The sequence below is a fragment of the Argentina silus genome, assembly GCF_951799395.1.
Source record: "Argentina silus genome assembly, chromosome: 18".
Classification (NCBI taxonomy): domain Eukaryota; kingdom Metazoa; phylum Chordata; class Actinopteri; order Argentiniformes; family Argentinidae; genus Argentina; species Argentina silus.
Window position 1 is genome coordinate 13590932 of NC_139672.1, and position 121295 is coordinate 13712226.

At 41.6% G+C, this 121295-nt stretch overlaps 8 protein-coding genes across 14 annotated transcripts; 5 read left to right on the top strand and 3 right to left on the bottom strand.

Annotated features, from left to right (window-relative positions):
* The first annotated feature begins 755 nt into the window (after positions 1-755).
* Positions 756-13581, top strand: plpp3 (phospholipid phosphatase 3). Of its 2 annotated transcripts, none has more exons than XM_083690068.1 (6): positions 756-1141; positions 7395-7549; positions 10639-10919; positions 11164-11221; positions 11335-11511; positions 11965-13581. In XM_083690068.1, exons 1-6 carry the CDS (start codon positions 1000-1002, stop codon positions 12091-12093), a joined length of 942 nt encoding a protein of 313 aa, XP_083546194.1. In that variant the 5' UTR covers positions 756-999; the 3' UTR covers positions 12094-13581. The 2 variants fall into 2 exon arrangements, with proteins under 2 accessions (XP_083546194.1, XP_083546193.1); XM_083690067.1 differs by lacking the exon at positions 7395-7549 and adding an exon at positions 7972-8129.
* Positions 13582-21749: 8168 nt separating this feature from the next.
* Positions 21750-28028, bottom strand: LOC310819301 (ciliary microtubule-associated protein 2-like; the record flags this gene model as incomplete). The annotated part of the gene is made up of 10 exons (XM_083690544.1): positions 21750-21822; positions 22111-22250; positions 22548-22676; positions 23117-23284; positions 25749-25892; positions 26055-26195; positions 26937-27059; positions 27406-27576; positions 27756-27843; positions 27979-28028. 10 exons carry the CDS (start codon positions 28026-28028, stop codon positions 21750-21752), a joined length of 1227 nt encoding a protein of 408 aa, XP_083546670.1.
* Positions 28029-29432: 1404 nt separating this feature from the next.
* Positions 29433-32422, top strand: LOC310818949 (leucine rich adaptor protein 1-like). The gene is made up of 2 exons (XM_083690069.1): positions 29433-29847; positions 30825-32422. Exons 1-2 carry the CDS (start codon positions 29632-29634, stop codon positions 31482-31484), a joined length of 876 nt encoding a protein of 291 aa, XP_083546195.1. The 5' UTR covers positions 29433-29631; the 3' UTR covers positions 31485-32422.
* Positions 32423-33345: 923 nt separating this feature from the next.
* On the top strand, positions 33346-44797 carry LOC310818938 (outer dense fiber protein 2-like). Of its 4 annotated transcripts, none has more exons than XM_083690052.1 (17): positions 33346-33397; positions 35171-35348; positions 35468-35594; positions 36004-36135; positions 36891-36965; positions 37309-37380; positions 37543-37659; positions 37758-37943; positions 38335-38444; positions 39032-39167; positions 39549-39659; positions 39962-40066; positions 41168-41326; positions 42316-42404; positions 42615-42777; positions 43247-43372; positions 44556-44797. In XM_083690052.1, the coding sequence occupies exons 2-17, from the start codon at positions 35182-35184 to the stop codon at positions 44721-44723; spliced, it is 2043 nt and encodes a 680-aa protein (XP_083546178.1). In that variant the 5' UTR covers positions 33346-33397; positions 35171-35181; the 3' UTR covers positions 44724-44797. The 4 variants fall into 4 exon arrangements, with proteins under 4 accessions (XP_083546178.1, XP_083546177.1, XP_083546176.1 ...); XM_083690051.1 differs by lacking the exon at positions 33346-33397 and adding an exon at positions 33999-34076; XM_083690050.1 differs by lacking the exon at positions 33346-33397 and adding an exon at positions 34374-34527.
* A 2821-nt stretch (positions 44798-47618) lies between these two features.
* Positions 47619-54852, top strand: LOC310818943 (uncharacterized protein). Of its 2 annotated transcripts, XM_083690060.1 has the most exons (4): positions 47619-47895; positions 48769-48880; positions 49974-50199; positions 51369-54852. In XM_083690060.1, exons 3-4 carry the CDS (start codon positions 49990-49992, stop codon positions 52482-52484), a joined length of 1326 nt encoding a protein of 441 aa, XP_083546186.1. In that variant the 5' UTR covers positions 47619-47895; positions 48769-48880; positions 49974-49989; the 3' UTR covers positions 52485-54852. The 2 variants fall into 2 exon arrangements, with proteins under 2 accessions (XP_083546186.1, XP_083546187.1); XM_083690061.1 differs by lacking the exon at positions 47619-47895 and having other exon boundaries at positions 48848-48883.
* A 1892-nt stretch (positions 54853-56744) lies between these two features.
* aco1 (aconitase 1, soluble) lies at positions 56745-76331 on the top strand. 2 transcript variants are annotated; one of them, XR_014554767.1, is made up of 22 exons: positions 56745-56862; positions 64140-64272; positions 64605-64773; positions 65812-65949; positions 66050-66119; positions 66446-66629; positions 67233-67372; positions 67628-67799; positions 68105-68205; positions 68570-68686; positions 68812-68971; positions 69657-69792; positions 70010-70094; positions 70183-70339; positions 70530-70654; positions 70747-70851; positions 70943-71085; positions 71349-71496; positions 72082-72204; positions 73012-73197; positions 74112-74278; positions 75928-76331. XR_014554767.1 is itself a non-coding variant. In XM_083690647.1 (21 exons), the coding sequence occupies exons 2-21, from the start codon at positions 64176-64178 to the stop codon at positions 74226-74228; spliced, it is 2673 nt and encodes an 890-aa protein (XP_083546773.1). In that variant the 5' UTR covers positions 56745-56862; positions 64140-64175; the 3' UTR covers positions 74229-76331. The 2 variants fall into 2 exon arrangements, 1 of the variants encoding a protein (XP_083546773.1); XM_083690647.1 differs by having other exon boundaries at positions 74112-76331.
* A 978-nt stretch (positions 76332-77309) lies between these two features.
* Positions 77310-104062, bottom strand: frem1a (Fras1 related extracellular matrix 1a; the record flags this gene model as incomplete). Its single annotated transcript, XM_083689930.1, has 36 exons — positions 77310-80114; positions 80712-80797; positions 80896-81011; positions 81192-81323; positions 81549-81746; positions 82450-82497; positions 82801-83012; positions 83528-83677; positions 83805-83877; positions 84833-84962; positions 85255-85399; positions 85655-85856; positions 86633-87050; positions 87559-87823; positions 88695-88886; positions 89810-89955; positions 91241-91385; positions 91864-92083; positions 92804-93000; positions 93469-93654; positions 94644-94844; positions 95044-95296; positions 95779-95872; positions 96004-96212; positions 97538-97705; positions 97834-97924; positions 98009-98205; positions 98392-98534; positions 98736-99080; positions 99818-99949; positions 100518-100626; positions 101025-101348; positions 101445-101641; positions 101806-102116; positions 102673-102767; positions 103820-104062. 36 exons carry the CDS (start codon positions 104060-104062, stop codon positions 79912-79914), a joined length of 6576 nt encoding a protein of 2191 aa, XP_083546056.1. The 3' UTR covers positions 77310-79911.
* A 9705-nt stretch (positions 104063-113767) lies between these two features.
* On the bottom strand, positions 113768-117964 carry LOC310819302 (leucine-rich melanocyte differentiation-associated protein; the record flags this gene model as incomplete). The annotated part of the gene is made up of 4 exons (XM_083690545.1): positions 113768-113912; positions 115306-115383; positions 115975-116154; positions 117747-117964. The coding sequence occupies 4 exons, from the start codon at positions 117962-117964 to the stop codon at positions 113768-113770; spliced, it is 621 nt and encodes a 206-aa protein (XP_083546671.1).
* Between the last annotated feature and the right edge of the window lie 3331 nt (positions 117965-121295).

The window sequence follows — 121295 nt, forward strand, 5'->3', positions numbered from 1 at the left end:
TTATTTTTTGTTATGGGATAAGTACAGCAGAATGTGTGGATTTCCGTTGGGTTAGTTATGGTGCAATAGCATGCTGTATCCAGCAGAGGGCAGAGTTGTTTAAATGAAACATTAAATGAAGACATCTTAACGTATTCTGGCATACAAGACTATTTCTTTCATTTGTGGTCAACTCATTGAGCGAATAGGCGTTATTCTTTATGAAGAACTGTGTAGTAATTGCAAAAGCATAGAATTTTTTTTCTGAGGGAAGGGGCTGGATACATGTACCACTGTTAAATTCACAGACTGATCTCCCATGAGATATACAGTGTTTGTTTACAATGACATTGTTTACAAACTAATTTATATTTTTGGGTACTTATGGGGTAAACCAGTTGAATTAGGCTCATAAGACTTTTTTAAGTTGTAATCTTCAAGAATTTATGGCATGTGTCATTAAATAAAAAGGCTAAATGGATTAGCCAATCCCAGCCTAATGGGCTTAGTAGAATTGTCTTACCTCTATCACAGGCCAAAACATAGTTGTTTTACTTAAACAATGTATTTGTAAACTTACAATGTAAAGCGTTGAAATATGCTCGATACCATGGACTGTTAGTCCTTGCATCCAGAGTCGTGTGTATGAATGTCAGAGCCACACGGAGAGGGGGAGGGGTACTGGGGGGAGGGCGGTCACGGAAGGTGGGAACGCAACAAGACCTTCGGAGCTCGTAAAGAACGATCAGAAGTAGGACCAACATCTACAGTCACAGGGTGCGCTGAGTAAGCGGGTACGGAGTGAACGAATACAATTGATTTGGCGACATTTCAAAACGAGAAACAAGTACAACCCGTTTAAAGTAACTTACAAATTAGGAATTATAATGAGTCATCCCTCAGCTAATCGAAACTCCGAATATAACTTTGCTTTTTAGTTAACGTTAGAAGTTAACGGATCCCAGTTGCAACTGCTCAATTTACTTTTTAATTAGGAATATCATACAGAGGGGCATTTAAATGCAACGCTGTTTAATATATGAGAAAACAATGGCACCAGAGACAAGGAACGGTGGAAGTTCTTCATTGAATAATAACAACTGCAAAGACAACAGCCGGAGAAAGTTGCTGGTCGGTGTGGATCTTTTCTGCTTGTTTTTAGGTGAGTGTTCATCCTGCTAGGACAGTATGTTGAGATACAAATGGCATGTAAAGTGACATGATATGCAGCCCTGAATCAGGACATTCAAGGCTACATGATATGGCATTGCCACGAAATAATGTTACAAGAAATTACAATATGATGTTATAAAAGTAAATTTAATTCTGTAAAGATGTTTAGTAATGTTTTAATACAAATTGTTTACACTGTTTAAGTCATATTTATGTATATACCACAATAAGATCAGATTGTGAAAACTGGTCTGTAGGCTATGCTCCGTTGCTTTGCCCGTGGTTCTCTAAAGTCTAGTAATTATCCCACATCATATTAAAGGAAACTGGAAACTGCTCAGCCAATACGTAAAGGGCATTGATACTGTACATACATAGATAAAAGTTCAATAGATAAAAGTTATGCAGAAAATCTTTCTTTACCGTCCCATTTTGTCACAAGATTTAGAGTTTCCACTTAACCTCCGATAATACATTTGATGGCAAAGGGGAAAAGGTAGTTGATATGATACATTTCTCCAAGACAGATATATTTCTTTGGTCTCCACCCATACCTGCAATTCTCGTTTGGCTCGTTTTGATATTTTCCAGAATGTCTCACATTCCACACTGTCCATCAAGCCAAGAATCTCTTGAAGTGACATCTGGCATGGTGTGTGTGTGTGTGTGTGTGTGTGTGTGTGTGTGTGTGTGTGTGTGTGTGTGTGTGTGTGTGTGTGTGTGTGTGTGTGTGTGGGGGGGGGGGGGTTAATTAAAGGAAAGTGGTGAAAAGGTCAGCCATATGTTCAGCTAATGTTTGTGTGTGTGTGTGTGTGTGTGTGTGTGTGTGTGTGTGTGTGTGTGTGTGTGTGTGTGTGTGTGTGTGTGTCCTATAGAGTGCCCTGTGTAAGTAATGGGACAGTGAAGCATTTTTTCTTCCTTTGGCTCTACACTCCAAAAGTTTGGATTTGAAATCAAACAATTACTCGGTTAAAGTAGAGATTATCAGCTTTTATTTGATGGTATTTGTGTACATATTGGTTTCACCATTCAGAAATTCCAATACTTTTTATATATAGTCCCCCTATTTCAGGGTACCTAAAAGTGATGGGACAGATGTCCAAATGTCTAAATTAAGCACTCATGTTAAGTATTTGGTCGGCAATACTTTGCATGCAATAACTGCCTGAAGTCTGCAACCCATTGACCCCACCAGACACTGGGTGTCTTCTCTGGTGATGCTCTGCCAGGCCTGTACTGCAGCCATCTTCAGATGTTGTTTGTTTGGAGGTATTTTTGCCTAAAGTCTTATCATCAGGAAATGAAATGCATGTTAAATGGGATTTAAATCTCAAGATTGACTTGGTAGTCAAGAACTTTCTGTTTTTTAGTGGCCTGGGGTGGTCCAGTGGTCTAGCACCATGGCCTACAGTGCACACATATGCCCATGTTGGCATGGGTTTGAATCCGGCCCATGCCCTGCTGACATACCCTCTCCTTCCTACTTCCTGTCTTTCTCTACTGTCTCTGTCCAATAAAAACTTAAAAATACGAGAGTGGGACTGTCCCACTCAAAAAAAGAAAATAAATTTCTTTAACAACTTTGAAAAAAAACCTAGTTGCTATGGCAGTATGTTTTTTGTCATTTGGGTCACTATGTTTCACAGATGAGGTGGTATTGTTGTAAATCTTGGGCAGACCCTTTTTTTCCAAACCTTCCACTTGCAATCATATTCATATTATCTGTCCACAAGACATTTTTTCCAGAACTCTGCAGGCTTTTAGGTAGTTTTTAGCAAACTGTAAGTGACTTTTTTGAGGATAACTAGTGGTTTGCACCTTGCAGTGAAGCCTCTGTATTTCGGCTGGTGAAGTATTCTGCGGATGGTAGTCTCTGACACATTCACACCTACCTCCTGGAGAGTGTTCCGGATCTGTAGGACAGTTGTTTGGTTTTTTTCCTAATTATGGTGAGCATTCTTTGGTCATCCTGTCGAAGTCTGCTTTGGTCTACCAGCCGGTTTGTGATTGCTGAGGTCACACTTTTAATGATGTTCCAAACTGTTGATTTTCAGCCTAATAATGGCTTCCTTGGCTTTCATTGACACGACTTCCTCCTGGTCGTCATGTTGACAGACACCAATAGCCGACTCCCAAGGCAAACACACAGCCTAGAATCAATACTAGACATTGACAGCTCTCTTATGCCTGCACAAATGATGTGATGGAACACACTTGACTTACCAGAAACAACTGCCAAGCCAATTGTCCCAATACTTTGGGGACTATGCATACAATTTTTTGTAATTTCTGAATGGTGCAACCAATATGTACTCAAATACCATAAAATAAATGCTGAGAATAAGTTCACAGTAATTGTTTGATTTCAAATCCAAACTTTGGAATTAAGACAAAATGCTTCACTGTCCCATTAGTTACACAGGGCAATGTATTTCCTTAGGCACCAGTGATTAGGCAATTAGGCACCAGTGATTAGTAATTCCAGGACTCAAACCCAAATACCCTAATAAGTCTTCTTCAACTGATTGAACTTGTACTGTAGTATCATCATATGTTTCAAATGAATATGTTTTAGAGAGCAGCCATTCTTACCCTTTGAAAGATTGTAATGTGCACAAGAATTTAGCCTTAGGAGTTTTTTTTAGTTGGTCCCATGGGGCAGATGAGAAGGTCTTCCCTCATATGTGTTTTGTTTAGTAGAAATAGTCCCTGGTAAGATAATCACAGATCAGTAGAGGTGCTGTCAACAAACACATGGAGGTCCCTCCACGCTCTGCCTTTGTAAAAATATTTATTTTTTCTACCAAGAGGGTTAGTTTTGCCCTCTGTGTATAAAGCTGGCCACAGAAAACGCCTGTCAACAAACCAGCAGTGCTGGCTAAAGATGTGGTTTGAGAGGAGTGACCGCAGGGAGGAAATGGTGGGAGCGTACTGGTAATTACTACCCTCCATTCTCACAGCCACGCAGGGCCAAGAGGCTTCCCTCTCACAATCAACTCCAAGTACTTTGATACTAAAAGTGACCATCACTCATGACCAAAAGTCCATTAATCAACACAAGTCGAACTTTCAATTCCACTGTAAAATGAATGAATAGCTCCATAGGAGACTAGTAAATAAAGGTATTTTAGCTATTTTTGGAGCTTGATCAAATATTTGCATTTGATATTCAAGACATGTGTACTGGTACAGGTAACGTGGCTAAGTGACCAGTCTGAGCAGTTTGTCGTACTGTCTCAGTTTCTGGGATGATGGGGAAAGCGAAATAATGAACACAACGTCAATTTTATGACGGTGGGATCAAGTTTGACAGCCAAATATCAGCATTATCATGTCAGTGTTATAGCTCTGCCTGCTTGTTTTGGGTGTCTCCAGTGACACTCCCCTTCACCAGTGGCCTCGGCCCTTGGCAGCACTGGCAGGCATGGTGTAAGCCATTGTTGTTCTGGCCTTCTCTGGGCTAATTCAAGTCTAGTATAGCTGAAACTTGGTTAAGGGGTTTAGTTTAACAGTAAGTCGTTGTAGGTGGGTTTTACGTTCTCTAATCGCCTTGTGATATCCCCGTTTGCTGTTGCCAGGCTCACCAGAGAACTCAGTGGAGCGTCGTCAACTACGCCGGTGTGACTGTTCAACGTCCATGCTATGCTAAACATGACACGCAGGAAAACAAGTTCACAGAGCTATTTTTGCTTTTTAACTTTTTATCTAGATATTTGACAGACGAGTCCAATTAAATAAGAAATAAAGAAGACATTTCATTAATATATTTTTGGAGTACCATGATTCAGTGCTTTTTCTTCTTATTCCTCTTAGCGGTGGAACTATGAGGGCATAGGAACAGAGTTTGCAGGAGACCAGACAGACAGGGAGCAGTTTGTACCCATGCACACAAGGGTACAAGTCAAAACAACTGCATCTGTGTATACAGCACAACTCCTACCCTCATACATGGATACACTTCTCCACCAGAGGCAGAGAAACGGCAGCAAGTGGAACATGTGTGTCTGTTTATTTAAGTAGCAACTAGTGTTATGACAAATGCCCCAAAACACGGGTGAATTTAATTCAATGTAAGGCCATCCCGACATTGATTGTAGTTTCCATGGTGGAATGAAGCCCCAAACCCAAACCCAAAATATTCAAACAGACATTTTAAGAACTCAGACTCAGTGCCTAGAATAATGTATCTGCTGCCGTTTTCGATGAGAGACAGCACTCTGGTGACTGTTTATGCCTTAGGTAGGGCTCTGAGAGAGAGATCTGCAATACTAAAAACAGTCGACAAACCAAAACCAGATGAAAAAGCCGCCAACCAATTCTACATGTTCACTCAAGCCATGTTGAACTAGAGAGTGTTTACTATTTCTGTTTTCTTTGGGCCTGTGTTCGCTAATACATTAGACACATGCCTCCTGCCTGCTGTTGTTGTTGGCAGGAGGGGACAGTTTCCCTCTTGGTTGTGCCGAGTGGGAAGGGAGGAAGTATAGGGAAGAAGGGAAATCCCAAGACGCCATGCTAAATGCTGATGGGATGGGAGAGTGTGGCTTGGGTATGGGTAAAACCCAGCAGCTGAATTATGGGGAGAAATAGGTAATGTCTGAGTTACCCAGTGTTTGTTCCTGTCATCAGTTAGGTCCCAAACTTTTTACTTTCCTGGCTATGTATTTCGGTCCTCTCCTTTTGTACTTCTGGATCCTCTGTGAGTCTTTGTTAAGGTTTAAAGGCGGTCAGCGAGGTCTGTACTCCAGGATTAACGCTTTTCACATTCAGCGTTGAGCCAAGCACTGTCTTTTTCCACTGCTCTGCATCAGCAAGCAGTATAAGCTGCCAAGCCAAGTGCTGTGCGAGTGACGCCTGATTCTCCCCCATCAAGGGCCATGGTAGGCCTGAACGGATCAGACAATCAGGACTGGGTGCACTTAAAGTGTGTTTTTACTGCACTAGAATTTCTAATACAGCTGAAGCCTGCTTCAAATGGCCCCTGAGCTTATTGTCGCTCCGTCTCAATATTTGTTTGACTAGTAAGAGTCAAAACAGTAACAGTAATAATGTGAATCCTGTTGAATGTGGATGTGAGGCCAGCAGTGGTCTGGGTTTCCCATCAGGCTGCATTTCTCAGCATGTAACCTGAGCCCCTCCCAGCTGGGCCTTCAAAGCAGAGTCAGCTTTGAGCTGGGGAGCCAGGGGTAGTGGTGGGGGGGAGCCAAGCAACTGAGGCGCGTGTTGACATTTGGGTTTGAAGACATCAAGAGCCCCATCTAAAGCACCCAGCTAGCAGGTTGACCTCAACCCCCACCCCCACTGTACCAGAGAGAGAGAGAGAGAGAGAGAGAGAGAGAGAGAGAGACCAAACACAGAGAGGGACAGAGAGTTGTTGTTCTTCAAAAGCCCAACATCAGTTAAAATGTTGCTTTGATGTGATCGAAAGTGTGTTTTCAGAGGTTAGACACCTCTCCTGGGAAATTATTTTTCCACTCTGCTTTGGTGTTTCTGGTTTGTAGGGAAATGGCTGGTCCTTTTGGCCTGGATTTTATTTACCCCAACAATATGTTTGTTGTTATATTGAGCAGATAAGCACTGAGCTCTACTAGTGGCGAAAGACACTAATTTCATTGGACAAAAACAGCCTTCAGGCATCTTGAAGTCTTCCTCCTAAGTGCAGTTGAAAGGCTCTCTCTGGTCAATTAAGGAAGTGGCAGAGGACCAATGTTTTATCCCCACATTAGTTATCTGCTTTGGATGCCATCCAGCCCTGTTTGCGGTAACTCTCCCTGTTTGATGTCCGTAACTATGCTATTATCAGCATGATGGCTTCACTACAGTTCTGAACAATAACAGGTCTTTAATTTTCTGGGCTGCCCATGTCGGTAAATTTCATTCTGTTTATTTGACTTTTCAGGAGTTGCTGTCATTAAGTTCTCAGTGGTTTGGCTCATTTTCTGGACACCAAGATATGCATAATAACAGGAGTATGTGTGAATGCTGATGATCTGAAGGGAGGCTCAGTCAGTGCAATAGATACTTGGGGGCAGATTATACAGTATGTTGTAAATGAAATTACTTACATATGGTTCATTTTGATCACATGTTGGTGCTTGCTAGAGCTAGGTGTGGGTTTTGTGGGTAAACGGCAGAAATACAGGTTTGTGTGTGTGTGTGTGTGTGTGTGTGTGTGTGTGTGTGTGTGTGTGTGTGTGACATTCGACACCAGGGCTGATCTCAGCTCTTGTGTGTCTGTGCAGTGATGCTCCTTGCCACATTTCTGCACAAGTCGCCCATGGCGCCCAACCGAAGAGGGTTCTTCTGCAACGATGGCGGCATCAGCCTCTCCTATGAGAGCAGCACGGTGTCCACCGCGGTTCTGATAGTCGTGGGCGTCTCTGTGCCGGTCACCTCCGTAAGTCTTAGCGTGGGACAGCATGAGGGGCAGGGAACACACGGGGCTGACTCCCTCCATCCAGGGACTGACTGTATGTGGTCATCAATCCTCTTGACCATTTTAGCAGTGTGCACCAACCTCGATTTTACATATATGAACATGAAAGTAGTATCGGAGCCAATTGGTCAAGATGAAGTCCTTATCAATACTAAATTGAGACCCAAACCACTAATTGGTAGTTATTGGGGACTTGTTTCCTGTGGATAACTGTCAGTCTGTTTGGAGTGGTGTGAGGAGTCAGACCCCATGTTTCCCGGTCCATCCTTCGCTGTGCCATATTACCTGTGCACTCCCGTTGGAGTCCTAATATTGATCTCTCTCTCTCTCTCTCTCTCTCTCTCTCTCTCTCTGCCTCACTGCCTCACTGCTTCCCCATGTAGCCGGCCTGCCTTTCCTCGTTATAGAGACTAGTGCTGTGCAGCCTTACCGCCGGGGTTTTTACTGCAACGATGAGTCCATCAAGTACCCAGCCAAACACGGAGACACCATTAGCGACGCTGTGCTTTCTGCTGCTGGCATTCTTATCACCATCCTTTCTGTAAGTCACCTCACCAAATGTCTAACCTCACTTTTTCATGTTTTTCAGCAGTGTGGAAGGTTATTAAGTGATTCAAACATCAACAAGGTGTTCACCCCCCCGCCACTTTTTTGGTAAACAACTTAAGGGATGGGGCCGATAAATGTAACCACTCTCAAATTCATAAACAGAGCTATGGATGCACGGACTGACTGAGATCAAAATGATAGTTTTTACCATGTGTTGAAGCTATATACAGTGTTTGTTTACAATTACATGTAAACAAAGGGAGTTAAAAAAGCTTATATTTTGGTTTCTGATAGGTTAAGACAGTTGAACTAAGCTCATGAGGCTCATTGTATGGCTATATCATTAATTTAAAAGTAAAACAATTTACAGTGTCTTTTGCCTCTATACTACAAAAGTTTGGATTTGAAATCAAACAATTCACTGCCGTATTTTTCCTAGAATGACATGATCACTTTCTCTGACTGTTCAAGCTGCGAGCATAGACTGATTTTACCCTGCATAATCAGTAGGCTATTGACACTATGTCTCTCCAAACTTGTGATATCAGGCCTTTGAAAGGTCTTGGTCTATCTAGACAATAGGCAATCAATAACACTCGCCAGGTTACATTTGGAAAAGTATCTTGATTGGGGGGCTTAAGATGGTTCAAGTGATTGAGGTGCTAAGGAAGTTTAAGTATCAAGTGGATCTACGCATTTTTTTTGCTGTGGGATCTGTTACTGGTAGTGTACCGTCTTATTGAAGAGCAGGGTAACATCAGGGGTTGAGGGGACGTGGGTTTTCATGGTGAGAAGGAGCACCATATCCCTGTGTAATTATGGTTGACGCAATGGTTGTTTGGTCAAACACTGTAATTGATGGGGTAGAAATGTGGTGGATGTGCCCAGAAGAAGAGTTAGACTATTTTTTTCCTGAACGTGACTTTGAATTCCATGTTCCCCCAGAGCCTTTTGGCTGGCTTTTTGTCTTTCTTGAACTAGCATTAGATCACTTAGCGCTTCGTTGCCACTAGGATAAAGCTGAGAAGCAGGCATATGGATGGTGGAGAATTCCTAAGAGTAGAATCACCCCCCCCCCCCCCCTCCCTCAGAGTGTTTAGGTCCACATACTATCATTTGCGATAGAGACTTTTATGAGACAAGCCACGAGACAGCCTTCTCCCCCCTTAAATATCTCTCAAGGTTACGCTGTAACAGTTACGCTTACTACAAAGCCATTTCGTTCATTCACATAGTTTGTCTCCTCTCACAATGGGAACCAGATGTGTTCTCTCTCTCCCATGAACCAGCTGGGCAGGATCAGTCAGGCTCTAAAGGCTTCAATGGTGGAATAAACACACGTTATCAGCTTGTAAAATCTCCTTTATAGGGCTTTCCCCACCGATGTGTTTCTCAGAATAAGATTGGATTTTTTTTGTCGCCCTATGACGAGAATTTCTGATGAACCCGAGATACAAAAACACCCAGAAATCTCTTGTGAAATCAGAGCCTGTTGAACGAGAGGGGAGCTGAGTGGAAAACAAACGTGCCCCCGATGTGAGTCTGGCCACAGAAGTCAGACATGTCGCCTAGCTCAGCAGTTCTCCTGATTACAACCAGAAGTGCTACCCCCGCCCACCCTGCCTCCCTCCTCTCTCTCTGTCCTTCCCTCTCTCCCCACCCTGCCTCCCTCCTCTCTCTCCCCTTCCCTCTCTCCCCACCCTGCCTCCCTCCTCTCTCTCTGTCCTTCCCTCTCTCCCCACCCTGCCTCCCCCCTCTCTCTGTCCTTCCCTCTCTCCCCACCCTGCCTCCCTCCTCTCTCTCCCCTTCCCTCTCTCCCCACCCTGCCTCCTTCCTCTCTCTCTCCTTCCCTCTCTCCCCACTCGCTCCCTCAGTGGCACAGAGACTGGAGGAGGTGAGGCGGGTGAGGGGGGGGGGGAGGTATTTGAACTAGAACAGCTGTAGTGAGTTATTGGTGTCCACGTCCCCTCCCCAAGTATGCCCGCCATCATGTCAATCATCGCGTTCCAGACATTTGTTTATTAACCCACTCACTTAAAATATAGTTTGCATGTGTCTTCCACAACTTACATACTCACTCACCCCCACACCCGCTATCCTACTGTATTATTACTGCATTACTGTTTGATGAATTAAAATTCATTCAAAATTAATTTGATGAAGTTAAATGGTAGCTACAGACCAATAGCTAGAATGACATCATGGAGGGTTTTATCAGTTTGAAGCTAGTGTTGTCAATAAGATCCATGTGTTTGACTGACTTTCTAGTGTGTAACAGGTGATTGATACAGTCTGTCAAGAAAATGAAAAGCAGTTCAGTTTGTTGACAAAAGAACGGTGTGTAGACATGCTTTATAGTACAGAGAGGGAATAGCTACAACAATAAAAAAAATGATTAATGTTACAGTGTTTAGTAGGTGGTATACCAACACCAATTGGCTGCCCTCAGTGTCCATAGAGCTGATCATATTCATTGATGACATCACCCTCCTTCCCGTCAGATTGTCATTGGGGAGAGCTACAGGATCTACTACCTGAACGAGGGCTCCAAGTCGTTCGTGGGGAACCCCTACATCTCGGCCCTCTACAAACAAGTGGGCGTGTTCGTCTTCGGCTGTGCTGTCAGCCAATCCTTCACGGACATCGCCAAGGTGTCGGTGGGGCGCATGCGACCTCACTTCCTGGACGTATGCAAGCCAGACTTCTCCACCATCAACTGCTCCCTGGGCTACATCACTGACTACCATTGCCAGGGGCCCGAGAGCAGAGTTCAGGAGGCCAGGTATGGCACGTTTTGGCTGAGACAAGAGCAGGGTTCAGTAAGGCACAATGTTGCAGAACATTGAGAAAGAAATAGATTGTATACAGCCTCTGACGTGTAAGGAATCATGTCAGCTCTATTCATGGTGTTTCTATCTGCAGTCCAAAGTTCCTGAACGCACCCTGGTTGTTGTGGGGTGATTGGCTGTCTGAGTTGATGTGGTGTGATATTTATTTGCGTTTTCCCTGTTTTCTGTCCTCTTCAGGAAGTCCTTCTTCTCTGGGCATGCGTCGTTTTCCATGTACACCATGTTGTACCTAGTGGTGAGTTACCGCTATGTGTCTTGATCACACACACACACACATATACACACACACACACACACACACACACACATCCTCCTGTCTTAATTGGACATCTCTCCCGTTCTGCCCAGTTCTACCTGCAGTCGCGTTTCTCCTGGCGCGGGGCCCGTCTCCTCCGCCCACTGACCCAGTTCACCCTCATTATGATGTCCTTCTACACGGGCTTGTCCCGCGTGTCAGACCACAAGCACCACCCCACTGACGTCCTGGCAGGCTTCATACAGGGTGCTCTGGTGGCCTACTGCATAGTAAGTACTGTAGTAACAGACCTGGATCAAATTCATAGGTCAAGTACTTGAGGTGCGCTTGATTTAGTTTAGCTGGTATAATGGAATCAATGGAATAGTCCCAAAAGTGGTAATGGCAAGATAAATCAAGCACATCTCTAATACTTTCAACTATTTGATATCTTTTTTGGTCCCAGGTCTGCCTAGTACTACAACCATAATCTGAACATCCACCCCTACACTATCAATCATGATGCACATTTCTACTTTTTTATGTTTGATTGTATATGGTAATATAGTATATCTGAATTGTCTATATAGTGTATATCAAAATGTTTTTAATTGTGATTATTAGAGTTTCAATCATAACCTTTAGTTTTGATCAGCTAGAGAGTGACCCACTGAAATAACATTGCATGAATAACCATTATTGTGGTGTTTTGCGATTATTGATCAGTCTTTACCATCCTACAGGTATTTTTCGTATCAGACCTCTTCAAGCCGAAAGGCAGGGGTTCCATTCTACCACCAACCCCTGTCAAAAAGGACCTCCCACCCACTGCAGATATTAGAGAACGGAGCAACCATCTCACCATGGCATAAAGATCATTATTACATCTGTTCGTCTGGATGCTGGATAAATGTAACTATCTATATCGGGAGGGCTGACTTTAAAGTGTCAGTATAACACAGAGCAATATTGAACATGAATAATGAAGAGCTCACTTCGGAAAGAGGAGGCACATACAAAGACACACACAGACACAGACACAGACACAGACACACACACACACACACACACACACACACACACACACACACCGCTAGACACAGGTTGTGTCTCTGGAACTGCATCACCATCTAATGTGACACCAGAATGTGGAGGAGCTTGGAGAACTATCCATCCAGAGAGCTTTCTGCTCCTCTTATTTGTTTACTTAAATCACTGCAAATCACCTGCAGATTCACTTGGCTGCTTACACAATCTTCCGCAGACAAGGTCAGTCGACGGACAACACCATGAAGGAAAGAGCGATGAGGAAAGTTGAGTGTTAACGTCTTACCGGCTGCAGGCAACATAAAGACTGTGCTAACAATATCATCACTGACTCACTGTATGCCTACGACAGAAATTCATGAATGGAAAAAAACAAATTCCTTGATTTCGGGAAGGATGTATATATACCCTTTGTATGTTTGAGCTATAGCACTCTCATATCCAAACTCAGAACTGATTGTCACCACTTGAATGAAGCGAAGTGAAGCTGTTGGTCAGCTTTGTAAGAACGTATTTTATTTAGTATTGTAATGTAGTACTGTATGTATAGAAATGGATAAAGGAGTTACACTAAATACAGTAGTAGGTAGAGTACAGAGAGAGGGTGCATATTTTGCATGTGGGCCTCTTTCTGCTGGTAAGGACGAGCCCCCACTGAGCCTGTTAATGAAATGACTGTCTGTTTTGTGTGCCAGACGGGTGCTCACAAGTGTTAGGTCAGAGCGTGTGTGTGCCCCCATGAGCCTGCCCATGTCTGTCAGTGTGCCAGTGTCTGTGAATGTCATGTCTATATTTGAGTGTGTGTGTGTGTGTGTGTGTGTGTGTGTGTGTGTGTGTGTGTGTGTGTGTGTGTGAGTGAATGCTTCAGGTTGAAGACAGGGAACATGAGGCTGCTTCAACAGACACATGCAGTATTATGGACAGGAAAACTGTGGAATTATAATGTCAAATAACTTCTTGTGATTACTTTTATAATGACTCATACAGTATTACTGTGCTAAATGCAAAATATGAAAACACCCCTGTGACAATACAGTGTATCCTGCCATGTCATTTCTACACAGCAACTTGTTTTATTTTTATATCTATATGTATAGATAATTTATGTATCAGAGAATTATGAACAATATCATTTATCTACCTTTTCCAGAAATATCCACTATGATTTTGTCGAGACCTGTGTAATTGTGTAAGTGCTGCTTAAAGAAGCAATGGTTGACAGTTGTCATGTGGTGAATTGACAACTTGTGAGTAATAAAGTTTTGTTAAACAGCTTCAGTACATTCATATTAAAGTACCTTTTAATATTTTTATATTGACTACTTTGTATTTTGTACTATGAAATGTTTTTATTAAAAAAAACTCATTATATTGTGAATTAGCATTTTTGCAGCTAAAATAGTGGTAAATGTAAAAAAAAGAAAAATAGAATTTCAGAAGGCTTCATACTGACATTCCCCAGCTTTCCTTTTCCCTCTCTCCAACTCTGCGTGCAATGGTGAAATCTGGGCGTAGGGGTATGGTTCCGTGCTGCACTTCCTGTGGGGAAATAGTGTGCATTCCAGGTTTTAACCTGTGTCCCTAATGGCATACTGGAATAATATAGAGTTTGCCGGTTGAGTATGCCAGAGTGGCAAATAAGCCACATACATTCTCATCTTCGTACTGTATGAGAATATGGGGAGCAGCATAGTATGCTCCCAGGTGCAAATACAGTATATTACAATGTAGTGTACAATTTTCACAATATATTGAAATGTGCATCACCTCCAGATTGATCCATACTATTCAATTTCAGAACAAATGGACAGTAAACATGCTGAATCCCCCACGAATCATGTTGCACCCCTCCATAAAAGGACGGAGTGATGGAGAAGCCTGTGAATGAAGCAAGGCGTTAAGCCTATTCATAAACTTTTTACGATGACACTGATCACCTTCTGTGACCAAAGAGAAAAATGATTTGGGCGCCATTGGGAATGGTTCATAAATGTTTGGACTTTTAAATGAATGACACAGTACTGTACCTAGCCATTGATTCATAGACAGTTGCCAACAGCCTAGTCTCAAGTTGCCAGGCTTCCAAGTCTCATTAGTATTCGTTTTTGGAAGGTCTGGAGAATTCACGATTGGAAAGTGAATTTGAATGGAGCGGGGGCTGCGAGTGGTCACATTTTGATTGGCTCTGAGAAGAAGAGATGTTTTGAGAACAATAACTCCAGTTAGATAAAACCAGTTAGAATGGTTGTTCCATTTTGAGCTGCCTTTGACTGGTTGGGAGTGTGATGTTATAGGTTTCCACCCCTCTTTAACACACTTTTGCCTCAAACTTACTTAGGCTTTCCCAACAATGTGATAAGAATGACTGGGAACCAAGGTTACCAACAGCCTGATATCTACTCAGCATTGTGTTCCACTACAGAACTTATTTGTCTGATAAACGTTTACATTTTGCAGTGATTGCTAGAGAGGCCGTAGGTTGTAGACAACATTTCAGCAGTCTTCAAACCTACACAGCCAAGACCTATACCACTTCCAGATAATTTCATTTGAAGCCCTTTTCTTTGAGAGGAAGAAAGCTAATTTCATCACCACTCCTAAGCATACTAATAACTGAATCCCTTCCATGTGGTTTAAGAAAAAAGAAAGAAGTAATTCAACATCTGTTGTTGTGTTTTCCCACAGTAATTGAACCCTTATTATGAGTTGCATTTCTGTGTTTTGTGTTTCATGCATTCTTCACATGCATTTAGCTTTGCGGCACTGTTGTGGTCGTTCTGAAGTGACATTTCACAAGATTTCTTGTTCTTGCTGGATTGTGTTTAACACCCACTCTGAAATGCTAAGATCGAAGTAACACACCAGATGTTATCAATTAGATGACTGAGCTCATTTTGATCACACAAACAAATTAGCCCCCATGCTGAGAGGTTAGGAAACCTTCTCTGAGCTGCTTTTTTGTGTGAGCTGTTATTTTGGCAGTTTGATGTGAGGTCTTATACATGTGGAATGTGGCACATACTGCAACCATTAGGAAAAACATGAAACACTAAACCTCAGATGATTGTGTGTGGAATTAACTGGACCGAAGGACAGGGAGGGGTAGCTAGAGACAGTTGACAGCAGTACATACTGTATTGTTCTCAGATGATTTTCTTGCCAATTCCATTTTTTCTACTTTGAGATCTCTCATAAGGTCTGACATTATTAGTTGTTGTTGCTGAGGTCATTCCTCCTCTCACTGGCAGACCAGAGGGATTCTGGGAGGAAATGAGGCACACCCACACTGGCTGATAGCTGACCTCATTATAACTTTGCTGGACGTGGTTCTTTATTCAACGTCAAGTCATTTGCTTGGAGTGAGTTTTTCACTCATGGTTTCAACCACACACACACACACACACACACACACACACACACACACACACACACACACACACACACACACACACACACACACACACACACACACACACACACACACACACACACACACACACACACACACACACACACACACACACCTCTCCCTATATGACCCTCTTGTTTAACAAGAGTATTTGTTCCCCATGTATGTTTTATTAGAAAGGTCTTGAACAAAACCAGGGTGAGAAAATGAGCCAACGTTTTTTCCTTACAAGTCTGTACTCACACACAAATACCCCCCAGACTTCATTAACTCACACATGTACGGCTATATTTCAACAGCACAACCGTGAGCGCTGCTGGGGGGGCGCTGGCGGGGGTGCTTAGGGGATGTCTCTGAAATATTAGTGCTATTTTCAAGATCTGATTTTTCAGTGCACATGATGGCACTTGATCAGCTTATTGTCATAAACACACCTCTGTCTACCACTATTCCACCTATGGGAGCGCAGGCGAGACAGCCCTACAGCGCAGTGGTATTTTCACATGTTGCCACTGACACAAATTGTCAATATGCCTCGCATCCATTTTGCACCATCTGAAAATAGAGCCTCTAATAGAGCTTCTTATCCATCTGAGTTGTCCAAAACCTCTAAATCAAGGAGGATTTGGGGGTTTGGACTGCAGCTGGAAGTCATTATCAGTTTCTCTCCTTGTAAGTCACCGGAGAATGTAAACATCTGAGAGTGTAGTTCCCTCCCATCCCAACTTTTCCTCCAGTTTGAGACAGCCTGATACTCCCCTGAACATGAGTTGAATGCAAAACTGCTAGATGTTGACTAATACGAGAGAAAAGCATGACTTAATTGTAAACTTTGTTTATCACGCTGTGTGCCCTTTCTTGGAGGTCTTTTGGGGAGCTGTCAAAGTGAATATAAACAACTGTCCGATACGGTTAGTGACTCGCACCACTGTGACTAAAACCAAGTGGTCCACATGTTGCTACTTGGTTACAGATGCATGACGGTTGGTAGTCACCGTTCTAACACAATGTGTAAAGGATATACAGTGCCCTCCGTAAGTAATGGGACAGTGAATCAAACAATTACCATCAGGTTAAAGTAGAGATTCTCAGCTTTTTTAATGTTGTTGGTGTACATATTGGTTTCACCATTCAGAAATCTTATGCATAGTCCCCCTGTTTCAGGTTACCCAAAAGTGATGGGACAGATTTATCCAAATGTCCAAATCAAGCACTCATGTTTAGTATTTGGTCGACAATCTTTTGCATGCAATAACTTCCTGAAGTCTGCGACCCACTGACCCCACCAGACATTTGGTGTCTTCTCTGCTCTGCCAGGCCTGTACTGCAGCCATCTTTGCAACTTTGGAATGTTCCTTTCCTGATCTGTGGGACAGTTGTTTTGGGGTTTTTCTTAATTATGGTGAGCATTCTTCAGTCATCCAATGAAGAAGTCTGCCTTGGCCTACTAGCCCGTTTGTGATTGCTGAGATCATCACTGCTTTTTTTTCTTGTTAATGATGTTCCAAGCTGTTGATTTTGGCAAGCCTAAGGTTTTGACTATGTTTCTGATGCACAAATGATGTGACAGTACACACCTGACTTAGACTCTGACTCAGAAACACCTATCAAGCTAGTTGTCCCATTACTTTTTGGTACCCTGAAATAGGGGAACTATGCATACAAAGTGTTGTAATTTCTGAATGGTGAAACCAATATGTCCACAAATACCATTAAAAAAAAAAGCGGATAATCTCTACTTTAACCTCACAGTAATATTTTATTTCAAATCCATTCCTACACTCCCTCCAATTGGAGTGTAGTGCCAAAAGAAGAAAAAAAAATGCTTGACTGTCCCATTACTTATGCAGGGCACTATAATTGGTCTCCAACAATCTTTATGACCAAGTGTAAATAGATAGTATATGTCTAATCTGTTGGGGTTGAACAGCGACTATAGAAAGGCAGTAAATGTAACATTCCCCCTCAGCCCTTCGAGTCGACTTCCAATTCCTAAAATCCCAAGGCCTTTTTTTTCCTTTTTTCTTTTTCTGCTTGAAGAATTTAAACAAATTGCCTCCATATGTGTCTGAAGGAACCCCATGGGTAACAGCCAAGAAGAATATATTGCTGACTGAACACAAACATTGACTTCATCAAACAGTGCGCTCTGATGTTCTCCATATGGTCAGCTGGCACTAGCAGTCATTTGCTGACAGTATGGCTACAGTACTGTACGCCGCTTCAGTGAGGTTTTATCTAACCGTCCCACATGCAATACAGCATCTGAGATGGGGGGGCGCTGGTGTGTGTTTTCTGTGAGATGAGCGTGAGATGGAATTGATGGACTCCTATACACTAGTGAAGTGGAATGTCACTGGAGACACCCAAACAAGCATGCCATGCTGTAACACTGGCATGATAATGCAGATATTTGGCTGTCAAACTCAATACAATTTTAATACAGTTTTAATAAAATGGACTAGTGTTCATTATTTCACTTCCCCCATCATCCCAGAAATGGAGAGTGTGGAAAAACTGCGCAGGTTAGAAGATTTATTTTCTAAAAATCGGTTTTCAGCTATATTTGCGACTGGTCACGTTAGCCAAGTTACTTGTACCAGTACACATGTCTCAAATATCAAATAAAGTATTTTATCACTCAAAAAAAAAAAAGCTAAAATCGCTAGATTTCCAAGTCTCCTATGGAGCTTCTAATTAAAAACTCGGTGTGTTTGTCCTCAGACAGCTTTGTTGTCATGGTATTCTTTGACTTTGATGCAGTCACTTTATTAGCGTTTTGTAGTCAACGTTACCTGCTACACGTGCAGGAGGTGCAGGAATTACACGTTGAAAACCGCCTGAAAACCGCCCCAAAGGAGCATTTGTACAAAAGGTTTGATGAATGTTACAAAAGATTGCAGGTTGAGAATCAACATCATCTCCTCCATTATAATGTGTGGGTGATCCTAAACATTTTAACATCGAGAGACTACCTCCCTTCAAGCATTTTTTCAACAAGTAACCAAAGAAGGAACGAAGAAAGAAGAGAAGTTTCCTTCGATTTACCTTTTGTCACATGTACCGTGCTCACTCATACAACACACTTTAGTTTGTCTTGACAAAAGGCCAGAGGTATTTGACCTCATGCACCGTTCCCTGATCCATATGCCCCTGAAGTGTTATTAATTATTGAACATGTCATAAGGCCAAAAGAGAAAAAAACAATAATCTAAGGTAACCTATTTCATAATCAAGGTCTTTGTAACGCAAGTCTTCCCATTGGAGCTGAGCTTCACCATCAGGAATGTGGGATTCACCAAGGAATGGGTGGACTTGGCTCCTATCTAGACAGGACCAGGCTGCACCAGTAGAACCCCTCTGACTATCTGATTTAGCGGAATTCCGGCAATGATTTCTCTTTCCCTCCCCGGCATTGCAAACAGGGAAGCCTGAGAAGACATTTTGGCAATAACAACTTTTTTTTAGAAAACTTGTCGGTATCGAATGATGTTGTTGAACATTCCATTTGGGTTGACTAATCTACCGTGTCATGCTATTTCATGGCGTTGAGTTAGCGTGTTTTTCGGACGATCCTCTGAGGGTGCATCTCAGTGATCTATATGAGCATCCTTTCCTCCGGTCTTCTCTCCTTCATTTAAACCCATCCGAGGTCATAGGATAGGTTAAAGTGATGTGGTGCATGATGAGCATGCAGTGTATCACTTTCACCTATCATGCTGCTGCCTACCTGTAATTAGCGTTCTCCTGTTTAGTTCTTTAACATCAGTACCGATGAAGGAGAGGAGATGAGGAGAGGAGAGGGGGCCACTCAAGACTGTTGGGACACACCCAGAGGGAGCTCTGGATTGTCCTCTGACAAGACATGCAGTTAGACCTGGTCCTAGCTCCTAACTAACCTGGGGCTATGGAGTAGGAGCTAACCCGCTCAGCACTCTCCTGGGCACTGGGAGGAAAATCCTGTTTAATGTCTCCACAATAACATTCCCCTGGGTTATTTATTCAGGAATGTTAATGTGCTTAGAATCTGTCCCCTGTGGCCTCTAACATGGGGTCCTTAAGAGCTTTACTATCAGGCAGTTGATCAGACGTACCGTCTCTTTGGTTCGGTCACTCTATTTAGGCAACAACATTGATGCAGTAGGAATGTATTGATGCTCCATTGATATCTGAGAGATCTGTCTCATAACAGATCCATGCATTAATCATATCATCACATCAATTCAAAACCTAATTATACCAGCAGCCCCTCAACATTGGTATGGTTGCAAACTGATTGATTGCCTGTTGATGCCTATATGATCATTTTCTTGTTTTCCCTGCCCTAAGGTCTTGCTGGGTATTCAGGACTTAGTTCTTGGTACGCTTCACTGCCAATATGTATGCGTCTTTTTCAGTCTCCCTCAATCTCCTCTCAGTTATCTTGTTTAGGGAGTGTCTATTGGCAGGCTTCACTCTTGTTTATGGTCCGATATGAATAAACAGAGAAAGTGTGACACAATTATAAATCTAAAAGGGGCCCCTTTACACATCGATCCATTACGTTTACTTGAAACCAGCTGCAAGGTCCAGGCGGATCCATCCAAGTAAATATTCAAGAGATAGCTGTCTACAAACAATGCTTTTCTCTTCCTCTATTTCTTTTCATCTTTAGCACTTTTTTGTGATTTTCCCTTTTTAGTGCTTTTCCCTCTGTACCAAGCTTCCCCTGAGTAAAATTTGGTCTACATTCTCAGATTCCCTGTATATATATTGTACTTCTGACATGGATATGTGGAGACCACCTCAACACGCGAGTGTTTATTTTGCTTAGGAAACTTAAACTGCCCGTTGAGTGTTTTCTGGCCTAATTGTGCTATAAAAGTCCACATAGCCCCCACCCTCCCCCTCCTGGCTTTTGTTTGCTGGTGAGGGCCTTCCAACAAATCATGTGACTCTAGAGGATTTCCTGGCCCAGTGGTCTCATTTGTAATGCACTGTTTTTTTGACCCCTCGACTCACTGCACGCAAACACCATGCCACGCTTTTGCATCATTGGGGAATCTGTAGTTTACATCATTTTCTCTTCATTCAAAAAATATTTTTTAAATGTGCGAGTCAAGGAAACATTGAGCTTCTTTCGATGGTATCCATCCAACTGTGGTTCTCAGGAACTTTCACAACTTCGTGCTTCAGCTGGCTTGGTAAACATCCAGGGTAACTCCCCAAATATCCCACACACCCACTTCATGATTCATAAATAATAAATCAAACTTAATTGCACTGACTGAAGTAGTAAAACCTTATCTACTTAGAATGGTGGCCCTTCAATGACATCAACATTTAGACCTTTTTTTTGTGTGTTTGTTTAACTTTACGATTTCCTAAAACTGGAAGTCAGAAACCCCCAACTTGTAAAAAAAAACATAACGCTTTTCTGTGTGCAATATTTTTATGGATACCCTCTACCTCATCTAATGCTGACCTCGAGGTCGTCTTGAACCGCTCTGAAAACATTTTGCCAGGAGAGGTTAATATTTTATAGCCCCCTGTAGTACTATAACCTCGCTGTCTATCCACTCACTAACCTCCCTTATTTTCCTTCAGAGGAAACATTGTGACTTTGTTTTTGAAAGTATGCTTTCCGTTGATCAAAGCAGCAAGACTGCTCTCTTTTTGATTGCTCTAGCCAGGTTTGACAAACTATATACATGTGCAAAAAAGTACGATTGGAAAAGGTCCTAACATACAGTATGTGATTTTCCTCATAGGAGGAGATAATAAACGTACAGTATACTGCCATTTACAGGCTTTTAACTCATCACAATAAACGTTGTATTTAGACTTTGAGTGGAGGAGGGGAAATGATTTCATTTATTTTCACAAAAGCATAAGAGGTCTAACTGAACATATTGGGGAAGAAAGGCACAAGGCCGCATACACATATGAGTGTGTGTGTGTGTGTGTGTGTGTGTGTGTGTGTGTGTGTGTGTGTGTGTGTGTGTGTGTGTGTGTGTGTGTGTATGTGTGTGTGTATGTGCGTGAGAGAGAGAGTGTGTATGTCAGAGATTGCATTGGTACTAAGGCCTCTTTTTACTCTGAGGGGAGTACTGGTGGCCGGGGGTAAATCAGATGAGGGGGGATAGCCATGGGTCTCAGCCTCTCCCTGAAAGCGGAGAGGGGTTAGCAGGTGGTCACACATGAAAACTGAAGTATCCATTAAGAGCTGATGTTATATAACATACAGTACATAAAATAGAAATTACAGGTCACAAGTTTAGAGGTATTACTTCCCAGTTCCAACCAAAGTCCTTCATACTTCTTTGGTACCTCCTTAACACCTGACTACTAAGATGATATCCACTATAGCTATACAGTATTATTTATCTTGTGACAATCACAACTCTTTGGCCAACCCCAGTGTAAACGCACAGAGAGGAAAGGTTAATCTTACTGGTTGTACTTGTCCAGGTCCAGGTCATGCAGGTATCTAGGGATGCATGACTTGAAGACGTAGCGGTGGCCAGCGTTAGCCGTCCTCTCACTCCTCGTTAGCCTCTTGGCTAGGTTGTAACGTCCGACTCCCACCGTGGTCTGGTCGGCGTGAGAAGTTAGGTGTCAAGATCATGAATCGAATGGTTACAGATAACAACAAGGTTTAGAATCTTTCTTCGGCTTACACGTAGGCCTACTTAGTCCATCTTCATGTCTTGGAGGGGATGATACAAGTATGATTATAATGGTACCCAATCATTTTCATACTGTACCCTCCCCTCTTATACCGCAGAAACACCTCTTAATTCTGAATTCGTTTTTTTTTTCATACAGTTGCATTTCTATTTCCTTGAGTAAGAGAAACACATGAAGGTTGACAGGAGAAATGTCACTCACATAATTGCCTTGCATCAGCCTCTCAGTCTTTGTGCTGATACGAGGGGAGGAAGAGAGGAAGGGTGGCGGGTGGCGGTTCTCCACCTTCTGCAATCGAAGGGGTTCATAGAACCCTGGACCAGGGTGGCTCTGCCGGCAGAACGTGTGTTTGAGGTGTAAGAAAGGGATGATAACTGATGTGTGTTTGAGGTGTAAGAAAGGGCGCGTGATAGCTGATGCAAAATTAAGAGAATGGCAATGTTATACTGATAACATGGATCAAATAATTAAGCAGTTACTTGGTATTTGAACTAGGGTTAGATACATCAACAGTATATCAATAACAATCGATACCAATACAGTACAATAACAATCTATCAACTTGTGGTTTGGGTTAACCATGAGGAAGAGTTGGCGTCAATCAGAATTTGTATTCACTCACTCAATGCATGAACTGAATTGAAATTTGATTCCTGAATTGTAAAATTCCCATAGAAATTCAATTCATGCATTGAATTTCAATTCCGTGCTCTCATTGAGTAAATCAAAATTCAAATTGACCCCAATCTACTATGCAGCAGTGTACTGACCGCTGGACGAGGGTACTGGGACAGGGAGCCCAGGTAGATCCGTTCGGTGGGTAGGGGAGGGTCCAGAGTGGCAAACTTCCCATGGTGTCTTTTCTCTGGCCGCAAAAGGTCCTCACACAAGACCTTTGCCGGCTTGACGAATATACTGGGATTCAGATTGGTTCTTTTCTAGGGTCGGCAAAAAAACCCAGTTATTCAAAAATACCATCCAAAGAGATGTCCTTAGGGCTCCGATGCAGGGTGTAAGGTCTGACTACACACCAAACAACCCTTGAAGTACATCCTTAATTGCTTATCTTCCATTTTAAACTACAGTGCCCTCCGTAAGTAATGGGACAGTGAAGCATTTTTTCTTCTTTTGGCTTTCTTCTCCAAAAGTTTAGATTTGAAGTCAGACAATTACCATGAGGTTAAAGTAGAGATTCTCAGCTTTTATTTGATGGTATTTGTGTACATATTGGTTTCACCATTTAGAAATGACAACACGTTCCATACATAATCCACCCAGGGCAAACAATTGACATCAGCCACTAGCCAAAAGCTGGTACGTTTTGGCTTTGGCTGGTAAATCTATACATTTTACCAGCCACTTTGGCAGGTAGCCAACAATGGTTAACAAATACCATGATTCAATTATAATCAGTCACATTTTCTATTCAACAAAAGTAAGGCTCATGTGATTTAAAAATGTTAAATGTTTAAATATGTATTTTGGCTGTTAAATAATCAGAGTGGCTGGTGAATTTTCTCATCCACCAGACACCTTGGCCGGTAGACCAAAAAGTTAATTCCATGCCCTGCGTCCACCTATTTTAGGGCACCAAAAGTAATAGGACAGGTATTTCTGGTTTGTCAGGTGTGTTCCATCACATAATCTGTGCAGGCATAAGGGAAGTGTCAATATCTAGTATTGATTGTAGACTTTGCGTTTGCCTTTGGAGTCTGCTTTTGGTGTCCGTCAACATGAGGACCAAAGAGGTGTCAATGAAAGTCAAGGAAACCATTATTAGGCTGAACTATCAGAAACATAGCCAAAATCAACAGTTTGGAACATCATTAAAAAGATTAAAAACAACAACACTGGTGAACTCAGCAATCACAAGAGGACTAGTAGGCCAAAGAAGACTTCTACAGTGGATGACCAAAGAATGCTCACCATAATGAAGAAAACAAAAAAAACAACTGTCCCACAGATCAGGAACACTCTCCAGGAGGTAGGCGTGAATGTGTCAGAGACTACAGTACCATCCGCACAATACATCACCAGACGAACTACAGAGGCTTCACTGCAAGGTGCAAGCTACTAGTTATCCTCAAAAAGGATGGTCAGGTAACAGTTTTCTAAAAAGTACCTAAAAAGCCTGCAGAAGTCTGGAAAAAGGTATTGTGGACAGATAAGACAAAGTGTTATTGTTTGGGCATGTACTGAATAGCTGCCACTAGAACTGGCCAACTTGATGTCTGAATTGTCTGAATTTATGATGTAGTTGCTGACGGCAACTGCAGAATGTATTCTGAAGTGTACAGAAACATCTTGTCTGCTCGAGTACAAGCAAATATCTGCAAAGTCATTGGATGGCACTTCATCATACAGTAAGACAATGACCCAAAACATACTACCATAGCAACTAAGGAGTTTTTCAGGGCCAAACCGTGGAAGTTCTTGACTGGCCAAGTCAATCTACAGATTTAAATCCAATTGAACATGCATTTAATTTCCTGATGATAAGATAAGGCAAAAAGACCTCAAAACAAACAACAACTGATGGTTGCAGTACAGGCCTGGCAGAGCATCACCATAGAAGATACTCAACATCTGGTGGGGTCAATGGGTTGCAAACTACAGGCAGTTATTGCATGCAAATACTAAACATGACTGCTTAATTTCGACATATGAATCTGTCTCATTTACATTTACTGAAATGTCACGCCCTCCACTTCCTCCTAGTCTGTGCCAGTGCCTCCCTCTCTCCTGTCTGTCTTTGTCTGTCTGTGTGTGTTGTATGTGGGCGTGGTTCTTGTTTCCCTTCATCTTCTCCACCTGCCTGATCTACACACCTGCTGGCCATCTACTCATCTCCGTGCTGTGCTTAAACCCCGGCTTCCCATCCACTCATCGCCAGATCGATATTCAGTGTTTCTATATGTTAGTCTCGCTTCTCGGCCTATTTAGTATTCTAGATACTAGTCGTTGTGTTTGTTCTCTGTTTTTGATTGTCTTTCCTTTATTCCCCAGAAATCCTACCCAGCTATTCACCTGTCTACCTGTCCGCCTGTCAACCTGCCTGCCCGCACTACCCGCCTGACCTGCCTGCGTAGCCTACCTGCCCTGCCTACCATACCTGCCCTACGTGGCCGCCTGCCCTGTCTGTCTACCTGCCCAATTTCTGAATGGTGAAATCAACATGTACAAAAATAAATTGTTATAAATTATAATAAAATAAGTAAAAACTGAAACTCTATACCTCATAGTAATTGTAGCGTGTGCCACATAGCACGCAAAGGGGTCATTATATTCATGATGGAATGGATTTCAATCTTCAAAGGTCATGTAATGTTGACACTATTTCTATGCACTTCCATGATCCACTTCCTTGACCCTTTTGATTATCATACAGTATACTGTAGTTACCGGGGCAGCAAAGTATCCACATGTGATTGGCTTATCACGTTGTCCAGTGAAGAGGTCATAAGGTCCTCGTTTACTGACATGGCGATTGAGGATCAGCTCAGTGAAAGTCTTGAGGTCATAGGTTCCGGGGCACAAACCAGAGTCCTGAAGACAGAGGGACACATCATCAGACAACAGTTTGGGACATTTATCACAGAACATCTAAACCATAATAGATAGATCCCCTTGATCTATACTTGCCTCGATCTTACTCTGCTATAATGGAGGGGGTTATTATATTGGGATATCAAATGCAGGGGTACTCACCACTTGGCGTTCTGGGAAGCGTTCCACCCCAGCGCTGAAGTCCATTGGAGGACAGGTGCCTATTGGCCTTCTCCTCTTCTCATCCAACAGACCAGACGGAACGCCACCTTTCCCATAAGCCCCGGGGCACGGAGCGTGTTTCTATCATGTGACAAGCAGGAATGATAATGGGGGTTTTACCCAGGTAAATCTTTCTATCATGTGACAGCAGGAATGATAATGGGGGTTTTACCCAGGTACATGTTAACTGGGGTCCTTGGGATGGCCTGACTCCTACACATTCAAGGGGAGATTTACAACAGTTAAGGCAGGGATGGGCAACTGGCACCCGTGAACAAATATTGTAATATTATTCATATTAATAATCCAATACTTTTTGGGGGTTATGCAGTTTAAAAAACTAATTTCTTCATAACTGATTTTGATTTCACTGTGATGAATTGTTGAGAATTTAAAATAGTCAGGGTTGCACTGCTCTGTTAAAAACATTTTTTACAATAAACATTGTATTGTGAGATTATTTGAAGTTGTTGAAGTATGTTGATTGTTACTGGCATATTACAATTGGTTATAAGAGATAATTAGTATAAATGCATACATCGGTAAACTGTATGTGTCATACTGAGTACATACTCTACTCCAGCATCAAAGTTGCCTATCCCTGGGTTAAGGGTTAGGGTTAGGTCAGGGTTATGGTTATGGTTATGGTTATGGTTATGGTTATGGTTTGGGTAAGGGTAGGGGTTAAGGTTAGGGTAACGGTAGGGTCCTCCAAAGGATTCCATTTTGCATCTACCGTACGGCCGTCTGCCTTCTTCTCCACAGATAAAGAGTGGAGAAATGTGTCAGTATGTGTCTCCCTCTAGTGGTGGCTGGAGGTACCTTCGTGTCGTCTTTGAACCTCTCCTGCCTGCTGTCACACACTCCTCTCACGCTGCGTGGCTTCCTCTGCTGGATCTCAGTGAAGTCCTGAAGGTCATACGTCCCGGGCCCCACCGTCTGTTTCTGTTGTGGAACAGCTTATCAATGGTTGCAATAGGACTTCCTGTTGACAGCTGTATACCTACTTGTATAACACACACATTCAAATAACATATAGCACCCATTACATACTGCTTTGACCATTTGCAAAAATAAAAAAGAGCCTCAATAATACAATCAAAATACCATATAATAGGCCCAATTATATTAAACTCAACACAGAATGTTGAAAAGCCCCAAAACTGTTGCCCTAATTTTTAAGGCATCATCGCATCCGCTGTATATAGGACATGCCAGATAAACCAAAATAGACAGAGCTATTTCAGCATCTATCATGTGGCTGCAGTGCTGATGGATGCTGGTCCCTCACCAATAAGCGTTTGGCCAGCCAGATGTCCCTGTACAGCATGTGGGGCATCTGGGCCTGTTGGGCCGTCTCCTGCGCCCTCCTCCACCCAGGCCCCTTGGCCTGGTTCTGTACTGCCTTGGTACTGAAATCCCCTGTGTCCACCTCATACCTACCTGGGCCCCGCTTACGCTCCTGTCAAACAGACAGAGTTATACCTCTGTGTTCACTTTATGGAGTCAAATCATCGGGTGTAGAACATGTAACATCAGTGGTAGGGAAACACTCATACAGTAGATATCGTCTGAGGGTGTTTCTTTGAAAATCTAATGAAGCCAAATGAGAAATTGAGTCTGAATTGAGATTCATTTTACCAAATCATTTGTAAGTCTCTTGCAGTGGTTGATTTCTGTGAAAGTGCCAATCTTCTTTTTGGATGGATAGACTCCTGACACATCAAACCTTTCAAAGAAAAATTATCAGAACTGAGTTATATAACAAGTTATATTATCGTTTTCTCCACTGCTTGAGCTATATAAAAAAGGTTGCATGTCTCATGTCTCAGAATCACTGAGATTAACCTAAATAACAAACAACCTTTCAGACTGTGTTCCAAACGGAGCCCCTGGGAAGGTTTTATCACCCATGTCTGATCTTCACACTTCTCCACCAATAATATCCACTCTCTGATGTCAGATGTCAGAAGACAATAATGTCCGCGTCACCACAGACACGTCAGTCACTTCTCTGACGTCATGTGACATACAATGAACTTTTTCAGTCATCGCTCATTAACAGGCCTCATCATTTATCGCATGGATTTCGTGGCTTCCTGATATTTGGGAATATACTTGGTGATTTGTTTTCTGACATTAACCCTGGCCGCAATGTGGTCGCTTGCCTATTATTGCTCAATTAAAACAAGTATACAGTAAACATTGTTCGTCTCCCACGAATGATGTGGCGAATTGGTCACAAAGGTTCAAACGTATGACTGAAAAGTTACCAGAGCGTGTAGTGCTTAGTTGATTAATTATCAATCTTGCTTCTAACAGCTTTGCGTTTATTTAAAGGCAGTCCCCGCATATGAGGTGGGCTGAAAAGTTACCGTAGTGCTTATTTTTAAGGATAATAACCTATAACTTTAGCTGCAGCATCACGAGATGAATCGGTGTCACCTCGAAACTCCTAAACAATGTCTATGGTAAGATGCACCATTCATCCAATCTTCGCCAAAATTGGGCCAGTGGTGTCGGAGATAAAGCGTGTGACCGAATTTTGAGGCATACGAACGAACAGAGACCGATCCATAGTGACCTCTCATATGATTATGATTCATATATATATATGTGTGTGTGTGTGTGTGTGTGTGTATATATTATGTATATATATGATATATGATGTGTGTGTGTATATATGATGAAATATGATCATATCATGATGAAATCGTTGTTATATAACAACGATTTCATCATGATATGATCATATTTCATCATATATATAACAGCCTATAACTTTAGACGTATTTCACTTCAGATGTGGAACTTGGATGGGATGAAAAGGATCTCCTTTCAGTCCATATGATTTCAATGTCTTTCTTTCTTTGCGCGAGCATTCCTCTTCATTGCGCACAAGTAGGCTAAAACGTTTACTCAAGTAGGCTATCTGGAGTAACACCCTCATCAAAGCTCAGCTGTGATGGGTGAGTTGAGAAGGCTCTCCTCCGACTCCGTGGCGAGTCCGTGTTGTGCCATAGAGTCGGACAGTAGTGTGACATGTTATGATACTTTGAGGTGGTTGATGAGCGCAGGCGTTTAGCTTCCTCAACACTGGTAGGCTGGGCTGTTCGTTTGACAGCGATGGCACAACAATATGGAATGTGAGGAAATACCATCATGCACTGAGCCATCCATTTATCTCCTCCGCTTCTGCCATGGCTCACAGCTTTTGAAACGCTGTGGAAAAAGTTCGCTCGCATCTGTCAATGGAGCCCTGGCTCGTCGTGGAGCGTTCAGGAACGCACACGAGGTCTCTTTTGCAGGTTGACTGAAATGGTGTCTGCGGCCAAACCAGCAACATGTGTTGTTACACATCATTTGTCAGAGTAACGACCAGTAGGCACATGACTCTACTTCTTTCCATAGACCCCAGGACCCCAGGAGCGTAGGAGAAGCTGAACGATTGCGCGTAGCTCTGCACTGGTCTAAACTTTTTTTTTTATTCAAGGCTGTTTTGTCATATTTTTGTATAATGGAAGAAGAGGGTGTTAACAAGACATTTCCAGATTTGAAAGAGCTGGAAAATAAAATTGGGAGGAAAACGCCGGAGAGCCTGTTGAGATGGATGAGGGGGGATGCTGCACTTGGCGGAGAATGGTGTTCAGAGTCAGCCCACCTCGAGAGAACAGAGGACGGGTCCACCAGCGATAGTTTGACGTACAAGATCAGAAACCTGAAACTGGAGATGGTAAGGATTATTGCATTCCCATTTTGACAGCTTTTGTCGAAATGGAATTGGTAAAAATGTGTATGTGTTGACTCAAAGTATGTTGGATGAGCCCCCACTGAGCCTGTTAATGAAATGACTGTCTGTTTTGTGTGCCAGACGGGTGCTCACAAGTGTTAGGTCAGAGCGTTCTGTGTGCCCTCATGAGCCTGCCCATGTCTGTCAGTGTGCCAGTGTCTGTGAATGTCATGTCTATATTTGTGTGTGTGTGTGTGTGTGTGTGTGTGTGTGTGTGTGTGTCTGTGTCTGTGTCTGTGTGTGTGTGTGTGTGTGTGTGTGTGTGTGTGTGTGTGCGTGTGTGCTTGCGTGCTTGCGTGTGCTTGCGTGTGCTTGCGTGTCTGTGCGCGTCCGTGTGTGCATGCGCCCGTGTGTTTTCATTCACAACAATGAAACGGCATTTCTGCTTTGCAGTAAAACCTGTTATAACAACCTCCTGTTCTGTTTTTACATATAGCAGGTTTCTCTCACACAGCTATAGAAACACCCCTCAGTGACAGCCACTCCACCTGTGAGTCTTCATTAATGGCAGTAATGACAGCCAGGTGTTCTTCCAACAACACACCCAGCTGCTGCTCTTTCTGCTCTCTCCCTCACACACATGCATTCCTGTTATACATCCCAACTCTTCCTCAGCTCTCACTTCCGTTCTGTCCCCAACACCACCTCTCCTTCCTCACTCTCTCCTTCCTCACTCTCTTCCTCACTCTCTCCTTCCTCACTCTCTCTCCCTCCCCCCTCCTTCTCCTCTAACACATTACTGTGGTTACTCTCCACCCTGTCTTTGCCACACACACACCCCTCCATTCACAAACTTGTCCTCACTTTAATAACGTTCCACTCTTCCTCCCTCACCCTCCCCTTTCTGTTCCCTCTGTCCTTTTCATTGCCTGTGTACCCCCCCCCCACCACCCCCTTCCCCCCCCCCCCCCCCCCCACAGGGCTGCCTGCGCACTGCTGACGTGAGGATCCTGCGTCAGCTGGTGTCTGTGCATGAGGGCATTGAGGCTGTGCGCTGGCTGCTAGAGGAGAGGTGTGCCACTCCCCTGGCTAGCCGGAGCAGCAGCCTGACAGGCAGCCAGAGCAGCCTGGCAGAGAGCCCTGGGACTGGGGAGAGCCCCGGCCCAACTGGCCTGGAGGACCCAGAACGGGAGCTGGCATCGGATCTCATCTCCGGCTGCAACAGCTACTTTGACATGCTCACTAACAACTCTACAGATGAGCGGCCTTCCTGTAGCGCAGAGTCGTCTGCACTTTGCTTTTCCCAAGGGGCATCTGGTCAGATATGGTCAAGCAAAGGACATGCCAATTCCAAACTTTCCCAACTTTCAGAAGCAGCTCCGCCACTGGACTCCAAGTCAAGTGCTGAGCCGACAGGGACAACCGTTGCCACCTCCTCTAAGGACATAGGAAGAGGACGGACACTAGGGGGCGCTGATCAGGCTGAGACACCTCAACACGGTCTCCCTGAGGACAGACTCAGGGCCACTGAGAGTGACGCTGTGGAGGATAAACAGAGCCCACCCAGTAGTGAGGGTCTGCTGGGGTATGACGCTCAGTGGCGCTGGGTGGAGTCACAGGATGACGTGACGTTTCTCTGATGTTGTAAAGCACAGTGTGAATCTATGCTCCTTTTACAGAAAGCGTCCCTCTCCTATTGACCTACCAGTGATACTGCAGTTGAACATTTAGCATTAAGAGTTAAAGTTGAAATTATCTTTTGTCAACATTAGATTTGAAAAAAAATTTCTCTTGTGAGGATCAATATTAAGGTGGAGTGGACACATGTTTTGTTTACTTTGGTTAGTCTTTTGTTTGGCCTTTTGTTGTCCCCCACAATGAAACCAGGGAGGGGACTGTGGATCAGTCTCTGTCCGTCCGTCACAAGTTTTATCTCTGACACCACTGGGACAATTTTGACACAACTTGGATGAATGATGAGTTTTGCCATACAGATGCAGCATTTACAAAATTACTGATTGACCCAATTGTTACTAAACTGATGAACTGGTGATGGATGCGTCTTGCCATAGAGATTGTTTAAGAGTAATGAGGTGACACCAATTCATCTTGTGATGGTGTGGCTAAGGTGGTAGGTTGTTATCATTAAAAAGTCATAATAGGATGCAAAGAGGAGAGGGCTCCTCAGACCGCGCCTTTTGGACCACAATGTTTTCAAATATGAATCAAATAAGCACTATAAGCTCAGGTAACTTTTCAGCCAACCTCAAATCAGTTGACTGCCTTCAAATATACGCAAAGCTGTTTGTTGTCACCAATTCACACAGTGAGGGGCGCTACATCATTCGTGGGGGACAACATTTTTACTGTACACTTGTGTTTATATGTGCCGGTGTAAAGCACTTTCCATTGGGAAATGTCACAATGAACTGCTATTGTGTTCTACTGTATGAGGCATGAAAGGTATTCATAATGATGTCATTCACAATCATAAACATGCTTTCATTCTAGGCCAGAAAGGGCGTTGCAGAGAACACATTGATGTAATGAGATTCCAGAAAATATTTTAAAAATAAATTTAAAAAATAGACATTTTAGCCTTTTGACTTTTTTATTTATTTAAGTAATGTGATAAACTTGAGTAGTGCATTCGAATTTGACTCAAAATGTCATGATTTGACTCTGGTACATGGTAGTATTTGTTGCATCTGTCCACAAGACCCTTTATTTCATTTTTTTTACCATTCTTTTTAAAAGGAAGCCACTGAAGCCACTGTAGGCCGGCTGGTGACGTATTTTGCAGATGGTAGTCTCTGACATCAGTGCTCTCTTAACAACAATAACCAGCAGATTCTGGCAATAAGACTTAATATACACTCGCCAAACACTTTATTAGGAACACCTGTACACCTTCTCATGGCACACTTTGGGTCCGTTAATACCAATCAATCATCGCTTGAATGCCACAGCCTATTTGAGTATTGTTGCTGACCATGAGCATCCCTTCATGGCCACAATTTACCCATCTTCTAATGGCTACTTCCAGCATGATAATGCACCATGTCACAAAGCAGAAGTCATCTCAAACTGGTTTCATGAACATGACAGTGAGTTCAGTGTTCTTCAGTGGCCTTCCCAGTCACCGGATCTGAATCCAATAGAACACCTTTGGGACGCGGTAGAACGGGAGATTCACAGCTTGAAAGTGCACCTGAAAAGTCTGCAATCTCAAAGGAATGTTTCCAACATCTTGTGGAATCAATGCCACGAAGAATTGAGGCTGTTTTGAGAGCAAAGGGAGGCCCTACCCAGTATTAGTATAGTGTTCCTAATAAAGTGTTCTGTGAGTGTATATTCTAAATGCTTCAACGAGTTTAACGTGGGCGCTTTTATTTTGAAGAAATCCTCATTTCCATACAGGTGGGCGGAGTTCCACTTTTATCGTTCACAGAACACAGGTCTTAGGTCTCATCTTCTCTAGTGAGGAGACAGATCCAGCACTCTGCTCTCAAGCTCCGTGATCTTTTGCTCCGTCTTGTTCACTCTGGTGATGGTATGCTCTACCTTGCCTTTCATGTCCGTAAATTCCGGACATAAAGTTGATTGACTCCTTAAGGTTGCCGATTCCTTTCTCAAGACTGTCTTGCCCTTTCGGGAATTGCTCCAGTTCGTTTAGCAATAATGTTCTGAGCGAAGTCCTCTGGGAGAGTCCACTGTTCTATTCTTACCACTTGGGCTTTTAGATGTCGTGCTGGGAGGTGAAGAGATCGAAGTAGTGTTAAGTTTCTTGACGTTGCTCTGTGCACGCTTTGCTTATGAGTGAGTAGCCAAGGTAACAGACTCGGCTAGCTAGCATCGATTGCCTCTTCTTTAAAATATAAAGTTACTTGATGGAGATGTTGATAGATGGCTTATCTTTTTTATGAGTGATGATATTACATGGAGTGAGGTAATGAAAACAAGTATTGTCAACTATTCTATCGCTGATTATCTATCGCTGTACGTGTCGTCGGCTACGTCGCTATCTTTCTTGGACTAACAACAACGTTCCAACAACCACGTTTGTTTACGTGCAGGATTTTGCGTAGCCAATGATGCACTAGAGAGTAAATGGGAGGCACTCGTTTTAACGAATGGATGCAATGTTTCACGTCATTTTAACCTCGCAGAGGCGAGCTGTTGAATCATACGTATTTATCAATAGTTGAATCGCACTGTGTGAACGTAAGACGGTAGGTGAAACTAAACTTTTACATGACAATTTGGTCCAAAGTGTACATCTCGTTCATATTTGCAATGACCGCACAACAGCGACTTCGTCTTGCGCTGGAGGCTGTAGGTTGAACTGGTCAAGCTGCTTTGACATTTGACAACCGTTTAGTCAGTGGAAGAAGGATTTTAATACAAACTGTCTTGGCAGGGTCATTTTAATTTCGATACTCGACGAAGTCTCCGAATCTCTCTGTCTTTGAACTTCCATAGAAGAGGATGCTATTCGCCTACAGCGCTACTAGTTACTTTTTATTATTGTCTTGAACTAGCTAAATGGGCTTTGACTGGGATCTCTGATTTGTGTTCCGTGAACGACAACAGTGGAACTCCGCCCACCTACCTCCGGTGTATGGAAATAATGTCTTCAAAATAAAAGCGCCCACGTTAAACTTGTTTAAGCATTTAGAAATGGTAAATATGGATATAAAAAAACCCCATTAAGATTATACTTATCTCTGGAAGCATTTAATCCTCTCAATGTATTATATGTGTTTTTAAGGGTTTGCAATTCTTCTAACATCCTAATTACCCTGATGAAAGACTGCTGGACTGCATAGAGCACATATAGTGGACTGTCACAACACATCAACACTTCACAGAATACAGATCTTGTCATTGTTCACAGATCACAGATATCAGACTCTGAAGGTCAGGGTGGATCAGCTCACTGCAGCTGAAGAGGAAAAAGTGCCTATTGTGCACTATTATAGATTTAATGGACTGGCGTTTAGACAGCAAAGAACTGGTAGATGTTATATGTTGCATGAGACCTGCAAACCTCCACTGACTTGCATGGTATAGTTATCATGAAGATACTATCAGTGATCCCAATCATCCCATATTTTCTTTGACAGCACTCATCTCTGTTGATTGGCCACACCTGTATGTCCTACAATCTTTCATGTTCTTCTCAGTCGTACACATATGGCCACTCTGTTGATAAATCCAGACATGAACAGTCATGGTCTGAATTAGAAAATGGAAAGCTGATATGCAGTCTAATCATAAGCAACATGTAGTTACAAACAGTTGCCCCTGTTCTCTCCTACCGTAGGGAAGACAGCCATGTCGCCTGAGGATCACCTATTTCAGGACTCCCCATTGGGGCCCAGCTCGACCAGGGAAGATCTCACCCAGGGCTATGGAGAGATGCTCTGCCTCCCAGAGCCTGGGAGAGGAAGCAGGCTGCACAGCAGTCTCTACTCCAGGACCCCCGAGGTCAACACCAAGAGGTGAGGGACGTAGGTTTTTGACAGGGATAACAAACATTGTGGTCACGCTCGGCGGCAAGTCCAACACAAGTGATGTGCTTTGATTTCTCTCTCTCTTTTTCTCTCGTCTTCATTGGTAGTTATGGAGACTTTGTGACCATGGGCAAGAGCCTGCTGCAGAAAACCTTGACTGACGCCGATGCAGCTGCCAGCTCTGCAATCATACAGCTCATCTCCTTTAAGGAGACACTGGAGGAGGATTCTGCAGTATGTCAAGTCCTTTGAGGGTCTAATGTGGGCATGTCTTTCAGGGTTCTCCCCAGGATGTTTGAACAGCGTGGCAGTATCAAAACCCGACTTGCGTTTATTCATGTCAAAATGCGCAAAAATACTGCTGAAACGCTGAATTCACTTTTAACAATGATGTCGTTGGCGATCAAAGATAGTTACTCTATCATTACTAAATATATAGTTCAGTTTGCCTTGAAATGTTTACATAGTGGTGCTGGCAAGTTTACAGCGTGGTGCAGCACCACTCTTACATTCTTTGGGGGAACCCTGTCTTTATTGTGGGTGGCACACTATGATATCAGAATTATCAATCGATTGAAACTCCTCAATGTTTCGAAAGGTGTTTTTGTTTTTTTAATTATTATTTTTTTTATACCAAATAAAGGGGTTGAGACAAACTGCCTCAGACAGACAGCGGAGGTCAAGGCAGAGAGGCCTTTTGCTGGAGAAATTGGAGGATTTTAAACGGATAAACAAGTTGCTTCGACAGCAACTCATGGAGCTTCAGGAAGCAGAGGTTTGTCTTACAACAGTTATATGCAGCGTCCCGTTTGGCCAGCCTTTTCCTGAAGTATGCACCTGTTCCACATGCTTCTAAATGGGAATAGATCGGTGTAAGAGCCCATGCTTAAAGGACCCCTCCAGTCAAAATCGCATAGACATTTTAAGTATATGAATATACAACTATGGTCCGAAACAAGCAACAAAAAAAAAGAAGCTATTTAGACACAAAGTCAAAGTCATTATAATCTGAGATTATAATCTGTCCTTTTGATGACAGGCAATCGATCTGATGTCATTGAGGTGAGTTCTATGCCTGCCCCATCTAACCTTTTTTGGAAACAGGTGACACCCCCCCCTCAAATAGAAGTTTGTAGTGTGTTTCTAGCCTGTAAGGGCACAAGGCTTTGTTAAATTATAGCCTACTCCATTTGTTCCATATTTTAACAATCAGCTAGGTGTTTTTGTGACAGCACAGTCATTTCCGATGAAGACAGCCAAACGATTTTGCGAAAGGCATTGATCAAAGGAACTACACACCACGATCTGACACACAACCATTTTTACCCCTCTGGAGGGGGTCTTTAAACCAATCCTATCCTTTTAAAATTTGGAAGTGCACAAGTGCAAACTTCAGGAGTAGGGGGAAAAATCATGACTCAGTATCAGCTATGACATCATGCAGAAGTACTTTGAGGTAATTAACAACTTTTTCTTTTCAATAGCTTGAAAGGACATGATTTTATTAAATGTTTGTCTCTTCTGTTTTAGACAGGGCGATTTGAGACCGACAAACACAATGATGTTTTATTAAAGAAGCTTTTACAGGCTGAAAGTGAAACACAGGTAAATATCACTATTGATTTTGAAAATGAGAATCAATACCGTTATTGAACACTTTGAAAGGGAACATTTATAACTTGTACCAGGACTGCCACCGAAGATTTATTATGCCAAGGAGGTTTAAGATGCACATGCCAGATTATAGGATCATTCATTGGTTTAGATTGCTGAATTAGTTGGAGCATGATGCAGATTAGTGGCAACCCAGGGGTTGAGGGTTTGTTTCTGGCATGAGTTACATGTACTTATGTGATAACATTTAGACACTATACACTGTACATATAACTACAGTGTTATTAAATGTTAGAAGAAAAAAAAGTTGATTTCCCCCTTTTTTTTCCACCAGCATTTAAAAAGACATTTGACTGACAAAGAAAAAAGGGTTGAGGAACTGATTGATTTGCGCAGGAAAGAAATGGTAAGCAACATATGTTGTTTTTGTAGTATTGTGTAAACAACATTGTAGTTATTCAAATGCACTTATTAGAAATTAGAAATTACGTGGCGTTTCATTGAGGAGTGACGCGTAAATAACTTTTCTAACTCACTACCTCAACTGTATGTGTCCTGATCCCCACAGGAGAACACAGACAGTTTGGTCCAGCTGACCAAGTCTGTTGAGGCCACGCGCGCTCACCTGCAGAGGCAGCTCCGCAGCAAGGAGTCGGACAACAACCGCCTGACCGTGCAGCTCCGGGTAACCTTGGAGACCAGGCTTTCCTTGTTCAGAATGTTGATGTTGTTGACGAAATGACCAATGTATCGTCCAGGACAACTAACCCTTCTCTTCTACAGGGCCTGGAGAGAACACTCACTGAGCAGAAGCTGGAGATCGACGGTCTGAAAGGGGAGTTCTCTGCTCTATTGGAGAAGGCGCTGCAGGAGAAAGATGGCCTCAAGAAGGCCACACGTGTTCAGAAACATAGGGCGGAGAAATTTGAAGCCGCCATCGATAAGTGCTACAGTCAGCTGAGAGAAAAGGTACGGGGAAGTAATGTTTTGAATGACTTTTGGCTCGTTGTTATTCTTGATATTCCATTGGTGACACTGATTTGTTCATAGTACTTTATTTGCCCATTTGTTACAAAGGATATTTTGTCTTCTGCTCTGCTCTCAAACACCCCCCACCTGCCCCCCCTCCACTTTATTTACACATGCACACACACACATGCATTTACACATACACACACACACATTTACACATACACACACACACATTTACACATGCACACATGCACACTTTGATTTGCCCATTTGGTACACAGGAAATTCTTCTTCTGCTCTGCTCTCAAACCCCAACAACAAACACACACACCATGTCACTTGTTGAGTTAAAGATCTCTGCCATTATGTTGTGTTTTATGACATATAGGATGTGCAGCTGGCTGAGGCTCGCTCTGAGATGGACTCCTGGAGGAGACAACAGGAGCAGAAGGCCATAGAGGGAGTACAGCTTGATGCACTGATAGGGCTGCTTAAAAGGTCATTTCATAAGGTCACTTCAATATGTGTATATATATATATATATATATATATATATATATATATATAAGTAAATAAATAAAAAAGACATGATATACAAATAATCTAGCTTACATTGATAGCAACGTTGTTATGATATGCTGAATATGATTGATAGAATTGTTCACAAATATGGAAACTTCAGACATGTTGGATTAATGGCCTACATAACATGTCTGCTGTCTTCCTTTTTAAGGGATAGTTCACCCATATTACAAAATCACATATTTAGTTCCGTACCCTGAAATGAATATGGACAAAGACAGACTTCAATCCACACTTTGATTCTGTTTATCTGGGCACTGATACTGGGCAACTACCAGCTAATTGTTAGCACTTTAAAAAAAAAAAGAAAAAAAGAAACAATGCTCCAATCAAGTAATTGAGTATTTTCAGAGAATTAGATTTGGGCATTAAATTACAAACATGCTAAATGGTGTCCATAGACTAATTTCAGGGTAAGTAAGCAAATATGTGATTTTGGAATTTGGTTGAACTATCCCTTGTAGAATATATAAATCATTATATGTGACATTTTCTCATTGCAGCCAAATAGCAGACATGACTGCAAAGCTGGAGAGAGAAAGAGATGAATTCTCTACGGCTAATGAGGTCTTGCTGCAGAACGTTCAGACGCTCAACACCAAAAACGGAGGCCTTGACCTTGACAACGCAACTCTTAAAGTATGGAAGGGAAACAGGAATAGAGAAGTTTAACCTGTCTATGCACCAACCAGAAACTACATACACTCACACCCAATTACCTAATAACTTTAGTCAGTTTTTAACTTATACACGTTTACACCCACAGTTCTCTTTCAGTCGACTCTGTTCGACCCCTCACTATGGGGCACGCAATCTTGTGTACCTTGCAAGCGTCACCGATGATTGAATAGGGGTCTTCAGTGAAAGGTACATAAGGGTGTGTGTCCCAAAGTGAGGGGCAGCAGCATTATGATTGCTTGCAAAAGAGAGTCAGAGCGGGAGGTAATTATGACATACTGTATGACTTTCATAGCGTATTGACGTACATCTGCATAATTTTTTGTGTTGACATGGATGCAGGCCTCTATTGCCGAGTTGGAGCAGAAGTTGGCGCTCTCTGAAGCTGCATTCAAAGAAGAAAGCACTTTATCACAGGAGAGTAGAGACCAAGCTGATCAGTACCAAAGTCAGGTAGGTAGGAATACTGTAGTGGCTACATAAACAAACCCAAAGAGGGGACTGGACTCTTGTACATAGACTGCTGACGAGGTCGGGAAACAAATACGTTTTGGGGTAAACTATCCCTTTAATTCGTCCGTCATTATTTACATACCTAAAATGTTTTAGACAGAAAAACCGATGCGTAATGTCTTCTTTATGCATTTCACCCATCAAGTGTGGCCGGGACCTTGCTCTTTTTGAGAGAATTATCAGTTGAGCGAGGTTCTGTAGTAGTTGTTTGTTAATGGTCTGTTCCTGCACTTCTCTCGCAGGTCGTAGAGCTCCAAGCAAAGGTGGATGATCTGAGAATAAAGTATGAGAGTCTTCTGAGAGAGGCTGAGGACATCAGAGGGGGAAAAGATGCAGAGGTTAAGAAGGTAAAAACATCCGTTAGCCACGTACAGTTAAAAAGATTACTTTGAAATTTCGCTCTCAGCATTTTACACAAAAACAAAGCCTCATGAGGCTATTCCATTGACTGAAAATGTTTTTTTTTGTGTGAAATGCTCCATATACCCTATCCCTAACCATATACCCATATACCCTATCCCCTATCCCTAACCCTAAACAAGAAATACTGAACACTTGTATGCACAAACGATTGACTCTGATTGCTTTAAGTAGTCTCAGACTAGACTACTTCAGCCATAGATTGAAGACCCATCTCTTCAGGCTACATCTTAACGGTCCTTCCTAAAGACCTCTTCATCCCCACTACCCCCCTGTGCAAGTTTCTCTCCTGAAAAAAAACAACTATAATTTTTTTATATAAATCTTCCTTTCTTATAGCATTGTGACTGCATATGGCCCCTGGTCTGAGCATAGATAACTTTTTCCTATGATGACTGATGGATAGATGATTCACTCACTTAGTAAAATGTATTTGTTGTAAGTCGCTTTGGATAAAGGCATCTGCTAAATTCCATAAATGTAAACTACTTTGTACAAATGATTGTAATACAATATCCTCTACATTTCTTTACTGATATGTGTACTTTTTATGTTTATGTGTCAATGCCCACTTAGTTTTTTCATGGCTTGTTAATAACCTATTGCAGGGCACTGTGTACAGCTCAGGATTTAAAAGGCAGTGGGCTGTTGTCATTGGAGTTCAGTAATGATGGTTCCCTCTCGACTACTGTACATTGTATCGGGCAGACTAAAGCAAGCATAGCTAAAGTATCGGAAAGTATTTGATTTGACATGTGTTTAACCCAGGTGTAATTGCTTCTGTATCCTTGCTATGGTACAACTGTGTAACGGGACCTGCCGCTTCTGACAAACCCTTACAGTTTTCTGAAAGCCTTCAGAGACCTAACATCAATGCTCAATGTCATGGTGAACCGGCATGTTCCGCATGCATGAACTGTGCTTACACTAACATTTAGGACTCAATGAAATCTAGTGTGGAGAGATGTTCCTTCATTAACATTTGTCTGCCCCCCCCACCCCCCAAATCCTGGCTCCTCCAACCCCAGGCCAGGCAGGAGGTGGAGGGGCGCGTGAAGGAGTTGGAAGCGTACCTCGAGTTACTGAGCGCCACTGAACAGAGTCTGGCCGAGTGCCAGGGCAGCCTGCGTCGCTCTGAGAAGAGATGTGCATACAAGTCAGAGTCCCTTAGACAACTGCAGGTCAAGGTGTGCAATAGTAACAGCAGCAGTCGCTAGGGAAACCTGTAAATAGGCAAGTGCTATGGTGGAGTCTGTGACACTTGGGCCACCAGGTGGCAGTCAACTTCCATGTGTGGTCTCCCATTATAGTTCATCCCTTTGGTGTCGCCTTGAGTTGCTGTTGAGGTTTGTGATTGGTTGGTGCTGTGATTGCAGTGAAAAAATTTAAAGCCTTGGTGCCTTTATATTAAAGGGGAAGTTTACCCGAAATCCATTTTCATGTGTATTTCTAGTCAATCCATGGTGCACGCCGTCTCGAACTGCCATCATTTTGCGGGCAGCTGCATCATGGCTATCGAAACGCTAGGTCTGTGTTTACTTCTTTAAAAAGTCTCATACCATGTTAAAATACGTCAGATGAGAGATTTTGCACTCTGACCCTGCTCTACTACACCAGTGAATCCCAGAGAGCAGCACGTACTGCTCTAGCGCTGTTCAACTGAAGGGCCTCGCATGGGAGGAAGAGGGGAATCTTGGCAGTTGTAGGAATTGAATCAAATGGGCAATTTGGAACATCAGGACTGATGAGGGCATTCAAAGCAAGCTATCTTGATTCAGAGAGTGTTTTAAAACGCAATTTTTTTGTGTCAACTATTGAATAATGAAAACAACAAATCCACTGGATTACAGGGTAAAATTCCGCTTTAATGTGTGTGTGATATTTGTGTGTGTGTGTGTAAACCCTTGCCAATCTATTGAAAATGTGCTTAGTGTCAACGTGTCTGCAGCGTTCAATCAATGTTGCTCATGTTGTCTATGTGCTATGTTGAGATCACTGTAACACTTCAGTCAATTCCATTTAGTCAAGAATGTTCTTGTGAGCTTCAACCCTCATTTGTGTTCCTTTATTTGATGTTCAAATTCCCAATGTTTGATATATTCACTATGCCCCCCCCACCTAGAGTTCTAATGAACTCTAGCCCAGCCTTGTTGTAAAGATATTGTTATGTGCATAGGTGGATAGTCAAATGAAGAAGCTTAAATCATGTGTGGAGATGAAGGACTTGAACGTGCAGCTGCAGGAGAAAGTGGATGCTCTTCAAAGGTAAGATCCTGTGTGTGTGTGTGTGTGTGTGTGTGTGTGTGCGCAGACTCGCACCTGTCCAATTGCTTCAGATCTACAGTACCGGCATGCTGAGTAAATGGGCTAGGGGTTGATTTGGAATTCAGAAAATGTGTCTCTATTCCATAGCTTTAAATCAGTATACATGCTAAGGAGCACATTCTAGTTTGCTGTGTCTTCTCTCCTGTCTAGGAGGATGGAGGATCTCCATCAGGAGAAACAGGTGCTGGTCAGCAGGCTGGCAGGCCAGAAGGAGGCCCTTGACTACAGCGGCAGGCAGCTGGAGCATCAGTCGGCCGAGTGCCAGGCCCTGAACCGCCAGCTGGAGACCACGCTGGTAGACGTCAAGCAACAGGTCGGTGGCCTCAGTATCTGGTGTGGACGGTATTGAATGTTTAGTCACTGAGCCAGTCACGTTGAAAGAGTTCTCAGAGTTGGTTAACTCTTGAGGGTCCTCAGGTCTCCACTGAATTGGGTAAATCCACTATTAGTTTTTGTGCACCTCACTGCTGGCACAATCTACAATACATAACAGTTGGTTGTTCTGGTGCCACTTGCACAATTTAAAATATTGATTGAGGACCTCTTTGATGAAAAAAATGTTGATTGATTGTTTTTCTTGATTGTGTTTTATAATGTTATAATTTTGTATGTTTTTCCCAAGCTATAGATATATAAGCTGTAGGTTCTTGTAGCACACCCTGTGACTCAGAGGGGTGTGCAAAATAGCAGGAGGAATTCCTGTTAAAGTTCATAGTTGAGTTTACTTGATTTCAAGAGAACAATGCATCACAATCCTATTTATTCCCCCCCCCCTCCCCAAGGTTCTAAGCGTGAATGAGAAGGCTGTTTACAGGGAGGAATCCCTTCAGACTAGAATGCTTGACCTGGAGGCTGAGAAGAACAGGAGTGAAAATGAGCTGAAGCAGCTCAAACTGACCAAACAGTGTGTGAGTATCAGACTCCATTGATGCGCACAAGTTGGAAACTATTAGATGTTTTCCCCTTGCAGTACAGTATACCCCTTAAATTTAATGAGTACATTGCTCTTGTAACTGAGTTGAGATGGTAAACTCACTCCTGAAATTCAAATACCCCCAACCGCACTGTCAAATTCCTAGCTTTTCGATAGCGTAGCTGGTTTACATCGGGTATTTGAGAAGACTGTCACGTGTTGGCAAGTCAGAGGTCACAAGTTCGAGACTCGGTTGGAGCAACTTGAATTGTGGGGTGACTGTTTGCAACAACTTGACGTCTGTTTCAATCTTTCTTTACCAAATATAATACTTGCATGTATTCATACAGTACATGGGCAGTGCCCTGCGTAAGTAATGCATTTGTTCTTCTTTGGGTTTATACTGGATTTGAACCAAACAATTACTATTAGGTTGAAGTACAGATTTTCAGCTTTTATTTGATGGTATTTGTGTACATATCGGTTTCACCTTTTAGAAATTACACCACTTTTTATACATAGTCTCCCTATTTCAGGGCACTATAAGTAATGGGACAGTTAAGCAATAATACTTGTATGAGGCCATGTGTTATGACATTTTTATCATGACTGTGACGTGTTCGTAGATCAACTTGGCTATGGCTATGTTTCAGATTTTCTTCTGATTGTTCAGCCTAATAAAGGCTTACTTGACTTTCAATGACACCTTTTTGGTCCTCATGTTGACAGACACCAATAGCCGACTCCAAAGGCAAATGCAAAGCCTACAATCAATATTAGACATTGACAGCTTTCTTATGCCTGCACAAATTATGTAACCAGAAACACCTGTCAAGCCAATTGTCCCATTACTTTTGATGCCCTGACATATGGGGACTATATTGTAAAAATATAGTCATTTTTGTCTTATGACATTATGAGAAATATTTCTAAATGGTGAAACCAATATATACACAAATACCCTCAAATAATAGCTGAGAATCTCTACTTTAACCTCATAGTAACTGTTTGATTTCAAATGCAAACTTTTGGAATATAGAACCAAAAGAATAAAAAATGCTTCATTGCCCATTAATTATGCAGGGCACTGTATGTATTGTATGAATTCCTTTTGTTATGCAATACACGGCCTGCGTTGTTGTCTAGGGGAAAACAAACATGTTTTTCTTAATGTACAGGCTGATAAACAGTTCGAGGTGCGACTGAAAGACTTGCAGCTCAGCTTGGACCAATCAGAGAGCCACAAACAGAGCATTCTGAACTACGTGGACTTCCTAAAAAATTCCTACGCCACTATGTTTGACGAGGGACTACCGTCAACGTTAGGATCGTCCAACTTTTTTTAAATGATAGTTTGGCTTTGGGATGTTGTCCATGTGTGTGGATTTGCACATTTTGAAATAAAATACCGTTAACCAGAGCTGTTGATTCATCCAGAGACTTTATTCACAGAGAAAGAAGCCGTTTCAGATTTGCAAAGTTCAACACACTTTCCACTTCCGTTACCTGTCTTTTTATAAACATCACACAGGTCAACGCCCTCCATTCAACAAACTCCTAGTTCCTGTCTACATACACCAATAACATTCGAGAACTACATTTCGTCATCCCGGGGGCTCCTCCCACCTGACGTGGCGTCGGTCAGTCTGTGGAGAGATCAACTGACCTAGGCTGTTTACAAAAGCCATCTGTCCTGTCCTGTGTTTATTACTCATCTATCCTGTTTCTGCAGCTTTGATCTATTGTACTCCATTGTGTTCATACCCTCTAGTCAACCCCCTAGTCAGCCCTCACTTTAACCTCACCCCTCTTTTATTGCATTTCTAAGACCATCTGTTGTCCTTTGATCTCTTCCCTGGGGTGTGGGATTGCTAAGGCTAATATTGTCTTTAAATTTACCATACTTACAGTATGTTTGAACTAATGAAACGAATATCTGCCTGTGATCCACGTAATATGGCCGTTTTCCCTTTCCATAGAAATATGAAAACAGATTGCATCCTCATTCTTTAGTCAATGAACAGCTAGTAGTTTGTAAGCCTGCCTCTTCATGACATCGATTGGTGCATTGGTGTATTTTATCAATAACCAGTTCAGGACTTCCAATTGGTAGCCTGTCACTCCATCTCTTTTTTTTTTTTTTTTTACAATTTCCTTTTTTAAAACGGCGGTATTATTTGACAGCCATGGAGAAAACTGCGGATCAACACACGCATCTGGTTTTGGAGAATTACATAGGAGGAAAGTTCGTCCCATGCTCCAGACACATCGACTCTCCTGACCCATCCCTCCACTGGGAAGGTGGACTGCAAAGTGCCTGACAGCGGCGACGATGACAGCATCAGCATGATCCTCTGTGGCTCAGTTGGTAGAGCATGGCGCTAACAACACTTAGGTTGTGGGTTTGATTCCCACTGGGACCATATATACTGAAATGTATGCACTCACTGCAATGTAAGTCGCTTTGGATGAAAGCGTCAGATAAATGGCAGATACATCAGCAACGCGTCACATTGCAAAGCGACGAGACCGGAAGCTGGACCCTAATTGCCCCACACCGCCGCTGCCCGGGGCAAGCTGCCGACATGGTTACCTGCTCGGTGTTGGGATGTGTATCAGCTTACTCGTTATTATCAGTTTTTAAGTTGCCCAGAGAACCAAAGAACAAGCGAGAGTGGATGCAGTTTCTTTTCAAGAGTAATGGTGAGAATTTCCAATGGTCGGATAAGACTACTCATATCTGCAGTGCTCATTTTACAGACGAATGTTTTGTAAACTCCGGTTGTCTGCGCTTGAAGTCAGATGCTGTACCATCGATTTTTCTCGGCGAGAACCGTCATGAAAAGCTTCTGGTAAGTCTAATCATATATGGCCTAAAATTCATATATCGGATGTTTTTTCAGACTTAATCGTCAATCTCTTCAATCATTATTATTTTTTTATATGTAAAATATCCATAACATGTCAGTATGAGTGATGTTTTGTTTCATGTTTATCATAATTTAGTATTTTAAATGGCAACTTTTGTGCACCTATTTTTCCTCTGGCCACCACAGTGCCAGGGCGGCGGGGGTGGGGGCGGCCACGGTAGCTGAAGTTGTTTGCCGTGTTTGAAACCATGACTGTATAAAATAATGGACACATTGAAGTCTGACGTCACCCGATTAATTTCAACAGTAGTAGCTCGTATCGCTTATCCGCCAACAAAATGTGGACTTCCTCGTCGCCATGTTGGTCTGTCCGCCCACAGAACGTACTCAGTACTCCCTCTGGTCTAGAACAACGCGAGAAGAACCCGTGAGCTAAAAGCAGCCCCCAGTGAACTGGGTTACCAAGACAAGAATCACACGCCTCAGCCAGCAACCATCAATGCCAGCAACAGAGACATCTCTTCATCACAAAGGGTATTCCCAATTCATTCAACACGGCCGAACAGCATTAGTGGAGAAGTGTGAAACAGCCACCACTAACAGTTGCTCGGGCTATCCCTCACTCAATCCCCTTCACTCAGGTAGGGCTCACTCACAGAAATGTCAATCAAAATGTCACAGAAGGGCTCACTCGATAGGAAGGAGCAAGGGAAGGGATGTGTCAAGTTGGAATGGAAAGGAGCCCTAGTTTGAAAGGTTACATTTTGAGCAGTTTCCAATCAGCGCTTTTCAATGCCTGTTGCGTGATGGGGATAAAATCTGTCCGACTTGCTCCAACATTTTGGCTGCTTGAGACGAGAGTCACAAGATCGAGGCTGGCAGGTTTTAGAGCGAGGCGCTGAGGAGCCCTGCAGTTGCTTCTCCTTGGAATGGAAGCATATCGCTCTCTTTGTCTTGGTCTGTGGTCCCAGCTGTTGTCTGTGAGTACAGGGTACCTGCCATGTGGTCTCTTCTCCTCATTTCAGTTATGGAATATCCTACCTGGCAAAGCATGCAAGACTTTCTATAATTAGAAGATGGTTGAGTGGCTTGAAATCCAATGGTAGCCGTTCTCCACCCCGGAAACTAGTAATGTAGCCACTGCTGGCATGATGACATGGGAAGACCATAGACATTACACACCTTAACCTAAACCGATAAGGACAATGTGCAAACATGAGTAAAACACAAATGTTCACAGCCCTCCTATTGTTGAAAAAACATCCCAGTCCTTACCTTTTCAGGTTTGATTTGCATTTATAGGCCTGTAGTAAGTACACTAGTCAGCAAGCTACTGTACATTTGTGGGACAAACTTTTTCCAGTGGGTCAGGCAATTTGCGCGTCCCAGGTGCAAATGCAGAAACACGTTTTTCTCACTGTACTTAATTTTGGCTCAAAGTCTAATCAAAGGAGCAAGGTTGTATTGGAGTGTTGATCATTAATAGGCCACTCCCCTATTGGTAACCCTGGAATTAGTCATTGTCATGGTATGTTATTGCACCTTTTTATGTTTGTTTAGGTGAAAACAACAGATATTGGATGTCAATGTGATAGCCCAGAAACACGTGACAGTTCAACTCATTACTTCAAAGAACCAACATCCAAGGGTGAGAAACTTGACTTGTTCTATTATCTTTAAAGACAGACTAAAACAGGGGCCTAACCATATTTTGTGACACGATTTACTTGAATTCTGGAATTTAAGGGACTATTCCCTAGGTGTGTGCAGAGTACTCCCAAAAATATTATTTGTACGGATTTGGGGCATTTTATGGATAGGATCATCATCAGGTCATCATCGGTGAGGAAAATGATTACGCAATTGGCCAGTTTAGCTTTCTGTAAACGAATAGGAGATACAGTATGTGCCTGCTGCAATTTATGAGGAGGATAGGTGTTGCTAATATGTGTTCTAATCAAGTTGCACAGCTCATAGCATTCTAAATCACTCGCTCCAGCATTCAAATCGCACTCCTGGTTGTATTATGACTGGTTGTCTCATCATCATTCCATTATGAGAATCGAGCGCAGAGTCAAAAAAAAGCCAGTTACTCACCTATATGCCTATATAAATTCTCTGGCCCACCATTCACTGAAGCAAAATTATTCTCCAGTCGCTAAAACTACCCAAAGGTTCATTGATGACCTCCCAGCCTCCATCCCTTGCCAAATAAATACCATGACAGACAGATTTAACTCCTCACTAAGAAACACTATGGTTGCTGTTGCCCCACTCGAGTAAACAAATCTGCCAGAAGAAGCTTGCACCCAGGTATACTCTTACCCTGGTATAAGAAATGTGCGTCTTAAAGCAGGCATTGCGAAAACTTGACAAACATCTTGGAAACGTAGCCTAGTTCTATATAAGCAAGCCCTAAACTCAATGACAAAAGGGAAATTAGTCATGCAAAAATCTAGGAAAAGTAGAAATTGTGCACCCTTAACCTTCTGTCACTTTTTTTTAATATTATTATTTCCAGCCATCCAAGTGAACCTAGTACAAGGTGTCTCCGTTTCATGTACAACCGAGGATTTGCATGACAGAAGATCGGATTATTCTCATGATCATCCAGATGAAATCGATCAGGAAAGGTAGTTGACTGTTTTGTGTAAAATGAGTCCACTAGTGCTATTGATTAGAGCCCATAGTCAATCATTTCTATCTGACAAAAAGCCTAACATTCTAAATTATTTGAAAAATGTTTTTTAATTCTACAATTCTTTAATTGTACTGCTAGCAATAGATTTTTGCATGGTTTAGGCCATACAAACTTGAGCCTAGGGCCCCCAAATTCATTAATGTATTTAATAATCGCAGTAACACTATTTTAGTGAACACATATTAGGCACTAATTTGTAGCTTATAAGGCTTTGCTTTCTACCTATCCCCTCAAGACACCCGCACACACACACACACCCCCACAACAATGTTTTGGGGGGTAAGGTTGGCCTTGAGGCCCAAGGTCGCTGGTTCAGTCCCCGGATGTGAGCCAGTGATTGGAGGGTTGCTGAAATCACATCCAACTAGTCAGCTACTACATGACTTATATAAGAAAACACTGAATAAAGACCTAATAGATCTAGTCTAGTACCCCAAAATCGGCCAATTAGCTACTACTTAAAAACATAACAAACGTATTATTCCTAAACTACAAATTAGTGCCTTATAAGTGTTCCCCCATACTAAAGTTACCAATAATCCAACTGAAATGTTGCATAATATGTGATACACTTGTCTTTTTTTTCGCCTGCTAGCTTCACTTTTTCTGAAAATCCGTTAAAGATTTAATCAAGTTTGCATGGCCTTACTTTAAATTCATGTACCTGATTCGCTATGCTTCTACAACATTAAAAGAGAAGTTTATATGCATTCTGGTTAAAGTATTGTGAGTGTTATGGGTTTGCGACTCTTGCATCAACACATGGTTTGAGACGGTGCCATGTCGTCCTGGTGCTTGGGGATGGCACTATCAGAGAAAAAACAAGTCAAGAATTTCTCTGGGCCTTACTGATGATCACTGATGGCCCACAGCCTAATCGAAATTCTTAAACTCTGACCTCAGAATCTGATTGACTATTCAAATAAAAATGTGCATAGTTCTTGTAAAACATAGGCATAGTACTTGTAAACCTGTTTTGCATGCTTGGAGCAGATTTAAAAAAATATTTCCCTCTTTTCTCTCAGATTTTCCTCTTTGCAAATGGAAGCTAAGTATGTTATAAATGAAGATCGCATCCTTCAGTTATTCCGGCGGACCTGCCCGGTGTGTAGCAGCTCCTGTAGCATAGAAAAAATTGTCCACGGTACCCTTCTCATTGTAAACCAGCAATGCCATCATTGTGACCACAAAAACCAATGGAGGAGTCAGCCCCTCATTGCCAACATCCCAGCTGGAAATCAGACCCATACGGTAGGGTACATTATTTTCTGCAAACCAATGCTTGGAGCCATTGTCATGCCTTGCAGACTAACCTTTCTTTACTACTTTTGTCTTTTACTACGTTTCAGTAGCACAATGTAAACAAATGAGTAAGTGTCAAACAAATGATCAATTAACAATTGAACTCACACAATATGACATGGTTGCAGTCTGGAGACCCCCATCGTGTATACTAGCTCATCAAATAGGAATGGGCATTTGAAATGTTTTGACTGTTCGAGCGCTCGCACGATATTCTTTCTAGTACTCAAAGTGAATGATGAGTGTGTATTGAGCAGACAGACAAAGCGGAGATGAGAGTAAAAATGACACCCCCACAACAATGTTTTGGGGGGTAAGGTTGGCCTTGAGGCCCAAGGTTGCTGGTTCAGTCCCCGGATGTGAGCCAGTGATTGGAGGGTTGCTGAAATCACATCCAACTAGTCAGCTACTACATGACTTATATAAGAAAACACTGAATAAAGACCTAATAAATCTAGTCTAGTACCCCAACCATAAGTCGAATATGGGAGTCTAAAATGTATCCAGAGAGCTAATTTGCTTTATTTGTAACCTAATACAAACTATTGAAGCTGCTGTACCGAATCAGAACAGACACTAGTTTAATGAGTCCAACTAGTCAGAAACTGACTCTGACGGAAGACGTGTGATCACGCAAAGATGTGTGATCTGTGTGCGCGCGCAGGGGCCGAGAGTAGAGGAGAGGATAGGCATGACAGCAGAGAGATGAGAAAAAAGTTTAGTTCTATTCAATATCCAGCTAATCGCGGCTCTGCCATTTCTTTCCCGAATTTACAGTAGGATGCGATGCAAAAATAACATTTCAAAAAAGTGATCTCTGGTTAAAGATCAAGTTTTAAAATCTGTTTGAGTACTCATGTCCATCCCTAATAAGAAACTCTTAGTATTTGAATGCCAGGTAACATTAAAATAGGTGATCAACCTGAAGCCAGTGTTGTGTTCTCTCTGAAGCTCCTTTCCAATATTCCATGTGTGCTTCATCTAAACGAACCCATGAAGAGCAAATATAATAGTGAATATCAATAATGTATCTGTTTAGATATTACATGTGAGTGTAGTGAAGTTCACTTCACTCATTTGCTCTCCGTTTCTCATTTTATTTATTGTAATATTTTCAGATGATGCCACTTCCACTGGAGGACAGTGATGGCTGCTGTAATAATCTGAATGACACTCCAACCCTTGTTTTTGAGACCAGTCTTCATTTGAGTGACAACGAGAACTCTACTGCACTGACTGATAATGAAAGTCTGTCGTCTGAGGAAGAGGAAGAGGAGGAAGAGGAAGAGGAGGAGAGCACAGATGAGTGGCACCAGTCTGAGGAGCAGAATAATACGGACTCAGAATCTGCTGAGGATTTAGATTCCTCTGATACCAAACTGCATCGTCAGCTCTGCCCAGACTGTGGAAAATTCATTGTTGCGTCAGAGTCCAACAATGGGAAGACTCACATTTGTGAGCACAAGAAGATGTACCCCTGCCTAGACTGTGGCAAGCGATGGGCCACCCTGGCTTCTCTCAAATGTCACAACAGGATCCACCAGGAGAGCTATGTGCACTCATGCAAGTTCTGCCTAAAGCCATTCAAGACCAGGCCACATAAGCTCTCGCACGAGGAGAGCCACCCGAGGGAGAAGTGTCCTTATCAGTGTCCTGACTGCCCAGAGCGATTCAGTGATATTAAGTTACGGGACAACCACCTTCAAAGCCACCGCGGGTCTAAAAGGCACATTTGTAAAGACTGCAACAAAGAATTCCTTAATTTCAACGCTATCCAGAGACACAACATGATCCACACAGGAGAGAAGCCCCACATGTGTCAGGTATGCCGACGCTCCTTTAAGCAGGCGAGTCACCTCAAGTCCCACATGCGCCTCCACACAGGAGAGCGGCCTTTCAAGTGCCAACAGTGCGAGAAGAGCTTCAATCACAACGTCAGTCTGAAGAGCCACGTCCAACGCTGTCATGGGCCAGGCTCTAACTTTAAGAAGCAGGGGGAGAGTCAGGAGCCAAACTCAGGGACTGAACAGGAGAGGGTGGAGGTGAAACGGAGGAAGAGGAAGCGCCAGAGCAGTCAACGCCAGATTGATCCTGAGGATTCAGAGGAGGAGGGGGCAAGAAAGAACAACAGTGACTCAACAGTGACTCAAACAGCAGAGTGGGGGAAAAGAGGGATTAACAGGAGGGCCACAAGAAGAGGTAGAGGGAGAGGTAGACCAAGGGTCACAGAGTGATGGGTGTGTGAACTGCTTGTAAAAATACATACTACATAGTGCCAACGTATACGTGCTGTCTGGGGTTGCCTGCCACATTGACTTGACCAAATGATGCAGTGACTGTTGATTCTGGCAAAGCCAGCCTCTCAACCTCAACCCTTTCTATTCACACACTGTGCGCAACTCTCCAAATTCATGTTTCAGTGGAGCGCAACTGATGGCTTGACTGCTGTGCGTGAGGGAAAACCAAAATGATAATGTATTGTCTTTGTGCAGCTTTTGTGAATAATCATAGGTTGGTATGGGGGCCCAGAGGTGCAAAACAACACATCATTTGAGAGCAGGATTATAAACTAAAAGCAAGCTGTCGACGACAGTGATTTAGTCATGTCCATGTGTGTGGGATACAAACTTTTTAACACTATTTTACTATTTACATGTTGCTGTGGCTGATACAATTACGGTGCTTTTTGATCTTTGATCGATTGTGAATGATACTTGCGTTTACGAGCCAAAGGAAATGGCATTCTGACTTTACTTTATCTGGATCATTGTGTCACAGTTGAATGGACATCCCTGGTGGATGCCTTGCCTGTTGATAACACTTGATTGAAATCCTATGCAATTGTACTGTATATAGTATAGGCCAAAGGGCTTCTCTGATGTTCTTTTGTTGGGATGGTGTTTAATGAGAACTAAATGCATTCTTTGAGTTTTAGGTTAGGTCAGGTCTGTGAGCACACACAGCATTAGACTTATTGTAATACTTCCATTTGTCTACAACAGTTTGTTTATTTTGTATGTTTCTATTAAACTATTAAATTAGTTATTTTGTATACCGTATTGTCATTCGTCCTATTAGCCTCAATGTAATGTTGTGCGCTAACGGTTCTGTTAAAAGAGCATGACATGCTCCTGACCAGGTTGTCAAACTAGTAGGCCAGTATTTAAAAGGTTCATACTACCATCGCAACAGTAGTCTGCGCAACTGTTGAATAGATGATTCACTTGCAACAAATACATTTGTTTAAGTATGTCGCTTTGGATAAAGGCGTCTGCTAAATGCCGTAAATGTAGTCTACCTCAATGCCGCTGCTGTGACAAACACGAGTTGTGAAGACGTGTGAAGTGCTGCTGAAAGCCACCACAAGGTGGTAATGAGCCGTGAAGGATGTTTGAAAAGAGAATGGTATGAAATTTGCCTTATCAGATAGATTGGCAAAATCAAGTTTATTATAGCAGCTCATGAATTACAGAGATGAAGAGTGGAAATTGATTAAATATCAGGTTATTTTAATGGGACAATGTAATGGGACCAACTCCCGTTTTTTTTTGTTTTTTTTTAAATCCTGTCATCTCATACCGTCATCAAGCATGAATGGAAATGTTTTAGCTGACATGAATAAGCTTGAGTCGGCTTTGATAAGGCAACCTATAGATTACAGAATAAAGTAATAAATCATTTTCATGGATTTTGGGCTTCAGTGGGATTGAGACTGGATAGAAAAGTATCATACAGTTGTTATCATTAAAAATGTCATAATAGGGTATGAACATTCATATTTCAAGCTGGGGGGCTCATCCACTCATAAAACCCTTCTCAATCAAACATCTGTCATAATTGGCGACATAATTTAATATTTGGGTTATACTAAATAAACGTTTACCAGCCAGTGATAACTGACACATCCACTATTGACAGTTGAAGTTTATCAGTATCTGTAACTAGCTAGCTATCGTAGCCTACCTACCAACAAGACATGGAAAGAAACATGCGAGCTGGTTAAGCGGATGGCTATCAACTAGCAGAAACTGGCTCGTTGTGAACGTATGGCGACTGTATGAATTTTCCAACAGATCGACTGTATACAATTCCAGCTATAAAAAATATATTACTGCAGTGTACTAAATTTACTGATGTGATGGCCTGTTGATAAATAAGAAATGAATCAAGCATTAGTCCCGTGGTACGTTGGATTAATACATGGAGAGGTTGGGTCAGGTCATCAAGATGGATGTTGCAACATGCGCATAACACAAGAATGATGTAATGGAAAAATACTAGACTAGGAAAGGACAAATCAGAGTAGGTATGTGTTTTCTTCAGCAGGGCAATATATCTAGATGGAACGGATCGGCGATATCTCTACCTGGAACGGATCGGGTGTCAAGGGGCTGGGACCAGCCTAAGCGCACCAACAAGGGAAGAGCCAAGTCTAAACCACGGCTCCTCCCCAACCAAATAGCCAATCACAATCACTTTGTTTACTGTAAATGCTTTGTGTGACTTTTTGAATGTATCCATTTTTGGAAGGTTGGTTACAGATTAACAGCTTGCTGACTGTGATTTTCTTCGCCAAAAATGGTCCTTGTACAAGCTTGGAATTCTGACATATAAATAAATAGCTAAAAGTAAGAAGTAGTTTGTCTTCTCCTTCAAATAAAAGAACACGTTTTCACATCACCAAGTGAGGCTACACATGAGCTGTTCACACTGAGATTAAAATGTATTTTACCAATTGTATGTGTGTATGGTGTGTTGCTTTTAAACCAATTGACCATTATAATAATGTCCTACTATTTGCATTTTACCAGAATAAAAACCTATCCATCAGATTAGGCTTTACAGAGTAATCGACTTTCGGCTGAAATTGAGCGTGAATGCACAGATGTGCGAGGCATGCATATACACTCACTGGCCACTTTATTAGGTACACCTTGCTAGTACCGGGTTGGACCCCATTTTTCAGAACTGCCTTAATTCTTTGTGGCATAGATTCAACAAGGTGCTGGAAACATTCCTCCGAGATTTTGGTCCATATTGACATGAAAGCATCGTTGCTGCAGATTTGTCGGCTGCACATCCATGATGCGAATCTCCCGTTCCACCACATCCCAAAGGTGCTCTATTGGATTGAGATCTGGTGACTGTGGAGGCCATTGGAGTACAGTGAACTCATTGTCATGTTCAAGAAACCAGTTTGAGATGATGTGAGCTTTATGACATGGCGCGTTATCCTGCAGGAAGTAGCCATCAGAAGATGGGTACACTGTGGTCATAAAGGGATGGACATGGTCAGCAACAATACTCAGGTAGGCTGTGGTGTTTAAACTATGCTCAATTGGTACTAAGGGGCGCAAAGTGTGCCAAGAAAATATTCCCCACACCATTAGATATTTGCGTTAACGAGCAGTTGAACAGGTGTACCTAATAAAGTGGCTGGTGAGTGTAGATATACAATATGAAGTATGTATATATATATAAGTTATTTATTGTCATATATTGTGTGGCCAAGGAGAAGAAGCCATTACAAACTACCCTGATGTGGAAGACCTGAATGTTGGGACACGGTAAAATATGCAGGTAAAATTGTGTGCAATGATAATAATATATGTTCTTAATAAAAATGCATTTGTATGTGCCTGCCTGGGCAGTAGAGGGCGCACATTGTCTATTTGTGAAAAGTAAGGCTTTGGCGGGAAAATGGAATTCATTATGTTGGTTGACCTCAGGAGTGCATATGCACTGTGATGCAGCAGTTTGTAATAAATGTTGCATTAATATTACACTTCCTTTGATGTTTACGAGGACCAAATCTCACTAGTGGTTTGCTGCAAACACATCACATGATGTATCCCAATTATGTCTTCCCTTTGATCTCAACTTATATCATATTCAAAAGACTGGAATTCCTTGTTTTTTTTTTACATTTCAAACAATGATGAACAAAAACATTTAAATAGTTTCGGGGACATCAGCTGTCAATATCAATTAGCTATTTATCAATTAGCTATCTGTTCAGAAGAACTTACCAACATTGTTGATATATATCTATAGACTGTTTTCTTTATCGAGAAAAAGACATGCGCCTAAAAGAGAAACACAGACATTTTACATAAAGTAACGCCCATAAAAAGAAACGCCTGTATGATGGTTGTATGTTGTCTGTCTGTCTGTCGTACTGTCTAGCTGTCACATCCCAAGTAACTATGTGACGTCTACAAGGCCAGTGGATGGGGGGAGGGTGTGGGTGCCCACCTGGATTGCAGTACATCTAAGATGTGGCTGGCTTTATTCTGTTTTGTTTTTGCACGCTTAACACATTTAAGAAGAAACGCCCTGAATTGCGGTTTTTGTTCATTTGATGAAAAGTGGTTACTGCATCAATATCTGAGAAAAAAAACGACAATATATATGTTCTCGAGGGAGCGCTTTTATTTTGAAGTTTTCGCCAAACCGGATTCACGGTCCTTGCTTTACGTCATGTGTACCCGGAAAACACTTGTTGTTGGGCTGGCTTTCAGTCCCACTCTACTACATCAGTTCACACGATTTGACAACTACTCCAACAGCAATATCAGCTAGTCGCCCACCTCAGCAGTGCAGGTAAAGGTGGTAAGTTGCTTAAATCAGTGTTTGCGTGATACACTATCGTGGTCGTATGTTTCCCATAGTGTGCTCCTCGTCCTACCTTACTCCTTAGCAAGATAGTTAGCCAGCTAGCTTAGGTAATTGGTCGACTAAAGACGAACTCTAGCGAGAAATTCGTTTTACATTGAAAAATAATTATCGCAGTTTCGTATTCATAATATACAAAGGTGACGACGTCTGGGTTTCTGCTACTCTCCCTGCTTCAGGCCCCACGAGATATCCTATGCAGATTATAGCCGTCATTACCCAAAGTCAAGCCTGGGAAAACTCCAAACATGGCATTCTGCATCGCAATTGCATATCCGCTCCTTCGTTTACAATGATGGTGTTTAGCCGGTCACCCTCTGGTTTACCTGCACACTATGCGGGACGTGGGATGCCATGTTTCGGGTGTTCCACCATGGCTTTGCTGCTAACGAGTCGGTCAACCACACACAGAACTAGGCTTGTCACAATACCAGCATTTCTGACTTCGATACCAGTTCAGTATCACGAAATACTGATACGATAGCACGGCAGAGGAAAACAAGTCAAACTTTAATTATTAACTGATTAATTTACTACAGTAGCCTGCATTGTATTTATATTATTATTTATATATTTAGTTAGTATAGTTTAGTTGTCCATAGCCGGATAGCATCCCCCTCTAGACAGTTCTATGGACAGATAGAGTCGGAGACCTTGTCATGTATCAAAATAAAAATGACCCTGCCAAGCTACAGTTTAATCATTTTTTCACTGACCGATTGTTTGTTGAGTGGTTATCCCCTTTGACGGGCATCAAGCTTGCCAAATTTGTCTTGCAAAGTAATTTAATAGCAAGTAAATCCTGAGACAAAATCCAGAGTTGGAGCTAAAGTTAGCTCACAAACTACCTTAGTGGCTCACTTCCTTAGAATACCCCTTGAGTAGTTAAAGGTGCGTTTATTTCTTTTTAGGAAGGCACATTTGGCAAGCTTTATGCCTGCCAAAGAAGACAACCACCAGAGGAACAATCAGAGTGAGTGAATGAAGGACTCTATTACAAACTAGAGGTCATTTTTAATTTGATGCATGACAAAATCTCTGACTCTCTGTCCATAGGACTGTATAGAGGAGGATGCTATCGAGCTAAGCTGTCCACTACATACATCACAGGACGCAAAAAAGGATTACAAAATTAAGCATTGGAAGTACTTTTTAATGACTGGGCATGACTACTTTCAAGTTGAAGTAGGAGGGTTTATCCATTCTTGACAGAGTAATTGTTCAAAGCAAAATAAAGGCACTGCCTCCTATCCCGTGACTGTTAGTATGAACTTGGCCATTGCTCCTTCATAATCACGCATTGCTGTACGTCTCCTATCTGGAGGCAAGAGCTCTTGGGGAGGCAGAAACAATACTTTCTCTGACCACTCCGCTACTAGATCACTCTTGTACACGTTTCAAGTTGTCTTAAAATCTCAGCACTCTGTGTTATTCACTAATCTATTGACAAGTTAAGTTGTTTTATTCTTGCTTTTTACATACTTGCCTTTTACATTTTTATCAACGTCTTGAAGAGGTATTGCCTCCCTATCCTCCTCGGACCACACGCCCATGTGGACCCCCAAATCTTCCATGGCCGAATATCAAGTCTTTCTTTGATTCCTTGCATCCACTGTCCTCGACTCAAAATGCATTGGTGGAGTAGGCTCAAGAGGAGGAACCTCATACTCTCTGCTCTAATGTTTTGAGAATGAGTTGAGGATTGAGAACTCGAAAGACTTTTGAGATTTGGCCCATTTGTAACAGGTGTGATCCGTCTGCCTGAGGCTAATTTACGCTATGTTAAAAAAAACATACAAAGTCAAAGAATTCAGACATAAAAAAGGTCCACGAAGTGCCTATCTCAGCACACAGAGTGCTGCGGAGAAAGTTACTTGCCAATATTTTATTCACGAGCAACAATTTTCTCATAAGCGCCTATAAGCTCCGGACATTTATATTTTAACACAAGGAGGGGCACTACATCATTCATGGGGGACGTGTTTACTGTAGACTTGTATTATTAGGGAGGATGTTGTTGTTTCGAACGTCAAATTAAATTTGACAGCGGTGAGCAGATTTCCAACAGACTTACACCCTGCTCTTTTAAGAAGCAAAGTCATTCTGGGTCAGGGTTGGGTAGGCTATATTAGTTCAAAACGATATTTCATACTTCAATATTCTGAAACACAGAGATTATCCTCTCTTCAACCGTGGATTTTGTCAAATGTATTTCAGAGTGCATATGACTGATTATGATAAGGCAAGCCAAAATGGAATACTCAAATATGAAAATTCATAATAAACAAAACCATTTTCATGATCGTTGCAGCCCTAATTACACTTTAGAAGCCAATGAAAGTAGTAAGCCTACTATTACTCATGATTTATAATGAGTAATATTCCCATTACCTTTCAAATTACTGTGTGATTATGCCCATTTCTCACCCAGATATCTTTTATTTGACAATTTTGCACTCAATGTTTAATAGGGCTAAAATGAGTTAAGTTTTTGTTCATAGAAAAATGAAATCATGCCAACAATAATTTGCAATGCGATTATCCTAAATTAGCCCTGGTTTAACCCCTAAATCCCTGGAGGGCCACGATAAGGCAGGTTTTTAGATTTCCCCTTTGACACAGTGACAGATCAGGACTTTGGCGTCTCTCATGGGGCAATGCAGTAAATCACAACTACACTGTTTGACTTATGGTTATACAATTATAGAGGGTTATGTCAATGATGGACTTTGTTCGCTGTTCAACCTTGGCTGCAGATTCTCGTGTGTGTGTAAAATGTAAGTGCATAGATTTTAATTTTAAAACTGATGGGTATGTTCAAGTCAAGTCTATAAACTAATGATGGTCAAAACTTTAAATTCAGTTTTGAATACATTTTTAAAACAGAATTCCTCTGTTAAATCCCATGAAAATAATGATACGGGGTAACCACTGTATTTTCCAATAATATATTTTGTAGAAGTCTCACACAAGATGTGTGTTTGGACATTCTTAGACTATTTCAGATGCATGCACATTACTGTAATTGGAAGCCTTTGGGAGTGCATAACAGAGGTTACCCCTGTGGGAATGCACTTTTTTACTCAAAATAAAGAACGCGAGACAGACACCAGTGTTACATTAATTGCAATAAATCAAATGAATAATTTTTTATTGTCATTCAATACTCAATTCATGTTCAAATACAACAGCATTAATTAAAACAAAGAAAAACTTGCAAGGAGAGAGCAACAACATACCCCAGGAAAATATAATTGTTTACGCCCTGAAAGACTCTCTGATGAAAACATGAACATTCATTTGTTATATACTGATAAGACCTTCCAAAACATGTGTGTAGAGTGGACAGATAACTCATTAGTGGAACTTAGTGCTGTGACACTTGTATCTCACCCCGGGGCCATCGTTGTTTAAATTCCCCACCTATCTTATGTTCTCAAAACATAGCTTCTGACGCACAAAGCTCTGCTTAATAACACTTTACACAGCCAGTATTACTTGTTCCTGAGCATGAGGGACATAACTGTGACATATGTTTAAATCTTCTGTTAAATACATTTTAAGATAATAGTTAATAGTTGGTCACAACAAGGTTTAAGAAATAGTATGAATAGTAGTTCAATAAGTGGTCAAGACAGACATCTATTCACAGGACCAATTCCTGTGATTCAGATTTCTTCACCCCATATCCGAGATGGTATATCACGTATGACATAAATTGGCTGGTGAAACCAAAGTCTTGTTTTTGTGAGTCTACGTGGAGGAAATAGTTCTGGTTATTGATTATAGATACTGTAATTGTTTTGTTTTCAATAGTGTGCACATAAAAAAATAATCCTTTCAGTAAAAGATGTTAACTTCAGGTCTGTTGGAATCCTCTCTATAAGGAGCAGAAGTGGACATCGCAACTGGCTCAATACTGTGAGCTAGCTGTGCTCTAAAGACCATTGACTGGGTTTTGTATCGGCTAATGTAAGGAATCTGTTGAAAAGGAGTTGTGATTTAATGAGTAAGGAAGGGGTTAACTGATCACACTGGTCATCACTGGTCATCACTGTGTAGGGCAATTTTCATGACAAGTTCCAGGTTAATTGAACAAAGTGATTAATGTCTACAGGCAACTCATGGTCTTTGCCTCCCTCTTCTGGCCACTTGTTGATATTACCAACTAGAGGTCATTTAGAGGTCAGTCCCACAAGTCCCAATTGAGAAAAATCTTCAGTACAGGTCTTCAGGGGGATGTCCTTGATGCCCATGACAATGTTCTGGATTTAGAACTGTTTTAATACGGCTATATGAAATGCAAATTCTGATTCGCGTGTATTTTAGTAATTTTTCGCTACCAAAGGATCGCTACCAAAGCTGGAACAGGTCTTCAAAGTGATGTCCTCGATGTCAACTGTCATTTGAATTGAACCCGGATAGAGAAGTGTTTGAATATGGCTATATGAAATATACATTTTGATTTGCGTGGCATTTTGTGACAGATTGTTGAATTAATTATCACCGTTGATAGAGACAAGTGCTGTGAACATAATTTTGTGAATTTCATGTGCAGTCATGAGAAGAAGATTTGTGAAGGTTTTTCACAAAACCATGGATTTTTTATTTGTGTGTAAATTGTAATTTTTTTGACGGATCACTACCATAGTTGGTACATGTCTTCGAAGTGATGTCCTTGATGCCCATGTCAACTGTCGTATGAATTGATATTTACTGAGGCCACAGGCAGTTCCCACCCGACATGATGACACATACCTTTTACCTATTTGCCGATAGCTTCACTAGCTTTGGAGGTATATGTGTGATCCAGAGTTTCTTGGAGTTAGTGCCTCCAGGAACTGATGGGGCTTGTCCACAGATTTCTGTCCGGAGGTCATCTGGAGTTTGAGTGAGCCGGTTAGCAGCCTAGTCAGCTGCCGATGCTAATATCATGCTATTTGACTGAAATAGTGAGTATAGAGTGGACAACATGTCACATATTGTTTACTTAGTGTATCACCTTTTTGAACCGGTATACATAAACTGTGTGGATTTTGAGAAACATTTATTAACAACTGAATGGAACTCTCATGGTGCGCATCTTTCCTATTCTATTTGGAAAAATATTTGGATTTATGGAATAATACATGCTGCAATACCTGCACACAGGCTAACTACAGGGCACTATCAAGACATGTAAATGATTGAAAAAAAAAAAGAATATGAGTGAAATGTCCCTTTAAGCAAGCCAAAGTTGATATATACTGTGAGAGCTACATTTTTGCTGCAGGATGGCAGGACTTAATGGTCATGAGGTTGTTGTAACACACCTCTACGGGGTCTAGTCATGCCACATCCAAGGTTGGAAAGAGACATAGTGTCAAGAGAGCAGGTTGAGCTAATAACAGGCGCGTGGAGAGAGGGCCGGTGTCACGACATGTGAGGTGGGGAGGGCGGCTGAGGCTCGACTTCTGAGGCTAAGTGGTTGAGATAATGGTGGACTTGTTGGCCCAGTACAATGAAAACTGAGTGCAGGCCTGTGTGATAGTTGTCATAATTCAGGGCGTGGACAAGGTTCCACAAGAGCATACGTGCACTGGTATATCTGCGGTGGAGACCATCATGCCAGTAGGTTAGGTTGTCCTCGGAAGGTTGGCCAATTATTCAAAGTACCAAAGTTCTGAGAAGTTAGAAAGCCACCGATTCAGGGAGGTTGGCCTGCCGTGGATCTCGCCACTCCTGTGGACAGGCAGTGGCCAGAGAAGATAACCTGTTGGCTCATCTTCTGGGTTTGCTAACAGACAAAGGCAAGGTTCATCTTTGTAATCTCTGATTGCCTCATGTGCAAATCATTTCTGTTCCAACATGAATCGCAATTGTGAAAAATCTCCTCTTGCCCAGAACTTTTAAGTGTGCCTCGGTGTAAGGGGCTCTGTCTGCCAGAGAGACGAGTCACAGTGGTGAACTCAATTTGGACATCTCCAATCCCCAACACCTTCTCGTTGGTAATAATGGTGAGTCATTTGGGGGAATGAGGGGAGTCACTGAGGGGGGAATACCTATTTGAGATGTGGGTCTGGGACTACAGCCATTCTCCCACGTACAAGCAGAAATTCATCTTGCCAAGGTGGCTGAGTGGGTTGTACTCGTGGTATGCCAGAGAAGGGCGGGTGCCGGCTTAAAGAGGTGGATGGAAGGTGATTGGGGGAAGATGGAGGAGGATTGAGTAGCTGGGATTAAGGGTTGGGGTTCTTGTGCTTGGAGGCGGTTGCATGGCACAAATATTTAGGGTGGGAATATCTGGCTCTGCAGGTGGTAGGAAGGATTCAAGGCTGCTAGAGCAGCCATCTTCACACTGCTCTTTTGCAGAGACCATCACTGTTTATCTGCCAGCCGACTTTAACACAACGAAAAAAACAGTGAGTGATAAAATGACAAAGAATTGGTTAATAGAAATAAAGCAGGCAAAATATCTAAATGAGAAATGAGTAAATGAGAGAAAAGACCAAAAAGTAACTAAATAAAACAATATACACTTAATCAGTATTAAAGGGGCAATCTGGGATTGGTACATCTATTTTTGGACTTTTATAAATTAATGATGTATAGCCATTGATTCTTGAAAAAATTCACTTTCCATCAAAACACAAAAATATAACCTTGTTGTACTCCATTATTTATAAACAATGTAACTGTAAACAAACACTGTATAGCTTGAATACATGGTTAAAACTATCATTTTGATCTCATGGATGGTCAGTCTGTGCATATAAAGCTCCGTCTATGAATTTGAGAGTGGTTACATTTCTCCAGCCCCATCTTTCAGCTGTTTACCCAAAAAAGTGGCGGGGACACCTCTTTGTTGTTTGAATTCCTCTTTAAATATATGAAAGTTCAGTTAAGAAGTCCTCTTAAACTGAAAGCCAAATACGCCAGTTTTTGGTGTCCTTCATTTGGATCAAGTCTAAGAGGTTCATATTTGAGAACCTAGTGTCATCATACACAGTTTTGGAAAGGTCTGACCCGGGACAATATAGCCATGTAGTCAAATACAGGTGAAAACCACACAGTTGGCAGAATATAAGCTTAAATACATATTTTTATATTTAATACTGTATGCATATTATCATAGCTCATGTTGGAGAGAAATGACAGTAATCTTTTTTGCCTCAAGGACTAACATGGTGCATATTTGCACTTGTTAATGCTAAACCTTGTATTGTTTCGTTTAGGTAATCCCAGATGAAAGGGAGAACAAGCCTACAACCATGAGTAACCCTTTTGCACACATAGTTGAGGCTTTGGACCCAAAGAACCCAGAGCACAACTTCTACAATCTGTTAAAACTTGGAGATCCCAGATATGGTAAGAGGTTACAATTAATGATGGCAAATGATTGTGTGCAAGACTCACATTGTAAAAATATGGGAACTATTACAATATTCCTTGCATCAGAGGTGTTGTTACACATCTTTGTCTTTTAGACAAGTTCATAGCATGATAATTGTTACATGTTAGCATGTTACTTCCACTTTCCCGGTGTTTTCTGTACATTTGAGAAATAGTTCTCATAGCATTTTTTTTTATTCCTCATTTAAATTCCAGTTAACTTTTGAATTGTCAGTAAAATGAATTTGATATATTTCTGATATATTTGCAAACAGTGAGGCTGATTTTTATACCCTTCTGTTCCTCAGACCGCCTTCCATTCTCAATCCGCGTACTGCTTGAGTCTGCTGTCAGGAACTGTGATGAGTTCCTGGTGAAGCAGGGGGATGTGGAGAATATTCTGAACTGGAAGCAGACCCAGTCTCAGAGTGTGGAGGTGCCATTCAGACCTGCCCGGGTGATCCTGCAGGACTTCACGTGAGTCTGACCCAGATTTGGGGTTGTTGAATTTCAATTCAGTGACAGTCAATTCAAGAAGTAAATAGGAATGACTATTCAGTGATTGCGAGTTTAATGATTACTCAAGAATCTGAAAATGAACATGAAATATTTTTCAGTTGTGAATTTAAATCACTTCCTGAATTGACACATTTTGCATGTTTGACATTTAGGGCAAAATCATTCCAAAGATTGGTAACTCATTCCCTGCCCTGGGAGACTATAGTCGCCAACATTCTGAATGTGTCACATTTTCGTGTGCTGCACATATGGGAGAATACATGATGACTACAACAGTAGGAGAGTAGATGAAGGTATTTGAAAAACACCGCTGGTCTGTGTTAAGATAAGTCCATATGTAAACAATTTCCACTCTTCATGCCCCTCTACTTCATGACCTGCACTGCTAATCAACTCTGTTTGGCCAAATATAGGGGCTATTCTGTCATTAGTGCAAGGAGTTAATCTATCTAGCAAGCTGATTAAGCAAGGCTCTGCAATCATGAACTACTCTGTCTCATGTTTATTTTCATGTGTTGGCAAATGTTGGCACCATCAGTCATTTCTACCACAGAAGGATGGATCCTTTCAAACGTCCTTCACAGCTCTTGCCTCCACCTGGAAGTGGCTTTTGGCAGCATTTCACACGTCTTCACAACTACTATCTGCTGCAGTAACAGCATTGAGGAAGTCCACCACTATGATGACAACATGCATATTTTAAACAGTGACCTATTGTAGTGACCTCTCGGTTCTTCAGGCTTCAATCCTAATCAGAAAATGCCCTTCAAACTTAACATAGTATGAGCATAATTTAATGTATGTTGTGATAATTATCGTTATCGACCAATATGTGATAACATTTTTCGCCATATCGCCCAGCCTTACAAAATCATGAATATTCATGTTTTCATATAACATTGCCTCCAGTTTTTTGTCTCAAGCCTTATGCTGGCTGTGCTTACTCTGAATTGCAAAATTGGACTTGATTGTGTGCTTTCCTGCTCTCCTTTGCAGTGGTGTGCCTGCTGTAGTGGACTTTGCTGCAATGCGCGATGCAGTTAAGAAACTGAGTGGGGATCCAGAGAAGATCAACCCCGTCTGCCCAGCTGACCTTGTCATTGATCATTCCATTCAGGTTGACTACAACAGGAAGTAGGTCTAAAGGGGAAGATTTATCAAATATTTCTGTTGGGGCTGGATGTTAAAATTACTTGATTTTTACATTATGTTTTTTTTTTGTTTTTTTTAAAAGGCCTGACAGCCTACAGAAAAATCAGGACTTGGAATTTGACAGAAACAGAGAGCGATTTGAGTTCTTAAAGGTACCTCACCCACATTAGCTATAGTTCCAACTGCAACGCTCCCAGAAGCTTCTCTCTCTCTTTTCCACAAATATAAATAAATAACATAGATTCTGGTGAGTATTTTAACTTGATTTCAACAAGAAAGAAAAACACGACAAATCAGTATCTTGAAGCAGGTTTTTATTCAGTGGATTTGTACGGACATGTGTTTTTCCCTTTTAGTCAATTTATTTAGAGGGAAGCCTCTGTGGAGTTGCAGTTGCAGCTACGTTAGCCCTTGATATGATGTTTCTTTCCCTAAACTTCAGTTCTATGAATTGAATTATGTCTTTTTTTTTCCATAGTGGGGTTCAAAAGCATTCCGGAACATGCGAATCATTCCTCCTGGTTCGGGGATTGTGCACCAGGTGAATCTGGAGTATCTGGCCAGGGTGGTGTTTGACCAGGACGGCTACTACTACCCTGACAGCCTGGTGGGCACAGACTCCCACACCACCATGATCAACGGCCTTGGCGTGCTGGGCTGGGGTAATGCATATTCTCCCAGTCTTTCTTCTCACTTTCTTATAGCCTGGGGAAGTACTAGGTAGAACGTTGGAGACCTGTAATGCGATTGCCACATTCCAGACCAGTCAATAGGCAGCTCAAAATGGAACAGCCAATAATCTTCACTGGTCTCCATGCGGGAAGTGTTCGAACAACCGAATTGTAATTCCAGGAAAATATAGCTTGCTAGCCATGTTAGCTGAGTTAATTAGCTAATGCTGACTAATTTGCTCTTCCCAGAGTAACAAAAAATGGGACATCGCTTTTGCTCAGAGCCAATCAAAATGTGGCCGCACACAGCCATTGCTCTATTCAAACACATTTTCCAATCATGAATTCTCTAGACTTCCAAAAGGCGTGTAATAACATGATGATGATAATATGATAATATGATAATAATAATAAGAAATGACTGATATATTCTGCTACTATCACACTGTATAATGGGACATTAGACACACAACTTCAATGACTAACATCTTTTGGACAGGACAACTTCCAGATTAACCATGGTGGGTGTCATGGCTTGTTGATTTGACATGGATTGACCCTGCTGACCAAATGCTGTCTGACATCTTTACACAGGTGTCGGTGGGATTGAGGCAGAGGCAGTTATGCTGGGCCAACCCATCAGCATGGTACTCCCTGAGGTCATTGGCTACAGGCTTGAGGGCACCCCACACAAGCTCATCACCTCCACTGACATCGTCCTCACTGTCACCAAGGTAACTGGGTGTATTTCATTCTATTCCAAATAGTATACCAAAACATTTTCTCTCTACTTACCTGGGCTGTAAAACAACAACACTGCCATGGCCATTATGGCTAGCGTTAACTGATAGTGCTCCTGTTAACTACTTTATGCTTTACGTAATCTCACAATGATCTGAATGAATAAACGGCATTTTTACTATAGTGTTTCATGTACTGTGTGAAGGCTGTTTGTCTGAGTGACCCATTATGTCCCTCTGTGCCTATAGCACTTGCGCCAGGTAGGTGTCGTGGGGAAGTTTGTGGAGTTTTTCGGCCCTGGCGTGGCACAGTTGTCCATTGCTGACAGAGCCACCATCGCTAATATGTGTCCAGAGTATGGAGCAACTGCAGCCTTCTTTCCTGTGGACAACATCAGTGTTCAGTACCTAGAGCAGACTGGTAAGTGTCCACATACTTTGCGAGCATTAAATGCACCATATGCAGGGTTGCGGCCTCTTTTCAATGCAATTGGAATTGCAATGAGGGAGAGAGTGTCTCCTCTCTCCCTCCCCTTGCTCAATGCAAACTACTTTAACTAAAACAATGAATATGTCAGTCATTTTCATGTTTAAAAAATAAATAAATTCCAATACAACATATGTTGGTAGATTGATAATGTAGAACGTTCTATTGACAACAAAATATGTTATTTCATATTTCATAGTCCCTCTTACCGCCATTTTATCGCTGTTCTCTCTGCTCAGGGCGAGATGCTGAAAAACTGGACCATATCACTAGGTACCTGAAAGCAGTGGCCATGTTCAGAGACTTCAGCAATGCAACTCAGGATCCAGACTTCACACAGGTACTGCAGAGTAGATTATTTTCAAACCTGTATTTTTTGGGGGGGGATAGAAGATTGTTTGACATGGTTGTAAGTTATGGCTTATGTGTCATGTTGGACATCAAGATCAAGATCAAGATTCTTTATTTGTCACGTGCATACAAGTATACAGTGAAATGCAAAGGTGACAGTGCCACAGAGTAGTGCACAATACAATAAGTTTTAAAATACAATAAAATAAAAATAGAAGTACTAAAAAATATATACAGTATGGACATACTTTGTGCCTTAAATGTATTCATAAAGTGATTGCCTTATCTCCATTTTACTCTCCTACCTTTGCTCTACCTACCATGCTGCACCTTTCTCTATCCATCTTATGCAGGTTTTCGGGCTTGACCTTAGCACCGTTGTTCCCTGCTGCAGTGGTCCTAAGAGGCCCCAGGACAGGGTTGCTGTGTCTGACATGAGGAAGGACTTTGAAACCTGCCTGGGGGCGAAGGTACATCCAACAATCGTGTTTCACGCTTTACCTTCACTTGTCAGTATCTTCTAGCTGATAAGCATGTCCGATTGTTTTATTGAGTCGTCCTTAAATATGTGAATTTATGTGATATCCAATTCCAGCAAGGCTTCAAGGGTTTCCAAGTGCCTTTGGACTGTCACAACACAGTGGTTCCTTTCCAGTATAATGACACAGAGTATTCACTTTCTCACGGCTCCGTGGTCATCGCCGCCATCACCAGCTGCACCAACACTAGCAACCCTTCTGTCATGCTTGGGGCTGGTAAGTAATAGAGCTTTTGTTTTCAGCCTGAACCCAACAAACCCTGTCGGTTCAAATTTCTGAGAATGAATACAGGCTGGGTCATGTTTGGGTTAAGTATTGTTCCAAGCATTATAGTGTTTATGACAAAAGACGCTTTAGCAGATGGCAGACACATGCCTCTCTCCCTCTAATAGTATTTCCAGTCTGATCCGCTCCCAGGCCTGGCCCAAAATAATATATATATTTGTTTTAAACTTCCCTCTTTGGCTGTCCTGCCTCTCTCTCATGCTGTCTTTGCGTGCACCTGACCCCCCGTAACTAATAGAGAATAACTGAAACTGACACCTACGTTGTCAAATGGATGCAGAGGATGTAAAACAGAAATTAAAATCTGGGGAATATACATTTATACAATATACATGGCAGCACTGAGTCCAAACGGACAGTTAGAGGTATGGAATATCTTTGACATGAATGAATGAAGAGAAAAACTCACATGTTTTTAATGGTTACATTCGATCACATTTCAGAATATTAGTACTCCACCAGGTGGCGTTGCAGGTCGAGGGAAGTCCATATATTTCGACAACTAGGATCTAGGCTAGTGATGTCATATTGTCTACTATCAGCTGATGTGATGTAGATTGACTTTTATCATAGATGTTGCTGTTGTTGAGGTTACATTGTGCTGTGTTGCTTTTAGGGCTCCTAGCAAAAAAGGCCGTTGAGTGTGGCCTGAGTGTGAAGCCCTACATAAAGACCAGCCTTTCGCCTGGCAGTGGGGTGGTCACCTCCTACCTGAAGGAGAGTGGAGTCATGGACTACCTGTTCCAGCTTGGGTAAGTCACTCCTACTTGAAGACTGATTAGTACAAGAACTTATAGGACTTTTGATGATCATAAATCTCATCTGAAATTAGAAAGAAATATGGAGTAAACCTTGCAATATAGCAAGCTGCATGCAATATTTTATTTTAGAGAGGAAATATATTGTCAGCCATCTGTTCTTTGCTCTATGTCATGGAATGTTGGCTAAAATAGAATGTTTTCTTTTCAGGTTTGAAGTGGTTGGCTATGGCTGCATGACCTGTATAGGCAACAGTGGGCCCCTCCCAGAGCCTGTGGTGGAGGCCATTACTCAGGTACAACTTTGAATATCTATTCCCACACTTAGATTGTTAGTATACATGGTCTGTAGCTCCTTACGTCCTGGTTCCCTTTTTAATACAGGGAGATCTGGTTGCTGCTGGGATCCTATCTGGTAACAGGAACTTTGAGGGCCGCGTCCACCCCAATACTCGAGCCAATTATCTGGCTTCTCCTCCACTGGTTATTGCCTATGCCATCGCTGGTACTGTGAGGATTGATTTTGATAAAGAACCAATTGGTAGGTATAATCAATCCCGCCCATGTTGAAAAGTGGAAACAAGGGGGAAGTTGGACCTTGGATGTTGTGTTCTTACTTACTGTTCACATGTGCTGGTGCACTCTGGACATGTAATGCTTTAGGAGACTGGGATTTTGGTGCTGATGATGGTTTCTCTATTTTGTGTCCTCTATGGTCTCTCATGGTCTAGCTGTGAACTCTCAAGGGAAAGAGATCTTCCTTAGGGACATTTGGCCCACCCGGGAGGAGATCCAGGCGGTAGAGAAAGTATTTGTAATTCCAACAATGTTCAAAGAAGTCTATGAGAAGATTGAGGTAATCATCCAAGTTCTGTGGATATCTTTATTGGGGTGATGAACTACTGTTTTTTCATTTTGATATGTGACTGTTCTACTCTGTTCCTGCAGAAAGTTAATGAACGCTGGAACTCTCTCAATGCCCCCTCAGACAAGCTCTACACCTGGGACCCTAACTCCACCTACATCAAGTCTCCACCATTTTTTGATGGCCTGGTACGACACAAAACACTCTAGTTGTAATGTCAGAATTTTGGTCATGCCATGTCTCAGGTAACGTCATGTTATCTCTCATCATTTACTCCAGACCAGGGAGCTGCAGCCACCAAAGCCCATAACCGATGCCTATGTGCTTCTGAACTTTGGCGATTCTGTGACCACAGACCACATTTCCCCTGCAGGGAACATTGCAAGGAACAGCCCTGCAGCACGGTACCTGACCAGCCGAGGGTAAGGGAGGGGATGCCACCCCCAGCTCTGAAAAACTCAGGGTTTAATGTATCCTAAGAGTCGTAGTATTTATCCGAACAATCCTGTTATTTTCTCTCAACATACTGAGGTACTATGCTTGTTAGATAGATGGACAGTAACCTTCAATGTATGCTGTGACTTTTGTGGTAAAGGAGTTGTTTGCTTTTATGTTCATTTGTTGGATGCAAATTGCTCTGGCGCATTGAGGTGCTGTTTTAAATCTTCTCACTCTGCCCTTGCAGCTTGAACCCACGGAACTTCAACTCGTATGGCTCTCGCCGTGGCAATGATGCGGTGATGGCCAGGGGCACCTTCGCCAACATTCGTCTCTTCAATAAGTTCCTGAACAAACAGGCACCACGCACTCTGCACTTGCCCTCTGATGAAATAGTAAGGAGCACATTACCTTGGCTATTCAGTAGGTCAGTGTTTTAAAAGGTTCATACTGCCATCGCAACGGTGGGCTACCAATCATCATAACAATCATTTGTCCTTTTCCAAATTGAAACAATAACTCATAGGCTCACGTAATTCATCCAGGCTGCCATTATTGTTGAAAGAAAAAAAACATTAATTACAATAATACAAATTAAATTAAAATATACAATTAATATCAGCTCATAAATGGGGCAAGTGAAGACGGAGATATGAGCTACTGTTCCACAACAAGCCTTTCCATTAGAATTGCCCAACGATGCCCCCTGGTGGTTGTTTTGCAGAGACGAAATTCCTAAAATAAAACGTGTGGAAAAGTCCAGTTGACTCACTACTGCTGTCACGGTACCCATTTTAAACACTGACCTAATGTATGTCATATACTCATTTAGACTGAGCTTAGTAGTAGGCTTCTATTGATGCGGTCCTCTTTTAAGTAGTATATTAAAGGGTTTGTTTTGGTGTTTTGTCTGTCTATTGCACCCTGTTTATGGAGTTGAGTCTGTTTGTACATGTTGTATATACTGTTTCTCTGCACAGCTTGATGTGTTTGACGCTGTGGAGAGATACCAGCAGGCTGGTCACCCCCTCCTGATCCTGGCAGGGAAGGAGTATGGCTCAGGCAGCTCCAGGGACTGGGCTGCTAAAGGCCCATTTCTCCTGGTGAGTCTGCCCTGTTTAGACGTTGTGTGAATGCAAGTGTTGTCTTGGTTTCGATTTTTTTGTTTATCACAAAGGACATTTTTGTGGCTGAGCACAATAAAGTTGCAAATGAAATGTTTGGAGGCCTATATGGCTAAACCATGGAATAGAATTGTAAATACAATATATTCAATCAAGTCGACAGTATACAGTACACACAAGTCATTTGTTGAATTTATTGCACACAATATTGTGACCTCCTCCTTTCAGTGGGCTATGCACCTTTATGCACACATGCATTTTGGCGGCGACAGTGGTTAAAAATAATTATAAAATGCTTCCAGATTTTGAAGGCTAACAAAAAATCAATCATTGAGGAAAAGTCAGGGAAGGAGGGGATGTGGCTTTCACAGCGGCAAAGTTATTTCAATCATAAAAGTCGCACACAGCACTCGTAGTGTTAAAGCACCATGTAGATTGTGTATGTAGATTGTGTAAGTGGAGATTACTTTTTTTTTAATGAACCTCATTTACAATAAATTCACAAATGTCTGTCCATACTATGTATGCAAATAACACAATTTAAATATGCATGATCATGATGGTGTACTGTGTTGGCATTTCCCTTTCCATCCACTGCAGGTGGTTTGTGAATGAGACGCAATTGTTTTCTGGTTATTATGATGGTTTAATGGGCGAAAAAGCCTTGCAATTCTTTAGTGAATTCCTCCCCGGAATGTTATGGTCTCCCCGGAATGTTATGGTCTCCCCGGAATGTTATGGTCTATGTGGATCCCTGATGCTGTTCCCTCTGTGCCCCTTGGTCAGGGTATTAAAGCAGTCCTGGCAGAGAGCTATGAGCGGATCCACCGCAGCAATCTGGTGGGCATGGGGGTGATACCTCTGGAGTACCTGGCAGGGGAGACGGCAGACACCCTGGGGCTGACAGGCAGAGAACGCTACACCGTGGTCATCCCCGAGGAGCTCACTCCCAGGATGAGGGTCAACATTAAGGTATGCCCAGCAGTAGCATGCATTGATTTAAGCTCTGTTGTATTTCAAAATACATACCCATGTCTTTGTAGTGTCCCTGATTTGGTAGTCAATCAATTATCAGTCACTACTACACCTTCGAGAGAGCCACAAAATTCAAAGACTGAGATGGGACAAAAAAAAAACAACTGTTGATGGAACATCATCCCAGTCACTCTACACAATAGTGGGCCAGAGGGAATCCCTTAAAGGGATGTGTTTGACACTTGCATTTGTTATATATATATATTTGTTATATACAGTGCCTTTAGAAAGTATTCAGACCCCTTCACTTTTTCCATATTTGATTGTGTTATAGACTCAATTTAAAATGGATTAAATGAAAAGAATTTGCCATCAATCCACACACAATACCCCAGAATGACAAAGTGAAAACACGTTTTTTGAAATTTCAGTAAATTTATTAAAATTGAAATACAGAAATACCTCATGTACATAAGTATTCAGACCCTTTGCTATGACACTCTTTAAATTCGCTAAAATGCAAAAATGCCATCAACAAATCACTCAATAAGTTGAATTGAGTCCATCTAAATGCAAGGATAATAGTTCATGTAATTTTTGGAATTAATATATTGTTTTTATAGGGTCTCTGATTTGCATAGGAATCAATTACACACTGTGTAGATTAGGATGTCACTACCAACTCAGCAAATTTCATAATTTATTGAGACATTTTACATTCTTAAAATAAAGTTGTGACCCTAACTGACCTAAGACAGGGAATGTTTACTAGGATTAAATGTCAGGAATTGTGAAAAACTGAGTTTAAATGTATTTGGCTAAGGTGTATGTAAATGTACGACTTCAACTGTATGTATTGTGATTTAATTTTAGTAAGAGCAACTCATGACGGTTTGTTTCTGCTATCACAGCTTGACACCGGAAAAACATTCCAGGTTCTAATGAGGTTCGATACAGATGTGGAGTTGACATACTTCCAAAATGGCGGTATCCTGAACTACATGATCCGCAAGATGTCTGAGAAATAGAAAGAGCACTGCCAGGAAAAGCCAAGCTGAAGACGTACATCATCCATTAGGTAGAGAAAATGTTTTACAGAGCCACCTCCCAAGTTTTTTTGTTTTTTTTTGATAATTTTGTTTAGTTAAAATCTTGATTAGGATATTTCCTGGAACTTTAAAGATACTTAAAAATATTTTCAGAATAATTCAATGAATTGTTCTAAATAATGAATAAATAAATAAATAGTTGGATCAGTCAACATAGCCTATACTGTATATTCTAGAAGGGTGGAATCCTAACTCCCACTCACTTAAGTCGCGTCATTACGCACATTTCCCATTGACAACAATGCAAGACTAACGCAAATGAGTTACACGCACAGATTCCACCCGAAGTGATGTGTGTCTGATGAATAAATGATTTTCCTATTTGTGTTGAATTCAGTCAATACAATATGTGTTAAGAGGCACTGGTATGTTTGATACTAAAGTTTTCTTATCATTTTGAAACTTGTACACATAGTTATCGAATTTGTGTCAAAATGATGAAGCCTATAGTAATTCAGGTTAGGCCAGAATCTTGTCAAAATCCTTTCAAGAACAGTGTACTGTCTAAAATCTAGAATCCTGTGTAGGACATCAAATCCTGGTTAATGCTGGGCATTGCACAATTTCTAAAATATTAAGGCCAGAGGAAATTTTCCCACATTTTCCTATCACACATGTTAAAAATATTTGCGTCTTTCTGTCCAAGATGAAGCTTCTCACACTACGCTATTGATTCATACATTGAAGTATACGATGTGATAATGGTCTCCGTCATCATCGGTTGTGAATGTGTTTACAGTAGCAAGAGAGGACAGACAGGGCTTTTAATGCAGTTGAATGTAGAGGATTGAGAGATGTTACTGCTTTTACTTGACAGGCAAGGTATACAAATTGTTTTATTATGTTGTATGCCATCTAATTTTGTGTAGCATTTCCTCTGGCGAAATCATGTTGTGTATGCCCTGCATAAGTCATATTCTTAAGATCCTGTAAGGATACCTTTCTAAAAAGGATCCTGTCTTTTTGTAAAATCATGTTCAAATTCTGGATTGTAGTGCAAAGGGGATCCTAGTCATAGCCAAGATCTTGCCCAGGATATTTTTCCTAATTAGGATCCTGAGGATGATTTCTACTGTGGATATTATATCTTCACATCAGTATATTAACTAAAGAGCTGTTCATATTTGATCCATTGCAGGTAGAAATTATGTTTGAGGGAGTCTGACCACTGTTTTTCCACTTCTTTTCTTTTTCAATGGAATATGCCCTCCTCCCCAAAACAACAGCTAACAGCATAACTAGTATAAAGACCAACATACAATACTCATGTTTAGTGTGTTTGTTCAGTATGTACTGTACTGCATTTAGAAATTAATATTTTAAAATAAATAAAGATAAAGACCAACATGGCTTTTTCATGATCTTGATGATTGCCAGTCTAATGTTTTAAGTCATTGGTTCTGACAGGTTGTTTGTGTCGATGTTTGTCATTGTCATTTGTTGTCACTGTATGATGAAAAAACATTGCCATTCATAATAATGCATTTAAATGACTGTAATTGCCTTAAATGTTTTTTGTTGAAAATATTAGTCCTCACTTTTGGGAGGTGTATGTCTGTGCCTCCCTATCTGTTAATGTTGCCGCTGCACTAAGTTTATTTATCGTATCATATTTTAGGTGAGAAGCAGACATGCTAGTGCGTAACCAAGAGGTGCTGCGCAGAGGAAGTGATGGTTGAGTTTTTAGCGCTGTAGCGTACAAGCGGCTCCACAAACAACTGAGTAGGTCAAGGGAAACTCTTGGTAAACATCCGCCCTATTGTTTTCAACCGTCCTGTCTGTTCATTGTTCGCTTAATGATATATTTTAACGACTGATGGTGTCAGCTATTATGACGAGGCTCGGGGTGAGGGTAGATCAAGGGGTGGTCTCACAGACACAGATTATGCCTAGGCCTGGACTGAACCCACTTTTAATGGAGATTCCGTTGATACTTCCTTTAATGTTTGTCAAATTGCTAATTGTTTGTACACTTATTCAGTTGTAACTCTGAATGAATGTTCTCTAATAAATGTTCGACCTTACTGGATGCAACATTGTTTTTTCAAATGACTCATTATGCATTGTTTGAATACAGTGGATATATTGAGCGATTGCTTTTGAGAGATTGACGATGTGAAAGGCATAGTTCACCCAAAGGACAAAATTACATATTTGTTCCCTTACCTTGTCAGCAGTCCCTGGACAAGAACAGTGCAATCCATTCTTTGGGTTTTGTTAAATGCCCAACTTAGTCATGTTTATGTTTTTAGCTGATATGATATCCTGGGGCTGCACAATGTTATTGCACAATGATTCGAGTCCGGAAATTGCCATTTAGGTCAAAGTGTGTATTTTGGGGGATACGTTCTATTTTCTTAGCTCCTCCTAAGATGTTTTGCCAAGTGCCGTGACGCATGACATTTCATATAGCTATAAAGTAGGTCACTGTTTGACATCCAATATGAATTTGTCAACGATGGCAGAGCACTGTCAACACAGTAGTGAGCCTACGGGCGTATAATCAAAGTGAGTAATTTATTCTCACAGTAAATAGAGGGGTTTATTCTCACAGCAATCCTATTATAATCCAATATAATTTGCTACTAAGCTACTACAGAACCAATAGTAGGGTAATTTCTAAATTAAAATTACATGTATTGCAGGGGGAAGTGATAATCAGGTTGGCATTGAGATTATATCTCTGAATTATTATAGATTATTAATATTATTCCTATCTCAGCAACCGCTAGGTAAAAAGTACATGAGACGGTGTACAGGTGTTCCTGATAAAGTGTTAAGAGAGAGAGAGAGATACAGATAGAGAGAGATGCATACATACCTACCTAGATAGATACACACACACACACACACACACACACACAGAGTTAGATGTATAGAGAGATAGATAGATAGATAGATAGATAGATACATACATACATACATAAAATATGTGGTACACATTTTAGTGAACAGTAGACTGTGTGAGCGTTCAGAAACAACATATGAAGCAGATTATGAACCTAAAAAAACATTTATTTTAATATTTTCCAAGACCTTTCATTCATGTAAGACAGTACCATATAACCTTGCTACCACTGGGATAGTGCCATGGCTTATCTTGAACAATAACTATTCACACAAAATACAGTGACTTTTTTAAATGGCATTGACACACACACACCTAATGATGATGTCCATTTGGCTGTGATATACTGTATGTATTGTGTTGTGCAAGTATAGTAAGTCCTACATATGTTGCCCAAGAACGTTTTAATTCAAATGACACTTGAGATGCAATAACACATATACCGTAAACAGTATGCCTTACTCATGTACTTTATGCATTTTGACAAAACTGAACATTGAATGATTAGAGCTATGTAAAAATATTTTTAGGACTGCCAAATACATATTATCATTGTGGTTGCACTTTAGTGAAATGGTCAAATGTAATTACACAGGAATAACCTCTGAATTATTTGTTTCTTTGGGATTCATTATAACAAGCACAATCAGACAGCATTTGGTGCCAGGTAATCACTAATTGCTATGATTTCTGAGTTCCAAAATGTATAAAATAGAATAGTATAGAATGTTTAAATATACAACAGCACATTTCACACAAAGCATATAACAGATACAGGTAGATAAATGCAGTATACAACAGAAAGTCTGACCTTTTAAAATAAGCTATGTTTTAATAATGACAAATTAAAACAAGTATTTACTGTCCCAGAAATGTAAAGAAAGCTCTACTTCATCTGGCAACCAATGCAGTTGATAGCAGATTACCATAAACAGTACAAATATTAATACTGTATAGAAATATAGGGACCTCAAAGACATAGTTATTAAGGTTTTGAAAATCATACTGGAGATATTTTAAATAATACTGGATACAGATACAGTATTACCGGATAACAGCACACAGCCAAAACAGGGATCTGATCTAACGTCTCCTGGCTGTAATGTAAATTTCTTTGAGGGCTGATATTGTGATATTACCTCACTGTCTCTCCCCAGCTTGATGGATTCAGATTTAGAGCCCCAATCTGCAATTTGCGCTTTATTGAAATTTGGGGGGAAAAATAAATAAATAATGAAAATTGAAATGCAGAAAAATGACCAAATCTAGAGAGAGCACACCCTATCTATCCCGTCCCTTCTTTTACAACAAGGGGAGCGCTATGACAGACTGCTTCCATTTTAAACGTGCAGAATGTACGATTTTTGCTTTCAAAATGGTTTCCTTTAAAATCTCTAATGTCTCTAATGTATTTTGTAGTAGCAATCAGACAAAGAGATTCAGTTGGAGTAATTCCATAAACAATGGGAATAAAAAACTTGAACGTATGTATGTCACCACCACTTGGCAGCAGTAAATGCCTCTGTCCTGTGCTTTGCCCAATAAAACGTTTAGGGAAGCATGCTCTCTAGGGCTCATATAAATCGACAAACTAGGGTGATAGATTATCTTTGCGATTGCCCTCAAAAGTGTAGTCAAATAATGGGTAGGTGAGGTTTCAGCAGGTCGGTACTGCTTGTTGTTTACACCCCCTAGGATCTGGGCCCTCAGAGTTGGAAATAGCTCATAGGTGGGGATGGCATAATTATTGTCACTTCCCCACTTACAGGAAGGTCTTTTTCCCTGGAGAATATAATCCTTGCGTTTTTTGGCAACGGAAAATGCACAATAGCGACAACATGAATTAATTACCACACATCATCCGAAGATTTTACTGATTTGCCCACCACTCAACATAAAATTATCCGCGAACAACCTTAATGAAAAAAACATGATAGGGTATAGTGGTATGTATTGTTATGATTTGGCCTATACTAAAATAAACCATAAACATGATGTTACCCTCAAATTGAACAAAAGTTGGTACCAATCATGCATTGTTATGCTCATTTACCTGCGTTATCTTAATTTAGAGAGTGTCACTACGACTGCATATTCAATGTTTAGAGAAAACCCGATATGAGAGTAAACTATAAGGAATGTCATCAAAATGTCCTTTGCCACTCCAAATATGTCGTAGAAATCACTTTTAGCCCGATTTCTATGAGTAATTCATTGGGTCCTTCACCTGATCCGGTCCAGGACTGAACAATTCAGGAGGAGTCCAGTACCCTCATTAAGACAAATTGCTTTAATGAAAATGTAAATTATATTCTGCTAGCATTTGAAAATGTATTGCTGAATGAGTTTTTAAATGGTCAGGATTTAAATAAGCCTTATAACAGATACACTGCAGTTGAGGTTGACTGATGTAAACTGCATAAGTGGGTGCAAACTGTACTGTATGTGAAGTAAACCTGACTATACCACTACAGAACACATGCAACAGTAACAACACCCCGTAGTGATTAATACAGCCTTACATTGTGTCACATTGATGAGCAGTACTCTATCTATGCACTGAAAAGCGGCACTGAACATTTAGCCTGTATTTTTAATTGATCTCAAGAACTATCACAGTGTTTAACAAGTTCCTACTAAGATATTTAGCCATTGCAGTGCATGTATGAAATGTTTTCTTCTTACTGAGTTTGCAACTCAACCCGAAAATAGAGTTCTGATTCATTCACAAAAAACAATGCACTCCCCCTTTGCTCACATCTTGACATGACAAACAAAGCGATGACCATTGCCTGCCTTGCAGTCTCGGATTTGCCACTTGGCCCTCCTCCAAACCAAGACACACTTTCTGGTACCCTTCCTCTTTGATCTAGGGGGGCTCTTCCTCCAGTTAGTGTAGGTGACGGGCTCCCCGCCCACCCACTCCCAGCGTCCGCGGCTCTCCCGGTCATTCAGACCTGCCAGACGAAGAGGAGGACAGTGAGTGAGGTGGTCACAAGAAAGTTAACACTTTCTTATTACTTTCGTTAAATAAATGTCATCTTACATGTTGTCTTACTGGTCTTCTCTGATATGTCTCAGTCTGATCCTGTCTGACTATTTGTCAAGTCAACGACCTTTTTTATGTTAGAAATTCGATTCCTCACGTCCTCCACTCACTTCCTTCTTAATAAACATTATAGGAGAATGTCTAAGTAACCTAGATCTTCTCCTTCTCCTGTGTTTTGAGTAAGAAGGGAGTGGAGAACAGAGGACACGAGGAATCGCGTTTCCAACTATTGAGAAATGGACATAGACATTAAATAGTCTGTCTTATGTTTTATGTGTTTTTGGCCATTTGCTAGTTCTGTTTTTGTCTACTTCTGTTGTTCTGTTTTGTCTATTTTTGTTGTTCTGTTTGCTCACATCAGGTGTTGGGGGTGATGGTTTAAAGCAAAGGGTTGTGGGTATGGATGCACCGATCGATCGGCCAGCAATCAGTATCGGCTGATTTTTGCATGTTGTCACTTTTAGCCATGAAAACACAAATTATGAAAAACAGGTGACCTGATTACCTATCCAGAATGGTTTCCTTCCACTGAAGTTCCAGAGCCACTCCATATCTGCCTTGGAGAGGACGCTAACAAGATTACCTTGGTGACTGGTCCCAAAATGAAAATAAGTAATTATAAGAAATGATTCACATGGCAGAAAGGCATTCCTATCAACAGATGCTCCTATTTCCCCTTGTGTCCTCACCTCTCTCTGCATGCCTTGGTGGCTGTGCTCCATGTAGCTTTGCGCTCAGCACTCAGGAAGTAGCAGGAGCCACTGTGATAGGTCCAGGCTTGAGGGCACTTCTGAGCACTGACCAACTGCATTGTGGAAGGGAAAAATAGCCACCAATGACATTACTGAAATTGTTCTTGTCCTTGTCCTGTTAACATACAGCACAACAACACAGCCAGTCATTTTTGACACATAAGACATTTAGATGTGAACTCTAAAACCTGTATTGTAGTTCAAGTATCCTGATTCAGTCTCAGGTTTATTACTTCATCAGTGGGAGCCCAAGGCTTCCAGGAGACCCCATTGCAGTGGGAGAGCTGGCCTGAGCTCTGGTTGAAGTGGAGGAGGCCCATCAGCTCTGGGATGCAGGGTTTACTTGCAGAGCTACCTGGCGGGTTCTGCAGATAGATTTGTATAGAAATTATAATTTCAATGTGTACACAAATACTCTCAAATAAAATGTAACAATATATACTTTAACCTCATAGTAATTGTTTGATTTCAAATCCAAATGTTTGGAGTATAGAGCCAAAAAATACTTCACTGTCCCATTACTTCCAGAGGGCACTGTCTATAAAAACTGTAAAAACAAACCATTACAAGTAAAAACTAAAATGACTCACCTTCCCTTTGGGTGGCTCAGTTTTTGCTTGAGAGTGCAAGCTTTTAACCTTCCTCTGAGGAAAAGGTTGAGGTTTTAAGTTGATTACCACTGGGGATGCGTGCTGCTGCCCCCTTCGGGTCACATGTACATTCGCCTTTCGGTTCTTCCTGGATGGAGAGGCATCATCCTCCACTTGCACAGACATGATCCCATGGTACTGCAAGCACAGAGACACAGTTGGAGAAAGAAAGTATTGGCAGTGCCTTGGTTAGATTTAGCCTTTGAGATTGGTTACATGTGTGCAAAAGGTTTAAAAGGGTCCAGCTGCAGCATCTCCAGACCTCCGCGCTCAACATTGCGATGCAAACCAATTTGTTTACAATATTTTATGTGAGGTAACCGTTAAGCAATATTTGAGTCTCTGTTTATAATAATGATATACCTTAGCTATTAGCTGCTAATGACAATGAGAAGAAAAGAACAATTTCAATCGCAAGTTTTTCACGTCACTTCACGTTTCAGGCAAAGACGGCCTGAAAGCCACTCGAGCCAACTGTACTTCTCCTTTCTTCGTCAGTGAGCTACAACTATGGTGTTCTAAAAACATCTTGATAGAGAGGCGGTGTCAAAATGTAGTCAATTAACCTACTTCTGGTTCGAGCCTGAAAAATCGCCATACATTTTTCCCATCTGGATTTTTTTCAAATAACTAACATAAGTGATGTGTTACACAGAGGTGTACATTTTCTTGTAAATGGTCTTTTCTGACTAACTAGTGTTCTGGTAATTTACAATTACTGGGAATTTGACAGTGAAACCGCAATCTGACAAGTGGCAGAAAGTTTGTGGTTGGTTCCAGGATTTTTACATCGCGCTTCGCACCTCAATTGAACATTTAACACCTTTTAGTCTCTCCTTACCGTGAACACAGTGTCTGTTCCATTGCGATTAACTGACGATGGCCGAATCTGTGAGATGAAAATACATGATCAAGGTAAAACAGAGTTGACCCACAGATTACGTTTTTTCAGACAGATTCTGCATTGGGGCTATGACATTTATTTTGTATTGTCCATCTACTTGAGCACTGATGCTCATGCTTTCAGGGATTTTTAACTAATATGCAGATTTTTGCAGATTCATTAGTATGGTAGTTGTCTCCGTGTTATGAGGATATAATGTTCTCATAAAACAGAAAGATCCCTGTCACGTTGCAGCTAAACAAATGTTGTTGTTTTGTTTTTTTTATATAAAAAAAAAAAACTCACAATAGTCTTCCTATTTCCCGTAGCTCTGAGTTTATTCTTGGGGGTAGTGGACACTGACTGGGGCAGGTCATCACCCCTGGTCCTGGACATCCCATCTTCCAGGGTGAGGGGAAGTGTCTCCAGTTGAATGGACCCATGTTGGGTGTAGGTCCTTGATTGAACTTGATTTCCTCCCAAGCTGGGACCCTCAGGGGCCTGATTGTGTCCACACTGTCCTAGAAATGCAAAGATTGGCAGACATTTTGTGGCTATTTCAATACTATACAAACTGTTAGTAAATGACTGCAAATGTAAATGACCCATCAAAAACACCTCTTATCGCAAACGTAGCTTTTTATCACAGTAAATGGCACATCAAATGAAATTGTTCATTTTGTTTAATAATGCTCTAGGCAGCAAATTCAGAGTTAGCCTATGTGAAACAGTATCAGCTCAATGTTGGAAGGACATTACAGTGTGTTAATTATTGCAAATGCATGCCCAAATTGTTTTGGCAGATGTAGACAATCAAGGAAGAAATTGTGATCAGATTTTTTTGACCACCTCTGAAGGTAATCTGGGACACATAGTGTTCGAGTTTCTGCTCTGTGTGGACACGATCGATTAACCGAAAGCACAGCCTATTAAATAAAGTGTGGGGGAAATCTTTTTGTCACAATGTGGGCACAGAGGATGGAAATTTGTTTTTAATACCATATAAAGACGTACTAAAGACGACAGCAGTACTCACCCTTTTCTGAGTCCCAGATCTTAACTAGAACTTTGGAGGTGCTGCCCAGCACTGTGCCTTCAGGGGACACCAGCGTGACTTCAAACATTTCCTCTGCCTCCTCTAGGTGGTCTTGGGGAATTTTGATCCGCCAGCTCCTACTTGAAATGCCTTAAAAGAGAGTACACGTTTCTGTTTTGAATCTCCCTATCTACAGTTAGAACATCCACAAAAAATGTCCATAAAAACGGATATAACCACTCATTCTCCTCATTTGCTTAGAAGTGTGCGCACATACCAGAATCAAACTGGATTAAACGGGAAGGACTCAAAATGAAATCTTTTCCAACAGTTGCTGTGACCTCCCTCACCTATATCAAGATATTAAGACAATGTAAGGTACATGAGAATGTCATACACAACATTTTGAACATGGCATTTATCACAATGGTAAGACTATGGGCTCCATTTTCCTTGAGCAAAACATTTCAAGAAAGCAAGTCAAGTTGCCCATGATAACCAGACCATTTCTAAACAATGGAATGAGACATAATCCAATGGGAGTTTAGAATACTACAGCTAGTGATTGTGTGGCATGCAATACATTTTCACACTATTTACTTCACTGAATAATCACTGTTTTCTCAAAAACATTGTTAAAGAAAAGGTACAATAAAAAAAAATGCTGTAGAGTATTAACACTTAGAGTTCACAGTTCAACACTGTTTTACTGAAGCAAAATGGAGCCCAATAATTTGTATATTGCATTTGTAGTGCTTTTTTTTAAGAATTCCTAACAACAGTGTGAATTCAAGGTTCTGGCATTGTATAATTCAACACGCACACAACCCAAAATGATGGTCCAGAGGACACACTGTATAATAGAGTGCCATTTTGTTTCTGGATGCAGAACTGCTGGGTCCACTACTCCATTTGGGTTTTTGACTGTAATTAAAGCTGCATTTTTGTATTTTTAACACCAGGTGAAGACGCACTTCACTGTGATTGAAGGGTGATCTGATGTCTCATGTTAATCAACTGCTCGATGCTAATTGACTATCTTCAACTGTCAACTATCTTCAAAAGTATGGCTATCCATACTGCTGTTTCAAATAGGGCTCTACTGCCACTCTGAATGTGAAGAAATTACGTGTTTGAACTAGCCTTACTTGACTAAATGAAATCACAGAAAAAGTTCTTCACTGTGGAAAGAGGGCATAAGTACCTAGATGTCATGTGGATGTGAAATTTCATTTGAAATTGCAGGCATAAAAAAATGGCAGGGAGAGGACACTACTGTAAGCAGTTAAAACAGAACGAAGAGACCTTGATGGTGACATATGAGGACTCCAACAAATTGCCCTTCCGTAGTATGTCCAGTGAGACAGCACCCTGGTCCTCACATGCATGATACTCCGACAGAGACAGCTCCACAAGGGACCAGTGAAACTCCAGTCTGCAGGAGGGCATGGAGCAAGTACAGCACAGACAAGGACATCTGTTACATGCTGTAATGAGACCAACATTGTGGTTGTCATGGTGATTAATGATCAGAGCATATCTCATGTCTCTCAAAACTCTCAGGGTCATCTTCAAAACAACCCTACATGTAAGGAATGTTTTACCATCCAGTAAAAGAACAGCCTTGAGCCGGGTGTTGGTTCACTCTCACCTTGACTGATGAATGTAGTAGATATGAATGTAGCAGATATGAATGGTATTTGTAGGGTAACAAAGTAGCATCTCACATGTGAGAGGGTCCGGCATTCCCCAGAGGATCAGACACTCTAAACTCCAGACTATCAGACAGGGCGTCCAGTGCTGTGTCAATGACATACACGATCGCCCTGCTGCTTAGGTCCCTCTGTGTAAAATGCTGCCGGACAAAGCCTCCTGCACAAGCACAAGAACAGCAACACACATTGGAGGAATTGTGGTTGCACTTAATTTACTGTACAGAAATGACGACTGATCTAACATTTCTCTAACCCCATCCTTTAGCTTCATGTTTAGCTTCAATTTTTCAAAATACAGATTGTGGCTCTAAATTCACTTAATGCTGTCATTTCCAACATCCTGTTGGAAAAGTGTGTGTGTGTCTGTGTGTGTGTGTGTGTGTGCGTGTGTGTGTGTGTGTATGTGTGTTACCTGTGGTAGTGTTTTCCAGGTAGCCATGATAGGGTGGACGGAGTATGTGGAAGGTCAGGTCTTCATCCTTGGTATCTGTATCTTGTGCCCTTAGCTCTCGGGACGACAGACAGATTCCATAGCGCCCATCAGCCAGGAGCTCCGCCTTCCACAGAGACTGCAGCTTCACTACTTTAGGGGCCAAGCTATCCAAGGGTTCAATCTAGAATACACAGACACAGACATACACTAAATCCGATAGAAAATCTGTGGATGGACTTGAAGAGAGCAGTCCATCGCCGCTCACCACGGAATTTGACTGAACTCGAACAATTCTGCAAGGAAGAATGGGCAAATATTCTCCAATCTAGGTGTGCAAAGCTAGTAGAGACATATCCAAACAGATTGATGGCTGTAATTGCAGCAAAAGGTGGCTCTACAAAGTATTCAATCAGGGGACTGATGACTTTTCCAACCCTGTTATTCTTGTTTTTCATTTTTTATACATTTTCAGAACTGTTGCCTTTTTTTTCATTAGTTTGATGTTGTATGGCTAAGTTTGTACATAAAGCTGGAAAAAGTTTTTTTTAGTGGGTTTTGATTTCAGGCTGTACGACAAATATAGTAACTATTTCAAAGGGGTATGATGACTTTCTATAGGCACTGTAATACTGTCCTTTGGGCTGCTTTCAAATAATAGTCTATAATATTGTAAAATAAGCACTGCTAATTTTGTACACGTACATGCAACAGCCTAGGAGACACGGGATGGATGGGATAGGAGGAAAAATATATTTTATTTAATCCATTAGAGAGTTCAGTTGTGAGAAAATATCCAGTAGTTGAAAAATACACAAGGGCACAAACAATCTGCAGTCCATTAGCCGAAAAACAAACAATCAAACAATTTGCACTCACAAGCCTACGAGTCTGCCACAGCAGCATCTTAATGCACATTGTCTGGGAAGACGTGTGTGATCAGGGGAGAATGTGGCCTACCTGAATGGTGAAGAACACAGGCTCTGTCTGCACCCTCCCCTCCAGCAGGAAGCCATGGTTGGTGCCGTCAGAGGCAGTGAAGGCAAACCGGTCGATCTGTGAGGGGCCGCCACCATGCCTGTAAGTCACGTCCAGCTCCTCCAAGTCCCTTTGTGTGAAGTTGCACCCGGCAACGAGTGGGGCGCCACCTAGGAGCAGTGTGCCATACTGCGGAGGCTGGGCCAGGAGATAGAGCAGGATACTGGGTGGGGTGTCAGGGTCAGACAGGGTCAGGACATCAGGGGTCACGACCATGGAGGAGCCCTGAGGGACTCTCAGACCATTATTATGAGTCAGTAAAGGCACCACGCGGTCTGCTATCTCAATGCTGATCTCCAGGGTTCCATTGTGGGTGGCCTTGCCATTGCTCACAACAAACCTGGCAAAATATGTAATAACATCATAATAACCAAGTTACTCAGTCAGTGGTAATACCTAAGCCACTTACAGTAGAATCAGTTTGCATGCATCCACTGTATGTAACACAGTATTAAGCTACCCAATGGGTCTGATACATTATGTTTTCTTGGGTGATTTACATGCAGTTAATGTAAAGCTACTTTGCCCTTCACTAGGAGGTCGCTTCCTGTCAGGGGCTCCTGTGCAACCCATTGGGTAGCAAATGTAAATACAAATATGATCCTTGTCACAGATGAGGCTAGTCACCGTAGTGCTGAAGCAAGCCCATTAGTACAACGTAACAGGGATCTCAATCGTTGGATTTGCTGAAGCAAGCCCACTAACTAAATCCCCCCCAAAGTTAAAATCTGACACATTTTTAGGGCCAAATTCCCACCGAATGTCCCTGGAATAAATCTGAATTACAATATACAATCAAATTGTCATCAGCCTCTAACTGAGTAATGATAGAAGAGAGGTTTCCATACTGAAGTGTCTCCTTGGGTGATGTGGCTCTGTTGTCATGTACGTAGCACACCATGTTAGCAGCTATGTCCATCTGGCTGAAGGTGTGGATGGGCAGCCCAGGGTGTTTGATGTACTCCAGGTGGCCATGGACGGGGGGAACCGTGACGACGTAGAGGAGCTCCTCTGCCTTGTCTGTGCCATCTAGGGCCAACAGGACGTCTGTGGTCAGAACCACACGCTCTCCGCGGCTGGTTTTAACCGGTTTCACAAAGATGGCAATGTTTCCTGGGAATCATGATAGATATTGTGTTGGACATGCATAAAGATTTTGTGTCTACAGCTTAACGTCATTCATCTATATAATGCTGCCATCTTTCGTCCATACACTTAACATAGTGTAATGCAAACATTTTTTCAGTGCAGAATTTTCATATAATTTTGACTTGCAGGAGTAAAAAATTATGGAAGAACGTACTTGTACTTACTTTAGCAATCAATGCACTGTAGTAAGTATTTGGCAGAATGATGGAGTTTTAGTCAAGCATTAACCAAAGACATAAACAAGTACAGTATACACACAATTTTGGTCAATCTACAGAAAAAGAATTCTGTTGGATGTTCTGGTGCCGCTTGAGCAATTTAGGGTGTTAATTGAGGACCTCCTTGGTGAAAGAAGTGATTGTTTCTTCTAATATTGGGGTTTTATATGATGGATCGATTTCTGTATTGAACTGTGTTGTATTTTTCATGTTTTGTTATTGTGTAAATATTGTGGACAGGGTGCACCTGCAAAAGAGGCCTTGGTCTCAGTGTGTTTCCCCTGTATAAATAACGGTTAAATAAATAAAAAAAGAACAACATGATTTGGAGGTATGGTTACGCAAGACTAGCTATTTGCTATCCACCAGCTTTCCTCAACCAGATCTCATACTAAACCCCAGTGTGAATGTTAGAGTCGCCAGGCCCCACTCCACCCCTTGGTAAAGCTACATCGGCTCACTTGAGTCGCACATCAGCGATGTGGCTTTAGGAGAAGTTGAAGAATTCCCTCTTTCAGCCAAAAATATATCCTATATATCCAAACTCAAGCATCAGCGCTGAACCAAGGTCATGAAAAACTGTGTATGGTAGTGCACTTCATTGTCTTTCCACCCACCCTTCTCTATGTCCTTGAGGGAGATATGGAAATGTTGTGCAGGCGAGCGATTCTTCCCATCCGACAGGTAGAAAACAAAGAAATCCTGTATGTGGGTCCCTAGGAAGGCGGTGTGGAGGTACCGCAGGAGGTTCATGTCCACTGCCTCCTGAGTGCAGTTCATCCCAGCAGTAAGGTTCACCCAGTCAAAGCCTATCTGAGGAGGGGGCCATGTACAATTATATCAATCAATCAATCAATCAATCAATCAATCAATCAAGCTTTATTTATATAGCGCCTTTGGTGGAGCGCAGAGGTCTTTGCTCACCATATCTCATTTTTGAAAATCACCCTGCTTGTTCTCAAAAAGACCACTGTTGTCAAGGTAAGGTGGTTATAAATACATCTTCATAATTGGAGTGTCTGAGCAGGGATATTACTGTAATGTACGGTAAACAGGAAAACGCGTCATAGATGTTACTTTACCAGGGAATAAAGCACGGCTTCTAACTACCACAGCCAATTATTGCTCTGATCAACAAGTTGTATAAATAATAATATATGTATCCTATATATTCTATATAATATAATAGTCAATGACATATATATTAGCATGGATGTGGAGATATCTAATAAACCTTGAATTCCAAGGTCTAGCGTGTTGCACAAGTTAATGGAACATATCCCTTTCACCATTACCTGAAAGTGGTACATTGCCAGTGAGATTAAACCGTCAGCATTGTTGCACAGGTGCATCCAATTGCACCTGAGTTAGACCCTGACATATTTTCGTTGCAAGTGGGTTTAGTCTAAAACTATCACACTGCCAAGGTAATAAATGGTAGTTAAGGTAACACGTTCGTTACAAGTGGCCTGGGGTGTGTGTCTCCTTAAATCTTCCCAGTCTGTTGAAGCTGTCCCGGCGTTGCACTTTCATTCAACAAACACAACGCAGATCAGTTCATCACCACTACACTTACTAAAGCGCAACACAATGCTTTCCATGTTATGTACAGTGGTGGGCCACCTAATTTGCAATTACGGATTGTGCCTTTAATTCAATACTTACGCTTCAGAAATAGGATTTTACAGATCAATGAAAATCGCAAACATTTGACAACAAAGTGTGAATGCACTGACCTTAATCTGAAGCAGTCCCTTGGTAGGAACACTCTGAAACATGTACATTATATCCTGGGCAGGAGTGTCGCTGTCCTGAGCAAAAAGGATGGCACTGGATATTAGCCTTGCCTCTCCAGCCTCCATCTCCAGTCCATTGTTCCTACAGTGGAGACAACCAATATATTTTGTTTCACACAGAACCCCAAACAATGGTCACTTTGTCGCCACGGTTCTTCAAGGCGGTGGATTTGAGTTGAATAGTGGATGCTCATTAAGTTGCCCACATCTGTCTGTAGGAACAATCTACCTCCTCTGAGACAATCTAACAATCTACCTAAGAGGATTTCCCTACTACTACATTCTCCAAAGTTGACAGCACACTGTTGGTCGAGTATGAATGAGCAGCTAAAAAAGCTTGATCTACTTGATGGTCGATATAGAGTCGCTTAAGGTTGCGGTAGAATACATGGTTGACTAGTGACCATAGAGAATATAGACAGCTTTCTTATGCCTGCACAAATGATGTGAAACACTGTCAAGACAATAGTCCCATTACTGTTGGGTACCCTGAAATAGTACTATGCATAAAAAGTGTTATTCTGTGTGTAATTTCTGAATGGTGAAACCAATATGTACACATATACCACTAAATAAAAGCTGACAATCTCTACTTTAACCAAGACAAAAAAATTCTTGACAGTGATTGCATATCTATTACACCTGTGGTTCACAAACCAATACAACTACAGTATGTAATGGTTTTTAAATCTACCAAACCTACAGTATGCATTAACTAACAACACTCAGCCCAGTGATTAATGAGTCATATCCATATCCACTCTGTTCAGCCCAGTGATCAGTGAGTCATATCTACACTCACCGAGCACTGTATTAGGAATTCATTCACATGTTTTCACATGTTTTCACATGTTTTCAAATACCACCCCCATCTTTCCACTTGGTTGTACCTCACTCTACCTGTATATATTGTTCACATTGCACTTTTCTGCTTTTTTTGCACTTCTGGTTAGACGCTAACTGCATTTCGTTGTCTCTGTACTTGTACTCTGCACAATGAATCTAATCTAATCTAATCTAATCTAATCTTCATGGCCATGACCATGTCACAAAGCAAAAGTCATCTCAAACTGGTTTCATGAACATGACAATGAGTTCAGTGTTCTTCAGTGGCCTTCCCAGTCACCGGATCTGAATCCAATAGAACACCTTTGGGATGTGGTAGAACGGGAGATTCACAGGTCATCATGGACCAGAATCTCAAAGGAATGTTTCCAACATCTTGTTGAATCAATGCCACGAAGAATTGAGGCTGTTTTGAGAGCAAAGGGAGGCCCTACCCAGTATTAGTATAGTGTTCCTAATAAAGTGTTCAGTAAGTGTATATTCACTGTTCAGCTCACTGATTACTGAGTCATATCCATTACCTGATCACTCGAGGTTCCTCATCATTGACAGGGAGCACTTTGACTATGACTTGTCTCTGAAGATGGTGCACCCCGTCAGTCAGCTGGATGGTGAAGCTGTCTTCCATGTTCTCTGAGTCATCATGCATGTACATCAGAGCCGTACCTGTAGTACAAGGGACAAATGCAGACCCTCAATGGACAGCGAGAGATAGGTCTACTTTAGTCAAATGGGAAGAAAATCCATATATAAGCAGTTACATAAGCCAACATTACATAGAATGATTTGGGGGGAAAAAACGTAACGTTGGGAAAAAAACATAACATATCGGATAAAACAGCGAGACAGTTCTGAGATCAATCGGGTGCCATAGTGTCAGCACATGAATGAATGCATTCACTAACTGAAATATGTGTCTGTGCAGCTTACACCACATTTATGAACAACCATTTTCAAATTTATCTACGCATATTTAAACATTTAGGAGTCTATTTAAAATGACATTTAATCCCAAAGTTCCCATGGATTCGAGAAAGAATCGTAAGATTCCATGGTCTCACATATTACTATACATACTGTATACTTATTCGATTGTAACCCTAGTTTTCACAATCAGTCCCAAGAACCAATACAATTACCATACCATTCCTCAGCTCCCTCATGGTGAAGTCCAGCACCCCTGCATCCCTGCGCATATGGACCGGCCTCCCATTAGGCGGCACATCGTTGCTGCTGGAACGGCCCATGATAGTGCCGTGCTGGGGGGGCTGGACCACACTAAACAGCAGCTCATTCTTAGGGATGTCCAGATCCACAGCATTTATAACTGTAGAGTCCAACTTCTTCATTTGCCCCTCTCGTACCTTTTCATATGGAGATATCAACTGAATGTATCAATCAGTCTAACAGACAACAGCTAATCCTTCCATTCATTCTAGAGAGACCCAGGATGGGTCTTTTAGGCTGTAAAAAACAAGATATATTCTAAGCTTCCAATTAAATACAAAATAAAGGTTATGGGTTGAGGCAAAAAACTGCCTCCTGATTGCAAGCTCCCTATTTGGCAAGCAGCAAGTGAATATCGAACATCTATCTAAACTAATGAGTTATAACTGTTTGTAAATGGTTTATAATTGAATAATAAACTGGTTATAAGTGATTTATTAACTAATTATAAACCATTCATAAACCGTTTACAAATGTCACCTTAATGTAAAGTGTTACTGAAAAAGTATTAATGTTTGAAAGGTTGTAGCTTTTTTCAATGGTTTCAGTATTGGGGTCTCTTCAGACCCCTGTTGGTAAACAAGGTATGTGAAATACTGTATGTTGGTAGTTTAATTTTAAGATGTCAGTGGTTGTACTTAGTCATAGCACACAAAACATGACAACCTATACTGCAAATGTGCTCAATACTGACTGGAATTCAACTACAGAACATTTGTTTTTTAATGTATGTGTTTTTGTTTGAGCCTCAATTGTTTGTGAATGTTATCTGGGAGCCACAAGGAACAAAATGACAGACTGCACCTTAAAATGTGATGGGTTACTGTAGATAATTGACAGTGTGACATGTGACTCACTGTGATGTTCCTGGCAAGGAACTCTGGGACTTCGTCATTTGTTGGACTGATAATGATGTAGAACGGGATGTCAGCAGAGCTGCGCTTCCCATCAGACACGCAGAGCATGAACTGGTCAGCAGTGGGTTCTATCCCCTGGTGTCTGGACTGAACGTAGTTCACATGTCCATTCACTACGTCTCTGTAAGAGAAGGAGGCTGAGGAGAGACCAGATGTGTTTATTCATTACGTAAGTAGGCTGAGGTCTAATGCTACAGTGCTAATACAGGTAAGCTATCAACATTGCTGTAACTTGCTGCCAGGCAGGTCTAATCAAAGAATCTAGCACATACAGTACATGGCTGGGATATCGTTGAGAAATTCTCTTTCAAATATCAAGAGAGAGCATCATAAGAGCATACCAGCTACTTAATCATGCTATTCTAGATTGCTACTATGTCTTTCTGTGTTTCTGTCTGTAAATTCATTTTTGATGAACACCAGCATGGCAGAAACATCAATTACTTTTATTTTTTGGGTGTGTATCTGCTGAGCAAGAGTCAAGTGTATCCACCTCCAAGAATTAGCCTATTACTTTGTTATAAGTGGCTAGTTTATACATACAGGGAAAGCAAGGCCTTAAGCAGCAACATAAGCATATTCATAGGGGAGGGGGGGTGTCTCACCAATGCTGATGCCCATGTTACTTTTCTCAAAGCCAGGGCTTGGCAGGATATTTTCGATGTAGCCAAACTGGGGAGGAGAGACAAGGCTGACCACTAGCTCTTCCAGAGGAGTATCCACATCAGAGGCCCTTAGATGGGCAACAGTGATAGTGGCCATACCCGCCTCATCCACCACAAAAACATCTCCTATGACAGAGGACAAGACATTGTTATTGAAGACATGGAATGATCATCTAAAATGTTAGAAAATAGCTTTTTACTAAAAAGTTAATAAAATCACTGACATTTTGATGCCAGATTGGACTCAGGGCTAAACGAGCAGCTCAGCAGTGTAACTGTTCTTATGATGACTGACGGATAGATGATTTACCTACTTAGACAAATGTATTTGTCGTAAGTCGCTTTGGATAAAGGTGTCTGCTAAATTCCACGAATGTAAATGTCAATGTAACTGGTATACTGGTCATCTCCACAGGGTTAATGCGGGTAGGGATATACTTAAATGAGACGGTTCCTTACTTTAAGGTAGTCTACGGGCCAGGAGAGACTGTAACACAGAAACTACACCTGTTTCTTTTTGAGACGTGGGGGAAAACAGGCAGTCGTGGACGCTCACAGAGGCACGCAATGCAGTGTGATTGAAATGATAGAATGGGAACATTAAAGAATTTTGCAATGATCATGTGTCATTGGCACACATGCCCGGCCAGTGTAATTTCTATAATTTCATGGTTCAGTTAGCCACTGCTAATCAAAAACAATGGGAGTGAATGAGATATGTACAACTTCACTATGTTCCTAGTAACTTCCGACCAAGTCATAGAGTTCATTTGGGTTGATTTGAATTTTGAGCGAAGCCTACTTGCCCCATTCACTCATTCATTAGTTTCATTAGTTTTTTTAGATAAATTAGCTTAAGTTAGCCATGGCTATCTAAACTAATTCAAACTGTAGATTACAGTATCTCCAGGCCCATACTGTAGGTTTTTTGGATGAACAATAAGACACCATGTTTTTTTTACCATGTTATTACTCTGCAGGACCTGTTATTACATGTTATTACTCTGCAGGTGTGAATGGACATGTGAATAACATTATTAATTACCATGTTATTAACTGACTGTGCTGTGAAATGAAACGATCATAGCTTCAGCAGGCTACTGAGCCACAATTACCGGTTAGGATGGAGGGCAGCTGACTGTCAACAGGAAACACTGTGACTTTGAGGTCGTACACAGGGAGGCTCTCTCTGAGAGGTGTGGTGCCTCTGTTATTCACGGGCCCTCTGTCGCAGCATGAAGGAAGGTTCTCCTCCTCCCCGTCAGAAATCACAAATGTGATGGTGTCGTGACGCCGGGTCAGTCCAATCTCCGCTCCTACGAGGTAGGATCATACATCCCACAAAGATTGATGATCATAACATGATCATAACATGATCATAACATGATCATAACATGATCATGACCATCTCAAATGTAATGTTTCTCCAGATCTTCACACAGAGAACCACCAGATTCCATTAGAATTAATTGTTGGGAGTGCAAATAATAAACGAAATTAAGAAATACTGTATACCAGTGTGTCTGTAGGTGATAATCCCCGCGATAATGTCTGCCTGAATGAAGCGATCAACCACGATGGCATTTTTTTGCACTACGCCATGGTAGGGTTGGCGAGCGATCATGTAGGCCAGACTGCTGTCGTCACTGTCTATGTCGGTGGCGTAGATATACTCAGCAGTGATGACAACCTCCTGCCCCTCAGCACAGTCCAGGACAGGCTTCAGGCCTGGCATCAGAACTGGAACCTCATCATTGACCAGAATCACCTGTTGATGAAGATAAGGTCTGTTATGCTTCATCGGGCATTTGAGTTATCTGTTACTAAAATTGAAAACAATAGTTGATCATAAAAAATGAAGTACCATGTTCTGTATTACTGTGCGTAATAGATCACATCCAATGACATAACCCATAACCGCACAAGACAGTTTGCGTAAGACAAAAAGCACAGGCCCATTTCAATGTGGCCCAATTTTTTTCTATAGTCTAGGCAATGTGTGTTTTCATAAAAGTGTGACACCTGAAATGTATGTGATGTCTACACTAATGTTTTGGTGGTCAGGGATTACAATGGAATCATGTACAGCATCATAAACTGTCCAGATTATGCCATGGGGACAAATCATCAAAGTTACTTCACAGTGTACAGATCTTTGCCAATGTCGAGGCAAATAGCTGCACAAATACCTAGTTAATTCCCACACAGATGAAAATGGCCATAACACAGTATACAACAAAGTGACAGTACCTTAACTTGCAAAACAAAGTCAATTGCATTGATGCCATCTGTGGCGATGAATTCAATGTCATCTTCCACAGTTTCTGAGCTGTCATGATGATATCTGCATAAACAAACCACAGACAAATAACAACATTTAACTATTTGCTTTTAAATCAGTTAGTGTTGATGAGTATAACATGAGGAAACATTTGCAGTGGTACAGTGTAGGAATTAGGGGTTATGATATCTGACCTAACTTTTAGGCTTTTCAGGTCCTGCAAAGTAAAGGCCTGTCCTGGTTTCATGGGGGAGCCATCCAGCTGGACAGCTCCATGCTGTGGCTCCCTCTTCAGCTCCACTCGCAGGGCTTCCTCCATGGAGTCTCTGTCTGTCAGCAGCAGATGGTCAGGACCAACCCAGCACTGTCCCCCCTCGTCTACAGTCAGATGGTTTGTGTTCACCTGAGGAGGCAATATACAGTATACAAGCTTAAACCTGCTTCATATACTCCTGAGCAGGGTAAGAGTTAGCCTAACTGTTATCAGGATTTTTGCAGTCAGCCCAATTTTGGTAGTGTTAGCAAGGTAGTGGCAGTGTGTAGGTTACCTACTGTGTTTGATGGGCCAATGCTAGACTCTTTGAGAATTGTAAGACTGTTTGTGGCAATGATAGCTTGATAACACTTTTTATACATCGTCCCCCTATTTCAAAGCACCAAAAGTAATGGGACACAGATCAGGAACACTCTAGGTAGGTGTGAATGTGTCAGAGACCATCTGCAGAATACATCATTGGTTGGCGCTTCATCATACAATAATGACCCAAAACATACTGCCATAGCAACTAGGGGCCAAGAAGTGGACAGTTCTTGACTGGCCAAATCAATCTTCAGATTTAAATCCAATTGAATATGCATTTCATAAGATTTTAGGCAAAATACCTCAAAACAAAAACAACAACTGAAGATGGCTGTAGGACAGGCCTGGCAGAGCATCACCACAGAAGATACCCAGCGTCTGGTGGGGTCAGTGGGTCGCAGACTTCAGATTGCATGCAAAGGATTAAAGACCAAATACTAAACATTGTGCTTAATTTGGACATTATATGAATCTGTCCCAATTACTTTTGGTGCTCTAAAATAGGGGGACTATGTATAAAAAGTGTTTCTAAATGGTGAAACCAATATGTACACAAATACCATAAAATAATCTATACTTTAACCTCGTTGTAATTATTCGATTGAACGTTTGTAGTACAAAAGAACCAAAAGAAGAAGAAAATGCTTCACTGTCCTATTACTTATGCAGGACACTGTATTATGTGTAATATTTCAAATTACAACAATGGCGGAATTCACTGAAGTCTTCATCTGTTTGTGTATCATATTTTATTTCTAGCATGAGAGCAAAGAGGTGCAACGCAAAATTGGAAACCAGAGGACTACCTGGCCCCTGGCCGATCTATGAATCAAATGCAGACAATCAGAAGGAGAAGGAAAAGGTTAAGTGATCAGTTGATTTACCGATCATTAGCATTGTGTTTTGAGTCTATTAACAGTTAACGTTATCTAGTTCATTTCAAAATCCATTCGCAGCCATCTCAATGCTTTTCATTTCGGACGCTCAGTGCAGTTGCTCCTGCACAGTGGTGTCCACCCACAGAGCAACAAGAGCCTGGATTTTATCCAACGACCGCATCAACAGGATAGTGACAGATAAGGTTAGTGATAGGGTTAACACATTGGTAATGTCAACAACGGTGGCCGCTGACCCGATTGATGTTGTACCTCAGGAGCCAGGTTGTCAACTGGTTGCACGGTGATGTTGAAGCATATGCCTGTGACAGTGCTGCTCTGCTGGTTTGTAACAGAGAGCATAAACTGGATGTGCTGAGGGTAAGGACCAACGTCCCCGATGGGTGGCATGTAGGCTACTTTCATGAAGTTAACTGCATGCTGGAAACAAACCAATGAATGCATAGATTAGACAATCATTTAACCCTAACCCTACACACAATAGTTTACACAATAGTTTACTCAATAGACAATATACGTAGCTTGTGAGGAAATGTATCCAAGCGTACCTGTGTGAATAGCCTTAGAACTGGGGCATCAGGATCTTTGGTGAATTTGGGGATGCTGTCAACCAGGAATAACCTTCCTGCATCATGACGCCTGGTCAATAGGACAAGAGAACATTGTGAATACCGAATGTGTGTCGACTGCTATGCTTCTGCCAAATGCTGTTTAGATGCTCACCCATAAGTGCTGCTGTAGAATGGTGGAGTGGTAACTGTGTATATCAGCTCACTGTCAGGTGACTCGGGGTCAACGAAATGGAGGTGCTTCTTGGTCAGGTGGACTACCTCTGTCTCTTTGACCACAAGACACCGACTCACCCCAGGGACTTCTTTAGGTGGCTGGTCAGCCACAGGGTTAATGTGCACCACTATAACCTAGATTGGTGGGAATCCACAGTGGGGTTCAGTGACAAGTGGAGGAGGAAACACCAACTGGATCATCCAGTGGGAGACAGATGTAAGGACTCTTTGGTTACTCCATTGTGACATGTGTATGACACAATAACACAGGGTTCAAGTAAGTAATGCCTTTAACATGCATGTTCCAGTAGGAGTACACACCTGAGGTTCAGAGAGGTTGGGTGGGTCGTTGAAGTCAGAGAGCACCACCTCGAAGGAATCATCAAACACCTCATTCCCTAGATGCCTGTAATAGACAACGGAAAGGAAAAGGTCCCTCTGCAGAAAACGTATTACAGGATAACCTGAAAGACAAAAGGAAAGGATGCATCATTGTAAATGTATATTTCTGTTTAAGTATGCAAGTGACCAGTAAAAGCACAATAACTTTCACTTGCGTTTACTTCCATTTGCAAACTAAACAATATGAGTAATCATACAGCAAAGTCTGACTTGTCTAAATGCATTAGTAAACAATGTATCTTTCAGAGAGGTCCCCTCCTCACCTGTGAGCCCAGGACCTGGGATCTTCATGATCTCCCCAGCCTGTGGAGGGCGGGTGATGTTGAACAAGATGTAGTCATCACTGGAGTCCATGTCAGAGGCCTGCAGGATGGAGCCCCTCAGTAGGGCAGTCTGGCCCTCGGACAGCTCCAGTAACATATTGGTGATGAGGAATGGTGGGCTGTCGTCTTTGGGCAGGATGTTGATGGGGAACTTGTGCCTGGTCTGGTGGCGGCCATCGGTGATGCGGAATATGACAAAGTCTTTGGTGGTGTCACTGTCGTCATGGTGATAGTGCACCACACCCGCTCTGATGTCGCTGACAGTAAACATGAAGCCTTTCCCACCTGTATGTTATGTACACACACAACTGTGATGATGGGATGTGAAGTCCCAGTTCAGGGGTAGGACTGGGAGACTTTCAGACTCTGAGGCAATAAAATGTGGAGGGGGGGTGCAAGCATTGTGCAAAATGTTCTGCCATCTTGTAACTCACAGAAAAGATGGGCACGTGGAAAATACGTTTCACAACTGCAGATGAGTATTTTAGGAACAATTTCTGATCGTTTCCAAAGTTCCCATAGATTCCCAAAATTACTGCAAAGTTACCATGGTTTGGTTCTTAAAACTTACGGGAATTTTGCAACCCTAGTCCTGGCCCACATCTAGCTCGGACCCTTTTTATTTGTCTCCGTCTGGGTTAGTCTGTCTGGGTATTTATATCTCTCCCCCCCTTCCAGATCTAATGTATACAAGGCAAACTTTACAGTAAGGTATTGGTTTAGTTTAGAGTTATGGTTATGGTGATGGTTAGGGTTAAGGTTAGGTTAAGGGCTACGGTTAGAATTAGAGTTAGGGATTGCGTTACAGTCAAATCAGACACACAGCCTGTGAGAATCCAATATGGTCATGTATCTGTAGCCACTGCCTTTAAAAACATGAAAGTTGAAATACATTAAAAGCGTATAACAAAGCATGCAGCACATTATACCTGTAATGTAGGTAAAGTAAAGTGTAACTGAATTACTGAACCCCAAACATTCCCAAAAAGGAAATACTTTTCATGAATTGATCTGTTCTTTACCTCTCAGAGTTAACCTTCCATGTTGAAGACCATCCACAGTTACGATGCGCACCGCCTTCAGGTTGTCGTTGTCCACGATCTGGAGCTGCTCCCATGTAATTGGGCGAGACTGGCCTTCTAGAAGACTAAGGCCTATAAAGAGCATTGTTCAATGAATGATATAATCAATGGTGGAGAGAAAGCCTTGAATCTCATTTCTATATTGCACCAGTGATCAGTGTTGCTCCATCCACTACATTTTGCTGTAGCGTGGTGGTAGTTTAACTAAGTTCAAATCTTAGTAGTGTTCTACTTTTGTTGCCATGACGCAGTGTAGTGAGCTACTGCAACTGCTCATTACATCTTACCCCCAAAACAACAAAATAAATAGGAATTTAACTATTATTCCAGCCCTTGAACTTCAAATGTACCAACTATTTATTCCCTCACTGCTTCCCGTCTTCCCCTTTTCTCCACCTCACCTGTTTTTATCTTTCTTAGTGATTGAGGTGAGGTTTGGTTGTTCATGGTTGGGTTGTAGTTTTGATGTAGTGAATTGATTCTTCAAACTAGCTTTAGTTTGACAAACTATATTTCTCTCAAGGGTAGCATTAGTGTAGTTTAACTTTCCTTGTAAAAATAATTGATAATTCAGTTAAATACATTTTCAGACTAGCTTCCCCAACACTGGCAGTAATACAGGGAATACGTTGATACATACCCATGTTCCATGACACCCTGGGTGCATTGGTGTCTGCTGTCCTGACTGACATATGAACTACAATCAAGGAGCTTCTCTCAAAGAAAAAATCATGGATCTGAAGTTCAACCTGTTGAGAGAAATTGCAGCTGATGGCTGTGGAATAGAGAATGACTATACATACAAATACAGAGAAACAATGGAGAAACAATGATAGGCATGACCTGATGATCTGACAAACAGACCTGGTTTCAAAATAATATTAGTTTTCTTTCAAATACTTTATACACACTTCATTTTGCTTGCTTTTGCATGCTGGTTTGGTGGGGTTTGCACTTTTGGGACTAATCCATTGGTGCTGTTGCAGACTCCAAAGGCACAAATATTATTTTGACCTGGGACTGATGACGAAGTTGTGCATGGTAAGTTACTGTGCATTCTCTCAACTAGATTCCACAAAACTGCCATGGCAGTTGCATTCAAATACTGGAGATTGGATGGAGCTCAAGCAGGGAAGGAAAGGGGCACCTCGTAGTTCCTGCGCTGGGTGTGGGAGGAGTTGGGCGGTTGATAGCCAATGAGCATGTCGTTCAGGTCCGCCCACGTGAAGGAGAAGACGGGGCGTGTGTGGTCAGAGAGGTGGGTGATAAAGCCCTCCTGGGGGGGCTTAGTGATGTTAAACACCAGCAGCTGTTTGGGGGTCTCCTCGTCCTCAGCGTCCAGGGTGGCAGTAGAGAGAGGTGTGAGGATGAACTGGTCCACTTCCAGAATGAACATGGACATGAAGGACGGCTTGGGTGGCTGGTTGGGAACGGCGCCCGCAATCTGCACTGGTATCCAGGCACGCTCTGACTGCACACACAACCAAACAAGACTGTGAGACTGTGCTATACTGCTACAGTAGCAGGCAGACATGGGTTCAGTGTACATGCAGTGTGTATAAAATACCTGGTATATGCTGCTACTCCTGGTGTCTATGAGCTCCAGTGTTATGTCGATGTAGTCTATGTCTGGGGATGGGGGGTCTATGTGCTGATACCTCAGGCCCATTACCAGGAACTCATCACAAGACACTTTGGTGATTTTCGCCAGCCTCAGTCCTTTCAAGCACTCCTCAGTCTTACACATGGCCCTGGCCTTATTATCTGTACAGCATCCGGGAATACATTTAATATGTTCAAGGGCCAGACTGGCGACATGTAAAAGTAAATTTCATGAATATTTGAGACCATGACAGACACAAATATTTTGAAACTTTAAAAAATCACATATACTTATGTTCTTCTTGATTTGGACTTCAATTCAATACCTAACTGCTGGCGGAGGGGGATGAAGCTGTCCGGTTCATCCCCTCTGGTCTCCAGTTTATCAGGCTCCCCAATGACCAGCTGGCCATGGCCCGGGAGGTGTGTCTGATGGCTGGCCACACGGATGGTACACTCCAGGCTGGGCCTCCTCTCGTAGTGGAAGGACACTATGTTGCCATCCAGAATATTAGATAGGCCATAGAGTTCAGGCACCTCCAGGGATTTAGGTCCAAGCTTGATGATGTTACAGTCTGGTTCCATAATCTCCACCCGAAGAGAGAACACCTCAGTGAATGTCTCTGTCTCTGTGAACCTTATTAAAAGAACCACATTTAGTACATCTAGTCATACTGAAAACATCACCAACAACCATAGAGTCAAAACATAATTAATTGAGACCATCTTTAGAGAGAGGCTGATAACAATGAAAGTTTGTCATTATTCCCTTCCTTTCCTACACTCTTAGAAAACATGGTTCCAGAGGGGTTCTTGGCGGAGGGTCAGGGTTAGGGTTCTACCTAGAACCATTCTAGAATCATTTGAAGGACCCTTTTTGGAGAAGAGGATTCTTCGAGGGTTCTTTGCAAATAGCAGAGATACCTTAAAAGATACAAGGGTTCTTTGTAGAACCCTTCATAGGTAGAATCCTTTGCTAAGGGTTCTACCTAGCACCAAAAAGGGTTCCCCTATGGGGACAAACCAAGGTACCCTATATAGTTCTACTTAGCAGAGTGTATAGGCTACCCCTGTATTGCAGGTGATTTGGTAGGGGTAATTTACTACAGTCTGAGTCAGAAATGGCTCAAACAAATTAGAATGCAAATGTCATCAGAATACACACAGAATGTATGTAATGTAGGTGCAGGTACCTGTACAGTTGAAGCTTGACAGTATCTTCTTTTAATATAGGGCAGCCATTATGAATGTACTTCACTTCATCAGCTAGATAGTGGCAGTCAAATACCTAAGATTATGATGGGGAGACATCAAATTAACATTTGAGATGACCAGGCCTGATACAGTTCCTTATCATGTGCTATTCAACGTGTAAATAAGTGGCTCCATACAGTGAAAACTAACCAACAACCATCAAATAACAACGTCAGTCCAACATTTCAAAAGCCACAGTGTTTGCGCTTTGATGTTTAAAAAACTTTCAAAAACAGTACTCTCATAACCATTGCACAACATCAGCTTGGTTAGTTTATGACTGTTGCACGACTGTGACACAATATAACACACCCATGGGAGTGGGTTCAAGGTCTGGATCTGGCAGTCTGCCCTGTCTCTCCCCTTGTATGTATTCTTCTCAACTTTCCCACTGCCTAAAAAATCTAATAAAATACGGAAGGGAAGTGGGATTCCAATCTTCTTAGAAAACTGTTCTTAAATGCCCTAGGCATCAGGCTGCTGTGTCTGTCAGCACACCTTCATTATACCTAGAGACTGCCTGACTCTCCCTGCAGACAAGGCTTAATTAGAGTTCTGGGTCAGACAGAAATAGAATGGTCTTTCTCTGCATCTGCCATCAAAAGAAAAAAACGATCTTTAAGGGGATCCCATTACCAACGGCATCCATTGTGTTTCTCTTTGTGTTTTTATTGTCTCTGTTTGCCTGTAATCATCATTATAAGATATGTCGTGTGCGTATGCTTTTGTGGTGATTGCCTGACCATATGCACATTATGAAGCATTCTTACCATTATTTTTGTATCGTTCCTACTCTTTTGGCCATATTTCTGTCTATTTAGGGGACCGACCTAGTATAAATCGTTTTCAGGCAGTATATAAGTATGAGTAAGTAAGTATATATCCTAAACCCTCAAACCTCAAACATTCATCCATCACTTCTAGTCAATTTTAACTGTCTGTCCAATAGACATTCATTTATATTTCGCCCATATTTAACCCATTAAGTCATTCAGTTTTCAAAGAACAAAGGTTATATTGATTTGTTGATCTGTACCTCAAAACCACCGCTGCGGTGTAAATGGGTGAAGAAGCCTATTGCATTACCTGAGGAGCCAGTGTCCCCACCCGCTGCGTTATAGGCTCGTTCAACACCACCTCCACCTTGCAGGCGTCCTTCTCACGGGGAATGTGAAACTCTAGGTCCCCCTCCTGAAGGTAGGCTGACTGGCCCCTTTTCACTTTCAACCCCAGATTGGTCTTCACAAGGGAACCAGACAAGGTTTTAGCCACCCCTAGAAGCAGCATGGGTAGCAGGGCCCACCTCACCGCTCCCCTTTGTAAATCCATCACTGTAACCTAGCAACCCACCTGCTTGTTCTTAGAATGAGTAGCAAAGGAGGGAACAGAGTTTCAGTTTGTCACTTGTAAGAGTGGACACGACAATTTAAGTTTTATTCTTTCTGTTGATAGTGGTGCAGATGTTTTTGCAGGTGGTCTCAGAGGTTTGTGGCCATCATCCTCTATGGTACTCACTGGTAAACTGTGATCGGACAGGAGCTGAAAAAGATAACTTAAAACATTATTGGTCAATTACAGTAGCCAATGAGTCCACACTATGGCTTTCACACTGACTTCAACATTTCCCCACCAGTTCATGTAATGATATTGTAGTGCATTTAGGAGACATGATGTGCTTGGGTGTGTGGGAACAGAGCTGTTTAACCACTATCTTACTATTTATTATTTACATATCCTTAATTCTAGGGTATTTAAAGGGGACGTGTTTGTCTGCCAGGGATATAAATATAGATGAGAAAAGTTCTAGAGCTAATTCACGGTCAGGTATGCAGCTGATCCCCAAAAAAAGAAATACATATCATGGAGAAATGTGTCACGCCCTCCACTTCCACCTAGCCAGTGTCAGTCTCTCTCCCTCTTCCCAGCCGGGGTGTTTAGTGTGGGCGTGGCTACCAATAGTAACGTCATCATCTACACACCTGCGGCTCGTCTCCTCATCACCCTTCTGTGATTTATACTCAGGTTTTTCATTCATTCCCCGTCAGTTCGTCATTCCTACCTATACGTCCCAGCATTTCTAGTCTGTTGATTCCTGGTTTCGGATTTACAAGCGTTTTCTGGACTGTGCTTCTGCCTAACCCTGTGTAAGTAATCTTCTTTTGGCTCTACACTCCAAAAGTTTGGATTTGAAATCAAACAATTTAACTATGGGGATAAGGTAGAGATTCTCAGCTTTTATTTGATGGTATTTATGTACATATTGGTTTCACTATTCAGAAATTACGACACTTTTTATGCAGTGATGTCGCTAGTTTTTTGTTGTGGTGATAAATTTGATGCAAGTGCTTTTAAGGCATACGTACTGTACATTTGTTCACAAAAACCACCCTTCTTATGCCACCACGAGTATGTGTGTCCACAGTTCTCACTGTATAATTTTGCAAAAGGATTTCTGAAACACCCCCTGAACAACAGTACCACATCATAGCACTTAGATTGCATTCAGGTTGTTTAAATAGAGGCCCATGTTGGCCCCTCCCCTCAGTATTGTTAGAACTGGTACCAAGGAGGGTGGAGCTTGGAGGGCAGGACTATGTATGACAATGTAGCCCCAAGCATCAGAACACTTAGCTCATGTGTAAACACTGAGACGCATTTGGAAATAAGCAGGTTGTATCAGGGAGTAGTGTGTCATTACCACAAGCTATGCTGGCAAAGTCCAAGTTCCAGAGTATAGGAAAGGGGGCAGAAGAGCCCCCAACCTGTTGTTATAGTTAAAACCTCAACACTACTACACAATACATGGTATAGCCAAATCTCTTGGCTCTGTAATTTCCTCACATGGTCTTTCTTACCACTGCAATGCTGATGACACTCAGCTCTTTGTCTCTTTCCCCCTCTGACACACAGGTGACGACACGTCTTCATGTCTCGCAGGCATCTTTGCTCGGATGTCTGATCACCACCTCAAGCTCAATCTTGACAAGACAAAGCTGCTCTTCCTCCCTGGGAAAGCCTGCCAACACTTTTTCATCACTGTTGAGAACTACACTGTCCCCCCCCTCCCAGACAGCCAAGTCCAACCCACTGTCCTGTGGGGCTAACATCACAGCGATGGCCCTATGGATTCTTCCTTTAAAACATTCTGAGGATACGCCCATTCCTGATGAGAGAAGCAGTGCAACTCCTGGTCAAGGCACTTGTCATCTCCAGCCTAGACTACTGCAACTAATTTCTGTCTGGGCTCCACACCATCAGACCTCTGCAGCTCATCCAGAATGATGCAGCCCCTCTAATCTCCCAAGATGTTCCTAAGTCAGCCGCCTCCTCCGCAGCCTTCACTGGCTCTCAGTAAGCAGCTCACATCAGATTCAAGAACCTAGTTCTTGCCGACAGAGCAGAAAAGGGGAAACAGGCCCCTTTCTATCTGTCAAACTCCAAACTCCAACAAGATCACTGTTCTTCAAATTCTGCAGGTTGATCAGCTCATGCTTGTAATAGTGGAAATAACAAAGTGTTCATAACGAAATGTGTGTATAGCCCAAAATGAGAGATGGCTGTTGAATTTCTTGTGGAGATGTTTTTAAGTAGTCATACTGAGACAGTGGTTGCAGCTTCTATCCACTTCACTAGCATGGCTAAGCCATCCAAATAATGCTCAAGAATGCAGATATGACCATATGAAAATATGAAAAAAGTGTCTGGATGAGCCTGCAACTCTCCAAGTAAGTGGAAAATGAAGTCCAGTATCCAAAAGCCTGAACTAACCCTTTAAAATGTCTATTCCTTTCCAATGTCATTATTGCTTCACATTTGTGCTCATTTGCACTTGTTATGAAGCATTGGGGCTTCTTTTCATGCCTCATCACCATTTGACCACATGCCTCAGGTTGAAGTACTTTTTAGTGTTGATGCCCACAAACAATTCTCTGGCTGCAATCAGTCGTAGTGAAAACCCAGCACTATTAAAATCATCGGGAGTGAATGTGTTCACACTTCCCAGAGAAAGTGGAGATTTGGACTACAGTCCCAGTGTTCTATAGGCATACATCTTTCCTGCGCTCATTTTTGTCTTTATCTTTTCTATTTCATGCTGATTATTATTTCTTTTTTTAAAGGCACCAATTTTACTTGCAAAGGACCTCAACTAAAACATCAGTCCAGGATGTAAGATAAGCACTTGGAAGTGCCTTAAATACCATTTCCTGTGTCCTGTAAGGGGAGCCTCTCGAGTACTGTGGGTTGAAGAGGTTCCATACTTAGAGAGGATAAGGCCCGATTAAGAAAAAAAGGTCAAATTCCTTACAGCGTTCAAGGCAGCTTAACACCAAGACCTTTTCCATCACTATCGCCCACTCCAACCATCTGCCCCATATCCTGCATCCCCACAAAGAGACTCTCCGTGGGGTAAACATCTCTTACTAGGCCTGGTAAACCTCTGGGATCAGGGCTATGTGGGATTAGTGGGATCATCTTTGAAACATGGTTGGGGTGTTATGGTTTGGGCATGTATAGCTGTAATTATTATGACGTAAAATTGTATGGTGCAACAATGTCTAAATCCAAATGTATACAAACGTATTCAACATTATGTCGATTCACACTCTTGTGCCAACCATAGAGAAACGATGGAAAATGTGGGACGATGTTAAAGCCAAACGTTGCACAGTAGAATGTGGTACCACCATCATAACATGTTGGTTTATGGTTCATTAAATGGTCATCATTCAACGTTGTTACATTGTTTTTGATGGGCTGAAAATATAAGTTTTCTGAAAATTAGCATTCGATGGTCATCACACAACATTGTGACAAGGTTGGATGTTTTCATGTCATTATTTGAGGGTCATGATCCAACATTGTAACAAGGTTGCCTATTGAATCCTAACCAAAGAGATGTAAAAAATAACATTTTGTTACATTAATAGAATTGTAATGCTTTACAGAAGCTACCAATGTTGCATATAGGCAACAACGTCTTTAAACACCTAGTAAAATGTCTGTATGTGATCAATTCACAAGAGGAAACTACTGTCTTGAACAAGAGATCCTAATACAGACTTTTAACACCTTCTGGTGGCCAATTGTTGTAATTACACCAGTGTAAATTCTCTGAAAAATGGTGGAAATCACAAGTCTGTAAACATAGAAATTCTGCTCCTCAAAAATAGTCTCGTACATGGTGAGTTTCTTAAATTCAATGGATGCAAAATGCTTATAAGATGAGAGATGTCTGAAGAAAAACATTCCTTTTTGGTGAAGGTATAGAAACAGTAATATACAATATATAAATAATATTTTCATGGCTCAAAAGCTGAATGAAAACATTCAGAGTCTGGATCTCTTACACATATAGGAGAGTGTTAGCTGCCTGTATATTAAAAAAGATATACATTTAAAAAGATTTCAGCTTTAAAATAGCGCTAAATGATTATAATAAATCAGTAGTGATCAAGGAATAAGATCACATGATAAAGAACATTCAGTGAAGAATGCTGTTTTGGTCCAAACATCTGGTGTCGAGGTTGAGCTCTGGTATGTACCTATTTAGCATTTAGTTTATTTACATGTTTGCACCTGTAGCATATGTACAGTACATTCACAACATTTTAGTGTGGCCAGAGGTGACATACAAAACTACTTGCTTCACCTTAAAGACACTGTTTTCCCCAAAGTCCTTGAACATGATCTTACCAGGACAAAACCACTGCCATTGTTCAGAGAGCAAGATGCAACATGTTTTACAAACCCTGACTCTGATTATAAGGTTCACCTCTGTTCAAAGCATGCACTGGGAGGTTTGGAGCAAGTTCAATGCGTAAGTGTTGAAAGGGACCTGTTTGGGCTTTGGAAAACTGAAATTGCTTATTTACTAGGTCACACAGACATTTATTTGTTAAGCGAACATAACTCCAAGTGGGTCTTTAATCTATGAAATTTTTTTTTTATTGACAATTAGTCAGCATTTGCAATTACCTATTTTTGGAACATGTCCTCAAGGACCTCTGTATGTGTAGATTCTATTATATAGTAAACTGTATTTACTGCAGTTAGACATTATTTGAATTAATTGACAGTTTGGACTGAATGTTTCTTATCAGCGAGTATTAGTATTTTTATTTTCCTCCCTAAGTCTTTTAAAAACAGAAAGCCCACAATAAAATCAGGTACAATACAGACATAAATGTGTGTCTGCACAGAGTCAAATGCAGAATGGCCATGAGGGTTGGCCTTTACTGTCCCACTGGGACGTTGATAGAACAACTCTGTCATCACACCTGGCCTACAGCTCTTCATGGCTATCACAGCAAAGGCCAAACACTGCGCTGTATCATAATTAGATTTACATGTTTCTTTAGGACTGAGATACAACCTGGTATCAGTTAAAGTAAACGTACCTTTTTATCAAAAAAACTGGTGTAAAGGAGCATTCTACAATTAGCTGCGACATGCTTTGGCCGCAAGAAGAGGCAAGGCATCCCCAAGCAGAACACTATACCAGACCAGTTTGGGTGGACTGAGAATGAAAGTTTCATGAGAGGAGTTCATTAAAACCAGGCATGGAAAGGATGAGGATGGCCATTTGTCCATTTGTTTTTATACTAAAACAATCATCTTAGGGGTGGGGGTGAGTTGTGTGGGTTGGCCAGCGGGGGGTTACTGGGTGGGCCACACACTGGTTAATGCGATCCTGCAACTTGCAGAAGCCTAGCCCTGGGCAAGCTGGGTGGGTGGCCTCTACCAAACTGAACGTCCACTGAGGTAATCAAGATTGGTGGGAGACATATGGGAGGACAGCATGCCAAGGCCAGGACTTGCTTTGAGGAATGGGCCGGAATGACGTGGTTTTGGGCAAAGTTGTGGGGGAATAGTCAGTTTATTTCTAAAGGCATCTTAATAACTGACCAATGGCTTAATATTTAAACTCAAGAAGGCAATTTTGTTAATCTGTAGAGTAAGGAGTCCAAAGAGTCCATCTCCCCAGGATAAGTAATTGCAACTATGGCTCTTCAAAGAGGAGCAACAAACAATCACTCCTGTGACCAACATTCAACAGAGCGTGCAATTTTTGTCTTGCAAAGGGGGAATGTTGTGCTTCCCTTTGACCAATGGGTATTCTCCACAGCTGGGAATACCTGCCGATCAGTTGCCACAGCCAACAGCAGCACCACTGCTTCTCATCTCACTAATGACAGGGTCCTCAGCAGCCAGCAATGTCCAAAGAAAGAGAAGCAGGCGGAAAAGACTCCTACTCTAAACATCCCCAACCTCCATTTGGCAGCCAGCCAGCATATTTGAGAGTCCAACAGCAAGTAACGATGATTTGCAGCCATGTTATGAGTGCGTGCGTGTGTGTGTGCGTGCGGCGTGCGTGCGTGCGTGCGTGCGTGCATTATTGAGTTAATTACAGCTATCTCTGAATATTTGAATTACAACAAAAACTGAACTATCAACAAGTTTCATTGAGTGACTCGAGAATTATACATTAATATGAGGAATCATGAATAATATTGAGCAATATTATTAAACTGAGCAATGTTATACTATTTGTTGTTCCTATACTCTATGGTGAACATCTGAAAAAGTTAAACTCAAAATACTACAATTTCAAAGTCACTGTATAATAAATAATGTTATGGTCACACATCTATCATCTGACTCATAACCATCTCTCCTAACTAGTAATACAACCATATGTCTAAGAAAGAAGATGAGTACATCTTAAATTCAAACAAACAATGCCTTGGACTCAACTTCAACTGTCACAAAGTTTGCACAACCACGTTGTTGTGATTTTTGTTGTTGCTTTGAAGAAGGTTTCCCACGAAGACAACACATTCTCTTCATACAGTAGAGTGTCTTTATGTGTGTGTTTGAAGGAGAGGAGGGGGTTGTACAAGACTGCTCAGACCCATTCAGGATGTTGTGGTTTGTGTAATTTGAAGATTTTAATTCCAAAGAAACTTACAGCGGTGTCATGCAACCATCCAAAACCAGCCTTTTCTTTACATTCCTCAGCACAAAAAAAGTTAAAGTCCTAGTCAGATCACCACTCATACATTCCACAGTATGTCTCTAGGAAAATAGTATGTAATACTCTACAAGTAACCCTGTCAATCAACCAGCAAACCAGACTGAAAGACAGACATGCCCTTACCTGATCTGCTCTGCTGCGTCTCCCTTTCTCTCTCATCAGGAGCTCCCTCAATGTGTGCTCCTCCACTTCCAAAAGCAACTGTCTAAAAGACAGAAACCGTGGCTCACGATGGCAGTCTCCACCCCACAAAGAGAGGGAGAGAGTAAGGGAGAGAGCAAGGAGAGAGAGGAAGAGGGAGGTGGGGAAGCCCCCATTGCAGTAATCGGGAGGAGAAGGATCGGCTGACCAAAAATAAAAGGGGCCAGTCGGAGCGGAAACACTGAGATCTAAGATCAAAGGGTCCTTTAAGTGCTCCCAGTGCTCCCAGTGCTGGTGATTGGGACAACATCTTTGTCATTATATTCTGGGAGTGGGCAGAGGTGTGTTTTAAGGAGTGTTGCAAATGGAGGGAATATTCCCAGTACATTTGAAAACCTTCTGAACATTCTGTATTATCAATGCATTGTCTGAAAATGAAAACATTAAACCATTGATCTACACAACCTACTAGACACTTTCATGCAAAAGAAAAATGATGGCAAATTTCTGGAATTATTTAGAAATAGAAAAGAGAACATTTTATTGCCTACAGTAAGACCGTTTGCTCTGGCACTCCTAATTGAGCTCAAATAGACAATATAAACAAGTTTAATTAAGTGTAATATGAGTCCAATAATGGTTCACACAATTTCAGAATGAATACCACATATAATCAGTTCTTCTAAGTATTAAGAATCTAGAATTGTTCTTTTGCCTTGAAAGTGTGCAGTAGGCAGGGTAGCAATCCTTCAGAGAGATTTTGAAGCCAAGTGGCTATGGGGAGAACTGCAGCTGGTGCCAAAAAGCACGTTTCCCCATTGATACCCATGTTAAACCATCTGGCAAAATAACACTGTTTGGACTGCAATTTTGGTTTCTATTATTTCCTAATATTATATGTAGTCTCCTCCCAGGTGGCCCACCAGCCATGTAAGAAGCATATTCACTTTTTATTTTTGAAGGCAAGTCACAAGCACACATGCACATACAATGCACGTGTCGGTGAAAAAGTAAAGCACCAGTCAGAGAAACATTGAAACGCGCCTCTGCTTAGCATATGACTGTATCTGCGTTGGTTCCACCAATCAGATGAACACTATGGCGACGCCCATAAACGGCATTTCCTGGCTTCACTGTGACACTCCATCTTTCATAGGAACACATTGGGCTGTTAAAGTTAGCTGTATCTAGTTTGATTTCAAATCCAAACTTTTGGACAGCAAAATTAAGAAAAAATGCTTCACCATTACATAACCTGATCCAGTGTGTAATTGATTCCTATGCAAATCAGAGACCCTATAAAAACAAAGATATTAATTCCAAAATTACATGAACTATTATCCTTGTATTAAGATGGACTCAATTCAACTTATTGAGTGATTTGTTGATGACATTTTTAAGAGTGTCATAGCAAAGGGTCTGAATACTTATATACATGAGGTATTTCTGTATTTCAATTTTAATACATTTACTGAAACTTCTTCGCTTTGTCATTCTGGGGTATTGTGTGTGGATTGATGACATACTTTCCAAAGGCACTGTAAATGCCTCATGAGTTTAACTGCCCAGTCAGCAGACAATTGTGGGCCAGATCTGGTCTTGTGGAGGGACATGAGGCTTAGTGGCAGAAACAGCATTGTATAGGCCAGACCTGGTCAGAAAGTGGGGGGCCAGCCCTGGGTGAGAGTTGGCATTTTGCTCATTGGCCATTGGTGATATTTGACCCTGGTATGTTCCTATAGTTACTGGGACACTTTTGTCTAAATGTGATTCACCAGTACTGGGTGAGAGTTGGCTATTTGCTCATAGGCCAGCTCTGTTATGAGGAATGTTGCCCTGATACGTTCCTGTAGTTACTGAGCTATCTTTGGTCAAAATGTGGGAGACCAGTACTGCATGGCAGTTTGCTTATAAGCCAGCTTGGGTACTGTATGTAGTGTATGGCTATAATAAGTTCAGATTCTTACTAGGCCAGTGTAGGTCTGAATGTGGGGGACCAATATTTTGTGAAAATTAGCAGTTTGTTTATTGGGAAACTCAAAACTCAACTCAACTGGCTTAAGGTTTGTCGCCCAAATAAGTAACTGTAATTCAAATAAATAACTGTAATTCAAATAAGTAACTGTAAATAAACTCCCCTCTGTTCCTCCATCCTCTCCACTTACATGATTTGCCCGAACCCTTACATGAGGAATGTTGATCCACTGCTGGGAACAATTTAGCAACATTTAGCTAACCCTAGCCAATGAGGACATGAATTATAAATTCTGTGATACATCATGAAACGGATAAACTGGTGGTTTGGGTTTTCAAAGCATCTATGAAATTGTCTCATACACAATCCCAGATCACATCCCAACTAACAGTATTTACAAATACATAGACCATTTGGTGATATATACACATTTAAGACGTTCACAAATGACTGGACAGATACAACAAAATCTGTACATATTTATTTCTGAACACATTGGATAAGAATACAAACTGGTAGCTACATCAGCTTCCTCTAACTAACAAAAAGCACCCCAAACACTTGACACACCCTCTATTCATAGGAGTCACCCAATTAGTCTCAGGTGTAGCCAATTAAGACACAACAGACCTGATGCTCCTCTGCACATTAAGGCAGTATGTAAGCTCAGCGTAATTTGGTGGGAGTTCTTTGGCAGGATGCCGGTAAGCGAAGTGTTCTTGTAATTAGTCCAAAGTCCTAAAGGTCATTATCTTCAAAAACGGCTTTTTATCATTGTCTTAAATTTTCTTCAGTTAAATTGTAGTTAACCTGACTAGAATTGATCTTTTTTAAATTCATTTAGAAACACCAGGCACTGATTTGAGTCCTGATGCAGTAGGGTTCACCGATGGAGCTCCTTCCTCCTTTTACTGCCTTCCCTGGCCTTCTGCATCCTATAAGTCTTCTTAGCTTGGGCTCTCTCCTTCCCCAGAACATCTGTGTCATCCAGGGTCTTCAGGCATGGAATCTGACTGACCACATATTGCCTGGGTAGACAGAGGAGGAATGCTTTAGTGGGCAAGAAGTCATATGAACATTACGTTCTTACCAGTAGTGTGTCACAAAATTGTGACACAAAAAAGTTTGATCAGGTCTGACAAGGGTAGAGCAGTGGATAATTGAACAGGTTGTCAATCTCCGAAATGCACAGATAAGGAAGTTCTAGCCACTTGAAAGTCATGTCACTACAGAGAGAAATGGTTGTTCTTGATTGCTTGAGCACATCTCTTGAAAATGTATTAAATTTATCAAAACAGTTAACATGTTTGTCAAAACATCACATTGTTTAACAGTAGTGCCAGCGCTGGCATTTGTTTCAGGGAATGTGTGTTTTGAAAAGTTGAAAACTGTTTCAAGAAATGTGCTCAAGCAACTGATAAAATTGTAAATACAGGTTTACCCAATCTTCTTCTTTCTACCTACCTACTTACTTACCCGTGCAATGACCTGAGGAAGCATCGCCCTCTAGCTGTCAAGCCACGTAGCTGTCCTGGGTCATAGCGCCCATTATAGAAAAAGCTATAAAGTTGAATGCCCTCAGATATCCACACCGAATTTTTGCAGGTGCTGACAACATTGTCACGTGTCATCTTTTTTCGTATTTGCCCGGCCACGCCCCCATATGTTTCACTTGCTGTGATATCTCGTGTAGTTCCCTAAACTTTCTGAAATCTTAAGATTTCAGGAGCAGAAATGATCTATTCCAATCTGGTTTCCAGTCATTTCACAGAACAGACTGCTTTACTCAGTCACCAGTGGCCTTCTCTTAGCGGGTGATATTGGTCAGTGCTCCATTCTACTTTTCCTTGATCTTAGTGCAGCTTTTGACACAACTGATCATACCATCTTAATTGACCATCTTAGAAATGGCGTGGGAATTACAGACACTGCCCTAAATTGGTTTACATCTTATCTCTCAAAGAGGCATTTTTCTGTTGGTTTGAGTAGCTCTGTATCCTCCCTGAAAATACAAGTTTACAGTTACATGAGGTTTATAGTTTCTCAATTTACAGTTACATTGCCATTTTCCCATATATACCTTTACTTTTGTTTGTTTATCACAGTGTACTTAAATCACAATTCTAACTGACGTTTTTTTTTTTTTTAACTATAGCTGTGTTACTACACTATAGCTGTCACCTACTGTAGCACCAACCTATTTTAGCCACAATTTAAGCATGTTCCCCAAAAACTGACAATTAACCAGTGAGTGTGGAAATCATGATTGCTCTGTTAAATCAATCATGCGTTTAGCTGATTTGCACGGAAGGTTTCGCAGAGACAAACTTCAGTTGACAGACTTCAGTTGTTCACTTGATAATGCTTCATCGCTTGAACCTTATATTTATTATTAATGTTATTATTATTATTATTACTCACCTATAATCTATGTACTGAGTCAAAGTCCCTCCGTTGAAGTAGCTGGGTGCTGCCTCATTGTTCATCATGCTGAGAATCCTAGAGATAGTAACAACCTGAGGTCAGACAGCATCACTGTTTCATTCAAACGTATCAAGACATGCAAATATGGTGCTAGTCAGGAGACAAAATCAACATTTCATTTGAATGTGGTTTGCATGGTGGAGCATAAGAGCAGCTGTGGATGCATTTGCGTTAAGCGCATAGCCACTGAAATAAGAAGCGATTTTGTGTCCACTTTTAACTTTAACAAATGACTGGTGTATAGACGTTCTTGCAAATATGTATAATTATATTTAATTCCATGTCATTATTGCCTCAGATGTGTTCTGTACCTGTTATATTGGCACTTCACTTACACTAATGACAACTTACACTGTCAATATGTTATATTCAATATGTGAGGTCTATAAAAAATAAATAAAAAAAAGTGATATTGTAATGATTCTTAAGTCCTGACTAAACACAACCAGTTCATTATTTTTTGCATGGTATTGATCTAATTCAACGATTACACTGTTACACTAACGTCAACAAATGGAGGTCTCCAAGACGTCACTCTGGGTACTTCGGTTAGTAATGAGGGCCCGGGGCTTCTAGTGTTAAGTCCTTGGTAAAAGTTATTCTCACTTGAGGTTGGGGAACTTTCGACGGATCTCCTCCACAAAGATTGGCAGATTGCTAATCTTGTTCTTGTTGATCCAGATAGTGGTGACGCTGGGCATGTAGGGGAACTTCACATGGGCTGAGTAGTTGTTGCAGTCCAGAATCAGAGTGCTGAGCCTCTGCAGTTCGCCCAGGAGAGCTGGGCTCCGTTAGTTTTTGAATGAAGAAGAAACAGTGCGAGGGGGATTTTGCTTAGTTTGAATTAGTGCTCTATACAGTATGCATGATATGATACATGTCCCGCATATTTGTTTGTGTGTCTGTGTGTATGTAAAAGAGAGAGAAAGGGAAAAAGAGTATGTTGCTTGTGTATACTTCTACTGCATGCATGACTCAATTGCAACCAAAATTCAGAACGGGATGACCATAAAGTCTTGGTCTCTTGTTAACTCAGATACAAGTGTGAAAGAGATGGTCCTAATTGTGACTCTCTAACACCTCATCCTCATATACTATGCGTGTCCTCATATATAATGTGCGTCAACGTGCTGCACACTACGGAGCTTGTCCTGATATGATCCGTCAGATAGCACAGCAAGACAACACCACAGTGGATGGAAATACATGGAGCACGCCACTAAAATAGAGACAGAGCATCCATTAACGCTTGACAGCCTAGACGCACACAGAACCTTCTGACGGACATGGCTGATTAGTACACCCAAACTAGAGGGAGGGATATCTGATCTGTTTTTCACCTTGACACTTGCATGCCGCAGGGCAATTAGGATGCAGTGTAACAGGCCTCAACTTAAACCTGCTTTTTGACCAGACTAAGGTGTCTTTCATCATAGTTGGAGAAAATCCTCTTTCCCATTTTTATTTTCTCAGTCATTGAAAATAAAAACAATATTTCCTTTTTTTTTTTTATATTAACTGGAGCAGTTAGGGGTTAAGTGCCTTGCTCAAGGGCACAACAGCAGTGGAGTCTTAGATATGACACCAGTAACCCTTCAGTTACCAGCTCACATCCGGCTCCCTCTAGGAACCAGCAACCTCCCGATTGCTGGCCGGCCTCTCTAACCTCTAGGCCACCTGCATCCGATACACAATCTGAAGAAACACTTTCGCTTCTCTATACTTGCCTCAGCTGCTGAGAGCACAAGCCAATTAAAGCCAATTTAATTTCACATATGGGAAAAAAGACACCCCATTACTATATTTGTTTTCCTACTTGCAAACATGGTGTAGCCATTTGACCAACCCCCTTCTGTTTGAAGTTGACCAATGATGGGTCTATGTTAGGCATTCATTCATTCTTATTCATCTTATTTTGTCCTCAGGATTTCTTTCTTTTTATTATTTTATTCATCCATTATTTAACCAGAGAAGTCACATTGAGATTCTCATCTCTTGTTATTTCATAAGTGAGAAAAGTCTACATGGATTCTTTCACTAGTATGAACTTTATTCAACTTTAGCCTCAGACGCTGTTTCCCACTGTCTGCTATGAAAGCAAACTGACACTTGAATATCTAACAGCTCAGCTAAAGTCGGGCTGCTTTTTGGTTGCAAGTGAATTACATTTCACACACAGCTGATGGGTATCATCCGTTGTTCTACTTGCGATCTCCTGCCTCCCTGGATTAAGATGTAGCACTTACCAGATGTAGCACTCAATGGCAACTCAGCTCGTTTGGTTGCATGTCAGCCCATGTATTTTTGTATTTGAGAGCATGTTTTAGGGTGCACACACACACAAGTGTCTGAGTATGTTTGTATAAATAGAAGGATACTCCTCTAGTAGGTTGAAACTGAGGTCCAGCACCTCCAGGGTGTCCCGCTGTGCTAGTATGGTTTCATAGGGAATCTCCAACAGGCCCTGGTAGGCAAATGAAAGGCGCCGAAGCCCCAGATCCTGGGCTGGATTGTTTTGCTGGCTTTGAGCAAGGGACTCTGTATCCATGAGGAGCCCAAGCTCTAGCCTCTTAGGAACCTCACTCCTCAGCGCCATTGATCCAGACTACCAGGGGATCCAGGTACATGGCAATGTGAATATTCACCCTTAGTGAAAAATACAAGAGCACAATGATTTAGTTATTTAGTGAGAACAGACTCCTGAAAAACTAAATTATGCAGAATTTTGCCCTGGGGGTGCTCTTGAGCCAAAGGGGTCCCCTAAATAGTCCAAAATCAGTCACAAAGGCACTCTCGAATGCACATGCAAATAAGCGTATTTTGCCAAAGTTTGAAAGCCTAAACTAAGGATTATGTGGTTTAATGAGGCCAGAAATTAATTGATATCACATCACAAAAAAATTTGAGACAAACTTAAAACAGTATTCAACTTCTCAAAAATATGAGCACGCTCCCCTAAACAATTATAGGGGCAATCAGGGAATCAATTTACTTTGGTAAACAAATCCAAAGAAGGAGCTATGGATGCATGAACTGACCATGAGATTAAAATGATAGTTTTAACTATGGTTTGAAGCTATACAGTGTTTGTTTTGCATTGTTAACAAACAACAGGGTAAAACAAGCTTATATTTTCAGTTCTGGTGGGTTAAGACAGATCATAAGACAGTTAAGACAGATTTTCAAGCAAGAGGAGAGAGAAGAGGTGGAATTGCATTATGACAGAGACGGGATTGCAGAGAGGATGATGTGTAGCAGCAATAAGTTAAAAGAGGTAGGCTAGGGAGGTAAGCAAACGTCTGAAATAATGTTGAAACTGTCGAATTGCACTAAATGCGCTTATTTTGCTGGGTGAAGACTCCTAGACCCCTAATGTAGAAATTTCAAATTTCTACATTATCCCTTCATACTTTCTTATCAAACCTATGCCCATGGATATTTGTTGAGGTATGTTCAGATTGACTGAGATCCTATGTGGAAATAGTGTCAAGCAACATGCCTGTGAAGCACCTGAAGATACAACCGATCAACTGAAACAATACATATGATATATTATATTCTGTAAACAGATGTCTATGTAGCCAATCAGTTTTATACAACTCACCAAGATGTGCAGTAGGGTGGTTTTCCTGGAGTTCTGGCACTTCTGAGAGCCTGGCTGTTCGCTGCAAATAAAAAGCCTTCTTTCATGGCACTGCTCTGGATCACAAGACCGACATAATCACATTGGCAATTAACCCTTCCTCTGCATAGCTCCTCTGAAAGCCAAGACCTGGTGGATACATACATCTCCCACAATTGACCAATTGTCAAAGAAATGTTGCCTTTTGATTGACTGGCTGATCTGCCTATAAGAGTGGTCCAATGCATTGCAACTGTTACTAACAAACATAACCCAGGCAAAGCCAGGTCAAGCCAGACATAGGTTCAAACAGTATTTTAAATAATTAAAAAACCTTTGCTGTGCTTGATTTAGTTTTTTTGACAATACTTTTTATTGCGATTATTTCAGGCTGTTGCTATAGCAATATGAAATGCAATATACCAAACACTTCGGTGAACATTTGATATATCCATTTGATATAGTTCAAAACAAGTGTCATGTAGAGACTGTCTTTTCTTACCGAAAAGAGAACATAGGACCATATACAGAAAGACAGAGTAGGTAGAGCGTCGTATTCAGTGCTCGAATTGAGGGGGTATGTGGGGGTATGCCATATCCCTTGTTAAAAAAAAAAGATGGGGGGGGGGGAACCATACCTGTTTTAAAAATTAATGAAAAACACAAATGAATACGAGCTGATTATCAAAAATGGAATCAGCGAATCTCTCTGTGAGACTGAGGAGGGGAGGGGCAGCGCGAAACACCTCGTTCACGACCGCAGACTCGTTCAGGTGGTCGGTTTGAGCAAGACACTGCACAGATTCGCTAATCTTGATCACATAATCGGTATAGTCATTTCTGGCAACAGATTATTTGTAGATCTGGCATTCTGCGCAGCACCTTTCTGCGCAGTGTGTATAGGGGGAATGAATTTTGCTTATCTGCTACATGGCAAACTGGCCTAACTTAAATACTTTAGTCTTTCATGTCAGTCTTTAGAGTCTGGCAGACATTGATTTTTAGATAGCTAGAGGACAGGAAGTTCACTTCTTTAGTTTGCACTATACAGTACCTTTAAAACGTGTCTGTATTCCTTTCTCTTCAGTGACCAGAATTGACAGAGTGACATTGTATGTGAAAATGTGGGGGCACATATGTGGATAAAAATAATAATAAGAACATTTTGTTTTGGTGAGCAATTCCTAAGATTTGGCTGTAGGCAAGGATGTACAGTGCAGCATGGGTTAAATTGGTGGGTAAACCCTAATGCAAATAACAATGACCTAGCAGAAAAGTTTATAAAACATTCTCCAAAAAAATAAAAAGGTGGGTAACTGAGTCTAACCTCCACTACATCACTGGCTGTAGGCCTATTCTGCTCCCTAGCAGTGATGTGGGAAATCATAGAAAATTGGTAAGCATGCCCTGTTTAGGGTGACGTATTCATAAATGGCTGTATTTTCCCCTCAAATGTAGCAGAGCACAGGATTTCATGATATCACTTGGTCAATCCTGAAACATGTGCAGGAAAGCAGTGTCGAGTTCACAAGGTAGAGTAATCCCATGTATCAGATAACATAGTTAGTATCTGCTTCGCAAACATTGTATGGGTGCTGACGATGTTAAGAGTCAAGCCATAGCGCCATCCTGTGGTGTAAGCTCGTCAAGACAGCCCGGGTGGCTCCACATCTCTGCCTGCTTGCTGCACTCAGACTGCTGCCTGCCATGCCTGGATACCATCACGCCATAACCACAACTGGACTAATAAACCCTAGCATTGCAATAAACTTAACTGTTTGTTCACAAGTACAACTCGTTAAATAGATGACTTTGGACACACTGTCAAGCAATGTCTGCGTGGCTGGCTGGGGGGGGAAAAACAAAAAAAAACAGATGTCAAACGTGATTTTGAATGTGGCGGCTGACAGGAGCTAATTCAATGAAATGTAATCGTCACCCTCAATTGAGGCTTGATCAACATTATATAGCAAAGTAAGAACGAGCAAAACAACCCATCAAGTATTTTTCAGAACTGGACAACTTTGATTACCTTCAGTAATCAATCACCCTTAACATAACATTGTGATACTGTGGTGATAATGATTGTACTCTGCTCTCAAACATGTACATTCAGCACAACAGCCGTCATTGCAGGCACCTCAGGAATGCCTTACCTAGTTTACGTTGGCTAGCTAGCTATTTACCTCATTTTCAACAGTGAGGTAAATAGCTAAATACATATGAGAATGGCAGTGGGGAGGTCGCTGTGATACATGGGTAACAGTCAATAGTTAAGTTCACATAATGCTAGAATGAACCTCGT

Excerpts from the sequence above, each read along its gene's own strand:
- LOC310818938 (XM_083690052.1), top strand. The coding sequence starts at position 35,182 with ATGTCGCCTGAGGATCACCTATTTCAGGACTCCCCATTGGGGCCCAGC. Across the intron at positions 41,327-42,315 it reads TTAGACAACTGCAGGTCAAG|GTGGATAGTCAAATGAAGAA; the intron begins GTGTGCAATAGT and ends TTATGTGCATAG. Across the intron at positions 42,405-42,614 it reads AAAGTGGATGCTCTTCAAAG|GAGGATGGAGGATCTCCATC; the intron begins GTAAGATCCTGT and ends TCTCCTGTCTAG.
- aco1 (XM_083690647.1), top strand. The coding sequence starts at position 64,176 with ATGAGTAACCCTTTTGCACACATAGTTGAGGCTTTGGACCCAAAGAAC. Across the intron at positions 70,852-70,942 it reads CACCATTTTTTGATGGCCTG|ACCAGGGAGCTGCAGCCACC; the intron begins GTACGACACAAA and ends CATTTACTCCAG. Across the intron at positions 71,497-72,081 it reads ACTTGCCCTCTGATGAAATA|CTTGATGTGTTTGACGCTGT; the intron begins GTAAGGAGCACA and ends TTCTCTGCACAG.
- plpp3 (XM_083690067.1), top strand. The coding sequence starts at position 1,000 with ATGCAACGCTGTTTAATATATGAGAAAACAATGGCACCAGAGACAAGG. Across the intron at positions 1,142-7,971 it reads TCTTTTCTGCTTGTTTTTAG|CCGGCCTGCCTTTCCTCGTT; the intron begins GTGAGTGTTCAT and ends TTCCCCATGTAG. Across the intron at positions 8,130-10,638 it reads TTCTTATCACCATCCTTTCT|ATTGTCATTGGGGAGAGCTA; the intron begins GTAAGTCACCTC and ends CCTTCCCGTCAG.
- LOC310818949 (XM_083690069.1), top strand. The coding sequence starts at position 29,632 with ATGGAAGAAGAGGGTGTTAACAAGACATTTCCAGATTTGAAAGAGCTG. Across the intron at positions 29,848-30,824 it reads GAAACCTGAAACTGGAGATG|GGCTGCCTGCGCACTGCTGA; the intron begins GTAAGGATTATT and ends CCCCCCCCACAG.
- LOC310818943 (XM_083690060.1), top strand. The coding sequence starts at position 49,990 with ATGGAAGCTAAGTATGTTATAAATGAAGATCGCATCCTTCAGTTATTC. Across the intron at positions 50,200-51,368 it reads CTGGAAATCAGACCCATACG|ATGATGCCACTTCCACTGGA; the intron begins GTAGGGTACATT and ends TAATATTTTCAG.